The sequence below is a fragment of the Prionailurus bengalensis genome, chromosome D1 (assembly GCF_016509475.1).
Source record: "Prionailurus bengalensis isolate Pbe53 chromosome D1, Fcat_Pben_1.1_paternal_pri, whole genome shotgun sequence".
NCBI lineage: Eukaryota > Metazoa > Chordata > Mammalia > Carnivora > Felidae > Prionailurus > Prionailurus bengalensis.
The window spans coordinates 42,093,462-42,237,640 of record NC_057346.1 but is presented as its reverse complement, the minus strand read 5'-3'; positions in this window follow the sequence as shown (position 1 = coordinate 42,237,640).

Below are 144,179 nucleotides of genomic sequence, written 5' to 3'. Positions count from 1 at the left end.
AACTCCTAGAATCAACTCTCTGAACAACTTCCCTATATATCATACACTAGTGTTCCCTGTATATCATAACTAGTGTTAACACTAGTGTATGATCATGTGTAAAATCATCATGTTGTATGTTATATCCCTAACTACTTATTTACCTTATAACTAGATGTTTGTACCTTTTGACCACTTTCCTCCAAATTTTGGTATTTTTATCAGGCCACATAAGTAGAGGAGACTGGAATTAAAATAATGTTTGTATAATTTACTGTTCTTTGAACTTTCTCTATAAACAAAAGGCTATTTTTTTTAATTTAACTTTATCACTCAGTGTCCTTTGTGATAGCCTCAGTATCAACTTCATGTTCACACACAAAAAAAATCCTACAAGTCCTCATGACTGAGAGGAGGAGACTAAAGCCATGCTCTGGGATCTAACCCTAGCTTGATCATGGCAGATGTGGTCTGGATTTTTACACAATGTATAAGAGAAAAAGTGAGAAAAGATAAATAGCTCCCCCTGTTGAAAGCTTCACTCATAAACGTTTTCATCTCTTATGCCTATTGCTATACCCACACAGCTGTCTCATACTTTAGTGCCTGCACATGGTTCTTTTCTTCCACTGTATTTAGTATCTTCCATTTTCTATTACAGGAACTCTAGCTGTCCTCTAATAGTCACTAGAGCATTATCTGGAGTATTCCCTATTCCTTCTGGACTCTTATTAACAAAAAAGTCCTGCTTCTTTACACTAGAATTTTATCACATCTTTATTATAGAACTTTGTACATTGTAATCCAGCTGCTTGCGTATTTATATGTCTGCTTCCCTTCTCTATTCAAATTAACCTGAGAAATAATTTTGCAACACATAATACTACTTCTAAGATATGGGAAAACAGTCATGATATATGAAGCATACATAATTCAAGTTGGACGCCATCTAGAGAAAACACAGCAAAATATTTACAGTTACAACCACTGAATAGTGGGATTTGGGTGACACTTTCCTTTTTGCTTATCTGTTTTTCTAATTTTTCAGCACTAATTATATTATTTGCATACTAAAAGTGAGAGATAGTTGAGATGTTTACATTATTTTAGTCACTGATCAAATTCTGTATGAAAAACCATATTCTACTTTAACTCATTAACTCAAATAATAAGGAATAAAGAGAAACTTTGACACAATGTAATGTGAGGGAAGAATAGAAATTAGTACCTAGGAAAGAAAAGATGAGGCTTTGTAAAATGGTCAAAGAATAACAGATTTTTTAATAACTGAGATTATTCAACCAGAGAGAAATTGCTATTGAGTAATTATATAAAAGATAAAGACATATAATTTATGATCACTAATGGTTGCCCATCTCTATGGAGGAGTAAATATATTAAAAAAAAAAAGAAAGAAGGAAAAGAAGGCAAGGAGAGGAATGGAAAGGGGAAGGGAGGGAAGGGGAAAGGAGGGGAGGGGAAGGGAGGAAAGGCAAGGGAAGGGGAGGGAAGGGAAGGGGAGGAAGGAAGGGAGGGAAGGAAGGAAGGAAGGAAGGAAGGAAGGAAGGAAGGAAGGAGGGAAGGAAGGAAAGAAAAGAAAGAAAGAAAGAAAGAAAGAAAGAAAGAAAGAAAGAAAGAAAGAAAGAAAGAAAGGAAGAAAGAAAGGAAGAAAGAAAGAAAGAAAAAGAGAGACTGAAACTCAAGCAGAAGGGAATTAAACAACATATAAGGCAGACTTTTCTGACAGTGAAACCTGTTAAGTACTATAACAGATTACTAATGGAATAAGGAAATATTTATTAAGGCCTTATAAAACCAGTCTGGAATAATTTCCAAATTGCCATGTGTGTAGACAGGGGGATGCTTAAGTTGACTTTTAAAGGTCCTTTGGAGCGCTTTGCTTTTACAGTATGATGGATTTTATAGGAATAATACCTATTTCTCATATGACACTAAGTGATTCATTCAAGACTTTCCAGAAGCCAAAAAGCCCTATCCCTAGTCCTCTACTGACATGCAGTTTTTATTTTCTAAATCTCCAAGGTGGAAAATAGATTTCTTAAATGTAGGTACTGGGATTTTAACAATCTCTTAAAGCTCTTACATTTTGAATTCCCAACTCAGATCAAATTCATTTTATGCTCTACTAAATGCATATCATCTCTGAAAAGCAATTTTTCCTCTTTACAATCTAACCTTTACTCTTCCTTTCACTTTTACTCCCCTACTGGCAAGATCAGTTTTAGTATAAGATTTATTTTAGATGCTGGTTTCTTATTAATTTAGACTGTGACAGAAAATGTACTGTCGTTTACAGAAAAGGAAATTGAGAAGATGAGTAATAGATATCAAGAAAATCTCAAATTTACTTCACACTATCTAAATTGTTATTCTTCCTTATGATTAAGTAATATCCAAAACTGAATTGTTGATACTATTTCCCCAGTTTAATTAGCATTGCCTTGATTGACTAATGCACAATTTTATTTTTTCTCATAATATGATTTCCTCTTGAAGAAAACATCTCTCAAAAGGCTTAAGAGCTCTTACCCTTCAATTGCTCAATAATAATATCCTTTTGTTAGCTGCCTTTGTTGTTTCAGGATCCTTGGAATGTAAAATACATGGGAAAAAATAGAATTTTAAAAATGGGTAAACACTGTAACATTCTTTTTGGAAAAAAATGTTTTGGGGCGCCTGGGTGGCGCAGTCGGTTAAGCGTCCGACTTCAGCCAGGTCACGATCTCGCGGTCCGTGAGTTCAAGCCCCGCGTCAGGCTCTGGGCTGATGGCTCAGAGCCTGGAGCCTGTTTCCGATTCTGTGTCTCCCTCTCTCTCTGCCCCTCCCCCGTTCATGCTCTGTCTCTCTCTGTCCCAAAAATAAATAAACGTTGGAAAAAAAAAATTTTTTTTTTAAAAAATGTTTTAACTCTCTTATCTCAATCTACTCAAACTTAGAGTAGATACAGTACTATCTTTATCCCCTCGGTAGCTGACATTATTAAAAAAGAAAAAGTGCTTTGTCATTTATTCTTTCAAGGTGAAATAGGAGTAGAGATTAGGAGAACTATTTTCCTAAATTTTAATTCAGAAATCACAATTTTAATGGAAACCATTTTTTCATTCATAATCTTTATTCTTCTAAGAACTAATATAGCAGGTATTAGATATGTCATTGTATCTTTATCATAGCTAATTATTTTCCATATTTACAAACTGTATGCAGGGAATCATTTGAACAGACTAACAATAGAGTCCTGATTATTTCTTGAATAAAAAGGATTAGGCACTGTGCTTAGACATGAGGATACACTAGAGAAAACAAAGCCAAGGAGGTATGAAAAAGACATACAGACAAGAAAATAGGAAACTACAATCGACCCTTAAACAACATGGGTTTCAACTGTGAGTGTCCAATTACATATGGGTTTTTTATAGTGCTATAAAAGTATTTTCTCTTCCTTATGATTTTCTTTTTTTTTTTTTATAGAGGTATAGTTTACACACGATGTTACATTAGTTTCAGGTGTACAACATAGTGATTCAAAAAGTCTATACATTATGCTATCCTCCTCACAAGTGTAATTATTATCTGTCCCCATTTAACACTATTGCAGTATCATTGACTATATTCCCTATGAAGTACCCTTCATCCCCATGACATATTCATTCCATAACTGGAAGTCTGTATCTCCCACTCCCCTTCACCCATTTTGCCCATCTCTCCACCAACCTTCCTTCTGACAACAATCATCAGATTGTTCTCTGAATTAATGGGTCTGTTTCTGCTTTGTGTTTGTTTGTTTCATTTTTTTAGGCTCCATATATAAGTGAAATCATATGGTATTTGTCTTTGACTTATTTAGCATAACACCCTTTAAATTCATCTTTCTTATAATTTTATTAATAACATTTTTTCTCTAGCTTACTTTATAAGAATATAGTATATAATACATATATGAAACGTGTGTTAATGAACTATGTTCTCAGTAAGGCTCTTGGGGAGTGGTTAAGTTTTTAAGGAGTCAAAAGTTACACGCAAATTTTCCACCGCATGGGGGTCAGCATTCCTAACGCCCCTGCTGTTTAAGGAACAACCATATAACATAATGTGGTAAGGTCAGGGTACAGTACACTTCTATGAACCATCCAAGAGCCTATATTTGAGATATGTTCTTACAAGTAATAAAAGTATATTGAGACCCAAAAAATAAGTAAGAGCCAATAATGCAAAAAAGGCAAGGGAAAGTGGAAAGCAGGAGAGTGAAACTCCACCAAAAGAGCAAGAGTGGAGGGAATACTGCAGGTGGCTGTGTGTGAATTCCCAAAACCACCCCTGGACCAGCAGCATTGGTATCAGCTGGGAACAATGCATTAGATATGCAAGTTCTGCAGCCCCATCCCAGATCAAATGAATTAGAAATTCTCTGTTTGGAGCCCATCAATCTGTATTTTAACAACCACCCCATGTCATTCTAATGGCAGGTAAAGGGTGAAAACCACTGAGTAAGAGGAACTGAAATTCAAATGGCAAGATTGTATGGAATCAAAAATGCAATATGATTAGCCTTGCAAACTGAGAGATAAGAACCAGAAAAATCATGACCTTATTTATCACACCGGGACAATGATGACTCGCAGCCATTCATTCCCATCACTTCCTGGGAGGAGCTCTCCCTATCCACCCTATCTAAAGCAGCCCATTGGCCACTTTTTCTCACAAAACAAGTTTTGTATTTGTGTCACAGAATTTATCACTATCTTATACTTTATTTCTTTACTTCTGTATGTCTTCATTCACTGAGATATAAGATCCCTGGGGGCAGAGCCTTTGTCTGTCTTGTTCTATATTGAATTTCGAATGCTTTAGAACATTGCTTGGTATGTAGTAGATACTCAATAAATGTTGAATGAATGGATCAATGTATAAGTCACTAGGGATGGAGAGGTCAGAAAGAGAGAGCCAGGTCCTGATCTCATGGAGCTATTTTCTGGTTCACATGACTACATTTGCATTTAGATAGCATTTGGATTACTGTAGGATAACTGGGGGGAAACCAGAGAAAGGAAAACTAATTCAGATGCTGTTGCTGCCATCAGTGTCAGAGGTAATGGTAACCTCTCATAGAGAAAAGCCAATGGGAGGTGGAAAGAAATACATGAAGTTATAACATATTCAGGAGATGGGATCAGGAGTCATCTGTGATTGATAAAATGTCAGAAGGAGTCAAGGGATGAAGGGGTGAATTCTGGCTTAAGCCACTGAAAGACCTCTGTCGAGAAAAGGAACAGAGAAGAAAAGGCAAGCAGGGTTGCAAATTTGTATGGGGTATACTTATAATAAAAAGTTATTTATTTTTTATTAGAAATTCAAATTCAACTAGATGTCCTGTATTTTTATTTGATAATAAAGTACAGCACAAAATTAAATAAGAGCTAGGTGAAATTACATGTACTAATCAACACAAATGCCTTGTTAAACAAATCTAAATGATAAACTGAACACTGAAAACATTAAACTCAAGTTATTCAATGATTTCATTCACTAACAAAAAGAAATTGGGTTGCCTTAAATTCCTAAGAATTATGCACCTGTATACCTTTTACATAGGAGACAAGGGATACCTAGAGAATTATTTTTGTTACTTAATATTTTAAAACAATCACTTGTATGTACATGGAAGGTAGATGAAGAGGATTGAAAGAGTTTGCAAGACACCCTACTGTCTAAGTGTAGATACTGCTAAACTAGTTTCCACAGTTTGCCTATCCTCCCTCAACAAATGGGTTTTTATTACAGCAAGGTCCTTAGGAGGAAGAGCATTAAGGCAAAGGAAACAGATTGATGCTATTGTGATTATGGTTATATAAACCTTTATATTCATTTAATACTAATACTTTACAATTTTAAAAACATTTTCCCATGCATTTGACCTTATTTAAGGATTCCAGAAACTCAAGAGATCATTGGGATTTTTCTCCATTTGAACACATGAGGGACCGGAGATTCTTTGATGGTTTTTCCAGAGATCACATCTCTAAAAAGTAGAAGAGATGACACTCACTGCTCTGACAATAAGTTCAGAATTCATTTCAAGGCAAGGTTAAACGGGAAAAAGTAACATAAAATTAACGATATGAGTACCTATGGAGATGTGTGTTCCTCGTGCAATCATATGTTTATCTGAATACATGCCTCCAAAAATTTATGCATAAAGGTGGCTATGGTGAAATGGTTTCACAGAATTGTTTCTAAGATACTACAGAGGTGATACTCAGGGTGCGAGCATTATTTCTTTACCAGTTGCTGAGTGATGGTGGTACACCATTAACCTACCAGACTAGTCACTAGTAACTATTAACTTGAATGTCTGAAGCAGAGTTAATGCCAGTAGAAGCTGTCATTGCTGAAAGCTGACATGGACAGGACAGTGGCTGGAAATGATCATTCAAGGAGTCATCACAAGCTGGAAAAGCTGAAGAAAACTGTTGGAACACCTCATCCGGGCAGGCGGTACAAACAAGAGCCGATGGAGTTGCAGGCAAAGGAAGCCTAATTTTTGATCATCACTGCCTACTGACCATTCTGGTGACTGTGTCAGTTTTGAGGAAAAGAATCACCCTCTCTGTTTACCAGAGTGAAAGTAGACATCATCAATCTATTGTTATGTCTCTCAAGGAGTGAGAGTAAAATTACCCACTCTGTGATGAGGTAGTTTTGAAGACCTGTATTTCCAGCAGAAGGATCATGACCCAGGTCTATAGGAAACCAAGACAGAGCCCAACATCTGTAGGCCCTTAAAATCCATCTCTGCCCTGAGACCTTAGATTCTCTTTCCTCCAGTGATAAATGAAGGGATAGGTTGGACCAGGTTGTTTTTAAATATTTTGATTCTATAAGTTCCCCAACAGTCAATTTCCAGGCACGAGTTGAGGCAAGTGCATATGAGTCCAAGTCTGCCCCTTCTCAAATTAGATCAGCTCTTCCATATCCACATAAGGATTTAGCATGTGAATTTGTTTGAAGTTTATTTCCTGTCTATATAAAACTTGAAAATACCTAGACTACATCACCTCCAACTTTTCTTCTGTCTTGAGAATCTGCATTCACCAGCAGGAAGGTTATTCTGGTCTATTTCCAAAATCCTCCAAGTTCAGAATGCCAGTACATTCTGCCACGTTTCATCCTTCTCACTCTTCACTGCCTCCCCTACTCTCCCTCTTTCTTTCCTTCTTTCTTTCTTTCTTTCTTTCTTTCTTTCTTTCTTTCTTTCTTTCTTTCCTTCTCTTTCTTTTTTTTGCCCATCCCCCTCTCCCAGGTTTTCCCAGCGACTGTAAATTCTATCATTAGTTCTTGACTGTCCATTTGCTTGGCATTTGTCTGCCATTCCCAAATCGACCTCAGGTTTGTAGGAAAGGCTCCAGCTGGAAAAATAAGCTTCCTGTTCAGGCCCATCCTGTTTCTAATCCGCTGCTGTTGTAAGAAATTCCCTTCAGGGATTTCTTTACTTCCTATTGCTTTGCCTATGCTGCTATAAACCTCACAAATATTAATCTCTCCTGGTCCCCATTTTCCCTGACTGCCTTTTTTTTTTTTCAGTCTAAAATGCCTGCCAGTACTTTTCACACTTCATCATGTCTCCAGGAATACTGGCCCTAGGTCAGAGCCAGAGGCTGCAACTTGACAAACTGTGTTGCAAGGTGGTTTTCCCTCCACACTGTCTACAGCTGTCATCTTCTCTCGAGTCCCCAAACTGCAAATTAGCCAGCATTGGCAGGGGATCATGGGATTTTGTAATTCCTATTCATTAAACAAAGGAAAAGAAGGTTATAGCTTCTCCCCTCCCCCTGTCCATTTCTAGGAAAATAATTAACCCATAAATCTACATTCTTTATTGTTTTCTCTCAATGAGATTTTGATTCCTCAAAATGGAAACCACAATAGAGGAGCTGAGAAGTCTGTTTCTTGAAGAAAACTTATTTACAAATAACACTTTGTAAGAATTGTGTATTGCTCTTTCACAGAAAACGTATCTGCTGCACCAATATGGTTTAATATTTAAATTTTCCTTTGGGCGATTGTGGTAACTGTGGTGACTCCAGGGCAGAGAGAAGTGTGGGATCTCTTTATTTAAAGGAAAAGCAACCTAAATTTCTCTAGCATATTGTCAAGCTAAAAAAAGTTAAAAGCAAAATTTTCTGTATTCTAGACATTTAAAATCAAGGCTGAGATCATTGATACTTAGGGATGGCATTTTTTTTTTGTTTTGTTTTAAAGTTTATTTATTTTGAGAGGGGAGGGGTAGAGAGAGAATGGGAGAGAGAGAGAGTCCCAAGCAGGCTCCATGTTATGACTGCAGAGCCCAATGGGGCTCAAATTCACAAACTGTGAGATCATGATCTGAGTGGAAATCAAGAGGGGGACACTCAACCAACTGAGCCACCCAGGAGCCCCTGCACTTTGTTTTACAAACTCATGTGGAATAACCTCTAGAAATTTCTGACATTAGAATATGATTGGCATTCTCTTTCATTTTTGAGTAAAACTGGAATTTTTTTTTCAAAGTCTGTAATAGCCAATATTTAAGTAGTTATTCTAAGTGTTCTGTTTCCTAGAACTTTTGCCATAATCAGTCTTAAAATAAGTTTGCCATAAGTTTTCACAATGAGACTTTTACATATTCTCATCCCATAGGAATACTGAAAATTTATAAAATATCTATTGAGTTACTACCATGTGCTAAGAAATGTACTAGGTACTTGGGATACAATATTGACATCATTGTACACTCATGAGTTATTAAGATATTAAATGAGCATTACAAAAAACGTCCTCTAAGTTAATTTGTCTGAATTTTATAATTTCTCAATCTAGTGTTTGAGAAGGAAAAAATAGAATGAACTTGTGTTTATTACATTTTATCCATGAGTATGGAAAGGTAAATACTTCTATATTTTGAATGATGATCTACACCATATCTAAAACTGAAAAAATATCTAGGTCTTCAAATCCTAAAAAATATACATAAAGTCTAGAACTATAAGTCACATTTAAGTGTGAACAGTTAAACACTCTTATATGTTATTTTTGCTTTTATCTGGCTATAATTTAGGTTCAGACAAGTCTTTTAAAAATAAAACATCAGTCAAAAATTACATACTGCTCCCCATTACAACTGATGCTTAAAGAAAATGTGTGTAACCTTCAGTGAAAGCCAAGGGAAAGTTGATGGAAAATGGATAATTTGAATACAGAAATGGAAAGATAGATAGATAGATAGATAGATAGATAGATAGATAGATAAAATGCTAACGGACAAAAGAAAATGCACTCTGTGCTTCTATACCAAAGATACACTGTAGGTGTATAATTAAGACTCTAAAATTAGGATTTGACTGCGTGGCTCTGCTTTATGAACTGAGTGATGGTAAATCTATTAGCATCTGTTGGCTTAATTTTTCTCATCAGCAAAATGGAGATAATATTGATATATACTTCATAATGTTATAAAGATTAAGTATGAATGTGTATGTGAGAGGAATGTTTAAACTATAAACTGCAGTAGTTATTTTTGGTACTTTTACCTTCATCACATAATCAGATTGCCACCAGAATTCTGTGACCTGAAAATTACCCAGCTAGCAGTGAGACTATTACAAGGCCACAGCAAATGTTGCTATACTTCATCTTTCATAACGCTCACCAGGGTAAGTGATTATCATCTCCATCAACCACTATTTTCTAAGGGCAAGTGACATAGCTTTTTGGCACACAGCAGGAATCTCATAATCAAAGTTCATGCTTGCAAAAACTGTAAGCAGTTAAACAAATGTATGGTGAATGAGTGAATGATGCATCTCTTTACCCACTACTTCAAGGGACTTTAATTAGACAAAGCTGATTGGTTCTTAAGGCTAGACCCTTTTTAGGGCAGAGAAGAGAGGGTTGTTTTATAAAACTGTCCACAGTGATCTAAATAAAAAGTAGAGTGGTTTGGAAGTTGAAATAAAGGCTGAAACACTATCAATTTAACCCACTGTGTCTAAGCTTGTCCGGGACACTGCTGAGATCACACCTGGTTGTGAGGCCTCAGTAAAAAAAAAATGTGTATAATAGTATCCGGTTTCAAAAGTCTGAAAACAGGAGAGATTTATGAAGACAGATATATATATTACGATATCATATCTGGGAAGACTGGATTTTGCTGTATGTCTAACCCAATACTTTTTACTTTGCTGGGCTCTGCAGAGCTGTGATTAAGCTTTGGATGCTTACCAAGCTTTGTTACCATTCTACAACTTTTGAAGTTCATTTGATCTGTGTCACATTACAATAGCTAATATTTTATATATCTAGAACACTGGCATGAACATGAGATTTTCAGACTTATAAAATTGAACACCCAACTATTAGAGAACCTGTTTAGGTTTGACATCAGGAACATCTTCCAGAAAGACGAGGAAGCCTCGTATGGGCAATGTAATCTTGTGACACAAATTCAAATTTGTTGATGTATGCTTTATAGTATGCTTTCTTTGTGCCACAAATGATTATTGAGCAACAAATGCTAGGATGTACATGCACTGCAACGTACCTCCGTAGATATACCTGTGGATAGGTCACAAAAATAGTTTAAATGATGCAGGAAGATTGGGTGGCTTAGTCAGTTAAACTTCCAACTCTTGATTTCCACTCAGTCAGAATCTCACAGTTCTATTCATGGGATTGAGCCCCATGTGGGGCTCTGTGCTGTTAACATAGAGAATCCTGCTTGGGATTCTCTCTCCCCTCTCTCTTTGCCCTCCCCAGCTTGTGCACACAAGCACTCTCTCTCATAGACACAAAATAAACTTAAAAAAATAAAAATAATGCAGAAATAAAGAGTAAACTATGAAAACATTAATAAAGAAAATCACAGTAAGAAAGGCACCTAGAAAGGAATATGTGTTGCTGTTGCTACTGAAGATTTCAAATAAGAAAAAATAAAATTTTTCAAAGGATAAAACTCCAGAATGTATGAAAATAAACATGGTTAATCTCATGGTTTGTGAGTTCGAGCCCCACGTTGGGCTCTGTGCTGACAGTTCAGAGCCTGGAGCCTGCTTAGGAGTCTGTGTCTCCCTCTCTCTCTCTGCCCCTCATCTGCTCACACTCTGCCTCTCTCAAAAATACATAAACATTAAAAAAAGAAATTTAAAAAATAAATATGGTAAGATGATTTTAATATCTAAAGTTAATTCAGCAATTATGTGTGAGGGTCTGACATCAGAAGAAAGAAGAAATCAGACATCTTATTAAAAATAAATGTTTACGTTAGGGCATCTGGGTGGGTCAGACGGTTAAGCATCCCACTCAAAATTTCAGCTCAGGTCGTGATCTCACAGTTCATGAGTTCCAGCCCTGCATCAGGCTCCATGCTGGCAGTGTAGAGCCTGCTTGGGATTTTCTCTCTCTCCCTCATCCTGCCCCCTCCAGCTTGTTCTCTCTCTTAAAGTGAATAAATAAACTTAAAACAAAATAAAAGTTTTCTTCTATGGGGTTAGATAAACTTATTCAATTATATATTTAATGAGCATTTATTTTGTCTGAGTATGGTTCCACAAGACAAAACAATAAATAGAGCTAAAGTTCTATAACAAGAAATAATAGAGTGCTAAACAAGCAAGCAATGAAATAATTAAAAAAAAAATTAGATAAAGATACTTTGAAATAAAATAAAGTGGGATTCCATGATAGAGCAACTGGGTTGGGAATTGGAAACATATTAAAGCGGACAGAAAAGGTCCCTCCTGAGGACCTGAGACCTTAATGACCAGAAGGAAGCAGAGTGAAAATGTCTGGGAGAGTTAAAGGTACCATCAAGATTAAAGACCCTAAAGTAAAATAAACACACATATTTGGAGACCAAAATGACCAATGCTGATGAAGCACAGAGAGCAAGTGAGTGGTCCAAGGTGACATTGAAGAGGTAGGGAGAAAGTAGGCCTCTCAAGGTCTGAGAAGACTTCTCAGGGTCTGAGAAGAGGCTTAAGTTTCAATTCTACCCAGCATAACAACATTAGACAGGTTTAGGCCAATGGCATGATCTAATAGATATTTTAAATAAAATCACTTTAGCCACTGGTGTATAGCAGAGGGAGACCCATTAGGAGGCCAACAGATCAAGAGACTAACTAGTAATTGGGGACAGAGGTATCAATGACATGAATAAGGGTGGTATGACACAGACAGAGGAAATGGGTAAATGAAAAACATATTTTGGAGATAGAGTTGCCAGGCCAACTGCTGAGGGGAGGGAGGTTGGAGAAAAGAGAAATCAAGGATCATTTCCTGGTTTGGGTTGAGCACCTGGGTGGATGGTTGTGGAATTCGTTGCTATAGGTGGAAGGAAAGAGGGGCAGTAAAATGTCCTGTCTGAGACCCGTGAACCAAAAGACTCTCTGTCTCAAAATAGGTGTTAAGAAAATGAATGAGAAAAATAAATCTTAAAAGAGATACTTGTGAGGAAAGAACAGGGACTCACTCATCATATCTCTTTTGGAAAAATGAGGTAATTCTCCCTCCATAAAACATTCATTTGAAACAAATTTCTGTTTAGATGCTGATGTTCGTCTAGAATCTGTGTAGATGGGGGAATTCTCTCTCTTAAATGTAGCTTTCATAAAAATAAAATGAGCTATTTCTAAGCCATCTTCTACTACTAGTGCGACAACCATGTAATTTAAAATGATATAATATATTTGCAGAATCCAGTACAATACTTTACTTTTTTTGAGAATGGCAATAGGAATATTTTTAGAGCTTAGTTGCATATTTGGTATGCAAATAATTTCTCATCAATGGCAACCTAAGTATGTATTTTAGATTTAAGAATAGGAAGATTTCCTAAAATACCAACTCTTCTTGGCATAAAGTTTCCTTATTTGATATGTTGAGCAAAGTTTTATGAAGAACAGTTCATAAATATTTTTAAATGACTTCTGTCTATTTGCACTGAGTACTTTTCATAATATTTCTACATTCAATGATTCAACTTTAATAACAGACTTGATGTTAAATAGTTGCATGAAAATGATGCATTTTAACATAACTTCTCATTCTACATGCTTGATTTTGTCAAGTGTATTTTCCCTTTATTAAAGTATATTCCCTTCTGATTATATCCTCATGGGAAAATGCAAAAGAAATGTCTTTCTATCAATTAGATGATTTTGTACTTTCATACCTGAAATCAGGATTGTGTTCAACTCTTCTTTCAATCTGAAAATACATATGGCTAAATCCCACTCAGCACACGATGACACACAGTTTCACCTGCATAACAAAGGCCCCTAAAGGTTACATAATGAGGAGTGAAAATGATAATTTGATTCTTCCACTGATACCAATATACTTCATTAAGTGTAATAGAAAGGCCATGCCCAGTGGTTGCTCAACTAGATTGTTAGGAAACAAAGTAGCTCTTTTGTATCTAAAATGCCACCTGGCTGAATGATTACAAAATGGTGTCCTATAAGAACGCACATGACTCACAATGCATATCTTCACTTTCCAATGCATAAGTTCAAGAAACAAATTATTGACCTCCTGGATAAGCAGTTGTATTGTAAAATTACATATGAAGATATTTAATGAATTTAAACATTAGAGTTATTTTCAATGCTATTTTACTTTGAGTCCATTTTGGGAAGGTGAATAATAATGTGAATGAAATAGCACTCTGTACATTTGAGTATTTCATCCCTTTAGGAGCAGTAAATAGTTTTTCAAGACCCAGAAAATAATACATTTTATTGTAACCTCTGCAAAGTTGGCTAATTTGTTTTTTCTCATAGAGATTTCAAATTTAGCTGTCAACATTCATTTTTTTCCTGATGCATGGACTTACTGTATGCATGCATATGTGTATCACTATATAGATGTTGATATGTATTTAATACCAAATTAATATTTCAGGCACACTGCAAGTTAGAAAGTAAGAAAATGTTCAAAAAGCAATCAGTATTACTCTTTTAACTTCACTCCCTTCTGGTCTTTTCCTCAACACAAGAGGTCTATCTACCCTGCTTTTGTTTCATATAGCTCTTAACCAAATTCACAATTTTACAGACCTTAACAACTACTTAATGAGTCATCAGAACCTATGTTCACTAAATTTCAAGTATAATAGCAAATAATCATTAGCAATCAAATAAAAAATTAATTGCTATGTTGGATTCAGAAATATTTTCTCATTATCAAGTTAAATCACATTAAACACTGAAAAATTTTCAAAATTAGCAAAGAAAGATTATGGAAAATTTAGGTATTTTTAGCATGCAAAGATAATCATTATTAATCTTATGTTGCATTACTCTTTAATAAAAATTAGATCAAACTATAAATTATGTTTGTAACATATTTGAACTTGAAACAATTACTGTAAATAGATGTGTATGTCATTAAACATTCATCTATAATAAATTGATTGGTTATATTCTATTCCATTTTGTGGAAGGATAAACCTTTAAACAAAAATAAATAATTTAAATAATACTCTAGGGGCGCCTGGGTGGCGCAGTTGGTTAAGCGTCCCACTTCAGCCAGGTCACGATCTCGCGGTCCGGGAGTTCGAGCCCCACGTCGGGCTCTGGGCTGATGGCTCAGAGCCTGGAGCCTGTTTCAGATTCTGTGTCTCCCTCTCTCTCTCTGCCCCTCCCCCGTTCATGCTCTGTCTCTCTCTGTCCCAAAAATAAATAAAACGTTGAAAAAAAAATTTAAAAAAAATAATACTCTAAAGTTAGATATGTAGATTGTTTCTATTTTTCAATTTTTACACTTTTCTGCAATGAATAGCCTTGTCTATATCCTTGCCCATACTCATTACTATTTCTCATGATTAATCTTAAAAGGTGGCCAGGGGTTGTCAAATACTTAAGACTTCTGAAACATATTGTCAAAATGCTCTCTGAAAAGTTTGCACCAATTTACAGTCCTGTCAGCAATACATAAAAGTATCTATTTTTATGGCATTGCATTTAATAAATTACAAACATTCAGGGAAACTAGAAAATAGACTAAAATTCCATCAAAATGAATCAGGTTTGGTTTTGTTTTTTTTTTTTTTCAAATTGGCATATATTTGTAGCTTCATGGAAATGCAGCTCATCATTTTCTCTTGTGTTTGTGAAATTAAACTGTGACCCTTGAAAATGAACACATATACAAATAGTATTTTTTACTTATTTCTTCGACTTTAGTAACCTATAGGGTGTAGTTTTGTGTTGGATCCCATGTTCTTAGTTTTGTATTGCAGTAAGAGATATCAGATATAGTTTTTAATTTGGGGAAATCAATGTCTATTCTCTAGGGAATAATACTTTATAATACTGTACATTTGTGGTCATTCTTATTTTTGTTAGATATTCTGTTTCTTAAAGATTCATAGTAGGAAAGCTTGCCAAGTTTGGCAATATACTGGCTTTCAGCCTGTAGTATAATGCAACATCAATATAAAATCAACTACCTCTGATTTAACAATTTCAAGATAATTTCAATCTTCATGTCCATTTCCTGAGAAAGCTTAGAATTTAGCAATTAGAGAACCAAAATTTTCTTTCCTTCATGGATTTGGTGGCTAGGATAATTTACATTTAATAAAACACTGAAGTTGGAAATAATTATCTGGTTCATCTGCTCCAGTCTCTGAACTAATGAAGGCATCTTTCCAACAGATAGTCATTGGTTTTTGCTTTATAGACTTCAGGGTACAGGTCTTTTATCTCCTTGGTTAACTTTATTCCTAGAGTATTTTATTATTCTTGATGCAATTATAAATGGGACATTTGTTTGTTTTTTTGGTTTTTTTTTTAGTTTCTCTTTCTGTTGCTTCATTATTGGCATATAGAAATACAATGGATTTCTGCACATTGATTTTGTATCCTGCAACCTTACTGAATTTATTTATCAGCTCTAGTAGTTTTTTGGTGGAATCTAGGGTTTTCTAAAATCTAAATTTCTAAAATCTAAAGATTTTTTTCTATTTGCATCATGTTATCTGCAAATAGTGGAAGTTTTGCTTCTTCCTCACCTATTTGTATGCCTTTTATTCCTTTTTTCTTTTCTGATTGCTGCGGCTAGCACTTCCAGTACCATGTGGAATAAAAGTGGTAAGAATGGACCTCTTTGTTTTGTTCCTGACCTTAGATGAAAAGCTGTCAGTTTTTTCCATTAAGTATGATGTTGGCTGTGAGTTTTTCATATATGGCCTTTATAATGTTGAGGTACATTCCCTCTAAACATACTTTATTGAGGGTATTTATCATAAATGGATATTGTACTTTGTCAAATTCCTTTTCTGTGAACTTGCTTCCTTTTAGCATCCATCAGATCATATTATTTTCTCTTCCACATGATAGAATTTTAGATATCTGAAAGTACCTACATTGTATCCTCTTCAGTCTTTTTTGTTTAGACATATTTTCTTCATTTCTTTCTACACCTTCTCACATGATACGTTTCTTCAGTTCTTCTACATCACCTTTTGGTGGAAACTTTATATTAGCTCACTAAGTCTTCATTAATAGGGGAATGGGGATGAGATCATAGAAGATCTGGGCCCACTGTGCTTTATGTTGAATCAAGACTGTCCATAGTGTTGTCCTCAAGCCTAAACATGGCAATTCAAACTAGAATGTATCCAGTGGAGAGGTATCTGCACTAAAGCTGAGTAAATAATCTGGATTTTCTGCATTACCAATTAATCAATATGGTCCCTTGTAGCTAAGATGGGTGTCTGTATTTCACATACAGAAATAGTGAACACAATATTGGGAGTATATGCCAATATAATTGAGAAATATTTGTCTCATGTGAAAACAAGTGTTGCTCTACAAAGAAGGCAGATGACTGGATCTGGTCAGTAGTATTTCAGCAATCACTTCTTTTTATTAAGTCTTCACACTTTATCAGCACTAAGGTGGGGAGGTAGATAATACATTAGAAGCTCTAACCTGTGAATTTAAAAATCTTAAGATGTATTGTTCTTGTAAGAGAACGTGTAGTTTCATCACGACAGACCTTTCTTCTCCCAACTACCCTGTAACCTTGATGCCAGACAATACTTCCTAAGACCCTTTCCCAACCATTACATTTCCCCTCTAAAAGGTTATAATGGTCAATGGGTCACCATTTAGTACTGGATATAATTTGAAATGTCTCATTTTGATGCAAATTAAGGCAATTGATTTAATTGAGATTGTTACCTGATCTGAAAATAGAAAGATTATCTTGGATAGTCCTAGCTAGCTCAATGTAATCCTAAGGGTTCTTAAGTAAGCGGCCAGTCAGAGGGAGACTTGGCTACTGAAGGAAATCAGAGATAATATTGCTGGCTTGGAAGGGGGCGGAGGGGGGGGGGAAGAATACAAGCCACAAAATGTGACTGCATTCTAGGAACTGGGTAAGACCTGGAAATGGATCTCCTCTAGAGCCTCAATGAGGAATGAAACAATTCAGATACTTTAATTTTATCCCACTGACACCCATGTCAGTCTTCTAACCCAGAGAACTGAAGGGTGATAAATATTTGTTGTTTTCAGCCATCAACTTTATGGTAATTTGTTAAGGTAGCTGTATAAATCTAAAACACAGAGGAAAACTGATTTAGTCACTAGATAAACTGGAAAGCTTTTTGCTTCTAATAACTTCTTATTATATCATATGGATTTTGTTAAAATGCCTTATACACATTTATGTATACTTGTATGCATACATATGTGTGTATACACACACACACACACACACACACACACACATATGTATGTATATATATACATATATGTGGGACCCAAGGAATATAACAAAAATCCCCTACCCCTGGACAAGCAGAGCAAGACTAACTCCATTTTGTGCTACACCCACCGTCTCATGTATAACCCCCACATGACCTACTTACTGCTTAAGACACTCCCCCACCCTAGTCAAGCCGCTGAGCACACCCTCACTGGAAACCGGCTCATATAGGAATGTGGAACCCCTAACCGCCAAAGAATGTAAACCCTGCCTTTTGCCCACCAAACTTGCATGCCAATTCTGACCAGAGTGATAGGCTAGTTCAAACAGTTACTATAGGGTAAATTGTAATTCAATTGGCCACCTGCATGTGGACTGACATGACTATGCAACTTTTTGTGTGTGTTACAATCTCATTGGCCACTGACCCCTATAAAACTGCTACGCCTCTTAACCTAGGGGTCCAAGTCCCTGCTCCTCTGTGTCGGGTATACTTGGGCCCAAGCTCGAGCTTGTAAATAAACCCTTGTGCATTTGCATCGGTATTGGCTCCTTGGTGGTCTCTCGGATTCGAAATCGGGGGCATTACAGTATATATATATATATATATATATATATATGTATATATATATATATATATATATGTATATATATATATATATATATATATATATATATACACTTACACACACACACACACACACACACACACAATCATGGCCTCCAGATACTCACATGGTGTCTCATACACATAGAAAAGCACAAAAATATGTTATTAAGCTTGCTTGAAGCTCCTGCAGGTGAGATTTAGTGGAAGTGTCATCTAAGTTATATAGAAGCTCAGCAAAGAGAACAGGGAAGAGTACTCTCATAAAGGGGAAAAAGAACAAAGCCATAGAGGGACAAACTAGCAATATTATGGGTAGAAGAACCATCAAAACATACAGTGTATGTCATCAAGCATCCAGAGACCAAGCTTGGATGAAATAGAGGCTGAATTATATAGAATCTGTATCATACTAGACTTTATCCTACAGGCCATTAACTTCATTATTCAGACTTATAAAAATTTGATGTCTTTATTGCTATTCAGAGACATGCAAACTCCATACCATAGACTGCAAGTTTTGGATGATATGACTATTTTCCCAATCTTGACTGCCATCACTCTCACCCTTATTCATTGTGTCCTGGTCTTTGTGGCAATGTTTTGTTCTTTGACCATGCCAAACTCTTTTCCATCAGGGGTCTTTGTGAATACTGTTCCCTGTGCTTGGAATGTTCTACTCCACCACAACCAGCCCCCAACTCATACACACATACATGCATTTCCCATGGCTAGCTCTTTCTCTTGTGTTAATGTAGGTTTATATGTAGTCATACAAACCTATGACTCTCCCTGTTCAAGATATTCCTTGAACGCATCTAGACTAAGTTTCCATGTCCTTCTGTTATTTTCAGTCTAAGCATTTTGTCTCCTTCACATACACCATTTATTAACATTGGTATTTTATTATGTATTTGTCTGTTTAGGATATATACATCCTCTTCATCACCTCCCCATAATAAAAATTCAATGAGGGTAGGGTAATCATATTTTTTCTTTTCTTGTACTGTTGCAATCTCAACACCCTCAACAGTGCCTGGTACATACTAGTTAGCTAATAAGTATGTATTGAATTAATTAATTGATTAATCAGTGTTAGGCAATTTGATCAGATATTTGTTTAAGATAAATGTGATGATCAAGGAAAGAGGATTTTATGTTTTTCTGGGCTAATTTTTCTGGGCTTCACATAAAGTGAAGGAGGACTGAACTAGGCCTTGATGATAGGAAAACAAAGGGCAGATTTTAGAAAGAATGAAGACTGCTATGATTGATAGTTATGAGGATGTGGCACCCAGGAAGAGTGTTATATTGAATGAGAGGATTCTAAGCACAAGGTAAATATGATGTGTGGCAATGCAGTAATATGTTTGAGCAAAGCTAATGTATCTGTGTACATGTTGAGGATTTAAATGCATACAATTATCAAAGGATAGTCAAACATATATTTAGATTTACAATTTTGAAACTCAGAGAGAGGTCATGGGTACATAAGTGATTTGGAATTTTTCACCTACAAATGATTATTAAAATCATAAAAGTGATTAAGGGCTTCAAGAAAGGAAATGTAAGCGGAAAGATCAGAGAGGAAGGGGATGTACTTGGGGCAGATGAAAGGAGACCTTAAAATAGAAAGATGAGAAATTATGATTAGCAGATACTGTTCTAAAGGTCAAGGGAGATGAGTGTTTAAACAGTGAAGCAGTAGTTGTTAAATAAAAGCCAGAATGACTGAAAAGTTATCTGATGTACCCCTCCGCCCCCTTATTGAAATGATAAAATAAAAAACCAAAGCAATCACATATTTTGTCTCAAACTATTCTAGGTTTAGAAACAATCTGATATTTGGTAACCTCTTTCTTTTCTTTTCTTTCTTTCTTTCTTTCTTTCTTTCTTTCTTTCTTTCTTTCTTTCCTTTCTTTTCTTTCTTCCTTCCTCCCTCCCTCCCTCTCTCTCTCTCTCTTTCTTTCTTTCTTTCTTTCTTTCTTTCTTTCTTTCTTTCTTTCTTTCTTTCTTTCTGGAACTGCTTAGAAGCAGAGGCACAAAGACCAGGCCAAGTGGAAGGATGGGGAAGGGTACTAGAATGCTTGTTTTATCTTCTGACCCCTTACAAGGTTAGCAGTCTCAACTTGTAGGTAATCTAATCATGATCATGATAGCTTTATGATAGGGACATGATAGGATTATCTTATTATAAAAATGTTATCATTGCCAGTAATTCTGATGATTGTATTTAGAGATGAGGGTCCTGCACATTTCCAACCCTGTAATTTTATGCAAATCTTATGATCACTAAAGAATAGCTTTACCATGTGCTTTGCTCTCTTGTCACCTCTGACTTGGACCCAGCCACTTAACTTCTGGCATTTTCTGTTTGACGCCTTGTCTATTTACATGCTTAGAGGTCAGCAACTTCTCCCTAGCATACAGCTTTGGTCTTATTGAGGTTGAGCATTCAGATCCATCAATGAAATTGTCATCTCTACCCAAAGATTTCTAAGTCAAGAGAAAACATGTCAAAACAAAACAAACAAAAAGCAAACCCTCTAAACTGTATGATTAAAAACAGAGGGAGAAAAAGTCTTCACTGTTTCCTCTTAATAGCCTAATCCTATTATATAGCTTTTGAGACAGGACCCATGAGAAAAGCTGAAGCACTTAATACCATTTTAGTGTGAATGCTTAAAATAGACAAATGTGTTAAGTCAAATAGGGAACATTTTCTTTAAAATTCAAATGCCAGGCCCCAATTTCAAATTTCATGATAACCCCAGGAATACTCTGATTGGCATTAATTACTCATACAGGGCAGTGGGTGAGTGGTATCCACTGGGTTCAAACCTTTGAGCTGCAGAGTCCAATCTGTTATCCAGTGATAACAGATAGAGTCTTTCAAAGAACACATTGACCCCTGGCCTATGGATATATTGTGGCCTGACTCATTCCTCACAGATTCGTGTTGCTGGAGTCATTATGAGTGACATATCACAGTCCAGGTCAAGAAGCTTTTGTCAAATAACTCTTGGAAAGGACTCAGGATTTCTAATACTCCCAGTTCAGATATAAAGGGTTCATTTAGAATGATTATGTAAAAGCTTTCAGCTCCCTTTCCTCAGCTGGTGATGACCATTATGTTTAACCTTAATAAGTATTTTAAATAACAATGGGATCTCATGTTCTTTTAAAAGGTCTTGCAGAGTTTTTCTCTCCTCTACTTTAGTCCCACTGCAGCACATCATGGATTATAACCTGGATTTCTCTTGTCGATGTTGCCATTGCTCAAGCACAGGGTTGGATTATTACCTGGAATATTCTTCTCTGCACTGACATCATTCCAGAACAGACATGGATCATTACCAAAGCATCCTCACTAACTTTTAGGATTCTAGATCTCTTCTTCGGTCCATCGGGTCATTTCTGTCTACCCACCTTACGGTACAGATTCCATGGCAGCACTACCTTAATGAATTCCCACAGTCCCTAGCATTGTGAATCCTACAAAGTAGATACTCAAGTACTCTTAGGTTCAGTTGCTAATGATTTATTAGTGATTTAAATATGTTGTAATGTCTAAATATAGTGTATCATTGAATTAGTCCAAGTTTTTATAATGCTGAATTCAGGATACTACAGGTACAGTTTGACTAAGTCAAGTCACAGACCATCTCGATAAGGATACTGAATATTATCTAATGTCCCACCAAAGTATACATTTTTTCATCACCTCACTGTCAAATGTTTGACCAGTGTCAAGGAAAACCAGTCACATGGACAACTCAAATGTCCACTGATACTCTCTTCCCCCCAAGCTAAGAAATTTGCATTTCTTGTACATTTTCTGTTATTCAGCACTCTGTTAAATGTTTTCTTCAGAATTTGGAAATGTAGCCAAACACCTATTGCAAATAGTCAAATTGCTAAGATCTACCAAAGGAAAATGCTTTCATTTTTATAAGCTCATTGCGGGGGGAGAGGGGGGGAGGGTGGAAAAAGACTCTTAAAATCATGCATTGCTTCCTGCTTTGTAGAAAACTAAAGAGCCATTCTTCATCTACAGGAAAAATAAATTTTGTGATAGGGACACAGCATAAGATCTTATTTATAGACACATAAACATGAAATAATAAATGTGACTTTGATGAATAATTTTCTTTCTGCTCCAGAAAGTTATCAAATAAATATATTTTATATTAATATTTGAAAAAAAATCAAGATACTTATGACTCCCCTACACTCCTTGAACATCTTTGAGTTAGTTATACTACCCAATACCACCTTAAATTATGCTCTGTGAGCTATAAATGAGGAAGATAGAGAATTGAGTAGTTCCTACATGTCTGCCTAAATGCTTTATATGATTTGATATTTTAATTCTTGTGAAACCCTTCAGATTTGAGTTACTATTACTATCATCTTCTTGTTACCTAAAAGTAAAGAAAACCATTAGCAAGTTTGGTAGATTGCTATGGGTTACACAGCTAATAAGTGAAGGAGTAGGAAGTAGATGAGAGCAGTTATAATAAGGGGTCTAGACTCTGTGTTTTATTAATTAATTAGTCAGCTATTTGTTTGACCCTAAGGAATCAGGCTTGATTAGCTAAATGTATCTAACAGAAAAGGACATTACATTTACTGCTTTGAATAAAGGGAGAGGAATATTAATTTGCTTTGGACATCTTGATTTCAAGGTTTCAATGTGCATCAGGTTAGTTTTGTCAGTTTAACAAATACAAATACATGACATCAGTTTTCTCTGAATTTCCAATAAATAGTGAGTAATTTTTTTTAGTATACATATGCCTTATGCAATATTTGTTACATTCTTATATATTTAAAAATTATTATCTGGGTGTCCTATAGTTTACCCGGCAACTCAACATCAAAATTAATATATCTGATAAATAATTATATATGAGCTCCAATGGCCTGGGAAGAATTAAGATTGCAAATATAAAGTTGGGAGTCACCAATGGTCACTAAGTTTTATACCTGTTATAGAGTTCTTGGGCTATAGAAAGGCAATAGGTACAAGCCATGAATAGATGAAATTGTGAATCAAAACATATAATCAAAGAAAGGAAGCAGTTAGAGAAACATTGATTTTTTGGGGGAAAACATTTTTAAGGGGTGAGACATGGCCACAGAGTCAGAAGAAAGAAAGACACAAGTTTCAACACATAACCAGAGTTGATGCTATATAAAATCTAGAGAGCATGTTGGTAAAAGCCAAATGCTTTGTAATATTAATGAGGATGAAGTCCAAGAAGTCATTACACTTGGAGTTTATGTACTATGGTAAACTGTTGCCTGAAGAGAGTAGCTTATTGTACAGCTATAACCAAAATATTTCTTTTTTTTAATTTTTTTTAATGTTTATTTATTTTGAGAGACAGAGAGAGACAGAGTGTGAGCAGGGGAGGGGCAGAGAGAGAGAGAGAAAGACACAGAATCTGAAGAGGCTCCAGGCTGTCAGCACAGAGCCTGACGCAGGGCTCAAACTCAAAAGCCGTGAGATCATGACCTGAGCCGAAGTCAGACGCTTAACCGACTGAGCCACCCAGGCGCCCCATAACCAAAATATTTCAATAACACTGAGCACTCTTTCTTTTCTGTCCATAAATAAAGCAACCATGGGATCCTCTATCTGAATGTATAGGTGGAGACTTGCAGAAAGTCAAGGACACAGATCAAGTGATTTAAAAATGATTATCCTAGAAGCAAATATTTATTGAGATTGGTTTCCTTTGTTTCATTTTAATGCAGAAAGACAGACATTAATTATAACTACTAAAAGTTAAAGAAGGCCTAGTGACTGTGCAGAAACCTAAATTTTATTGGTAACAGTGTTCTGCTGTGGCATTGCAAATTACCACAAAAGGAGAAGCTTTAAACAATTCACATTTATTACCTCATAATTCCCGTAGGTCATAAGTTCTGTATGGCTTAACTGATCTCTCTGCTCAGGGTCTCACACTGAAGGAGTCTGCCACCAGAGTCTTTTCTGGAAGATCTGGGGACAGTTCCAATTCTGAGCTCATTCAGGTTGTTGGCATACTTTGGTCCCTTGAGGTCATAGGACTGAAGCCCTGCTTACCTGACTATTGACCAGAGGCTGCTCTCATCTCCTACAGGCTGCTAGCTATTCCTTGCCAAGGGTCTTTTCAGAAAGTCATGGCTGACAATGTTGAATTGTCATTCGAATCCACTTCACACACCAACTCCCTTTGTCTTCTTCTGCTTCCAACTACAGAAAACTCTGTAAGATCAACTGACTTGGGACTTATGTCTGCAAAGTCCCTTCACAGCAGTACCTAAACCAATGTTTGATTGAGTAACTAGGCAATGGGATCTTAGGGGATTGAAGAGATCTATAGAATTCGCCTATCACCTTATCCATCCAGTTTTAATTATCTAGAATTAAAAGGCACCGGCAACTGAAAACAAAAGACTGTCAAGCACTGTTAGGTACCCAAAAAACATTACTTTGTATATTTTTACAGTATCTCTAAGAGGTATTTATTATTATTATGAGCTAAAGAAGTCTGGCTCCGAATGATTACATAACTTACTCAGGTCAGTCTGACCTTTGGCAGACCTTTGGCAGTTCCATAATACAACACAATCACAAACATGCCAGTAGTTTTTAATCCACTTTCAAATTCTAATTCTGAAACCATGAGTAAGAATGACATAGGGGGTAAACTGTAGTCACACCCAATATCAAGATCCTTTACTTTTTTACACAGTGGTGACACCAGATAATAATAATAATACTGGGTACCTATTATGATAATTGTAATTTTAACTTCTCCATTCCCAAGTAGAACATTAATTTCATGAAAGCAGGGGCTTTCTCTAATAAAACACAGCAGGTTAGACTCAACTGGAAGCTTCAGGGTAGGTTTAGTATGTTGGGAAAGAGGAAAGGATTTACTTTTTCTTCAGAAAAGTCATGGTGCTATCATGAAAGATTTAAAAAGGGAAACAACAGAAACTGTATATTAATGGACGATATATATATGTTAAGTAAGTTATTTCCAATATTCTTGTGTCCTGAGAATTTCACTTTAAATGCAACAGTGGTTGACACAGCTCACCCAGTAATATCAAGTTACACCATACCTGAGACATTCTCCAATCACAAAGAATAGAACAAGATTGCATAAGTGGCTACTTATACATAATCTCTCATTTAAATTAGAGAAGGCAGGGAATTGTTGAAAAAGTAATCATTACTGTTTTGTGTTATAAATGAAAATAATATAGTGTTGGAACGTTACAGGACAGATTGTCACACAAGTTCAGATTTTCATAAATACGTTTTGTGTTCAGGAGATGGCTTTACCATTTTAGTAAAATCCATGAAACTGTAAACCATACTATAGATCAACTAGTTGTTGAACTATTGCAAAATCATTGTTTGCCTCAAGAATAAAGTCCAAAACAAGATGCATTAAAACATCCAACCTCCACTGTATGCTAATGAAGGTAAGATGATAATCTCTGTTATCACCAACATCATAGTTGATAATTATAGATTATGTATGATGTACCCAGATGTAAGACTAGAAATGTGTACCTGTGCATGTGCATGTGTGTCATACAAACCTCATATCCACTACATGAGGTCAATACTATTAGCATTCTCATTTTACAACTGAGGGAACTGAAGCTAAGAACATTTAAGTAACTGGCTCACGTTACACAGCTAGTAAACAGTGGAATTAATTTTAAAATCACAAGGAATTCTGTTAAAAAAGTGTTTGGGGGCATCTGGGTGGTTCAGTCAGTTGAGGGTCCCACTTCACCTCAGGTCATGATGTCACAGTTGCTGAGTTCTAGCCCCACATTGGGCTCGCTGATGTCAGCAAGGAGCCCGTTTAGGATCCTGTGTCCCCTCTCTCTGTGCCTCTCCCCCACTCATGCTTTCTCTCTCTCTCTCTCTCTCTCTCTCTCTCTCTCTCTCGAAAAAAAAAGTTTCATATACCATCCTTTTCATAGCAGATGGAGCTTTTTCACAATTATTGTTTTTAGCAATATTTATAGCTCAGAAAAGCCAGTTTGAAGAACATACATATATATGTATTCACATTATTCAGGCATGGGCATATTTCTGCATTTCTCCTTTGTTTACCACATTTATAAGGTATTCTATGCTTCTTTTAAGGTACTGAAAGTAGGTCCGCTTTATGACAGTCTACCAGTAGCATAAATAAGAATGTTGTGCAAGCAGTTTTTAATATTTTTCCCAGACTGTTATATGTAACATAATCATAGAATGCTCACTGTTTACAAGGATGAATATGCTGATTCACGGTTTAGTTTACTCAGTAGACATGCACTGAGCACTTTCAGTGACATAAGCCCTACAGAGGTCCTCTAACCTCAGTGTAACTAAGTGTCTAGTAAGAGGTCAGAAAGATTTATAAATTACTTTGCATACTTGGCAAAAGTAAAATAGATCACCGAAGAAGGAGCACTGAGCTCTAATTGTATTTATTGTGGATGTCAGATGATGTTTCAACTAGGTCTTGAAGAATTTCAATAGTTGATGAAGAACATTCCAGGTAGAGGAGAAAATCCATGCTAAAGCACAGAAATTAGTTAAAAACAAGTTATTCATGGAAAATAGATAGTTTAGTTTATTTTTTCTAATATATGAAAGTCAGAGACAATAAAACTAAAAGAATCAGGTGTACCAAAATTGGGGAGAGCTTCAAATATCAGAGTTTGTCTGATATTTACGTATATTCTTCTACTGTATAATGAGAATAAACCTCTTTCCAGTGGGAAAATAGGTAGTCACATAAATGTTTCACAAAGTTAAGTCCAGATAGTATGTAGAAAACAGACTGAAGAGAAATTGAATGTAAGAAGATTAGGCGGCAAGTATTAACAAGTATCTTTTATGGGTGCCTGGGTGACTCAGTCAGTTAAGTGTCCATTTCTGGGTTTCGGCTCAGGTGATGATCTCACGGTTTATGGGATAGAGCCCTGTATTGGGCTTTGCACTGACAGCTCAGAGTCTGCTTGAGATCTCTCTCTCCCTCTCTCTCTGCCCCTCCCCCATTCATGTGCCCGCATGCTCTCTCTCTCTCAGAAAATAAATAATAAATAAATAAATAAATAAATAAATAAATAAACTTAAAAAAAAATAAAGGTATCTTTTATCATTCATGTGATCTATGCATCTATTAGTTTTCCCATTTGCAGATGAATATATAGAGGATTAAAGAATTTGAGTGCATACATACCTTAAAAGCCAAGTCTAGTACAGGTAAGCAATAGGGTGTGCCAAATATTTGACAAAAATGCATTGTTGACGACATTGTTTCAATTAAGAATTAAAAAAAATTATTCTTTGGTGATTAATGAACATGGCCATCATTGATTAGTGTGGCAGAACAATTTAGTTCTCTCATAAAAACTACTCTCCCACCAGAATATACCATGGGAGACTATTGTAATAACTTCTGTGTATGTATTAAATAAAGGGAAAGGAAGAAGTATGTCACCTAAAATTAACTTCTAAATTTTTTCATAGGTCATTTGATCATTTTAATTTCCGAGTTTCTGACACCAACAGCAATTTCCTGAAGATCACTCATGTGTCACTGCATTAGTTGAGAAGCATATAACACTTCAGTGGACAGTGGCAAAGAGAAATTGACCTGTGAAATCCTACACTAGAGCTATTGCACTCCGTCAAAAATAGCTTAGGCTAAGTGATTCTTAAATGCGCCAAAACTTCTTGGCCATTTCCCTTTATGTTGCAAAATCCCTCAGCCTACTTGAGTTGCCTTGGAGCAGAGTCAAAGGAAAATGAAGTTTTCAACCCAAGAGTCATTGAAATCAGATAAGTGCATCTTCTGGTCCATCTTACACTGCTACTACATCATCACTAGCCAGACTTATGCACCTCATGATCATAAGAGTGATTTCGTGACTTTGGCACACGGGGACATATTCCAAAACTTCTGGGTCCACTTCACCATTTCTTATTATGAACATTTGCCAATATCCCCAAACCAGAAAATACTTCTTCACTAAAACCAAGTAAAAGAATTTCTGAATCCAGAAATTGTCTGATAAAGACACTCAGGAATGAGGGATTTAAACACAATCATTTCTCTATTTCCATATAGTAATCCTTATACCCTAACTAACAGTTCTTGTATTTTTCTTAAGAAGTAGTGGCTTATTCATTATATTCACAAGATACCTGCAAACTTCAGAGGGGCAATAAGAATATAGGCTTTAGAGATGCAACTACTTTACTTATAGGTAAGAACACTATAGCTTACAAAGTTAAAGAACATATTTAGGGTGAACATATTTAGTTGCTTAGCATGGAAACTTAAATAAAATTCAGACTCACTTTCTTTTAAGTCAATTTTGACTTTCAAGAAGAACTCAAATAGGTCAGTGGTTCTCAAAGTGTGGTCCCTGGAACAACAACATCAGTATCACTTGGGAACCTGGAAGTGCAATCAATTGCTTAGGCTCACTTCAGAAAGTGATGGTAACTGATGGAAGTGACAGAAGATGGTATCTGGCAATATGCGATTTAAAATCTCTCCTTATAAAATGCACATTAAGGTTTCAGAACTACTGAAATAAGTAGAGTACATTTAGATTCTGTGAAAATATGAATGACATCTACAACACCAGCCAAAATACAAAATATTGATTTTAATAGAAATATTAGTCTGCCTTCTATCATCCTAATTTAAGCTCTCATGGCCTCTCATCTGGACTAGTTTAGAAGTCTCCTAGCAGGTGTTCCTATCTCTAATCTTTATGCCATCTACACTGCCTGTGTAGACTTATGAATTTATTTTTTATGCACAAACCTGATGACATCATCATTCCTGCTTAAAATCCTTCATGCATATCACAACACTTATTCACCCCAAACAGGCAAATTATTCAGGCCTACATTCAAAACATTCCACAGTTTTGGCCTTTTCTATCTCCAGCCATATTTCTTACAACATTATCATGTGGGTTTATCAACTTCAAGAGAATGATTATAACTCAAACTCATTTTTCTCTTAAACAAAGTCTGCAGAAAAGACAATCACTGGAAATAGTTATGGCTATTGAAAAACAAAAGCCCTTGGAGACTGTAATGACTAGAAGACAAAGTGGCAATGAATCTTGGGCTAGGATGGCCATTCACACCAAGCTGTCTACTTTTTAGGTGTCAGTTTGCTGATCTTCAATGATGCTCATAAACCCAGCTGCCTGATGCTCCTCTCATCTTACTACCTCATGGAAGCAATCCACCCAGCCGTGGTACAGCTTTCTGTGGGCTCATCAAGCTTATTTTAGCTGGAAAATTGACAGGAAAAACTCGCCCATACCCTCGACCATTTGCTCAAGAAGGCACAGACCAAGCAGTGTTATATGAGGAATCACACTCAGAAAATGATCTCTAGAAAATAATATGACGATAAGATGCATATAAATGGGTGATATGCAGAGAGTTGGCATATCTCTGGATCGCAGAAGGCTGGGACAGTTGCAGAGAAAGTTAAATGAAAGGAAAATAGTCGATTGTTCATGTTAGCGCTGAATGAAAACAACAGGATTGGAATTAAAGCTTCTCTATTCATATCATGTGCAGATTGAGCAGTAGCAGGCTGATAATCTTAACCAATGAGTCAGTTAGTTAAGGATATTCATTTATTCATTTTCAACTAAAACTTGTTAAGTATCTCTCAAATGTTGGAGCAGTGGTAGGCAATAAGATAGAGAGGTGATTAAGACCTAGTCCTCTCTCTCAAGACAGTCAAATTCCAGAGAGAAGGAAAAATAAGTAGATTACAATTCAATGGGCTGTGTGTGAAAGTAGAGAATTGTACAAAATGCTATGAAAGCACAGAGCAGAAGGGAAAGTAACTGCATGGAAAGTCAGAAAAGTATTCAGAGAGAAGGTAGCATTTAGCCCAGCCCTATATAACTTGGAGTTTAATTTTTATTAAATTTACTTTGAATAGGTGATACATTCAAAAAACTTAAAAATATATAAAATAATACACCTTGAAATATACACATATACACATATATATATACACATATACATGTATACACGTACATATATTCCAGTATTTCTTTATGCCGATATAAACAAATACTATTATTTGCATGTATATTTTATATTTCTCCATTTCCTCCACAAACAGTAAAATAATATATAAAGTGCTTTGAGATGATTTATTTTAATTAGAAATATATCCTAAAATTTTTGTCCAATATCAGTTACCTTATATGGCAAAAGGTAAAAATTTCCCTCTATTCCTAGTTTTCTCAGAGTTCTTATCATGAAAGGGTATTAAATTATGTCAATTTCTTTCCTGCATCAATTAGCAAAATCATATGGCATTTTCCTTCATTCTATTATTATGATGTATTAAAATGATTTTCTTATGGTGAAGCACTCTTGTATTCGTAGGATAAATCTCACTTGAACATAGTGAGTAATCTTTCTAATATGTTGCTATATTCAATTTGCTAATTTTGTTGAGAATTTTTGCATCTGTAGTCACAATTTCTATTGAAATGCATTTCTTCCTTGTGATGTCATTTCTGGTTTTGATATCAGAATGACACTAGTCTTACAGAATGAGGAAATGTTCTCTCAATTATTCTGAAAAGTTTGAAATGGGTGTGGTTAATTCTTCTTTAAATGTTGACTAGAATTCCCCAGTGAAGTAATCTTTTCCAGGTCTTTTCTTTGTTGGGAGATTTTTTTACTACTCCTTTAAATCTTTACTTCTTATAGGTCTGTTTGTGTAGTCTCTTTGGGTTTTACATATTCAGAATTCATTAAGCTTCTTGGATTCACAGATTTATAACTTACATCAAATTTGGGAAGTTTTTAGCTGTTATAGCTCAAATATATATATTTTTTGTCCCCCATTGCTGGGACTCCCACAATGCATATGTTGATCTGATTGATGATTTCCTAGGTATCTTCAGCTCTGTTCACTTTTCTTCCTATTATCGAGACTCAATACTATCAATTGTCCTGTCTTCAGGTTCACTGATACTTTATTCTACTTCTGTAGATCTGTTTTTGATTCTTTGCACTGTACTTTCATTTCAATTATTGTACTTTATGCTCCAGATTTTTTTTTGGTTTCTCTTTAAAATTTTCTGTTGTTTTTAATACTGTCTTATATTATCATTTTGTTCACATACGGTTTTCCTGTCTCTGTTCATGTCTTCCTTTAGGTCTTTGAGTAACTTCAAGACAGTTGTTTTATTTATTTTTTTCAGTTTATTTATTTTGAGAGAGAGAGGGAGAACACAAAGGAAGGGCAGAGAAAGAGAGAGAGAGAGAGAGAGAGAGAGAAAGAGAGAATGAATCCCAAGGAGGCTCCATGCTGTCAGCAGAAAGCCCGATGTGGGGCTCAAACTCACAAACCGTGAGATCGTGACCTGAGCCAAAATCAGATGCTTAACCAACTGAGAAACCCTGGTGCTCCAAGACAGTTGTTTTAAAGTCTTTGGGGGCGCCTGGGTGGCTCAGTCGGTTAAGCGTCGGACTTCAGCTCAGGTCACGATCTCATGGTCCATGAGTTCGAGCCCCGCGTCGGGCTCTGTGCTGACAGCTCAGAGCCTGGAGCCTGTTTCAGATTCTGTGTCTCCCTCTCTCTGACCCTCCCCCATTCATTCTCTGTCTCTCTCTGTCTCAAAAATAAATAAACGTTAAAAAAATTTAAAAAAAATAAAGTCTTTGTATTGTGTTTATGATGTCTACCTCCTCAAATATGTTTTATGTCCATTTATTTTATTCCTTTGAGTGAGCCATACTTTCCTGTTTTTTTTAAATACTTTGTGATTTTTTCTCTTTGTTAAAACCAGACACTTGGATCTTATAATGCAGTAACTCTAGAAATCAGATTCTTGCTTTCCCCAAGGTCTACTGTTCATTGTTGTTGTTGTTGCAGGGTGTCTTTGTGCCAATAATCAGTCCCAGGTTATAGTTTAAGATCTCAGGTTGTTCCTGACCCTGTGTCTTTCCCTGGACATGTGAGGTGGCTTTCTAAATTCCCCCAAATAGATAATTATTTTAATGTTCCCCCCAAACTAAGTGAGGTTCCTTTAAGTCTTGTAGAAGCTGCTTCAGCCAGTGGAGTTTGGAAGCATGGTGGCTAGGCTGCTCATTAGCATCTTAACAGAAGTAAAAATCCACTATCAGAACACAGGATCTGCTATCCAGTGGGCAAAGTTGTCATTGCTCACCCTCGCTAGAGTAACTCATGACAGAACTCCTGCCAGGGGGCTGAGGAGTTGGAAAGGGTAGCTACCCTCACACTAATGGATGAAAGGGACTGAAATTAATAGCAATTTACCATCAAAGCTTTAGTATGGAGGCTACAAATGTTCAAACTCCAGAATTCCAAAATGGTCACATCAGACAATTTCTGACGGTACAATTGCTGTTCAGATGGAAAGATGGATTCTTGGTTCTTCCTACTCCATCATCTTCTCAAACGTCCCTTTCTTTATAAGTAATTTTAATGTGTTTTACTCTGTACTCCATTTTCTTTGTTTTTTTATGAAAATTAATTGAATATTCCTGTGGAAGTATCTGAAGCCAGACTACTTTTCATTCTTATATTAATTGCGTCTGCTTGTGTGTGTGTGTGTGTGTGTGTGTGTGTACACAAAAGAATCATTATTTAAAGTTAATTTTATAAGGGGGTGTCTCAGCGTTATTCTTCATTAGATAATTCTCCTTGTAAAATAGCATTTCCTTTTAGTTTTTGTCTTCTTTAATGTCATGATTTTATAAATAACTATATTTTCAAAATCTGTTGTTCTTTTTTTTTTGTCTTTTTGCGGTACTCCAATCTTGTATATATTGGATCTCCAATACCTATTCTTCATATCATTTCCTCCTAATCTTTTTTAATATTGTTTTTTATGATTCTATTTCCCTTTATCTCATATGCAACCTCTTTCTCCCTTTGCCACAGTTTCTATATTGTCTATTTTTCCTTGACTTCCTTATATTTAATTTTTATTTCCAAAAGGTGTTTTTCTCTTTCTTTTTTTCCTATATAGGTTTCTTACTTTCTCCTGTAAGCAAGGCACTGCATTCATGGTGTCTGCATATCTCTCCACTTAATTTCTTATATTTATTGTGTGTTATTTTACAGTGACCATTAATTATTTACATTTATTAACACTGATTTATATTTTACTCTTTATAGTAACATTTTTTGTTACTACTATAAAAAACAAAGAAAAATACAAATATATATCTGTAAGCGTGGGGGTGGTGTTATTTCACTTATTTTTCTGTTGTTAGGATTTCTTCTTTGATGTTATAGTCACAAACTAATTTTTTAAAATATCGTTCTTCTGGGTAGCTAGGACTCCTCTTCCTCTCAGAAACTTAATGAGTATAGGGGGACTTCTACCTTTAGCCCTGAGTTCTCCTACTGATCACCACTACCAGAGAACATATCTACTATTTCCCAAGATAACCCCACTACTTTCCAAAGGGGTGTTTTTGTTTCTGCTTTGGACACATTTCTAATTTTCACTCATATAGTTTCTTCTTCTTCTCTTCTTCTTCTTCTTCTTCTTCTTCTTCTTCTTTCTTTACCTGCTCTCTCCCCTCCCACAATTGCACCCAATTTGCCCATAGTCCTAGTTATAGAAGTTTCTTCTTTCTTTAGCATCCTGGTCTCTTTTATTTCTCCTTCCCGTTTGCCAACAAGATTCACTGGCTTCTCTACAGAGCAATTATTCTGTGTTGCAAATCGACTTTCTTATTCTTTGAAGTGTTCAGAAAATCTAAATCTCTGTCACTATCAGAATTCTCTCATACTACAAGGTGCTTTGGTGACCATCTGGTATTATTTCAGCATATCTTGTTGAATTCCCAATGCCCCTAGTTCCACATACTTAACAAGATGTTGAATGAGGCATATATTACTTTCTGCAAGAGGAAAGCTTTTTGGAGATATTAAGCATTTTATATTTTCTTTATATCATTGTATTTTTATCACAATGTGTAAAAATAAAGGTATAATTAGGATGTAAACATTGATAGATTTAATGACAAAGATATTTTACCTTTACACTTTGTCAACAGACTTAAGGAAAAAGAGATCTAAAAAGGTATTTAGGCATTTAAACATTGGAATTTTTTTATTTTTAAATTTTTTATTTTTTAATGTTTATTTATTTTTGAGACAGAGAGAGACAGAGCATGAATGGGGGAGGGTCAGAGAGATAGGGAGACACAGAATCCGAAACAGGCTCCAGGCTCTGAGCTGTCAGCACAGAGCCCAACGTGGGGCTTGAACTCACAGACCGTGAGATCATGACCTGAGCTGAAGTCAGATGCTTAACCGACTGAGCCACCCAGGAGCTCCACATTGGAATTTTTAAGCATAAGAATTTTAACATAATATTTCCTGTAGTAGTGAAAAATTGAAAACAACCTGAAAATTACAAAAGACTATTTCATTACATAGCACAGAACTTATGCTATATTGTAATGCATATAAAACAAAACCATGTGTAGAATATGCTCACAATTTTACTAAATGTTCACTTATCTCCAGTAATACATGAAAATGTTAATAGTGAAAATGATCTGAGATTACAGATGATTTTTGTTTTTTCTCTTAAAGTATTTTCTAAAAGTTTTATTACACACATGTATTACTCTTAAAAATGTAAAAAAAAAAAAAAAACAACAAACCAACCCAGAGATGATTAGAGATTAATTTTTAAAGACAGTCATTATATGTGCTACCAAACATGACTTATATCTTGGGTAGAGTGATAAAACAAAGGCTATTTAGAGTCACTTTTTCATGTATTATTTCACTCAAAAGCACAAGGACCTAGGGGGAAAAAACCACTAATTTTCATATTTTGTGTATATCGCATGCATAGTGAACATGTACATTTCTGTAATGCAGAAATATTTATAGGGATGTGGAAATGGTTACATAAAACATGCCTCTTTTATACCTGAGGCAGATATATAGTTTCCCTTCCTGTTCTTGATACATTTATATTTCCTTCCATTTATATAATATCTTAGGATGGAAGTACATTGGGAGTCAGTGCTCAAAGTCAGGAGCACGCTTAGGTGTTGTAAAGAGAGGTGAAGCAGGCACCAGATTGCAGATGCAAAGTAGAGCTATATAAAAGAGCAAAACATGTGATTATGGTGTGCTGTGTAAAAGACTGAAGAGTAAATTCCATCTGGAGAAGGGCAACCTGAAGATGGTATAGAAAGGGCAATCTCATGTGTTCAGTTGACTGTAAAATCTAAGGCTTTAAAAGGGAAGGTTAAACAAGAGTTTAACCAATTTGATTTCAGAATCAAACAAAATGAGGGTGCGTGTTACATTTTCTAAAGGGCTTGATATATACTATTTTTCTTTTTATTTATGTGAGAGAAGGCTTCAAACTTCAAATAGCAGTTTCAGCATCTCTACAGGAGACCATTATACTGAGGAGCAGGGCTAAAGATGCCTGTTGGAAAAACAAATTATAATCAAGACAAAAAGCTCAATAGAATAGGAAATAAATAAACCAAAGGGTATTTTCCTCAAGTATCTTTAAATATTTTTTTGAAGGAATCAGGATTGCAGTAGAATTTTCTCAGCACAGACACTGAGCAAGCTTTTAATGGCAGTTGCGATATTCAATAATTATCTTAAACATGCTCTGCAGATAACTTGTTCATCCCATAAAAAGTGCAAACCTCCTTGTGCTATAACTTATGATGATATCACACTATAGGTCAACTTCTATGTACACAGTTCAGTAGCTTGAATATTAATACTATTGCAGTTATAAAAAAATGCCATTGCTCTTATAAAGGAATACATTTTAAACAATACTTTGGATGTTGCCTATGGTGTATTCAGGTCAATTTCCTGCTGGTTTCTAGTTTCAGGACAATTTCCTGGAGACTTCAAATTTTTAGCACTTTCAAGATACCATTTCTTTGGGCAACGAGAGAAATGGAGGAGAAAAATGGTACTTATTACAAGAGCAATCATGAATGCTCAGGTACAATTGAAAAGCATAGCATGAAACAAGACTATGATTACATCAAAGTATGGTAAGATTTATGTGTTGTTGAGGCTCTTGCTTAAGTACTGGATGCAGTATCATGACATATTTTACTGTCTTGTAAATGACATGATTTACTACATGAGTTTTCTGTCAGCACAATTTTTATTTATTGACTGCAATGTCAGAAATGCCACATGAGGCAAAAAGTCATCCACAACAAATAATGATTATATTTTTCTAAAATGATACAAACATTAGCTCTTGGTTGAACAATGATGTTATGTTGTTTCTCACTGCAGTTTCTGTCTTCACTTTTTAAATAGATAAATAAGGTCAATTTCACCCTTCCTTCCCCTCTGCTGCAGCAAGTAGGATCATTGCTTTTTTCGCTCATTCTGCTTTCCAGGTGTTCACAAGATGTTTCTATCTACTTTCAATGCACAATGGATTAGATTATTTTATATCCTTCATATATGGTGTTACTTACCAGGTAGAGAATCTGGTGTGTTGGCCTCTTACCTTTATAAAACTCAGAAAAGATAGCATTATATACAGAAACGCTCACAAGGTAGTGAACAGCCGAAAACTCTATGTGACCTTGATAAATCCCCTGCTAAGTTCAAGCCACATTTTTCTAATGTGTGAGTTGAGAGCAGTTAATGAAACCGTCTCTAAGGTCCTTGGAAGTTCTAGAACCTTTGATTCTAATTTAAATTTATTTGATTCTCTTGCTTATCAATAAAGTAAATGGAGAAATTTAGGTTTTTTACTTTAATTTGTATTGCAAAAAATATTTTTATTGCCATAAGTAAGCTTTTCTTTTGGAGCAAATGCAAATGAAAGTATCACATCTCTTTTAGTTATTATTTATGTGGGATAACAAGCAGTAAAAAAAACATGAATAATTTTAGATATTGAGATTTTCCTTTAGAATATAATTATCTTTTGATCTGTTGACACTACAAATAAGGAGGAAGAGAAGAAATTAAGAAGCTCTTTTACCAGGCTGAATTATTTTTATCTGGGTCACAACAGTGTAATGGTTCAAAGCACCTCATTCCTCATTTGACATAAAAAATTTTGAAGATACTATAAAACCTCTCTCTTTCCTTTCTTCTTTCTTTATGTATCTGTTTCTATTTAAAAAAAAACAGTCTAGGGGTGCCTGGATGGCTCAGTCGGTTGAGCAACCAACTTCAGCTCAGGCCATGATCTCCCCGTCTGTGGATTCGAGCCCCGCACTGGGGTCTTTGCTGACAGCACAGAGCCTGGAGCCTGCTTCAGATTTTGTCTCCCTCTCTCTCTGCCCTTTCCTACTCATGCTCTTTCTCTCTGTCAAAAATAAATAAAAATTTTTAAAAATAAATTAAAAAAACAGTCTGGAGAAATAGAACAGGAGCAGGAAGGGGCGCCTGGGTGGCGCAGTCGGTTAAGCGTCCGACTTCAGCCAGGTCACGATCTCGCGGTCCGTGAGTTCGAGCCCCGCGTCGGGCTCTGGGCTGATGGCTCAGAGCCTGGAGCCTGTTTCCGATTCTGTGTCTCCCTCTCTCTCTGCCCCTCCCCCATTCATGCTCTGTCTCTCTCTGTCCCAAAAATAAATAAATGTTGAAAAAAAAATTTAAAAAAAAGAACAGGAGCAGGAATGCTAAAGCAGGGTGGGTAACAGGACACAGTAAGAAGGGTTCTGCTATGTCTAATCACCACCATCCTGTAAACTCTGCTCATGGCCACTCCCCCAACCCCCCATGCCCTCTCTTGGCCCCAGGTAATTTGTATTGACCATCAGACTCGTGCTTTTGAGAGTAAAAATTACAAAAATGGAAGGATCACCTGCTTCCTTAACTTATCCCAAATTCAAATCATCTCCATTCTTTCTAAAAGGGCTAATGAGTTGCAGCACATGGCCATCTTTAAAACAAACATATTTAGGGCTTGATGTTCACATAGTTACAAAATGTTGTCACTGACAGCAATCTTTGGGGAAATGGGTCTATCTTCGTGTGGATTAAGCTCTGAGTCTTTTTGCAACTCACCTGATTGGTGCCGCATGCCCTTTAGTAGCCTATAAAAGCAATCTTTATCTCTGGAAAAATAAATAAATAAATCTGTTCATCACCTTGTGCCCGAAAACACACACACACACGTATTCACACACACAGACACACACACACGGAAACTCAAGCAAACATTTAGCTTTCAGAAGTTTGTGATTTGCACAACCCAGTCCAGGGCCCAGCCTGCTTTATTGCATCCCCTTATAGCAAAGTTGAAAAAAAAAATTGCTGTGACTCCCTCTTTCCAATCCCCTTCCCCTCAGTCTCTCAAATAAAGTGTTAGCTCCTAATCTTACATCACAACTGCTCCTGTCAAGCTCCCTTTAACCAAATACTTAAAAGTCGATGAAAATAATTTTTCTTTATATGAAATACACATTATTTTTCTATCCAGTTGCAGTCATTTGTACACTGGCAGAGGAAGGAAGGAGAAAGAACATCTAACCAATAAATATATATATGAAGAGAAACCGTTAACATACATATAATTTAAAACATTGATTACTCACACAAATACAGAAAAAAGAACACCACTAGAAATTTTTTGGAAGAGTCCAAAGGCTGTGTTTTCCTTCAAACTTACGGCTTATGGAAACTGGAGTTGTCAGTATCTCCATGCCAAATATAAATGAAAGGAAAAAAAAATCAAGTAGACATTTTCTGTATTACATATGAATTACTTGGTTGCTGTATGTTTTATCACTAGGGATTGCCATCTTAAGAATTAACATACTTGCCTCTTGATAGACTGGATAAGAAAAAAAAACAAGATAAGGAAGATAGCTTTGTCTTCTTTGATATTTCCAGTATAATTATCCACACTCTAAAACAAAGGGAAGTGAATTAGAGAACCATCTGTCATTGGAAGCAAATTAATGCTCTTACAAAAGCAACAAAACCCTTACTTCTTGAGTCACCTCCTTGTCATATAAAAAAGTTTTAAGTGAAAACAATGCCCAGGCACATATGTAAACATATTATATTACATGTATACATACACACACACACACACACACACACACACACTGTATATTTTTAGATATGTATTGGCATAAGAACAATCAATGAAAAAGAATAGAGATACCAGAAATAAATCCACACATATATGGTCAATTAAGTTTTGACAAAGAAGCCAAGAAAATAAAATGAGGGAAGGACTGTCTATACAATAAATGATATTGGGAAAGCTGGACAGCCAAATGCAAAAGAATGATACTGGACCCCCATCTTATACCACTCAAAAAAAATCAACCTATAATCGATTAAAGACTTGAACATAAGACCTAAAGCCATAAAAATTCTAGAAGAAAACATAGGGAATAAACCCCTTGACATGTATTGAAGGGCAACTTACTGAATGGGAGAAAATATTTGCAAGTCACATATCACATAACGGACTAATATATAAAATATATAAATAACTTGTACTGTTTGATAGAAAACAATCCAATTTAAAAATCATTAGAGAAGGTGAATAGACATTTTTCCAAAGAAGACATACAAATGGTATCAGGTGAATGAAGGATGTTGTATTATCATTTATCATCAGGGAAAGGCAAATCAAAACCACAGTGAGATATCATCTCACACCTGTTAAAATGGTTCCTATAAAAAAAAATTAACAAGTGTTGGCAAAGTTGTAAAGAAAAGGAAACTTGTGCACTGTTAATGGGAACGTAAATTGGTTCAATCCCATGGAAAACATACTAGACAGTCTTCAAAAAATGTTTTTCTTTTTAATTAAAACTAGAACTACCATATGACCTAGCAATTCTAGTTCTCCCTTTATGCCCAAATGAAATTTAAACAGGATATCAAATAGGTATCTTCACTTCCACATTCATTGCAGCATTATTCACAATAGCCAGGACATGGAAACAATTTAAACATCCATCAATGGATGAATGGATAAAAGCATGACCTAGATGGAATATTATTCAGCCATGAGAAAGAAGGAAATCCTGCCTTTGTGACATAAATGGAACTTGAGGGCATTATGCTAAGTGAAATAAGCCAGGTAAAAAAAGACAAGTATTAGGGCACCTGGGTGGCTCAGCCAGTTAAGTGTCTGACTCTTGATTTTGACTCAAGTCATTATCTCTGTGTTTGTGAGATCAAGCCCTGCGTTGGCTGGCCTCTGCACTGACAGCACAGAGCCTGCTTAGGATTCTCTCTCTCAATCTCTCTCTCTCTCTCTCTCAAAATAAAAAAAAAAAAACATTTAAGAAAAGACAAATACTACCTGGTATTACCTGTATGTAGAATTTAAAAAATAAAAATAAATTAAATAGATTAAAAAGTCAAACTTCTAGAAACAGAATAGAAAAATGGTTGCCAGGGGTTGAGTTTGGGGTGTGTGAATGGGGACATATTGGTAAAATGGTACAAAATTTCAGCTATAAGATGAATAAGGTCTGAGAATATAATGTAAAATATAGTAAGTATAATTGATAATGCTGTATTAAATAATTGATATGTGCTTAGAACTTCTTTCATCAAAAAAAGATAAATATGTGAGGTGATGGATATCTTAATTAGCTAGATGGGAAAATCCTTTCATAATGTATGTGTATATCAATTCACCACAATGTACACTTTAAATATCTTAGAATTTTATAATCCATTATACCTTGATGAAGCTGAAATTTTAATAAAAGAATTATTTCATATAATTATTTACATATTTGCAAAATTTGATGAGACCTAATCCTTTAACAATACAAATAGATAGCAGGAACGGTTCTATATCAATTAAATTAAATAAACTTATAAAAACTGTCTACCAATAAATCTATAAGTCCTTATATCATAACCATTTTGCCAAACATTTAAGGAAGAAAGGATACCAATGCTATACAAACTCCTCCAAAAGAGAACAGGAAAGTTCACTTCGCAATTAATTGCTTAAATTCATCATTACCCTGTTACCAGTAATAGACAGATATATGACAAGTTAAGAAAACTACATGCTAATATGCCTAATGAAGATAGATGTGAAAATTCTCAAGTAAATACTATCAAATCTAATTTAGCAATATATAAAATACTTAATATGTCATGACAAAATGGATTCTATCATGGGACTACAAAGTTGGTTTAATATTTAAAATCAATTATCAGGGTGTTTGGGTGGCTCAGTTGGTTAAGGATAAGACTCTTGATTTCAACTCAGGTCATGATTTCAGGGTCATGAAATTGAGCCCCAGGTCAGGCGCTGGACTGAACATGGAGCCTGCTTGGGATTCTCTCTCCCCCTCATTCTCTGCCCTTTTCCCCTCTATAAATAAATAAATAAATAAATAAATAAATAGTTAAAATCAATTATGTTTGGACTATGTAATTCCCATATTGACAGACTAAAGGATAAAGCAATTTGACTATTTGAATAGATGCAGTAAATACATTTGCCAAAACTCAATATCCATTCTTAATAAAATCTCTGTTGAAGGGAACATCTACAATCTAATAAAAGATCTGTACAAAAAATACCCATAAATGGTATCATACTTAATGGTAAAAGACTAAATCTCCCAAAGATTAAAACTAAGGCAAAGATATCTGCCCTTACCTATAGTATAACTGAATGTTATTTATATTAGTACCAAAATTATGTAATCATTATGTATAGACTATTACCAAAGAAAAAATGTGTTATTTTGAAAACTAGAACATTGACAAATAAATCAAAGACCTAAATACATAAAGCTATATACCATGTTCATAAACTGTAAGTTTGAAAAAATTATTGTCAATTCCCTATCTCCAAACTGATTTGCAGATATAGTATAATTCCAATAAAAACCACACCAGGATTTGTTTTGTAGAAGTTAGCAAACTGATACTAATATTTATGAAAGGCAGGAAAAACTGGAGGAGCAAAGCTGGAGAGCACACTCCACTTTAAGAGTTTCTATTAAGTTACAGTAGTCAGGCCACTGCGGTGTGGGTGAAACAACACATACAGACCAATGGAACAGAACAGAGTTCAGAAATACACCCAAACATATATTAATTTTCAACAGGATGCAAAAGCTATTCAACGATAAACAGTCATTTCAAAAGAATGTTCTAAAAACACTAGACATGCACGTGCTAAAAAAAAAAAAAAAGCTTGAATCCTGTGACAGGAAGGATTTTGTTTCATTTATTTCCTTCCCAGTGTCATGCCTATGAGTATGTAACATTACATGAGGAAAAGGAAGCGGTGTTGTAAATGGAATTAAAGTTGCTAATCAGCTGACCTTAAAATATGAGGACTATCATGGATTATCCAGATGGGCCCAATGTAATCACATGGGAAATAGAAGCCAGGAGATTTAGTTGAGAAAGTGCTAAGATGGAGGAAGAGGAAGAAACAATTAGACATATGAACAAATGGTCATTGTATATGGAAAAAAAAGAGAAAAATACAACACAGCATAAGGACAGAAGAACAAAAATGGAAAATATACCCCTCTGCTACCATATCCCAATCCTCATGTAATAACTTTCACTCTTTGGGTCAATATACCTGAACTTGGACTCTACTAGTCAGTTAGGTTCCACTTTGTTCAAATGTGTATATAAAACATTATCTGGCAGCAGTTTTTCATTTTGTATTTTAGCCGAAAATTATTAAATCTTTATTATAGAATAAGCACCATGTATATTTTTAAAAAGCTTATCTAAAATTTTCCTCTATCATTCAGCGCTGACAAGATTATGTTTAAAAGAAAGGCATGACAATTTTATGTTTCTGCATTAAAATTCTTGGGCTCCACACTTGAATGAATTCCAATATAAGGTCTTTCCATGTGGTGCCAAATTCTCTCTCCATGTTCACTTTTAAAAATCCCTATATCCTTATCTCAAGTCACGTGGGAAATGTTTCTGGCTTCCATAACATAACATGGCTTTTGAAGTGATATACTTACTGAAAAAAAAAAACCTACTTACAGAAATTATTCTTCTGGGAAATTCATATCCATTCTTCAAGATCCAAATCAAATATCACCTTACTATGTAAACTCAAGGAAAATTAAGTCTTGCTTCTGTGCTTTCACAGTGTTCTCTTCCTCTATGCTACTTATTATATAATATCTCAATTGTATGTTTATATATCTCATTTCTGTAATTTACCATGTTTTTCTAAGGCAAAGACCATGATGTATTTCCAGTGCTGTTCATATAGTAAGTACTCAGGAAATGTTGAATGAATGATCAACTAATAGTCAAACTAATACAAAACATAACCATCACTCTCTCTAATATGTGATGAAGTCTTGGACGGTATTTACCTTTTCAATTATAACTGTAGCTTTCCTCTTATTTTGAATAAATAAGTCTGCCTCTCAATTATTTATAGATCTTTGTGAATATATTCTCTTTTCCAGTAATTAAATAAAAACATTAAAAAAATCTGTCAGAAAAATACCTCACTTCCATCAATGGTTGGCTTAGTAGAAAAGGCATTAGCATTAGAAGATTTTTAGGAGGCAGTTTCTTCAGGCCAACATATTATTTTTCCTAATAAACCAACTATTTCTGGAGAAAGTTATATCATAGTATTCAAGAGGAACACTTACAGCAGATAAAGTCCAAAAAACTGTGTCTATCAGGCAGCTTCTAAAATTAAAATATACTTTTAAAATCTACTTATGTCTTGGGAAAAAGAAATACACTCTGCAGCTCAATGGTGAAGAATTTGATGAAATAGAAAATAAATTTTTAATGAAGAAATTTAGATAAGTGTGTCAATTCATAAAGCATAACAGCTCATTGAGTCTATGAATGATAAAAAATGGAGATTTATTATTGGCTATTAAGCAAATATCTTAGCAATGCCATGAATGCATGGCCTTAGTTCTCATCCTGCCTGAAATGACCACGTGAATTCAGGGATTTATTACTCTTCATGTATAACTTTCTTACTTCTGAGCACTTTTTCTTTCTGCTGACACAGTACTATTTATTAGTCACAAAGTTACAATTTTTCAAAACTGCAATTTGATTAGTTCTATTTGACAGATACTGTAATTCATTGGGAGGAAACTATAGCATATAAGACTAACCATTTGCAAAAGCACAAAGTTATGAAAATTGGATACATCTTTCTGATCAGTAGAAAGCTAAGTGAACTCCTGAAAAGAGCCATAAACATTTATGACTCTGTTTAAGGCAGTAGTTTCTAGACTTTTGTGATCCATGAACTGCTTAAAGACCTTTCTTCAGGACCAACTGAAAAATAGATACTGGCATCTGACAAATTGAGATAAAAATAATCACCTTTATAATTGATTAAACTGATAATACTAGAGAATATGACTACACTTGTTGGCTAAGTTGACTTGACAACACTTATTCATAAATGAGAGATTCATTTGTTCAACTGAGGGCAGGCTTCCTCCTTTGAGAAACTGTACCTTCAAAATCACACCAGAAAGGAATTATGTACAATGTGTTTCTTGAGCATAGGTGGTCCCCCAAACAGAGGTGAAAAGGCACGCACAGTTTCTTCTCCCAAACTCAAAAAGAAATCATTCTTCCTTTCCTGGGTAGAGGATCCAAGAGACCAGCTGTGTTGCTTTAGGGAAGATTTTCCCACATAGTAGCCAGAGAAATGGAAGACACTAACCCTTACTTTTTGTATTTCTATATAAAGATACTGAAAACAGCAATCTACTATTAATATGGTAAGAGGGCAAAAGTTCCTGGAATCTGATTCCTGAGTTCCTGTCAGTCTTTCCCAGAATCTTCAGATTTGTACCTTATTATACCTGACTATTATGTACCCCACGCTGGTATCTCCCGTTCACATCTAAACTGTTTCCACTCACCCCAAGTCACCTGGATATCCACAAGGATGCAAATCCTAAATCTGATCTGGTACTTCTCATATTATGTGTGAGGAAGGATGAGTTTTTAATCTCAATTTGTAGCTGATGATTAATTTTGTGAAATGCAATGGATATTAATTATCATAAAAATGACCAAATGCTTGAATGTCTTGTCAATTTCAAATTGCTATAATAGTTTCTAAATGTATACTTTAATTTCTATCCTTCATTGGTTGTGTTCCAGCTCTGATTCTCAAACTTTGAGCCAGCCTTGCATACCTGGAATAAATCCCACTTGATTGTGGTGTATAATTCTTTTTACACATTGTTGGATTCAATTTGCTAATATTTTTTGAAGATTTTTGCATCTATGTTCATTAGAAATATTAACCTGTTGTTTACTTCTAAAGTTTTGTCTGGTTTTGCTGTTAGGGTAATAATGTTGTTCTCATACACTGAGTTAGGAAGTACTCCTTCTGCCTCTATGTTCTGAAAAAACTGTAGAAAATTGGCATAATTTCTTAAACATTTGGTAGAATTCATCAAGGAACGCATCCAACCTGGTTCTTTTTTGTATTGAAAGTTATTAATTGTAGATTCAACTTCTTTACTAAATAGAGGACTACTAAGATTGTCTACTTGTATGAGTTTTGCCAGATTATGTCATTCAAATAATTGGTCCATTTCATGTAGCTTATCAAATTTGTCGTCAAAGACCTGTTCATAGCATTCCTTCTTTTATCCTTTTAGCGTTAATGGGATCTGTAGTGATGTTCCTTCTTTCACTTCTAATATTAATAATTTGTGTCTTTTCTGGTTAAAGGCTCATCAATATTACTGATCTTTTCAAAGAGACATCTTTTGATGTCATTGATTTTCTTTGTTGATTTCTTGTTTTTGACTTCATTGATTTTTCTCTAGTTCATATAATTTTTCTTTTTCTTACTTTGGATTTAATTTACTCTTATTTTCGTTTCCTAAGTGTAACCTTATAGTGTGGATTTTAGATCTTTCTATTTTCTAATATATGTAGTCAATAAATTTCTCTCTAAGCACTGCTTTTGCTACACCCTACAAATTTGGATAAATTGTGTTTTCAGTTTCATTAAATTTACTTTTACATTTCTCCTGATATTTCTTCTTTGACCCATGTGATAGAGTTTTGTTGTTTAATCATCACAAATTTTGGTACTTTCCAGCTATTTTTCTGTTATTGGTTTTTAGTTTCATTCCATTGTGGTGTGAAAGTAGATGATATATTATTTCTATTCTTTTAAATTTATTTAAGTGTGTTTTATGGCTCACAGTGTGACCTATCTTGGGTAATGCCCCATATAAGATTGAGAAGCATGTGTATTCTCCTGTTGTTTAATGAAGTAATCTGCATATATTAATTATGTCCAGTTGATTGATGGTGTTGTTGAGGTCAACTATGTCTTTACTAATTTTCTGCCTGTTAGGTTCATCCATTTATGATAGAGGGGTATTGAAATCTCCAATTATAATAGTGAATTCATCTATTTCACCTACAGTTCTATTCGTTTTTGCCTATCAGTTTTTGCCTCACATCTTTTGACATTCTGTTGTTAAGCAAATGCACATTAGGAATTGTTAGGTCTTCTTGTACCCCTTTATCATTATAAATGCCCAGGTAAGTTGTGATTCTCTATATCTGTCAGTCTCTATAATTTTGAGGGCAGTAGTTGGCCTTGGAAGACCTTCTTCTTCTTCTTTTTTTTAAATGTTTATTTACTTTTGAGAGAGAGAAAGAGAGAAAAAGCGGGGAGAGGGGCAGAGAGAGAGAGAGAGAGAGGGAGACACAGAATCCGAAGCAGGCTCCAGGCTCCACACTGTCAGCACAGGGTCCTGGTGCAGGGTTCGAACTCAGGAGCTGCAAGATCATGACCTGAGCTGAAGTCAGACACTTAACTGACTGAGCCACCCAGGTGCTCCTGGAAGATCTTTTCTTACGCATCTAAGAGTAGTTGTTAATTTTTCAGTTTGTTCAGCTTTTTACTTGCTGTTAAGACTTCCAAGCCTCTTCTATGCCATAACAGGAAAAAACAAGACATTTTTTAATGAAGAAATAATAGAAGAAGTTAGTTACACAAAGGCTGAAGAGTAAAACAATAAAAGAAACATTGGAGAAACAAACAATGATTACAGGAAGTAGCTAATAGTCCTAGGCCTGAAGATACAAAGAGAAGAGTTTAGTTGGGGCTCTCAGAACCTAGGAATTCAAAGAAGAGATACTGCACATCTGGATTTGGGCTTCTAAAACAAAGCCACTGCCCGCAGTGGCTTATACCCCTGAGAAAACTCAATGAATCTGACTTTAAAATTATCAAAAGAAATAGAAGCTCGTCCCAAATGCCAAGGAAACAGCCATTGCTGAGGTGATACTAACAGGAACAGAAAAAAAGGAAAAAGGAATCCCTTGTCTCCACATCCTGTCTGTTTCTGTCTAGTGTCCCCCACCCATTGATATGAACTAATGTGAAGCATCTGGTAAAGAATGATTCTTATTCTTTGGAGGCCAAGAGTTGCCTAGGAGAGGGTATAAGAATAGACCTGAAGCTGAGAGAAAATTGAAGCATAGGATCTAGCTTTATTTTGTCCAGACATCTACCCAATGATCCAATATAATCTACTTAAGAGTCCATCCCCCATTATATATTTTTTTAAATATGAATTTATCATATACTAAATTTCTATCAAGTATTTGACTCTTTTTCTGAACTTTTTGTATGGTTCCACTTGTTTGATTTTTTTAATGTATCAGCACCACCACATTGAGACAATAATTAAGGTAGTAATTATATTAAGGATTTATAAAGGTCTTTTTTTGGGGCGCCTGGGTGGCTCAGTTGGTTAAGCGGCCGACTTCGACTCAGGTCATGATCTCGCGGTCCATGAGTTTGAGTCCCGCGTCGGGCTCTGTGCTGACAGCTCAGAGCCTGGAACCTGTTTCAGATTCTGTGTCTCCCTCTCTCTGACCCTCCCCTGTTCATGCTCTGTCTCTCCCTGTCTCAAAAATAAATAAAACGTTAAAAAAAATTAAAAAAAAATAAAGGTCTTTTTTTTATTTAAAATTTTTTTTCGTTTATTTTTGAGAGACAGAGAGAGACAGTGTGAGCAGAAGAGCAGAATGAGAGGGAGACGCAGAATATGAAGTGGGCTCCAGGCTCTGAGCTGTCAGCACAGAGCCTAAAATGGGGCTTGAACTCACAAACTGTTAAGATCATGACCTGAGCCGAGGTCGGACACTTAACCGAGTGAGCCACCCAGGCGCCCCTATAAAAATCTTTTTTAATGCAGGTGTTCTCAAGGTTTCTGTTCTTATTAGAATGCTCTTATCTTCTACTCTCCCTTGGTGATTAAAAACATACCCATGGTTTCAACTACTACTTGTGAACTGGTAACTGGCAAAAATATATCACTAACACAGGCATTCCCTAAAAATTTCATATGTTAAACTTCCTACTAAACATTTCATCATGGATATCTCACAAAGTCCCTCAGTCTTTAGAAGTTAAACCTAAATAAATGACCTGAACAAATCATTATCTTTTTTATCTCAACCACTTTATATTTTACACATATTCTTCCTCTTGAATCATTATTCTTAGTGAGGGATAAAACTGCTCGACTGGATCAAAATAGAAACTAGGAATCATACTATTCTCCTCCTCCTTCATTATACCCAGATCAGCTCTAATCATGTTCCACATCCCATAGATTTACATCTTAAGTATATAATACCCTCATATACCTCCATTGTTGCTTATCATGCACTGAAATAACATTCCATAAGGTGTCCATGCCTCCAGGGTTGTCTACTGAAAATCATTATTCTACATAGCTTGCAGACTGATCATTTTTACTGGGAAATCTGATCATGCTTGGTTTGCTTCAAATCCGTCAATAACCTACCACTACCTTCAGGTTAAGATCCTATCTCCTAGGTGTAATGCATAATCTCATTTTCTGACCTATGCACATATTTCTAATTTAATTACTCATTTTTTACCCCACATGTCTGCAATTCACTTGAGCTGGTTTTCTTTTTCCATGTACTTTCTCCCCTTGCGTATTGCATTACTTTTGTGACATAAATCAGACACAAGTTAATACAAACTTGTCTTCAAGACCAGGTAGAGTTCACAAAGTCACTGTATTTCCTATGATTTTTATGATGATAAAATATACATAACATTTACCATTTAAACAATTTTTAAGTATATAGGTCAATGGCATTAAGTACATTTACATTGTTGTGCAGCTCTCAACACTATCTATCTACACTGCTTTCTTCATCTTCTTAAACAGAAACTCAAACTCCCATTCTCCCCCCATCCCAGCCCTGGCAAACACCATTCTACTTTGTGTCTCTATGAATTTGACCATTCTATATGCCTCATATCAGTGAATCATATACTATTTTTCCTTTTGTGACAGACTTATTACACTTAACGTAATGTTCTTAAAGTTCAGCCATGTTGTAGCAGGTGTCAGAATTCCCTCTATAAGGATGAATAACATTCCACTGTTAGTATATTCTACATTTTGTCTATCCATTCTTCTATTGGTGGACACATGGGTTATTTCCAATTGTGGGCTATTGCAAATAATGCTACCAGAAACATGGATGTACAAGTAGCTGTTTGAGTCTTTGCTCTAATTTTATGAGTACATACCCAAAGATGGAATTTTATTACTAAATCTATTTTTAACTTTTTAAAGAACCTCCATACTGATTTCCATAGTAGCTGCATCATTATGCATTCCCACCAACAATGTATGAGAATTTCCATTTCTCCACATCCTTGCTAACATCTGTCATTCCTGTTTTTGTTTTCATTGTTGTTTAGTTTTTGATAATAGCCATCCTAATGGGTGGTGAAGTGGAATTTCATTGTGCATCTCCCTATAGATAGTGTGCATCTCTTTATGCACTGATTAGCCAGCCATTTGTATATCTTCCTTAGAGAAATTTCTATTCAAGTATTTTGCCCATTTTAAAATATGGTTGTTTTGCTTTGTTTTGTTGTTTCTAGTAGAGTTGTGGGAGTTATTTATATATTCTATATATTAACTCTTTAATTCGATATATGGTTTGTAAATATATTCTTTCATTCTATGAGGTGCTTTTTCACAATGTTGTTAGTATCCTGTGATGTGCAAAAGGTTTTAATTTTTATGTAGTCTAATTTTTCTATTATTTTTTCTTTTGTGCCCGTGTTTTTGGTGTCATAGCCAAGAAGAAAGACCTTCACTAATTTTCAGGGCACGTTCTGAGCTTTGACATGAGTCCATGGTGAAGGCAAAAGGTTTTTCCCAGGCCTTTTCTAAGCATGTATCCATTCTGGGCCTATGTATACGCTTTTTATCAGCACTGTGGTATACACTGCTGCTTTTAATGTCTTAATTTCCTTAGTGTTCTCATATCTGCTTCTTTCTGGGGCTTTAGCTATTCTATTGTTTTTCCTTATCAATAATCTCTTGCCCCAGGTATCTCTAGGTCTCTAGCCTTCTATGCAGTTTTCACTAAGTGTGCCCTTAGCAGCCAGAGTCTTCTCCCAGACTGAGATCTCATTTGTGCCACATTTGGCGCTGAGCTATGAAACATAGAGATCAATCAGGCAGCCCACACACAGGTGAGAATACTGCAGATCAGGCCCACTACACTGTCAGCTTGTGCAAGGGAACTAGGAAACTGCTGCTTCCCTCAATGTATCCCATGCCCTGCAGGGGACAGCATGGAGCAAGGGTGAACACAAATGCCACAAAATTTCCCACCACCCTGTACGTAACACTTTCTTGATTGAGTGTTCACTTGTCTGCTGCAGATCCCTGACTGATTTCTTGAGTTTCTACAAAGTTACATTAGACAGTCTCTAGCTGTTTATTTGATATTCCATGGGGGCAGAGAGCCTGGGGCTTCCCAGTTTGTCATTTTGCTTCAGGTTCTCCTATCAGTTTTTTTACTATCTGCATCCACAACCTCCTGGACCATAGAGAAGAGATTATAAATGCTTATCAGATAAAGGGTAAAGGAGTTAGGAATGTGTAGTAGTAACAGGATTAGAGTAACTGATCCAACGGATATTGGCTTCCCAGTAGGTAGCTATAAAGTCCAAGTTTCATAATGAACTCTTGTTTGATATAGTTTATCATGATTTTATTGGGAATACAATTCAAATGGTGACAAATGATTGCTATTGATGACATCTTCCATAAAGTTTCCAAAGGCTAGAGTCATCAGGGAACATATTTTTTTCGAATGTTTCAATAGACACAGTGTTGTCATCTAACAGGAAATGCAAGTTTTGTGGCCAAATGGAGAGGTTTTTCAGCCCACCCCCCACCCACCCAATAATACCAATATAGGCAGTTGCCTATTTCACTTATGGATGAATATGTTCATGGAAACTAGAGAGAACCAGATGCAGAGATCCATTTGGATAATAAATGCAAATGAAAGAACAGGTAAGGACACTTTCTTCTATCCCTGCCCTCCCAGAATCAGAGAACATGATGTCATGTGTCTAATCAATGATGACCTTTACTGCCCATAAGAGAAGGCTGTGGTCACTAATGGCAGATGTCCATTAACTTGTTGTGACTCACTTGAGAAAATCAATCTGAAAATAGAGGATATAACTCTATATTAAAAGGATGCTATTCAGGAACCACTACTATTTGTAAGAGTTATAATCTTCATATTTCCCCACAAGGTTCATAGCTCAAAGGTGATTTTTATCTTGGTTGAGTGGAGCCAAGAAGAACAATTAGAAAACTAATTGGATCTAAACAGCCAAAATTGCACAAGTCATCCAAAGGAAAAAGGAAAAACAGAATCCCTATGCCAATTGCTCTTCAAATGCATTGTTAATTACTTTTCCAGTATCTACATTATGAACTGGAAATAATGAGTTACATTTGATTTATATATACATATATATACTGAATGTATATCATGTAGTATATTTTTATAAATGTATATATCATGATATATATATTATATGTGCATAGATATAGATATATATAGATATACATATAGATAAACAGAATGAAGAATGAATAAGGGTAATATTCAAAATATTTAGCAGTCATATAGGCATACAGCAATTAGAATGGACACTGATAATTGCATTGGAGAAGGGTTATGGAAGATCCCTATTGACTATTACTCTTTTAAATGATAAATCCTTCTTGGGAAGGTTGTGAAGGAAGCAGGAGGACCCGTAAGTGACTTGGAGGCAGTAGTGTGGAAACATTTCAATATTTCAAAAACAAGAACTGTCAAACGGAGTACTGGCTGAATGTATACACCTATATTACAAGCCATTCCTTTTGGTACCATCACAAATAAGGTTGAATACATTCCATATGTTTAAATATATAGTGCTATATTTCATATTTTGTAACAACTTACTAGACTGGCAGATAGGCTTATGACCCCCACTTTAGAGAGAGAAATTTAAAGGGGGGGAACTATTTGCTTGAGGTGACATTTTTTTTTAGTGCTTTGTATTATCATGCATGACTGCAGTTGTAGGGAGTAGCCTTCCTGTATATGCACTGTGAGAAAGTCTGTTAACCTTTCCTTGGTTAACTCTGCCAAGCCTTAAAGATGATTTAATTTAGCAAAATTATCACTGGACAAAGAATTATAGTATCTGACCACTAGCTTTCACCTGTGTCACACATTGCCTGCTTTGCTATGATTAAGTCATTTGACCTTTTTGAAACTCAACTAGCATGTACTATCATGATTATATTAGATTTTGTCACATTGAGTTCCTTACTCTTTGTGGAGGAATCCCAAGATAGGAAGAAGGCAAAGCTTTATCTCCTTCTACAGAAGTCAACTAAGGAGGATAACACCTTTCTCAAAACCCCAGAAATTAAAATACAGGGCCAACTGGATGTTCCCTCCCAGATTTTAAAGCTTGAAAACTTCATACAAAGGCATAGCATTCTACAAGAGATTATTTTGAAAGATATAAATGACACAATTGAAAATTCAGTGCTGTGGTCCTCTGTGCTCGGATTCAACAGTGTCCAGAATCATTGCACCAAATTCCTAGGGTGAAAAGCAATTGACAGTGCTGTGGTGGCATCCTAAAGTGAATATTCAAATAGCAAAGCTGGGCTCCCCTTTAGTTTCTGCCTGAACCAATTCTCCAGCTTTCTAATTAATTCCTTGTGCAGCTTGATACAATTTCACACAACTACTTTTCCTTAAGTTAAAGAGAAGTACTTTGCATTATAAGCTACCAAGAATGAGACTAATAAAACCAGTGTCAGTACCAAATTTCATGCAAATGGTTAAATTGGATTGGTTAGCTGGTCCACTTAAGATGAAGGCAGTGAAAATTCAACTGAATCTACATGAGTCAGCCCTTAGTATGCAATGGAAAAACATCTAATACAATTATCAGTGTGGACATCAGAATGAAGTATCCAAAAAAGTCAAAGCTTTAGAGAATAGTCCTTCAAGGGCATGAGGAAAATAAGAACTGTGTGGTGATGGGTGGGTCTATTTCCAGTGGTATTTAGACAGATTAGAAAGAATATCAAACTCATACTCTTAAATGCACTGCACATGAAAATTGAATCATATGGACTTTCAATCATTGTACTAATACATCACTTATTTCCTGGAGAGGCATGATTAAGAGAGCTGAAAGGCAAATGCAAAAGTTTGACCCTGCATGTGGAGAACTTAAGTTTCCGTTAAATTCACAAGGGATTTATTAGGGGGAAAATGAAATATCTTTTTCAAGAATTGTAATGAAAAGATTAGAAGGAATTTGGAAGACTCTAAATATTTCCAAAGCCTTAATCACCTGAAAGTTCCATACAAGCTGAAGCATTCCGCCTTTGTCTGATAAGGTTATTCTGGCCACTTTGAAGACTCTATGGTCCTCTTTCTGAGAGATTTACTATGTAAAGACTAAATGCCAAATGGAAGAATTCTTCCCAAAATAAAAAATAAAAAAGGTCATGGCCAGGGCTCTAATCAAAACTGATATAAGGGATCCAGAAATGAAAGCAACAATCATAAGGATACTAGCCACGCTTGAGAAAAGCATGGAAGACATCAGGGAGACCCTTACTGCAAAGATAAAAAATCTGAAAAACAATCAGGCCAAAATGAAAAATGCAATAACCAGTATTTGAAACCAACTGTATATAATGACCACAAGGATGGGTACAGAAGATAGAATTATGGAAAATAAGGAAGCTGCACACAAGAGAGAGAAAAATTTTGGATCATGGAAGTAGACTTAGGGGACAGTGGCTCCATCAAACATAATATTGGTATGATAGAAATCCCATAATAAAAGAGAGAAAAGGGGCAGAAGGTTTATTTGAGGAAATTATAGCTGAAAACTTCCCTAAGCTGGAGAAGGAAATAGACATCCAAATCCAGGAGGCACAGAGAACTCCCATTAAAATCGACAACAGCAGACCGACGCCAAGACCTATTATAGCTAAATTTGCAAAATATAGTGATAAAGAACAAAATTCTAAAAGCAGCTAGACAAAAGAAGTCCTTAACTTATAAGGGAAGGTTAATAATAAGGTTAGCAGTAGATCTCTCCACAGAAACTTGGCAGGCCAGAAGGGAGTGGCATGATATATTCAATGTACTGAATGGGAAAAATATGCAGAATACTCTATCCAGCAAGGCTGTCATTCAGAATAGAAAGAGACATAAGAGTTTCCCAGACAAACCAAAACTAAAGGAGTTTGTGTCCACTAAACCATCCCTGCAAGAAATATTAGAGGGGACTCTCTGAGTGGGAAGAAAACACCCAAAGTGACAAAGACTAGGCAGGGACAGAGAAAACCTCCAGAAACAACAGGTAATAAAACGGCACTAAATGCATATCTATCAATAATTTCTCTGAATGCAAATGGTCTAAATGCTTCAATCAAAAGACATAGGGTGTCAGATTATATATATATATATATATATATATATGACAAGACCCACCTATATGCTGCCTACAAGAGACTCATTTTAGACCTAAAGACACCTGCAGATTGAAAGTGAGAGGATGGAGACAAACTAGATTTTAAACCAAAGACTGTAATGAGACCAATATTCTTTAGGCCCATTTATATCTCTTCACTGACCACAGATACATGCCCACCATGTAAATCCTAGAGACTAATTATGAAATAAAGCCTGGGATATGAAGATTATATCCCAGATTATAACACCACAAAAATTAAGACTTCATTTATTTGTGTATATCAAAAGCTGGAGATTATTTATGAGAAATGACTTTCATAGTTTTAAACCAACAAGGAAAGAATGTAAATTTAGGTTGTGCTGAAATTATTGACATGTATGCACTTAAAAAGTTGGTGTGAGAGCTTGAGTGGCTGGGCAGTTTTCAATTATTTATTCCTTGGTTGGTTGCCTGAAGCTGGCTTCAAAATTAGTCCATGCAAACTGAATTTGAATGCTAGAAGTCTCTTTATAAAATTTATAGCAAGGGGCCCATTCAATGTATATTTATTAAATGCTTACTCTGTAGCCAGCACTCTTCTAGGTGCTGGCCAAACTGCAGTGAACAAAAAAAAAAATCATCTATGCTCACATGGAGCTTATAATTTTGCCAGCCGACACAAACAATAAACAGACTCAAAATAAAAATATATTAGGTAATGATAAGCCCCACAGGGAAACTGGAATGAGGTTTAGGGAGTTCTGGTAGAAGGATTAACTTATCCCATCCCACCTTAGAAAGAGTAATGTGGTAGTCCCTGCTGAGACAGTAAAGAGAAACCAGTGCCTGATTTTTGAAGGGATCACAGAAATTATTGTTACCAAAGATTCAGGCATATGGATTCATATAAATACTAGGCTGTGATCTGGGCAGGAGATAGAGGAAGCATCCAGGGTGTCAGGCAATAAGTAAGACTTAATTAAGTGGTAATTTAGTTATGGCTACTATTCCAGATACTGCCTCTTTTCTGAGTAAATGAAAGTAATCTCTGACACAAGCTGCACCACTCTTTTGGGGGGCATTTTCTTACTCCACAATAATGAAGAACATTTAAGTTGGTTCCCTTGACAGAGTACACAGTTCTTCTTTGAATCTTTGCCACAGTTTTACCTACAGAGATCTTGACCACTTCACTATTCAGTGAACATCATTGTCTGGAATTACACTGATTTATCATGCATTCCAAAAGGAAAAAGTATAATCTAAATGTTTGAGTAAAATTGATATACCTAGAGGGTAAGAATGATCTGTTACATATATAAGAAGTGGTCAAGCGTTTTGTTGAGAGTATAAAGTTCTGGGTCAATGGAGTGAAGGCTGTTGTTGACCCACCCAAATCCCTGTTATCAGTCAGGTGTCCTCATCAACAAGTGCTCTGAGGGTTGACCACTAATAGCTTGCAGATGGACCCTCATCCTGAGAATTTCTCTCACTTGTTCGAAGTTTCCTTAGCATAATCATTGAGGCAGTTGAGAAATGCTGCTGAGGTTATGCCCTACCCAAGGTGTAGTCTATAGACAATGACTGACTGATATGGAGGTACCAAAGGTGACTCCTTTTGTCTCAAAGTGACATAATTCTGTGGTACCACTTATGCTCCAGTTGGAGGCTAAATCTCAACTGAAGCCGGGACTTTGCTGATCCTGCTTTCCACACTGTCTCAATAAATCACTGGCACATAAATACTTAGCTCAGGCTCTGCTTCCAAGGAACCCAGACCTAAGACGGTTATGTTGTAATATCACCTATAAAGTAAACAGCAATTGCTCATCTTCAACTGAAATTTATGTTAGCAATGCTCTATTTACTAATCCATGACTTTGGGTGAGTATACTTTAGAAAAACTTTCTTTGAAATGGCTTAAAAGATAAAAAAAATTTTACTTAACTCTAAAACTTATATAATAATATTAATGCATGATTAAAAGTACCTTTACATATATTACCTCATTTGACCTTCACAACATCCCTGAAGGATTGGGAAGGAAAATATCATTACCTACATTTTATGGGTAAGGAAATTAAAAAAATGAAGATCCTGGAAATCTACGAGATGTCTTATCTAAGACCACAATAGAAGATCAATGCCAGGTGGGTATATTATAGGTTTTCAATTTCCTAAGCAATGTATTCTTCATTCTATGTCTGTCTTCCAGATAATAATTTACTGTATTAAATCTAATCAGAATATTTTAGTGCACACACAAGCACTCCTGGAGTAGGTCCACTTATTCACATGTGGAACAGGTAGGTGGATGTCTTGACTATATAGCTCATAATGCAACAACTAAGTTTGCTTTTATGACACCGCCAGCACAATTCATTTTCTGAATGAATAGCTAAAAACATTTTCACGTTGCTGAAGTTGTAAGTCATTCTGTAAATGCATGTCAACCTTAAAATTCTACCTTGCCAAAGCTCCTCTATTAGGAGTGAAAGTATGTGCATTCCAAACTTCATGATAATATTTCGGTAACTGCTGATAAATTCAAATTCTCACAGTGGTTATGTAATTACTTAAGATAGGAAGGAGTTATCTGATAAATCCTCCATAGATTTATCTTATACTTCTGGGACTTTTAAGTTTAACTCTTCAATTTTATTTTATTTTTTAATGCTTATTTTGAGAAAGAGTAAGAGAGAGACAGAGCTTGTGTGTGTGTGTGTGTGCGCACGCGCGCGCGCATGCGAGCGTGCGCAAGTGGAGATGGGGCAGAAAGAGGAGAGAGCTGTCAGCACAGAGCCCAATATGGGGTTCAATCCCATAAACCAAACAAAGAGATCATGACCTGAGCTGAAATCAAGTGTCAGATGCTTACTGAACCGAGCCACTCAGGCATCCCTTAACTCCTCAACTTTAAATCAATGGAAATGAGAATACTTCTTCTAGAGGATGTGATTCTAAAGTGGAAAGATGCCTGTGTTAATTTGTTCTCAACTAGTAATTATTGGGGGCTTTCAATGTTTCAAATAGGAATTAAGATATGTTATTTGTTATAAAAATTCATTCCTTCCCTTAATTAGCAAGCCAATAATATTTAGCTTTCCTTTTTATGTTCCTAAACAAAATTATTGTGGCAAATATTTTCTGAAGAAAATGAAACATCTATTCAACTTCCTATGGCCCTATCATCCTTACAGGCTATCAATGATATAGAATGTTCTGCATTTCCCAGGCCCATATGAACTTGGCAAACACATGAGGATCCAATGCCAGGGTGCTGAAACATTCTTATTAGACAGCATGGCTTCTCTAAAGCAGATGCCATGTGTCCCCTTCTGATTGGTCACCACTATAGATTTAATGATGCTTTCCATAGGGCAGCATGAAAACAGTTATCAAAATGGTTGTCAATTTTCACTAGTTGCTCTTGACTTACAGGGGTGACAAGCCACACCAAGTAAGTAGAAGTTCAGCATTTATTTATAAAGGTCTAAGCTGACACCAACACTTTTAATCACTTACGGGAGTTGAACTCTTGCTTTAGGTGGTTGAATATTGAGTCTATTCTAACATAAATAAGATATAAATCCATTGTTCTCTTCAACAATGCTAAAATCCAGAGTACAGAACCAATAAGAGCCACAACCATACCTAGTGAAGGAAAGCCATTCTATTAACTTACTTCTAGATTTCAAGTTCTCAAGGAATCCTTCTATTAGTTACAAACAAAAGACAATATACATGTAAGGGGAAAATTTTAGATTTATACACACAATCAGAAATGCATCCAATGTCACCATATGCATCTATCTGTTACTAATTAATTGTTTATTGGGGCACCTGGGTGGCTCAGTTGGCTAGGTGTCTGACTTCAGCTCAGGTCATGATCTCATGGCTTATGAGTCTGAGCCCCATGTTGGGTTCTGTGCTGACAGCTCAGAGCCTGGAGCCTGCCTTGGATTCTGTGTCTCCCTGTCTATCTGCCCCTCCCTACTCTCTGTATCTCCCTCTCTCTCTGCCCCTCCCCTGCTCGTGGTTTGTCTCTCTCTCTCTTTCAAAAATAAATAAACATTAAAAAAATTTAATTAATTGTTTATTCACTTGGGGAGGTTGAATTGAAGGCATCAATTATAAATCAAAGTAATTAATAATTGCAATATTGTGTCCACTATATAGTACATATTTTTAAATGCTGAATATAAGCAATACTTTTGGTGAAATACTGACATTTCAGTATCCAATCAGGAATGGAGATCAGATCCTTCCAAAGAGGTCAGGCATGTCCAAAATATAGTCTTGTGCCACAGCTGCTACTGCTATTCGGGAAGGACAGGCAGGGACCTTCAACTCTGACCCAGGCATCATAATGGCTCTCCTGGACTAACCACTGCCTCCATCCTCCTCCTCACCTAAAATGCCACTAGCTCTGGGAAGGGACCATGATAACGAGAACTGATAAAAAGTTCAGCATTTGCTATAGAGAGGCCCTTGGCATGGGAGAAAAGAGAATGACCAGGAAAGATTATGGAAGACCTTGAGGCAACACCCTTCTTTCTCTATTAAAGGTAAGGGGTGGTCTTGGAAGTGGAAGTGGGGAGGCAGTTCCCACAGGGCTGGAAGCACCCCCTCTCAACTCATAGAGACCAGCCTAGCAAAACAGGGCACAACTGCCCACCAGCAGCCTCTCCATACCTAACACTGTACTGCTCACCTACCACCAAGACCATGTAAGCTGATTGCTCTGCCAATTCTTGGAGACCCAGAAGTCTCTTTTCATCTGTGCACCCTGTATTCCCTTTCTATAAAACCAGCCTGAAACTGAGAGGCAAGAGAGAATGAGACTCACCTATCCCAGGAATGTCTGGTGACTCTCAATGCTTTGCTATATTTGCATTCTAAAATTCTAAAACAGGAGGGCTTACTAATCTAAGATGGTGACACAGAAAAATATTTGAAGTTAGCTTATAGCTCAATTTACCAAATTAGCTTAAAATTAGAAATTGTTTTTTCAGCAGCTGAAAAATTTGCCCCAAATATATTCATGTCTCACCTGTGAAACAATCATTCTTTGTTAAGAAGGATTTAATGACGATTTTCTATTTTCAATTCTTTATGATTGCTTTCTTTATTTTTGTGTAGTATGTTATTCTTAAGAAAAAACAACAACCCGGATTTTTGTTAGTTTTGCCTAACAATTTATTTTAGGATATAACATACCTGTATTGTTATAAATTGTTTTTAATGTAAATTTTGTACTTATAAGTTTTGTATTTATAATTCATTAAGTGTTTAAATTTCACCGATTTTAGTAAATTATGAATACTAAGTGAAGTAATGAGTTATTGGGAATTTTGGAAATATGGCAAATAAGTACTAAAATATTGATATCACCTTCTGCTATAATATTACAATCTCTTTCTTTTTTTTAATGTAAGATGGTGTTGTCAGGGGTTTAAGAAGAATGATTTTAGGAACAGATCTAGGTTTGAATTTTAGCACTGCCACTTACAAGCCACATGACACTGGAGAAATCAGTGGACTTTTTTAAGCTTTAGTTTTTCCATCTGTAAATGAGTGTGATAGAACATGTTTTCATAACGCATTTGTAAGTTTAAAAGAAGAAACAGTATTTAAAATGCTTAGAGTGCATAAACAATGTCCAATAAAAGGTAGCTATGTTTATTAAATTCTACTGGCATACAAGGACTCAGAAAATGAACAATTACTGAGAGCATACTAACAAAGACACTTCACATATTATTTAATTTAATACCCACAGCAACTCCCTGCAATAGATTTAACCACTAACACTATTTTATAAATGAGTTACCATTATTTTTTTAAGTTCATTTATTATGAGAGAGAGAACGTGCATGAGCAGGGGAGTGGCAGAAAGAGAGGGAGAGAGAGAATCCCAAGTAGGAGCCATGCTGAGCCTGACACAGGGCTCGATCTCATGAACTGTGAGATCGTGACCTGAGCCAAAATTGAGAGTTGGATGTTTTACCCACTGGGCCACCCAGACGCCCCAAGCAGTTATTATTGGTAAGGTTCTTAGAAGCGTGTATGGCACATAGTACACTCAATATATATGCTTGCTATTACAATTCATATGTGTTGCTACTGTGAAAAAACTTTTTTAACTGTTGAAGTCTGAATCCTTTCATTATCTTTTTATCTCCCATTTGCCTCCTCCTAAAAATCCAGACACCTGCTACTTGGAGAAAAGACAAGTGAAGGCTAAGCACCTATCTTGCCATATGATTTATAGTTGGGAAGTACACCAGTGTCACACATGTGTGTTACTTCTTGGCAGTGACCCAGTTCCACTCGCCAATTACATAGGTGGAATAACATGAATTTGGTATCTCCCCCAACCCCTTGAGAGCAACATGTATTTTGTTGGATCTGTTTGGTCACAGCCGTAGAAGCCCTTGCTTTTACGAACTAACCAACCTGAAGTCTGTAATTCCTGCTTTGAGAGCTTCCGGCCAGTCATCTCCATCACAGGCAATTGTCCTGCGTAGAAACATTCAGTGGATTCCACAGTTGTGAACAAATTAAGTTCGTACCTGCTCTCTGCACTGGCTGTCAGGAAAAAGAACAGTCTGACTTTATCATGAACTTCTTGGGTTTTAAAATTTCAGACAGAGTTAGTAGCACTGTATGTGTGCCTTCAGCCTTGGGCCTGATATGCCATGCCCCATGGGGTGGGCATTGTTGTTTTAGGTCAGCAGGCAGCTGTCACATCAACTCCAAGAACAGCAGAGCATGAATCCTATTTTCTTCCTTTTGTCGCTCTTTTATATCTCAGCTTCCACCCACCACCTGCTCATTGTAAACAGTGATTTCCTTTTGTGTTCATTCTTCTACTTAGCCATGTGTACAGCTTTGATTGGTTTGCCTTTGGATCAGACTTTCCCTTCTTTACAATGTTGCTGTTTCATTGTTTATTGCCAGAAGTGTTCAGTCCAAAGGAGCATTCAGTCCAAAGGTTAAAATATATAATATCCATAATATTAGGAAAGTAGTGTGTTCTATTCTTCGTTTTCCTAAAATCAGGATTTTTAAAAATAAGGCTCTCCTTTAAAATATCCAAAATATATTTCCGAAGTTCTTAGGCTACATATTAAAAGCCTACAAACAGAGAAGCAAGGGAGATAGAACTGAAAGAGATACACTTCTTGATTCAACAGAGCTGAGCTGAGTCATCAGTAAAAGTACCCAACAAAGTGCATGGCACACAAAAGCATTTCAGTAAGTATTTATTGAAATATTAATTTCAAGAAGCTTGTTTGCCTATTGAACTACACTTGTGTCTTCTCAGAAATGCACCGGAGGGTGGACTACACAAAGAAGTCACTAAACCATTCTAGTGTTTGTTTTCCTAAATTGTATCTTTAAAATTTTATGTTATCATTTCCAGTAATTACAGACACAAGATGAGATGCTAATTGCAAGAGAATAACCATTGAGATTGAACAAAGCAAATGGTAGATGTTTATAATATTTATGAACAACAGTCTCTGCCTTCATGATGGAATTAACATTTAAAAGGAGAGGGAAATTGCAAGGTGAAGTATCATTTGGCTGCAAGGAAGTCATTTATCTTTAGTTAAGAATTTAGACTGTCAAACTCCATAAAAGGACTGGCCCATTGATAGACCTCCAATCACTGATGCATAGCATTAATATATAACACCTAATTAGATGCCCTTGATTGAATTATTTCTATGTAAAGTGTGTTCTATAGAATGCACAGTGGAATTTTTGAAGTCTCTCTAGATCACTTCAAATTATTCATAGGCTTCTCTCTGCAGCCAAAATTTCCAAAAGAAAGATATTAAACATTAAATGCTTGAGCAAAATGAACTTTGCCCTGAGGAAGACGGTGTTATGTATTCTATAAATCTTATAGAGATACTGAATCCAAGGGCTTTTCAGAAGATAACAAAGAAGGGATACCTTGGGATACAACATTTATTCCTTTTCAAGCAGTGACCTTTATAGTGCATTTTAAGCATGACCATTGCCTTTTAAAACTGTTCAGTGTTGCATACAGATACTTTCTCCTGCATCATATTCTGAACAGAGAAATAGGAGGAATATTCAGTGTTGACTCATAAAAATGGACCATATGATTTACGTCTTAATGGAATAAAGCAGCAGTGATTATGGGTATTCTTATTTTAGAAAAGGCATCTGTATGAATTTTTATATGAATTTGTTAGGTCTCTCAGTGCAAATCCAAGTGTTACATACAAGACTGGTTTATCTTTAGATAACCTGGTTTATGTTTTAAATAGTACCCTTTTAATCTATGGGTATCTACTCACAAGCCTCAGACATATTCTGATACCTAACTCGTAGACTGAAGAAAAAGGACTGTTGGAAAAGAGAATAACAGAAAAATCCATGCAGTTCATTATCATTCACTATATAATATGAATTCAACCTCATATCTTTAAAGCCATTTGTTTAAGGCTTGGATATACTCAGGATAAAAGTGCTCTTCATGAACCTAATGAGGCTTAGTGTTGTCTGTCCTTATAAACAAAATCCCATTAAAAGCTAACATAAATTTTATTATTTCCTGGATACTGATCATTAATATCTAACGACAGTGGGTCAAAGCTCAAATCCCAAGCACTATTGCAAGTCAAGTTTCAAATTCCAACATGAGATTATTTATTTGGTGACATATGGCCAACATGAAATTCAACTACTGCTGAGGATTTCAGGGGCAAATGATCACTCAGAAAATGAAAATTATACATATAGCATTTGACTTCACATCTATATCAGCTTTCATAAAATATCTTATTGATCAAATATTTTATAAAGTTTTTATTAGGATCATCAAATATAGTGTAGACTTATAAAATGCAATTATAATAGTAAATCATTGCAATGAATTAGATTGTGTATATTATGAAGGGCAAGAAAAATTAGCATGCAAAAATAAATATGACACTTCACTATATAGAGCACTACATGTGGAAGCAAGATGGTGAACTAGAAAAAGCCAAAATATCTGAATTAAAATCCTATTGCTACTTATTAGCTTCATTACTGTGGACTAGTCAGTCATTTAACCTGAGCCCTAGATCGATATTCTTAAAATCAGGGACATAATTCTTCCTACCACAGAGTGTTGTTATAATTGAATGAGACAATATATGTGAAACATAGCATGTTTGACATATACATGGTTCTCAGCTATTTAACTTACTTGAATTTCTTTAGAACTATCCCTCTTATATGAAGTCCAAATGATTGTTTCCATAAGGCAGGATATCCACAGCTTTTATTATCAGAAACGTAAAGACTTCTTGTCCGTTATGCCAACCAAATGAGGTTGTCCAAATAAACGCCTTAATCTTCTTGGATTAAAAAAAATCTTGTTTTGCTGTGAAGAATATATTATCATACCTGTGAGCCAGTGAATTCCAGCTCCAGCTAATAAAATTTTAAGGCAGTCTTTTCTCTCACTTGCAAAATGTTTTTCTATGTACAGATCTCAAACTGAGGCAAATAATCATCTCTGCAAAGTGGAACTCAACATATTAGCAAGCGATCATAAGAAAGCACACAGAGAAGGCAATTTGGACAAGATTTCAAGAAAAATCGATGAAGTCTCCCTAAACCTAGCTCCTGGAGATAATGCTATATCTATCATACTTAATCATTTTAATATTTCTTTATTGACTCAGGCTGTGTTTGTTCTTTGCTACATATCTGGCTGAAAGTCCAGATTTCTTCTGACCACCAATAATTAATCTAAAACATTTAAACACAGAGTTCTTGCCTTGTGTTCTATTAACTGAGGCCCTAAACTAAAGAATAAAGAAAAACCCCATGCATTCATGCCTCAAAAGCAAAATCTAATATGAACAGATCTCTTTCACTGTCACAGAAATACAACCTGAGTCTCCTATTTCAAGAGGGCCTCAGCAAAACCCTCCCAAGAATACCATTTTGAGCCAAGGCCAAACCTGAGGGCTACAAGAGTTTTTTTTACATGTGTCTTTGAAACAGTAAAGAAAAACAAAACCAATTTAAATGAAGTTTCCAAACAACACCAATTCCATTGATGTCATCGGGCCTGGTGTAATTATTGATGAGTTTTGCAGAACTTCAGATATACTGTTGCTTACATATAGTCTATTTCCATTATGAATAGACTTTGAAGCTAATATGAGGAGATACAGGAGATATAAAACATAGCCCTTTTGTAAAGAGTTATAATCTAGTCATATAATAAACATATTTAGGAAAAATGAAGCCAAAATTATAAAAAAAAGAAAACGGAAAATTGATTTTGCAATTTAATGATTAATTATATCATGGAGTCATTTATACATTCAACAAAAATCTGAATGCCTACACTTTATACAGGCAGTAAGCACAATTTTTAAAAAAGCCAGCAGAATGTTTGACTGTAGAAATAGATTTTTGATACAGAGACTAGAAGTTATTTCTTGGCTACATTTAGATGCAAGAACTACATCTAAATAGGATCTGTACCCTTAAAAAATGTAAAAAGAAACTGGAAAGTGTTCTGTGAACAAATTCAATTAATGAAATGGAAAATAGATTTATGAATGAAAGGCAATGATAATTTATACCAGCTTCAGCATATTACATGACTATATTATCGCCAGTGTCTACTGAAAACTTACTATGTCTCAGGCATGGTTCTAGGCACCTTCATATGAATTAATTTATTCATCCATATAATAATCTTTTGAGGTAGATGCTATTTACCCCATTTTAAACATTGAGGAAACAGGTATGAACACAGGAAATAAGTCCCCTAGGTTTAACAGCTTATAAATTGCAAAGCTGGGATTTGAATTTAGGGAACCAGTCGCCAGAGTTTATAATCACAGCCACTAGGCAGACTGATTTCCTCTCAGTAAATACAATGTTTAAGAAAAGGTTCCTGTTTCATTGAATCCAATATACTTTTTAAGCTGTAAGAAGAGAATACTGCTTCATTTGGTTTATTGTCTAGTATGCTTTGGTGATTAATTCAGCCCATACTCTCTTCCATGTTCCCACACCAGTAACCACGGCACACATCTCAAATTAGATGTGGCATGTAGAGCTAACGCCTGTATTAGTTCAGACCATTTGTCTTCATAACACATTATTACAGTAAAAGTAGAGGAAATTGAGAAGGATGCAGCTGCTGGAGAACATAGAGAGGGGGAGGGGAAGGAAAAGCACAGAGAAAAGGAAACAAAAACATTTGAGCTGTGAAATGATCAGAGCATAACTAGTGCTAGAATCTTTAACAAGATAATAGCAAGAACTTATCTACCTACTTTTACCTTTTTTTTATCAATAATTATGATCCATGAAAATCTATGCAAAATATTAAACTATACACACACATACATATGCACATATCCATCTAACTGTTAATTTAAAAAGGTTTTTCTACCCATTCCACTTTTTTCTATAGTAGCCTCACATGATCATGTGAAAGACAGTAGGCATGATAGGGTGTAGACATTACTGTAGAAATAACACCTCAAAAAACCCCATCCCGGGGAAAGAAGTACAAGCCAACATAAATATACATATTATTAGAGCATATAATCATATATACAATATACATATAATCAGTATATAATCAGAGCACTGAGAGGCTTAGGGTTCACTTATTCTGTCAAGATTTTAGATTGTCCTGAGTAAGAGTCTGGTCTCTCTTTTAAGCATATTGTTCCAGATTATTCCAGGGAATTACTACTGGGTACTTTTAGACCTTGTCTTTACCAAAATTGTCATGATGCATACCAATAAGTATGTATCACAGACAGTCCTGTCTTGTCAGTAAATAGTACCTTCAAGTGCTTATCCATGACTTGTAAAGGCATTTCCCCCCCACCTTTTTTTTCTCTTCTAGCACTGATTAGGAGGTAAGGGAAAGATAGAGAGGACAAGTTTTTCTTTTTTTATATATAACAAATGTTTTTCTTTATTTTTTAAATTTATTTTGAGAGAGAGAGAGTGTGTGCATGTGAGTGGGGGATAGAGAGAATGAGAGAAGAGAGAGAGAGAGAGGGAGAGAGAGAGAATGAATGAATCCCAAGCAGGCTCTGCACTATCAGTGTGGGGCCTGATGCGGGGCTCGAACTCATGAACCATGAGATCACAACCTGAGCTGAAACCAAGCATTGGCCGCTCAACCAACTGAAACACGCAGGTGCCTCAATACATTTTTCTTAAATGCTATACCATTTATTATAACTTAAAATGCATGCTGAAAGAAAATTAATAAATATGACCGACCTACAATTTGCTTAGAAGCCATTTTTAACCCGTGTCTTCAGAGTTGGAAAAGAGTGGTTAATGGCATCTGTGTATGAAGAGTAGACACAGTAGTGCTTTGCAGCATTACAGATGGGTGGGCATATGTGTGTGGAGGATGAAGCAAAGTTCACAGTAACACGTCAACCACATTTTCACAGAGGCTTTGAAAAAGAGAGCAGGCATACTGCAAACTATATTCACCACAAGCATATGGAGAGGCTAGACAACAGAGAGTGAGGGTTTGCTTTTATGCCTGACAAACAAGTGACAAGAACTAGGGGAGTTCCAATTCTGACCTGGCAGCATGAGGAATTCCACAGACCCACTCCCAGCTATACTGGTGGAAACTGTTTACATAATAGTTTTTAAAGGCTTTGGAAATGGCACTATGGTTTTTATAGTGGGTGAAGAAATATTCGTTCAAGAAAATCTGCTAAAACTTAGTAAGAGCTGCCAGAATCTGTGACATTTGAACCAACACCCAACCCTTCCTTCTCCTTCCCAGCTACCAAGACATAGGATCCATTTGGACTGGCAAGGCCAAGAACACAGGGTTGGATTCCTCTTCCCTAGGATTCTATTTAGAAGGTGATCTTTCCAGGAAGGACAGAAAGACAGCATTCCTCAAGCGGCTTGCAGCTGCCTGTTACTGACTCTGTGTTCCGGCAGAGTGTGGCTGAGAGGGAGGGACTACTTTCTTCCAACCAGTCCCCACTTGCTAGATGACTGCTCTGCCTTAGGCATGATTACACTGAGGATAGTGGTACCCAATCACCCAAGCCCTATCTGATGGGGTGGGCATTTCAAAACCAAGAGAGGCAAGGGGAGGACGTAGGAGATACTGCCCCCAACATCCATCCAGCACTCACTCAGCTCCTGAAGAGAGGATGCCACACAGGGAAGAAAATGCCATTGTCTCTATCCTCATCTCTAGAACCCTGGCTCAGATATTTTACTCAAGGAGAGAAAAAGGCTGTAGAGCAGACAGCTTGAAATCCATCCCCAAGAACTGACTTCATTTCCAATAGAGTGGAGAGAAAGTCAAGCAAAAGGGCACCTTCAAAAACAGTGGAAGTTGGGATGAAAAGCAGCAGACAAGAAACTGATAGATTCACTACAGTAGAGGCTAAATGGTGAGGCCAGCTAAATTTCCAAAGAGAAACAGGGAGAGAGAGGTGGGGGGGGGGGGCTTAGTGAGAGCCCTCCTGGGGGTTGAAACAAACCTCAAACATTGACCACAGGAACTATTCTTTATTTTTTATTTTATTTTGAAAAAATAATTAATTAATTTTTTGTGGGAGGTATCTTCCCATTTATTTAAGTGTTCTTTAATATCTTTCAACAATGTTTATAGTTTTCAGTGTATAAATCTTATTCTTTTTTTCCTTCCAAATTTTTATTTAAATTCTAATTAGTTAATATATAGTATAATATTGGTTTCAGGAATAAAATGTAGTAATTCATCACTTACATATAACACTCACTGCTCATCATAACAAGTACCCCCCTTAATACCCATCACCCATCTAACCCATCCCCCATTCACCTCCCTCCATCAACCCTCAGTTTATTCTCTTATTGTTGTCTCTTATGGTTTGCTTCCCTCTCCCTCTCTCTTTTTCCCCCTTCCCATATGTTCATCTGTTTTGTTTCCTAAATTCCACATGAGTTAAATCATATGATCTTCTTCTGACTGACTTATTTTGTTTAGCATAATACACTCCAGCTCCAATCACATTGTTAAAAATGGCAAGATTTCATTTTTTTTAACATTTATTTATTTTTGAGAGACAGAGAGAGGCAGAGTATGAGCAGGGGAGGGGCAGAGAGAGAGGGAGACACAGAATTCGAAGCAAGCTGCAGGCTCCGAGCTGTCAGCACAGAGCCTGACACGGGGCCCGAACTCACAAACCATGAGATCATGACCTGAGCCAAAGTCAGACGCTCAACCGACTGAGCACCAGGCGCCCCTCATTTTTTTTGATGGCTAAGTATTACTTCATTTTGCATGTGTGTGTGTGGGGGGGGTGGCGGGAGAGGTATGCACACACCTCAATGTAGAAAACCTAAAAGAAAAAAAATGTGCTAGAACTAATACATGAATTCAGCAAACTTGCAGGATATAAAATCAATGTACAGAAATCTATTGCATTTCTATACACCAATAATGAAGCAGCAGAAAGGGAACTCAAGGAATCAATTCCATGTACAATTGTATCCAAAACAAAAAGATACCTAGAAATAAACATAACAAAAGAGGTAAAATAACTGTACTCTGAAAACTATAGAACACTTATGAAAGAAATTAAAAAGGACACAAAGAAACAAACAATTTATTCCTATGAATAAATTCCTTGTTCAGGGAATGGAAGAACAAACATTGTTAAAATGTTTATACTATTCAGTCAAGGAGCCAAGATGGTGGAGGAACAAGGAGGTTTTTTGTGCCTCTTGTGCCTGAAATGCATCTAGATCAACACCAAACCATCTCACATAGTTAGAAAACTGCTCTGACGATTAACTCAACTTCTGCATAACTTGAACCACAGAACTCGGGAGGTATATGGCACAGAGAGGTGAACTGGGGGAGAGAGAAGCTGTGTAGGGTAGGGAGCTGTTTTTGCTGGTGAAGAGAGGATGGAGACAAAGCAGAGAGTACAGAAAAAGCACTTCCCCTGAAAGCAGCTGGACAGAAAGAGTGGAAACACCCATAACGGAATTAATAAGAAAGGTAGAGGGAAGAGAGGAGAGGTTTTAGATGCCATTAAGACTATGAAACTCTGCAGCTTGATACCTGGTGGAGCTCTGGTGGGAAGGGTGAATCCCCAGGAGCAGACAGCAAGGTCTGAGGGGTCCTCGGGCCACACGGGGAGAGGTAGTTCCCCTGCTTAGAGGATATTTGGTAAAGGCAGTGTGACCTCTCCAAAGGCAAAGGTCCCCGTGGACCCTGGAGAACAGTCACACTCGCTGGTGTTGCAACAAGACATTAAGAGGTGGTGAAGTCTGGTGCCAGATGTGTGTTGTGATTTACCATAATCCCCGAAATGCTGCTGCTACACAATCATGTGAACTTTTTCTGGGACAGACTGGAACCCAGCTGCAGTCTCTGGGCATCTACAGCAGCACGGTGGCATAAGTGTTTCCCAGGGACAGCCGGCATCTGGCCAGTGCTCGGCAAGAAATTTCCCCAGAGGGTCTGAGCGGGTCAAAGTCGCAGGGCTCTCAGAAGTGAGGGGTTTGGAACAAAGTCCCATCTGAAATAAAACATGGGAGGTGCCGCCTGGCAAGCTGACGACCTGGCCAAGGACAGGGTAGAAGCAGGGAGTAGATGGAGGCCTGAGACAAAGGAAGGGTGCTTGACTGCCAGGCTATGAGAGCAGAGTTCTGATACTCGAGACTGGGTAGCTGGGGGATGCCATTGTCACCTCTCCCAATACTGCAGTACAATGCCGGGCCCCACACCAATCCACCCCAGTAAGCTAAGCATCGCCACCTAGTGGAGAACAGAGCCGTTACACCAAGCCCCATCCAACTGTGCCAACCTTGCCCCAGGGGGAAAACAACAAGTCTCTCCACCTGCTTAGTTTATGGACAATAAAATGTTTCATAGGTTGACTTCTAGGGGAAACTAGATGTAATTTCAGTAATGTTCCATTCCGTTTGTTGGTCCATCTATTCAATTTGTTTTTCTTTTCCTTTTCTTATTCTTGAATACAGAAAGAGAAAAAAAATGTTCATTTTTTGTTTTATTAAAATGATTTTCCTATTTTTTCTACTATATTTTTTCCTTTTTGTAAATGCTTTTATTCTGTTTTACTTTCATCATTTCATTTTATTCTATTTTATTGTATTACTTTTTTAAATTTGCAAATGTTTTCCTTTTATTCTTCTCTTTTCTTTCTCTTTTTCCTCTATGCTATCAAACTTCTTTCAACAACCAGACCAAAACACACCTAGGATCTAGCATTCTTCATTTGATTTTTTTGTGTGTGTTCTTTTAAATTTTGATTTATTTTATTTTATTCTTTTTCTTCCTCCAAAATGACAAAATGGAATAATTCACCCAAAAGAAAGAACAGAAAAAAATGATAGCCAGGGACTTAACACAGATATAAGCAAGATGTCTGAATCAGAACTTAGAATCAAGACAATAAGAATACTAGCTGGGGTTAAAAAAGCAAGAATCCTTTTCTCTGGAGACAAAAGAAGGAAAATCTACTCAGGACAAAAATTAAAATGATATAACTGAGATGCAATCTTGAAGGAAAATCATGGCAGCAAGGGTGGATGAAGCAGAGCAGTGAATCAGCCATATACAGGACAACATTATGGAGAATAATGAAGCAGAAAAAGAGAGGGAGACTAAGGCAAAAGAGCATGAGATAAGAATTAGAGAACTCAGTGACTCACTAAAAAGGAATAACATCTGAATCATAGGGGTCCCAGAAGATGAAGAGAGGGTAAAAGGGGTAGAAGGGTTATGTGAGAAAATCACAGCAGAAAATTTTCCTAACCTGGGGAAAGAAACAGACATCAAAATCCAGGAAGCACAGAGAACTCCCATTATTTTCAACAAAAACCGACAGTCAACAAGGCATATCATAGTCAAATTCACAAAATACAGAGATATGGAAAGCATCATCAAAGCAGCAAGAGAAAAAAAGTTCTTAACCTACAGATCAGGTTCTCAGCAGACCTATCCATAGAAACTTGGCAGGCCATAAAGGAGTGACAGTATATATTCAGTATGCTGAATCAGAAAAATATGCCACCAAATTCATTATTCAGCAAGGCTGTCATTCAGACATAAAAAGAGACATAAAAAGTTTCCCAGACAAACAAAAATTAAAGGAGTTTGTGACCACTAAACCAGCCCTGCAAGAAATTTTAAGGGGGGCTCTTTGAGGGGAGAAAAGATGAAACAAAACAAAAAAGACCAAAAGCAACAAAGACTAGAAAGGACCAGAGAACACCACCAGAAATTCCAACTCTACAGGCAACAAAATGATAATAAATTTATATCTTTTAGTACTGACTCTAAATGTCAATGGGCTAAATGCTCCAATAAAGAAGACATAGGATAACAGAATAGATAAGAAAACAAGATCCATCTACAGGCTGTTTAAAAGAGAGACATTTAGACCTAAAGTCACCTTCAGAATAAAGGTAAGGGGATAGAGAACCATCTATCAGGCTAATGGTCAACAAAAGAAAGGCAGAGTAGTCATACTGATATCAGACAATCTAGATTTTAAAATAGAGACTGTAACAAGAGATGAAGAAGGGCATTATATCATAAGTAAGAGTTCTATCCACCAAGAAGACCTAACCATTCTAAACATCTATGCCTGCAATGTAGAAATACCCAAATATATAAATCAATTAGTCACAAGCATACAGAAATTCATTAATAATAATACCATAATAGTAGTGTTCTTTAACGCCCCCATTTAAAGCAATGGATAGATCATCTAAACAGAAAATTAACAAGGAAACAATGACTTTGAATGACACACGGGACTGGATGGTCTTAACAGATATATTCAGAACATTTCACCGTAAAGCAGCAGAATACACATTCTTCTCAAGTGCACACAGCACATTTTCCCGAACAGATCACATACTATCAGTCCTCAACAAGTACAAGAAGATCAAGATCATGCTGTGCATATTTTCAGACCATAACACAATGAAACTTGAAATCAACCACAAGAAAAAATTAGGAAACAATAAATACTTGGAGACTAAAGAACATCCTACTAAAGAATGAATGGGCTAACCAAGAAGTTAAAGAGAAAATTTAAAAGTACATGAAGCCACTGAAAATGATAACACCACAGTCCAAACTTCTGGAATACATCAAAGGCGGTCATAAGAGGCAAGTATATAGCAATCCAGGCCTTCCTATGGAAGAAAAGTCTCAGCTACACAACCTAACTTTATACCTTAAAGAGCTGGTAAAATAATATCAAATAAACACCAAAACTAGCAGAAGATGGGAAATAATAAAGATTAGAGCAGAAATTAATGCTATCAGAAAAAAAGAAAAACAGAACAGGTCAATGAAACTAGGATCTGGATCCTTGAAAGAATTAACGAAACTGATAAACTCCTGGTCAGTTTGATGAAAAGAAAAAGGAAAGGACCCAAATAAATAACATCAAGAATGAAAGAGATCACAACCAGCACTGCTGAAATAAAAACAATAATAAGAGAACATTATGAGCAATTATATGCCAATAAATTGGGCAATCTGGAAGAAATGGACAAATTCCTAAAAACATACAAACTACCAAAACTGAATCAAGCAGACATAAAAAATATGAACAGACCCATAACCAGTAAAGAAATCAAATTAGTAATAAAAAAATCTGCCAAAAAACAAGAGTCCAGGGCCAGATGGCTTTCCAGGGGAATTCTACCAAACATTTAAAGAAGAGTTAACACCTATTCTCTTGAAGCTGTTCCAAAAAATAGAAATGGGAGGAAAACTTCCAAACTCATTCTATGAAGGCAGGATTCCCTTGATTCCAAAACCAGACAAAACCCCACTAAACGGGAGAACTATAGACCAATTTCCTTGATGAACATGGATGCAAAAATCCTCAACAAGCCAACTGGATCCAACAATATATTAAAAGAGTTATTCACCATGACCAAATGGGATTTGTACCTGGGATGCATAGCTTGTTCAATATCCGCAAAACAATCAATGAGATACATCAAATCAATAAAAGAAGGACAAGAACCACATGATCCTCTCAATGGATGCAGAGGAAGCATTTGACAAAATACAGCAACCTTTCTTGATAAAAACCTTCAAGAAAGTAGGGGTTAAAGGATCATACCTCAAGATAATAAAAGCCATATATAAAAGACCCACTCAATGGGGAAAAACTGAGAGCTTTCCCCCTAAGAACAGGAACACGACAGGGATGTCCACTCGACACTGTTATTTAACACAGGATTGGAAGTCCTAGCCTCAGCAATCAGACAAAACAAAGGAATAAAAGTCATCCAAATTGGCAGGAGGAAGTCAAACTTTCATTCTTTGCAGAAGACATGATAATCTTTATGGAAAACCCAAATGATTCCACCAAAAACTGCTAGAACTGATCCATGAATTCAGCAAAGTCACAGGATATAAAATGCACAGAAATCAGTTGTATTTCTAAACACCAATAATGAAGCAACAAAAAGAGAAATCAAGGAATTGATCCCATTAAAACTGCACCAAAACCCACAAAATACCTAGGAATAAATCTAACCAAAGAGATGAAATATCTATACACAAAAAACTATAGAAAGCTTATGAAAGAAATTTAAGAAGACACAAAGAATGGAAAAATATTCCATGCTCATGGATTAGAAGAACAAATATTTTTAAAATGTTGATACTACCCAAAGCAATCTACATATTCAATGCAATCCCTGTCAAAATAACACCAGCTTTCTTCACAGAGCTAGAACAAACAATCCTAAAATTTGTATGGAACCAGATAAGACCCTGAATAGCCAAAGCAATCCTTAAAAAGCTGGAAGCATCACAATCCTGGACTTCCAAATGTATTACAAAGCTGTAATCATCAAGACAGTATGGTGCTGGTACAAAAGCAGACATTTAGCTCAAATTGACCCACAAACATATGGCCAACTAATCTTTGACATAGCAGGAAAGAATGTCCAATGGAATAAAGACAGCCTCTTCAACAAATGGTGTTGGGAAAACTGGACAGAGACATGTGCAAAATGAACCTGGATTACTTTCTCACATCATACACAAAAATAAACTCAAAATGGATGAAAGACCTAAATGTATGACAGGAAGCCATCAAAATCCTAGAGGAGAAATAAGGCAAAAACCTTTTTGACCTCTACTGCAGCAACTTCTTACTCAACATGTCTTGAGGGGCAGGGGAAACTAAAGCAAAAATGAACTATTGCGACCTTATCAAGATAAAAACTTCTGCACAGTGAAGGAAACAATCAGCAAAACTAAAAGGCAACCAATGGAATAGGGGAAGATATTTTCAATGACATATCAGAAAAAAGGGTTAGTATACAAAACCTATAAAGAAGTTATCAAATTCAACACCCAAAAAACAAATAATCCAGTGAAGAATTGGGCAAGACATGAATAGAAACTTTTCCAAAGAAGACATCCAGATGGCTAACAGACACATGAAAAATTGCTCAACATCACTCATCATTAAGGAAATGCAAATTAAAGCCACAATGAGATACTACCTCACTCCTGTCAGAATGGCTAACATTAACAACTCAGGCAACAACAGATGTTGGTGAGGATGTGGAGAAAGAGGTTCTCTTTTGCACTGCTAGTGGGAATGCAAACTGATGCAGCCACTCTGGAAAACAGTATGGAGGTTCCTCAAAAAGTTAAAAATAGAACTACCCTATGATCCAGCAATTGCACTACTAGGTATTTATCCAAGGGTACAGGTGTGTTGTTTCAAAGGGGCACATGCACCCCAATGTTTATAGCAGCACTATTGCCAATTGCCAAATTATGGAAAGAGCCCAAACGTACATTAACAGATGAACGGATAAATAAGATGTGGTGTATATTTACAATGGAGTATTACTCAGTAATCAAAAAAAAAAAAAAAGAACTATTGCCATTTGCAACAATGTGAATGGAACTAGAGCATATTATGCTAAGTGAAATTAGTCAGAGAAAGACAAATATTATGTGACTTCACTCATGTGGAATATAAAATACAAAACAGATAAACATAGGGGAAGGGAAGCAAAAATAATATAAAAACAGGGAGGGGGACAAAACATAAAAGACTTTTATTTTTTTTAATTTTTTTATTTTTTTAAAATTTTTTTTAAATGTTTATTTATTTTTGAGACAGAGACAGAGCATGAATGGGGGAGGGTCAGAGAGAGGGAGACACAGAATCTGAAACGGGCTCCAGGCTCTGAACTGTCAGCACAGAGCCTGACGCGGGGCTTGAACTCACAGACCGTGAGATCATGACCTGAGCCGAAGTCAGCCGCTCAACCGACTGAGCCACCCAGGCGCCCCAAAAGACTTTTAAATACAGAGAACAAACTGAGGGTTGCTGGAAGGGAGGTGGGTGGGGGTAAGCTAAATGGGTAAGGGGCTTTAAGGGAATGAGCACTGGGTGTTATACATAGGGATGAATCACTGGAATCTGCTCCTGAAATTGTTACTGCACTATATACTAACTAACTTGGATGTAAGGCAGAAAGACAGAAAAACAGAAAGACAGAAAGACAGAAAGAAAGAGCGAACGAATGAACATGTCTATACTACTCAAAGCAATCTATACATTTAATGTAATCCCTATCAAAATACCACCAGTATTTCTCACACATCTAGAACAAAAAATCATAAAGTTTGTATGGAACCATGAAGGACCTGAAATAGCTAAAGCAGGCCTAAAAAAGAAAACAAAGCAGGATGCACCATGATTCTAGACCTCAAGCCATATTACAAAGCTGTAATCATCAAGATAGTATGGTAGTGGCACAAAAACAGACACACAGAATAATGGGACATAATAGAAAACCCACAAATGGACCTATAACTATATGGTCAACACATCTTTGGCAAAGGAAGAAAGAATATCCAGTGGAGAAAAGACAGTCTCTTCAACAAATGGTGTTGGGAAAACAGGACAGTGACATGACATGCAGAAGAATGCACCTGGACCACTTTCTCACACCATGCACAAAGATAAACTCAAAATGGATGAAAGACCTAAATGTGAGACATGAAACCATCAAAATTCTAGAGGAGAACACAGGCAACCCCTTGGACCTTGGCCATAGCAACTTCTAGTAACTCTAATTACTAGTAGTAACTTCTAGACATGTCACCAGAGGCAAGGGAAACAAAAGATAAAATAAACTATTGGGACTTCATCAAGATAAAGAAACTTCTGCACAGTGAAGGAAACCATCAACAAATATAAAAGGCAGCCTATGCAATGGGAGAAGATATTTGCAAATGACATAACCAATGAAGGGTTAGTATCCAAAATCTATAAAGAATTTATCAAACTCAACACCCGCCACCAAAACCCCCAAACAATCCAAGAACTATTCTTTAAAGGAGATAAACTTTGTTCTGATTACTTTGGGAGACAATTTGTGCCCCCAGAGCATTAATGAAAACAATAGAGCAATTGCCTTGCAATTAGTGGAGTTTTAACAGCTGTGTGTTGTTAGGAACATAAAAACAAAAAAAAGCTCTACTAAAACCATTTTAATCCAAGGGTGACTGAGGAAGCACTCAAGGGTATGCCCTCTGAGAAGCAAAATGAGAGGCATAACAGATATTGAATCTTTTCAATGTCACATTATAATTTTCCATTTATTTAAGTCTTCATTAGTATCTCTCAGCATTGTTTAACATGATTTTTATTTATAAAACTTCAGTATGGCTGCTATGAGGAAGATTGTATCAGATAATAATACTAATATGCATCTCTTCTGCACTGAAACTTTAGAACATATCAGCCAACCAACATGTTGGTAGACTGATCTGATTACTAACAGATACTGATTGCTTACTGTGTGCCACGAACTAGGTAGGCATTGTGTATATTACCATGTTTAATCCTCAAAAATACTGTGTAGGAACTCATTCTGTTAGATGCACAAATAATCTAATACATTATCTAGCATAAAATAGATTCAGTTCCAGTTCTTCCTTTCTATAAAAGTGAACAAAACATCCACCTTCATTTTAAGGAGTTTTCAGACATACCCATTTGACATAGGTATACATTGAGTGTGGAGGAAGGGGACCATGAGGTGCAAGAATAGGTAACAATTCCTGTTTGTGCTCAGCAGCTTTTCTGAAGAAAACTCTTTTCCATATCTGTTTGATATTAAAAATTGAATATAAAACTATAAAAAGTAGATGCCATATTTTATTGGTACGTAAAGTTTATGGTTATCATTATTTTACAGTCTTCAATATTTATGTTGAAATAGCAAAATCTAGAAGAATCCTCAAATTTCAACAGTTGTAGCTATATCAGGCAGGAATAAAATATTTAAGGTAAAATCAATTAATGCACTTAACTTTATAGCTTAAAGCAATTCTATTTTTAAATGTAATATATTAAACATGCTAATAGCATCAACAAAATAAGTTTACATGATTAATGTTTATATTATAAAGTCAATATACTGACTAAAATTATATAATAAACCCTTTAAAAATAGTTATAAAAATCTACCCTGTAAGTTCCATTTTTTGAAAAATATCCCCAAATCACATTTTCTCCCATGGCTGAAAAATGTACTTTTCTCTTTCTTCTCTTTTTTCTCTTTTTTCCTTTTTTCTCTTTTTTCTCTTCTTCTCTTTTTTCCCACTCTTTCTATTCTTCTATTAATTGAGACAAAAAACCTCACACTGTTTAATGACAGTACAGAGTTATGGAAAATACACGAGTTTCCAAGCCAGAAGATTTGGTTTTAAATCCCAGCTATTGAAACTTCTAGCTACTGGACTTTGTAGGGTATTTGAATATTAGTTGTAGTTTGTTGTGAAAACAAAAGATTCAAAGTGAATTCATTTAGTGAGTGTTCAGTAAAATGTAGGTGCTATTATTCTTAGAATAATTTCAAAATACACTCTCTGGTTTGGTTTCCAGAAACATTTTTTTTTCTCACACAACAGGCAGTGTGTGCAGGGCACTTAAAAATAAACTAGTGTGAATTAGTATCATTATCATCATTATACTTATTTTTAAAACAGAGTCCTCAGACATATCACTTTCCTAATTTTTCCAATATGCCAGCTTACTCTATGCTTTTCCAAATCACACTTCTCTGTTCCCTTCAGTCACTCATCCTACCACAGCTATTTTACACTCCCCTCTTGTCATCCAAACTATTCCAAAAAATCTACAACCTTCACAAATTACGTTCAGAAGAAAAGAAAGCTATCTGGTCACACACTTCCTACCTCCTTTGTAAAACAAAAATCACGCAGGCCTGCTGACTTGGTAGTTTTGTTCTTCTGTGCGGTTTGATTTAATCTTTTAGGATATCTTAAAGTGTCATTTGATAACATAATTTTGCCAAAAGCTAAAAGCTCATTCTGCTCTCAGTTTTTGAGATTATAAATTCGAATGAGGCCATAGAGCTGTGTGGTGTCAACTACATTAGTAATCAATTTCTTAATGGAAAGCATGACTTTGTACTTGCTCTGGAGAAAAGAAACCTCAATTGTTTCTTCAGAGAATTCACTTTGCCTTAGTAAAAAATTAAAATGCTCGATGGCTATACATCACTATTTGACAACAGACTGGGTGGTAGGGCAGAATAAATTGATGTTCCAAAAAAATCTCTTTTACCAATGTTCACCATGATACTTTTAGTACACACCTTTTAGTCTGATTCTTTGAAACCATAACATGTTTATTTTATTTTATTTTTTTTAAGTTTAGTTATGTATTTTGAGATAAAAATCTGTGTGTACAAGAGTGGGAGAGGGGCAGAGAGAGAGAGAGAGAGGAGAGGAGAGAGAGAGAGGAGAGGAGAGAGAAAGAGAGGAGAGACAGAGAGACAGAGAGAGAGAGAGAGGGAGGGAGAGAGAGAGAGGGAGGGAGAGAGAGAGAGAGAGAAGGAGGGAGAGAGAGAGAGGGAGGGAGAGAGAGAGAGGGAGGGAGGGGGAGAGAGAGAGAGAGAGAGAGAGAGAGAGAGAGAGAGAGAATCCTAAGCAGGCTCTGAGCTGTCAGTGCAGAGCCCGACACAGGGGCTGATCCCATGAAATGTGAGATCATGACCTGAGCCAAAACCAAGAGTTGGGTGCTTTATCAGCTGAGCCACCCAGGTGCTGGGAAACCATGACATTTTTAGATTCCATTGCTCCCACAAACAGACATTTATCAATATGTTCTGTTAACTATTTGCTTGTTTTACATCATTCTGAGATGTAATAATTAAGTTCTATTTCCTGAAGATGATAATGATAATAATGACTTGATAATGATATTTTAATTAAGTTCTTGTAAGCTGTTAATTAGTCCATTTTTCTTATTTAAGAATATAACAACACATTTCTATTAAAAAAATTCATATCTAACAATTGTTAAACTACAGCATGCTAAAGGCTATAGCATATCCACCAGATGCAGTGAGCATTAGTAGATATAAAATGGATAATTTAGTTCTTAAAATAAATGTATTAATTATTAAGAACATTATGAAATGTCCATAAAAATCATAATTAAGTTAGCATCTCAAATTTGAAATGTAATTTAAAATATTTTCATTGTTTTTCTGTTCCTTTGAAGTTTTATATCAAAAACATTTGCAGATTACACAGTGAGAAAAGCATCATTACATACAGAAAAGGAAAAAAATAGTAAATATACAAAAATCAGACAGTAGAAGGAAATGGACATGGAACAAAAACCCAATCTACATATGAGGTCACTGGGTGGGGACAGCTGGACCAGCACAAAAGGAGGTGATAGACCTCAGCAGAAGTCTTGGCAGTTTGAAGAGGAATGATGCCCACAAGTAATAAGGAAATAAGATAGGATAAATAACAGAGGTTCTTATTTGAGTCAAACACAGTCTTCTGTGAGCAGTTCATTTGAGGGCCTGGGCTACTTTGTAAAACTTTATCAGTGTTAAAGATTTGGCCTTCTTTGACAGGCTTCTGATAGGATTTATTCTGGAAGCTGTTAGGTCCGGATAAGATTTTGTTTTAGTTGCTGTTTCTTTATCAAGGTTATTTGTGGTGGGTTATAATCTCCTAAATGGCTGGGACCTGCTGTTTCACTGGTTCTACAAATCCCCGGTTACACATTTCAACCAAATAACATTTGAGGGCCTGCCGAGGCCTTGACCCTGACTTGTGCATGAACTTTTTTCCTTCACAACAAGTTTTAGAAGGTAACATTAACAAGTGGAATTATTCTAAATTTATTTAATTGTAATCATTGTGTTAGTGCACATTTATATAAAAGTATGTTCAGCTCTCCCAGGACATATAGGAACAAAGAAAAGAACAATCAAATTCTCTTTATAACAGGTGTTGAGTCCTTTTAAGAAATTATTGAGCTCATATTTTACAAACTTTGTTCTAACTTTCAAATGTCTTAGGATGAAAAATAATAGCTGAGTGAATTTAATGCAGTGTCTAAGTTATGACGTTATGAACTATGTGAGAGGGTATGTTTGTGCATGTCTGTGTGAAGTTTCATGACTGAATATTCTATTTAATTTACTATAATATGGATTTCATTGTAGGACAACTAGTTAGGCAAGTTATCTAATGTCCTTAATAATCCATTGAGTGTACACAATTCTATTTATAATTTTGTGTAGGTTAATCATTGTTTAAAGTTATATTAGCATTTTATGCAAGTCTGGATACTTAGTAAACTTAGCGATACATAAAATACTAATGATGCACATGGCGGTGAATACATATTTTTACTACTTATGAGCAAAAATTATTTTCATTAAGGAAAATCCTACTCCAAATAAATAATAAAACTTTGCAATAGGAATATAACCAAGTAGCCTGATTTAAGGTTGTTATCATTGGATCCCCTGCCTAAATTTAGGCTGCAACTGAAAATACAGTTTACAATCTTTGTTTTTCTCTCTGAAAAGATCTGCCAGAAGGTCAGAAAAGGTGTCAGAAATAAGAGGCACACAATCAAATTACCCAAGGTAGTGATAGTTGGTTATAAGAATAGACATGAAATAAAAGAACAAAAGAAACCATATCAGTGGCCACACAGCTAGGTCTTAAATAGAACAGTAGGAAGCATCCTTGCCTTTCAATATACAATAGGAAGGACCAGGAATCCCATAGTAGTGCCATCCTGCCACCCATCAGAAAAGACACCTGCGGGGCGCCTGGGTGGCGCAGTCGGTTAGGCGTCCAACTTCAGCCAGGTCACGATCTCGCGGTCCGTGAGTTCGAGCCCTGTGTCGGGCTCTGGGCTGATGGCTCAGAGCCTGGAGCCTGTTTCCGATTCTGTGTCTCCGTCTCTCTCTGCCCCTCCCCCGTTCATGCTCTGTCTCTCTCTGTCCCAAAAATAAATAAACGTTGAAAAAAAAATTTAAAAAAAAGACACCTGCTTCCTTCATTTTAGAGACTATCCTTTTCAGGACTGATGTTTTCAATGCTCTGCTAGTCTATTTACTTTAATTTTCTTTTTCTTTTTTTTCTTTCCTGTATCATCTTCTACAATGACTACTATTCTTTAAAAAGGATTTCTGTATCTGTATACATCTGTCTGAAATTTGAACTCCTACCCAAGTAAGAAACTTATTAGCTCAATCAATCACCATTCAGTATAGAACCCAGTATAGAAGTAATATACAGCATTCACATTCAAGGTCATCTCAAAAATTAAAAACTTCCAATTTTTTTTCTAACCTCTAGGTCCATGCCTTTTGTTAGAGTGATCCATTGGTCAATAAGTAGAGGCTAGCGAAGCATAATCACATGATGCAAAATGAGAGCAATTTTTCTTAGGTGTCAACACTTGGAACCACTTTCAGCAGAAGGAAATTAGGAGTACAACAGACATTTAAGAGACTCTTCAACTTCTCTCTGTACACTAACAACACTCACCTATACTTCTTCCTTTTACATTGTTTCTTGAATGGTCATTTAAAAAATTTTCTTGAGCACTGTCTCTGTGCCTCCTTACCCTCATGAAGCTCACAGTATAGTGGAAGGGATTGATAGACATCTAATAACACAACAGATAATTTGCTTACAATCATCCTACATTTTATAAAGAAGATATACGTAATGTTAAGATGGTGTATGAAAGGAAGAGGAAGGATTTTTCTGTGGAAGGGGTTTTTAAGGTGAGTTCTTAAGAGTTAGCTGTGGTTAGGTAGTAAAAGGTTCAAGTGGGGCCAGATAGGCACAAAGGTCCTAAGCAAGAAAGAACAACTGAGATATCAAAGTCATTGAGAAAAAAAAATAAAGATAATGATGGGGGAGACAGAGTACACATGAGGCATGACTGTGTGCTTGGACCTGTATACAAGATGCTGATGTGAAAGAGACAAGGGAATCAGAAGACAGAACATGCAGAGCCATTTAGATCGTGTAAATGACTTTGGATTCTTTTTAACCAACTGCAGCCTTAAGAGAATTTCAAATAAAGGGAAGACATGAACAGATTTATACTTCAAAAAAATAAAAATTTAGTATTCATGAAATACTATTAACTTTTCTCAACAATTTATATTCAATCAGTTCCAGTAATATTCTTTAGAGATTTCTTTTTTTTTTCTTTTTTTTTTTTTAATTTTTTTTTTCAACGTTTATTTATTTTTGGGACAGAGAGAGACAGAGCATGAATGGGGGAGGGGCAGAGAGAGAGGGAGACCCAGAATCGGAAACAGGCTCCAGGCTCTGAGCCATCAGCCCAGAGCCCGACGCGGGGCTCGAACTCACGGACCGCGAGATCGTGACCTGGCTGAAGTCGGACGCTTAACCGACTGCGCCACCCAGGCGCCCCTTTAGAGATTTCTTTTTAAATCCATGATCCAATCAAGGCTCCCATATTGCATTTAGCCGCAATATCATTTTGCTCCCCCTCAGTGTGGAAGAGTTCCTCATAATTTCTGTGGTTATTTTTAATTTTTTTACTTTTCTATTTTTGAAAAGCACAGGATAATTATACTGTAGAATGTTCCTCAATTTGAGTTCATCTGATGTTTGCTCACGCTTAGATTCAGGTAATACATTTCTGACAGAAATGCCACAGTAGTGATGTTTCCCTCTCTGTGTAGCACATCAGGAGACACATGGTATTGGTTTCTCTTAATATTGGTAATTTTGATTTGATTATTTGATTAAAGAAATTATGAGAAGAGAAGACTAACTATACAAGTAAAATTAGAGAAAATTATATATGGGTTTTTATATTTACAATATATTTTTTGTTTACAATCCTTTCTGAAGACCCAACTTTCCATTCTGAGGAATTTCCTTATGCTTTTCTTGTAGCACAGATCTGCTGGGGGACTAATTCCCTTAGATTTCCTGTGAAAGTATCTTTACCCTTGCCTATGTAGGTTTATTTGTGTGTGTGTGTGTGTGTGTGTGTGTGTGTGTGTGTGTGTGTGTAAATGAAATTTGGGAAGTTACTTTCCATTATTTCTTCAAATATTATGACCTAAATTCTTCTCTTCTCCTCCAATTCCTTATCTTGTTGGTTATTTTCTCCCAATCCCTGAGACTATTTTGTTTTCTTAAATAATCTAGTTTTTGCTTTAAGTTTATTTGTTTATTTTTTAGAGAGAGTGTGCACATGAGCAAGGGAGGGGTAGAGGGAGAGAGAGAATCCCCCACTGACAGTGTGGAGCCTGATGTGGGGTTCAATCTCACGAACCATGAGATTACGACCTGAGCTGAAATCAAAAGTTGGGTACTTGACTGACTAAGCCACCCAGGTGTTCCTGTTTATTCATTTTTTCAATAAATATATGTGCTTTTCAGACTGGATAATTTCAGTTGAACTGTCTTCAAGTTTACCTTTCTTCCATTTTATCAAATTTTCTATTAAGCCCAGCTATTAATCCTTTTATTTTACATGTTGTACTTTTCTGTTCTAGAATTTTATTTTTGTCTTCAACAACTGTGAAATCTCAACTTTGGTTTTTACTATTTGTTTTCTTAACTCTGAGCTACAATTTTTTTTATTACTGTACATGACTATCATTATATTACTTTATTCTGGACTGTGTGGATAATACATTGTGGAGACTCTAGAATCTTTTATTTCCTCTGAAGAATGTTGTTCTTGTTGTCACTACTGCTGCTGTTGTTTCTACCAGCAGGCAGTTAACTTGGCTAGACACACTGTCTGCCCTACAGGTTTCTTTCCACCAGGCTCCCTGGAATTCTTCCATGAAGGCAACAGTCTAGGGTTATACAAATATTTAGTTGGAGCATATGCATAGATTTTAAGGCTTTTCGCCTATGGATTCTTCTTTTTTGGCTTTTCCCTTAACTTTCCAACTGCTTCAGCAGCCCTGAACCCTGTCATCTGCCTCTAGAAGCCACAAGGATTGTAGCTTTCTGCTTGAGTTCTAGCACCCTCATCTGTCCTGGCACCTTCATTTGTCTTACCACCTGAGCTCTAGCAAGCAACTTGTTGTAGAGAGTGTACCCACATCAACACAAATGTTACCCAGTGCAGTCACTTCCTTCAAGATTGATACCTTCTCACCTTCTTCCTGCTTTTGATAGCTACCTAGCTTCAAAAGTTGTTGTCAATATTGTGCTGATAGTTTTTGTCACTTTTATCTGTATGTTGGTCTGATACAAGTTATTCTATCACAACCAGAAGCAGAACTGCAGATTTAAACTTTGGCAGGACTCATCCGACTGCCATGTAGTAAATGGTTTAAAGGAGACTAGTAATGAATTAGAAAGATGTTAGGAGGCTATTGAAATGATCTGTGAGAGATATTTCAGACTAAAGTGGTGGTAAATAAGTGGACAGAGTTCAAATATGTCCATTTTTGTAAGTTTATTTTTTATTTTGAGAGAGAGAGAGAGAGAGAGAGAGAGAGAGAGAGAGAGAGACTATAAGCAGGGGAGGGTCAGAGAGCCAAGCAGGCTTCGCACCATCAGCACAGAGCCACACATGGGGCTCAAACTCACAAACCGTGAGATCATGACTCAAGTGAAGATCAAGAGTTGGACGTTTAACTGATTGTGCTACCCAGGCACTCCTCAACTATGTTTGTTAATTGTGATTAACAAGATCATTTCTTCACATGCATTACTGAACTAATTTATTTAGTAATTCCAGGAACACAAGGACTAGTTATATCTTAGAAATGAAGACTCAGTCCTTTTTTAATATAAAGAAAATACCATATTACCTGAGCTGTATAATGGTATGTTGTTTGTAACATGGAACATTATATTCTATATCACTCTGAAAGAGATAAAATACATCACTGCCAATTCAACCTTAATATGAAATCTGAGAGAAAAAAAAGGTCGCTCCTGAAATTAAGGAAACATTATTTTATAAGAATTCTTCTAAAAGCACTCTAGTGGATACCTTACTTTCCCCTTCTTCCTAGCAGAACTCTCATTTTGTTCCAGAAACTTCAATCATGCAGGCCTGTGATTTGGGGGAAGCTGATTTTGATTATTATAAGTTAACCATGATGATCTTATTTCCCTTTACAGAGATTGACTGAAGGACCCATCTTTCATCCAGTCAATGAAACACATTTCTCTGAGGGCTGCTACTGATTTGGGCCCCTTTTACAAAACAGAATCAATAAAACTCAAGGAAAGACTAGTTTTTGATTGCAGGAGGAATTTTCACTTCAGCTGGATATGTTCAAGGAATTAAACCTTGTTCTAGTTGCAGCTAGATTTTGCAAATCAGAAGGGCAATCAGTCTGATGATCAGATCAACATAGAGATATGGGCAGTCCATACGGACTTCCAGAGAAGTGGAGTCTATATCCTGACCAAACCCATGCTTGGAGACCACCATACCTGTGAATTACTTTCCTGTGTGGTTCCTTATTTTTTTAAGTCAGTTTGATTTAGAGTTTTGATTATTTGCCTCTGAAAGCACCCTAGTCCATATATAGTCCAAGTCAAAACCCAGCACCTCCAGGTTGGTGGTTCATTTATTTCTGACATTTTTAACTGATAACTATCCTCACTCTCACTTTGTTCTCTCACAATTGGATCTGTCCTTTGCTCTCTTGATAACCATACCCTGACTTCATCTCAAATTTGCTGCTGCTCTTTCTTATTCCTCAAGCTAACTTTCCATGACTCTGTCTGACCTACTTTTCTTTTTCTGTTTCTCTGTCCAGTGTTGACAATTTACCACTGCTCTTCCTGGAACATGGCCTAGATAGGATTGTTCAACTGAAGTTATTTATTTTCTGTACACTTGCAATAAATCATACTAATTATAAAGGGCACAAATCCAGGTGAAGTGTACCAGTGTGTTCTCATAGTCCCTTTTTCCTTGTCCAGAGCTAGATCCAGCAATTAAACATATCCTCTGTCAGAACTGTCCCTTTGGTTTTATCCTCTTAAGAGTTTCAGAAAACACTTAACAGTATTACAACTTCTTGGTCTAAACTTAATCCTGAATTTTCAGTGCATAGTTGTTTTCAAAACAGAGTGACATTTCTGCTTCACTTTTCTATTCGATTCTCCATTGAATCACACTAATTTAATTCTGTAAGGTCAGACTTTCTTGTTTTTGGAATGAACATGTATTATTACAACCTATATTTTAAGGGTGAGAAAAATATTTTTAAAAGATATCTTTTTTATTGTTTTCTAGTAACAGTAGTCAACATATATCATACTTATTTTTTTCCCTCCTTACCAGGTATAAAGGAATATCAATTTTGCTTCAGTGGAGAAGAGAAGGTAACTTGCAACTTAAATTTGCATCTACTACTTTGGCTTTACCTACTTTTCAGAGAGGATCAAAACAGAGAGAAGATAAGGAATATGCCTAAAATGGTATGAAGAACCAGACTAAGATTATGATACAAATGGAAAAGGTAAAAACCTCAGTCCATGACCTCAGGTGTGAAGGGAATCTATTTCACAATAATTTATTTTAAATTTTAATCAACTTAATTTTTTTTTCAGTAAGGTCTGCACTCTCTTTTTTATTTGCCAGATAGAGTTTTAGGGGTAATAGAAGGAGTTGTTGGCGGGGTTCTGGCCCTCGTTTACATCCCATCTACCCAGAATACTTAAAAATTTTTCAGATCCATTTTATCTTGTGCTGCTAATACTAGGAAACCACTGCAGTGGCCTCCATGCCAACAGACCTACTTCTACATCAACTATGTATGTGAGTGTGTGCATGTGTATGTGACAGTATGCGAGTTCTTCACTGTGTGTGTGTGTGTGTGGAGGCAGTTTTGGTGGTAGACGGGGGAGGTGGGGAAGTCAATGTGCTGCTCTCCTGAACCACTCACTCCATAGGCAAGGAAATTCTGGCATTGTATCAGGTCTCCCCTAAGTAGAAACACAAAAATGTCATTTATAACGACAGAGCTGAACTTAATAAACTTTGTCACATTTCTGGGTTTTTTTGCCTTGAACAAGAAACATGGTTTCTGGTTTTTTCAGATCCATAGGCTATACTCTCAAAATGTTCTTTTTTTTAGGGGCGCCTGGGTGGCTCAGTGAGTTTAAGCATCTGACTTTGGCTTAGTCCGTGAGTTTGAGCCCCACGTTGGACTCTGTGCTGCCAGCTCAGAGCCTGGAGCCTGCTTTGGATTCTGTGTCCCCAGAATCTCTCTGCCCCCCCCCACCACTCAAAAATAAATAAATGTTAAAAAATAAATAAAAATGTTGTTTTTTCATAACATGCATATCCCAAATTTCTTCAAGACATAGGCTATTTAAAAGCACAGGCTTTGAAACTCATAATTTTTATTGATTTCAAATGGCTACCTTAAAAAAAAAAACAAACCAGGGGCGCCTGGGTGGCGCAGTCGGTTAAGCGTCCGACTTCAGCCAGGTCATGATCTCGCGGTCCGGGAGTTCGAGCCCCGCGTCAGGCTCTGGGCTGATGGCTCAGAGCCTGGAGCCAGTTTCCGATTCTGTGTCTCCCTCTCTCTCTGCCCCTCCCCCGTTCATGCTCTGTCTCTCTCTGTCCCAAAAATAAATAAACGTTGGAAAAAAAAAAAACCCAAGGATTCTAAGTATTCTTTTTCTTCCGTGTTGTTCCTTTCCTAGAGCAATAAACATAAAAATGTCTTAGCTCTTACGTGAATAAGGGGAGGGTGCCACTAATTAACAGAAAGCAGAGGAGAAACACAAACGGATTATTATAGCCAATTATTACTTCATTACATCAATATTGATTTCCAGTTTGTCTCCCTACTCTTAGTATTTCTTCTTGTAGTAACTTTCTTATACAAATATATTTTTAAAAAAATCACTAAGATAGGGGCACCTGGGTGGCTCAGTTGGTTAAGCATCTGACTCTTGGTTTCTGCTTAGGTCATGATCTCATGGTTTGTGAGTTTGAGCCCCACATTGGGCTCTGCACTGACAGTGCAGAGTCTGCTTGGGATTCTCTCTCTCCTCTCTCTGCACTCTCCTCTCTCAAAATAAATAAATAGACTTTAAAAAATTCACTATGGCATATTTATGCCATATTTATCTTCCAAAAACACCATTTTGGTCATTCAACTGCTCCTTTGCCCCCATTTCCTAGAGAATGAAGTTCAAAACAATTTAGTTTGGCATTAAGATCCTATACTATATCACTTCAGCTTACATTTCCATTTTAATTTCTCATAAGTTGTCCATGAATAAATAATTACCCCCTACAACATCCTATGTGTTCTTTATCTCCATCTATTTAAAAGTCCTTAACCCTGAAAACATCTCTTGCTTCCCTGGTGTCTTCTTCACACAAGCTAAAAATGATCTCTTCTCACTGGAAACAATAGTAATGCTTGCCTGGATCATGACCATAGGTCTTAGCTACGGTATGTCTTGACTATTTCTCTTGTCCAATGTTTTTAAAACTTACTTATGAAGATAATGCTCTAAAGCAGATATTGCAGGTCATCTTTCATTTTACTATCTATAACACGCTTTGCAATGAGTAGCTATTTGAATAACTTTTTGACAGATTTCTCTGAATCCTCCGCATGTTTATTACCTAAAACCAGAGAAAAATTTTCCACTTTTGCTAACTAATTATTTTGGCCATTCAGTCAATCTTAAAACACATAATCCCACTGCACATATGTGATAAATATTTGAATACAGAAGAAAAGATTTATAATTATTCACCCCATTGTTTCATTAGCTTCTTCGACAAAAAAATCACAAAATAAACAAGAGATGAAAACCAAGAATATATATCCTAACTCTCAAAAAGTTGTAAAGAAAACCGATAAGTTATCAGTCACCAAGAACTGAGTTTCTTGGTCGCTTGTAGTCTCACAAAGGAAACTTTTAAAAATACAGTGCTTTTCAAAGTCTCCAAAAATGAATATGAAAAAGTTCCCTTGAGTCTATTTTTTATGCCTCATACAGCACAACTGAAGGATGCAATGATGAATATTGAAGCAAATCAGAGATGTGCCTGTCACTCTCTTAGATGAAGTAGTCTCAGAAAAAATCTGCAGAGGGAAACGTTTACCTTCTCTTTAGTGACTCTATTTAACCCCCAACTCACGTACACCGATGATGATAACAATAATAAAAGCAACAATAACCAATTTAGAATAGCTATTCGACATTTAAAATATGCTGTGCTAGCAGATCTCCATGGTTATTAATAAAATATTAATTAAATGTTATTTAATAATTAATCATTCATATATTTTGTTACATAATTATGTAGCAATTTTATTCTTTTCAGACATAATATTAATGAGTCCAAAGATCAAAGTCTGGAAAAACTCACATATATTAGTAGCTGTGGAAAGTGTAAGACTCTGCCTAAAGCATTTTCCCATGACAAACTCAAAAACTAAACAACTGCCATAAACACTTCTATGCCCCATATCAAATTTAGGATTAGTCACAAGTATACAATAGCATAAGGTTTAGAAAAACTAACATTAATTTCAAATAGGTTAATTAATGTGCATTAATAAATGCAAGCTATGCTAATCGTTATAAGTTTGCAAATATGGACCTCATATTATTGATGAATATTATTACTGGCTAGAATATTTAAGTAGAACTCACACCCAGCTAATCATTACAGTGACATACCTATATATCATATAACCAATAGACAGGGATTATAGGATTTAATTTAAATATGTTAAATGAGAGTTTCCTTAAGCATATACAAAAGGAGATAGCCAGCCAACTGTAGAGAAGAAGAATCTGATTTTATATGCAACAAAGCTATTAAAGATGATGTATATATGGATGGGAAGATGAACAAACTGGAAGCCATCTCTTCCAGACACACTTCATTCTCAGTTCAAAATTACACACACACACACATGTGTATGCATGTGTACATGTGTTTACTGTGTAAAATTGTTACTAGACTCCTCTCTGAGAACCATAAAATAGAATGGTTTCCTAAGGCAACTAGCTGGGACAATAAAAGAAACAAAAGCTATGAGAACAGATATTCAAATCAATTATAATCTTTCTACAAGTTATATATCAGATCTATTTGTTGGTCACAAGAACAATTTCCACGTTTCTTAGTTTCTTTGCTTGCTTTATGACATTTCTGTTTCAATATCAGGTATCATTTTGATTAAAATTATTGTTCAACAGTATCATATCTCTGCAAACATTACTTAAAAACTCTCTTCAACAATGTTTACAACTGATGTGGCCTTAGGAAATTTTATAAATATATTAAGTCTAGACTTCCTTTGTTAAGTCACTGAAATCCATGGGGCGCCTGTGTGGCGCAGTCGGTTAAGCGTCCGACTTCAGCCAGGTCACGATCTCGCGGTCTGTGAGTTCGAGCCCCGCGTCAGGCTCTGGGCTGATGGCTCAGAGCCTGGAGCCAGTTTCCAATTCTGTGTCTCCCTCTCTCTCTGCCCCTCCCCCGTTCATGCTCTCTCTCTGTCCCAAAAATAAATAAACGTTGAAAAAAAAAATTAAAAAAAAAAAAAAAACAATGTTTACAACTGATGTGGCCTTAGGAAATTTTATAAATATATTAAGTCTAGACTTCCTTTGTTAAGTCACTGAAATCCATCCTCTATAGGCATCCATCCATTCACCCATCCTCAGGAAAATTAAAAAAAATATTAAATGGTAACTTGTTTAAATGAACTTGAGTGATAGAAGTTACAAGATGGATGGAGACAGTTGTATATTTCTCTATATAAAAGACTACATCAAGTCCTAAATAGAGGGGTATGAGGAATTTTTAAAAGTTAATTTGACGGAGGCATTCAAACTGCATATAGATGGTGTGTTTTGGATAGCTTCTGAACTTTATGCAAATTTTTAAAAATTCATCCCATTCCTAATTGCTTTGTACAATAAAATTACAGACTTTAGATTGGAGGCAAGGTTTCTAAAAGGGCTCTTTACTAATCATTCTTATTCCAGACCCAATTAACATCACATTTTAATTTGAAGATAGTCAGGAACAAAATCTCTTATTCAAATATTTGTTTGTCTTATCCATGGGATGGTTTTCCTCCATTTCTTATTAGCTTTCAGACAGTAGCTTGGTTGTTTGTTAAGTCATTACTTGCCTGCACATTTTAATATTTAGAATGAGTGGTATATTATTTGCCATCCATTCATGTAGCCATTCATGTAGAAAGGCCTTCTCATCCATTCGTGGCCTCATTTGATTATCAAAGTAATCCTGTGACATAGTCAAGGCTGGTATTGTAATGTTCATTTTACTGATTTAAAAAAAAAAAGTGGGGCAGAGAGCTGACTTGATTTCCTAAGATCACACAGTAATTCAGTGATGAGAGAGAAAGAACTTGGGATGCCTGAGGGTACTCTTTCAAAGCAATATCTAATTCTAGGTTATGAATATGAAGATAAATTTAAATTGTTCCCTCTGGGCCTAATTCCCCCCTATGGACTACTTGAGTTTCAGCTAATCTGTTAAACTCTTGTAGAAATTATTCACAGTATATCAAGAAGCTATAAAATATATTGTTATATTTCTCAAACTAAGATCACTTTAATGCCACCCTCAACATTGCTACCATATCCATATACCACTATTATTGTCATTTACTTAATTTTTTTCATCTTAAAAAAAAAACAAAAACAAAAGAAACAAAAAAAACCCCTTAGTCTTCCTTACAAAAAATCTAAGGTATTAATGGTTCAATGTGATGTATATGATATATACATGTGCATTTGTTAGTGTAGCAGTCCCACAATAACTAAGACATAAATTCTGACTCCTTTATTTACCTATTTCTGTGTTTCTGGAAAATAATTTAACCTCTCTAACTCTTGGTTTTCTTACATATTATTTTAAAATAATAAAATCTGCCTAGTATGAATTGTTTTGATATGAATAATATATGCAAGGTGCCTGGCACATTTAAGTTGCTCAATAAATTGTCTTCATTTATTTCAGATTACAAATCTTAATTCATTAGTACTTCTCAAAATTATATGTCAGTTTTATTAAACTTCTTTCCTCTATCCATGGCTATTACTCTACGTATAATGATTACTTATTCACTTACTGCCATTTAAAAGCCTCCCAATCTGGCCTTTCAAATCTTCTTCCTCTTCAATGTATCCTATAAAATGTCTTCAAAAATTTAATCACATGAAACATGTTTCAAAATTTTTTCCTCTACCTTAGTGTAAATATAAATTTGTTAATCTTATGACATCCATGAAATTTCATAATATGACCTATGTATAAATTCCAGACTTATCACTACTTTCAACCCTTCACCTCTTCCTCTCCAGCCAAGCTGGAGATTCAACTAAGTTTGAATCTGTAATAGAGTAATAGCCCCCTCACCCTGATTTTCCCCACAGAAATGCCTCAAGTATTCTTGACCCTTTATTCTTTTATAAAATTTAAGATTTAGATTACCAAGTCTCAAAATAACAATTGGATTCTAATTAGAATTTTATTGAGCTTGTAGACAAGTTTTGGAATCAATGATTTCTTTATAATATGACTGCCTGTTATTGATGATGATATATGTCCCTATGTATTTAAGTCTTAATATCTTTTAATACAGTTTACAATTTTAATGTTTTATTAATGTACTTAGATGTTCTGTTATTATTGTATATACTGTTTTTTTTAAATAGCCATTTGATGTTGGTGTATAGAAATTCAATTTTTAAAATTTTAATCTTATATCCAACCAGCTTGCTAAATGCTCTTATTATATTCAATAATACATGGGACTATTTTTAGTTCTCTAATTAAATGCTCATAACATCTGCAAGTATCATTAGCGTGCATTCCAATCCATACACTTTCAATCATAGTTTAAGATCCTCAACACAATGTTGAATAGAATGGTGATAGAATTTGTCTTATCCAGGGTTAACCCAGGAAAATAAGTCATTTATTTGCAGAGAAAATCCCAGGGAAAAGAAGCAGGACACCGATGAGAATAAACAATACAGGTAGGAAAAGCCAAGAGAAATGTGAGTAACTGATTGACCACCTCTGTGACAAATGGGGCTTGGTACCATGGGGATTAGGTGAGATAATGTGAAGACTCCACCTCACAATGGTTCTCTCAAGAGAAGAAAGAGAGAAGCATTTATTCTCTGGCTTCTGTCCTCCATTTCTCAAGAAGCGTTCGTGAGGTATTATCTCACCCACCCTTCCTGGCTGCACATGTATGCCTGCCAGTTACATCTCCACAAGTCTCTCTAGTCACGGTGTCAGGCAAATCGCAAGGCAGAAAGTGAAAATGAGTGCGCTAGCTGAGGCAATGTTTATATCCATGTGAAGCTGCCGGCTATGATGACTGGTGTGTAAGGTGAGCCAAGGGAGTGGAAGGCATGCCCTAAGCACCTGACACTGTGGCCACCTTTATCTTAAGGAAAATCTCATGTTTCTCATTTAGGATTTTTTTTTTTTGGAAATTAGTTAAATTAAATTAAATAAATTAAATTAAATTAAATAAAACTATATTTTATTTAACCCGGTACATTCAAACTATTATTATTTTTTATTCTTTTTTTAATATGAAATTTATTGTCAAGTTGGTTTCCATACAATACCCAGTGCTCATCCCAGCAGGTGCCCTCCTCAATGCCCATCACCCACAAGTTTTCTTATACCCTTTATCATAAGAAGGAAGTCTCTTTATTCCTAATTTATTAGTAATCATCACCATAAATCACTAATTTGAAAGGGTATTTAATTTGAAAAAATATGTTTTCTCTCTATATATGATGATCTTATGATTTTTGCCTTTTAATCGCTTAATTTATTGAATTAAATTAAAAATTTTTTTAATATTTATTTATTTTTGAGAGAGAAAAACAGTGTGTGAGCAGGGGAGGGGCAGAGAGAGAGATACACGCAGAATCTGAAGCAGGCTCCAGGCTCTGAGCTGTTAGCACAGAGCCCAACATGGGGCTCAAACCCATGAACTGTGAGATCATGACCTGAGCTGAAGTTGGATGCTTAACCAACTGAGCCACCCAGGCACTCCGAATTAAATTTTGAATTGCCTACTTTTATTTTTTAATAAACTTTCTTTTTTTAAAATTATTTTTTATTTTGAGAGAGAGACAGAGAGCAAGCAGGGAGGGGCAGAGAGAGAGGGAGATAGAATCTGAGGCAGAGGTGCTGTCAGTGCAGAGCCTGATGTGGGTCTCAATCCCACAAACCATGAGATCATGACCTGGGCCGAAATGAAGAGTGGCCCCTTAACCAATTGAGACACCCAGGGCCCCTTGAATTGCCTATTTTTAAATCATCCTTGCATACCTTGGATAAAATCAATATGGTTGTAGTGTATCATTTTTTTAATATATATTTTGGGGTTAGATTTTTATCTTCTTCTTTACGATTTATTTTATTATTTTTTTTGCATCTATAGTCATGAATAAAGTAGACTTGCAATTGTTCTTTTTGTATAGTTTTGTGCAGTTTTCATGAGAAGTTGATAATGGACTCACTGAAGCCATTAGAGGGCATTCTTCTTTCCAATTTCTGTAAGAGACTGAATAAACTTGGAAAGATGTTTTGGTAAATTTGCAAAACCTTTCTAAAATTTTCTGAGCCTAGATTTTTGCTCGTGGAAATATTTTAAACTAGTGTTTCAGTCACTTTAATGCCTATAGTATTATTTATGCTGCTTTTTCCTCCTTGATTCACTCGTAATAAGACACAATTTCCTAAGAATTTTAATTTAATCAAAAGTTTTCAAAATTGTTGGCAAAACTCTTGTTATATTACCTCCAGTGCAACACCTTTTATTATTAGCATTATTTATTTCCTTTTGTTTTTTCCATATCAGTTTTGACAAAAGTTTGTCTCCCTTTTAAAAATTTTATCCAAAGGATAATTTGACTTTGTTGATTTTCATGGTAAGTTTAGTCTATTTTTCCTTTTCTAATTTATTTAGGATGAGCCCTTAGCTCATAAATCGAGAAGTCTTATTTTCTAATAAAAATGACTGACTGGGTTTTATATTTCCTTTAAAGCATTTCCTTTGCTGCATCCTACAAATTTTGATATATAGTGTTTTCATTATAATTTAGCTGCATGTATTTTTATTATAATTTATTTATTAAAAGAATTAAAATGTTTATTTTGAGACAGAGTGAGTGTGAGGGGGTGGTCAGATAGAGAGAAGAGACAGAGAATCTCAATCAAGGTCTGCACAGTCAGCACAGAGCCCGACCAGGGGCTCAAACCCACAAACCATGAGATCATGACCTAAGCTGAAATCCAGAGTTTGACGCTTACCCAAATGAGCCACCCAGGTGCCCCTATAATTGATTAAAAAAAAATTTTTTTTTAACGTTTTTATTTTTGAGACAGAGAGAGACAGAGCATGAACGGGGGAGGGTCAGAGAGAGATGGAGACACAGAATCTGAAACAGGCTCCAGGCTCTGAGTTGTCAGCACAAAGCCCGACGCGGCGCTCCAACTCACGGACTGTGAGATCGTGACCTGAGTCAAAGTCGGCTGCTCAACCGACTGAGCCACCCAGGCGCCCCTATAATTGATTTTTTTAAAAATTTTTTTTTCAACGTTTATTTATTTTTGGGACAGAGAGAGACAGAGCATGAACGGGGGAGGGGCAGAGAGAGAGGGAGACACAGAATCGGAAACAGTCTCCAGGCTCTGAGCCATCAGCCCAGAGCCTGACGCGGGGCTCGAACTCATGGACCCTGAGATCGTGACCTGGCTGAAGTTGGACGCTTATCCGACTGCGCCACCCAGGCGCCCCTATAATTGATTTTTTATACCATGGATTGGTTAGCAATATGTTTTTATAATTTCCAAATATGTGGGACCTTTTCATTTATATTTTTGCCATTAACTCGCAAGTTAATTACACTGTGATCAAAGATTATGATCTTTGTATTACCTGTCTTGGGAGCTTTCTGAGGTTTTCTCTGTGACCTAGTGCATGATCAATTTTTTAATGATTTTGCATGGTGCTTGAAAAAGTGTCTCCTTATTATTATATGTAGAACTCTGTGTCCATTGGGGCAAGTTTATTAATTATGTTGTGGTGATCTATATTTCCTCTGCTTATTTAGATTCCTTAACCACCAATAAATAGGGGCTACGTGTTGAAACTACTACTAAAATTATAGATTTATCAATTTCTCCCTATAATTCCCTCAATTTATGCTGCATTATTTTGAGTTTATTATGTTTATATATTTATAATAGCTACATATTCTTGGCAAATTGAAATTGGATCATTAGATACATGCAATAATTTTGTGTCTTAAAGTGTATTTTATCTTATATTAATATAGCTTTTTTTGGTGTTAGTATTCCTGTATATCTTTATATCTTTCTCTTCTAATTTTTGCTTATCCCTATGTTTTAGGTGTCTCTTGCAGTTAGCATAGAGAAAGATTTTGATTATTATCCACAATCTGTCAGAATTTGTCTTTGAACCAATTAAAGTTTTCCATCTACAATTATTGATATATTTAAACCAGTTACTATTTTTGTATCATGTTCATTTTTACATTTCTATCGAGTACTTTCTTTTTAAAATTGGTAACTATCTTTCTTTTAATAAGATTAGAAATGAACGTATTTTCACATTTCTTTGTCTTCCTTCCCTACTTCCTCTTCTGATTTAAGTACTACATGTAAAAATTTAATGAGTTTCTAACAATCCTTCTGATACTCTGAGGGTTTAAGATTTTTTTTTAACATGCCCTCACATTGGAATGACAATTTAAAATTGTTTTTTCTTCCAAGTGTTGTGTTATTTTGACCTGTGAGTTCATTCTCCTCAGAGGCTTTGGCTAATTTTTTTTTTTTTTTTTTTTTAGGTAATGAGGATTCAGGAGGGCTAGAACCCAATGTCTGTCAATCTGATAAATCCAGAGGAGTGGTGTAGAAAAAAAACAAGGGTAACTGTATCCAAGAAAACCTGATTCAATCACTCCCCATCCCATAAAACAAACCCTCTTATCAGGCATTTACTCTTCATAGTCCAGGGAGACATTCATTTGTAAACCCTGAAGTTTGAAAAGAGAAGATGAGGAAGCATTTGATGAATGTCAGTTAATCTCAGTTCCTCATAAACACGGGGCTTCTTCATCAGCTACAATACCTATTCCTAACATACCTGGACCCACATGTGAGGGCAAGTATTATATTCTCACAGACAGTGGTCAAGAAACAAGATCATCAGGTGCCTGGGTGGTTCAGTCAGTTAAGCGCCCAGCTCTTGATTTCAGCTCAGGTCATGATCTCAGGGTTTTGAGATCAAGTCCCACAACAGGATCTGCACTGCTTATGGAGCCTGCTTATGATTCTCTTTCTCTTTCCCTCCGCCCCTACCCCCACTCACACACACACTCTCTCTCTCTCTAAAGAAAAAGAAAGAAACAGAAAAAAAAAGAAAAAAGAAAGAAAGATTAAAATTTCCAACCATTCCCACCCTATTTTAGCCTCAGTAGCACTTGACTGCTACCTGTTCCAAGTCACTACCCTCCACACAGAGTTTATAACTTCTAGTCTCCCAGGGTGGTCACAGTTTTCTCCATTTTCCCTGCTCAGATTTCTCTGAAACCAAACTTGCGGAAGGAAGCTAGCAGTCCTGCCAGTTGAATCTCTTAGTCAGAACTTGAACCTATACCTACGCTTCATTGAGTGGATACGTGGCAACATCTTGTTGTCTGTCTAGAGGGAGGATGTGTACATTTTCTGCTGCCCTATCACCCAAAACTATAGGTTTTCTCATGCCCCAAGGAAGCCCATTATCTTTGGAAAAACAACAAAAGCCTGACTTGGCTGCTTTTGCAACAAATAACTAATACCTAGGCCATCCTCTAAAGCAAAAAATTCGGAAGTTTTCTGAAAGTGGCCAGGGCACCTATATTTTTAAAAACTCCCCTGAGTGATCCTAATGCCTGATTAGATCTAAGGAGAGTGAGAGAAGATTATATGAAATCCAATTAATCTGAATCATGACTACCAGCAGATAATACCTTGCTGGATTTATCAACTCCTGTTCTACTAATTTGTGGTGCAGCATGTAGAATCTCCTATTTGTTCTTAGTCTTCGTATGTAGGATTAATTTGTATGTCCAATTAAGTTGATACAATTATGTACACATATATACACAATTATATATACTTATACATAATTACATATTTACACACAATTATACACGTATACATACACATATTCTCTCCTGTACTAGAATATAACCTTCAAAAGGCCAGTGACTTTTATTTGTTTTGTTCTGTCACCACCACACCAAAGGGGGAGATGGTAAGTGGCAGGAGCGGACAGCCTCCATGGAGAGGATGTTTTTACCACTAGTATTGTTTAGAATTCCCAGCCCATGATGATAATAAAAAGCAGACTTTTAGTTGACTTTATTATTGCTTTAAAAAATCTCTACTGGCTGGGGCTCCTGGGTGGCTCAGTCAGGTAAGCATCCAACTCTTGGTTTTGACTCAGGTCATGATCTCATGGTTTGTGAGTTCAAGCCCCACATAGTGCTCTATGCTGACAGTGAGGAGTCTGCTTGGGATTCACTCTTTCCCTTTCTCTTTGCCCCTCCCACACTTGTTCTCTCAAAATAAATACATAAACTTAGAAAATATAAAATGAAATGAAATAAAATAAAATAAAATATAAAATAAAATAATAAATAAAAAAATCTCGACTGATGCTCTATTTCTTGCACTTACCTTTCCTCCCCCTTTGTCGCTAGTTCCTGGAATATCATAGGTGCTCTGTAAATGTTCATTGGCTGATCAAATAAATGAATATAAGATGCTCAATAAATACTTGATGAAAGGATGGACGGATGGATAGACAGACAGAAGAGAGATTAAATGAACAAATGTATCCTTGTCTGCATAAGTGAATGAGTGAACTTCAATATACTTTGGCCCTTGGGGATTCTGATATTTGATCTCAAGAGCAAGGTTAAGACTTGCTTTGATAAGAGAAAAAAAAATTCACTCAACATGATAGTCCATAGGAAACTGCTCCTTCCAACCTAGAAGTAAGATCAAAGTCATGATACAAAGTCAATACAGGCAAAAGACAGAGAAGGGAAAAAAAATCCAGTAAAAAAAGTAGTAAAAGGCAACAGAAAAAGCAAACCCTAAGTCTGAATACACATAGGAATAAAATCACAGTTTTCTTTTTTCTTCAACAAGAAAGAAAACACATAAAAGAGAATAAAAGGGAAAGGGCAGATGTTATAAATAGCAGCAAAAATAGGAAAATGAAAGCAAGGGAAATGGAATACCATGGTGAAGGAGAGGAAGAAATAGAATCCTCAAGGAAGGAATAAAGCAAGCCAGCAAAGAAGCAGATTGTAGGCCTCTGATTGTATTTCATTTATAACTGTTCTTACATTTTATTATATTTCTCTGGCAGGAGTCCACATCTCTTTATGTCTGAAGGAAGGGGGTGGCAGAAAAACGTTGCTCTGGGGACCTGAGATTTATTGCCTTGTACACTTAGTGTTAGGCTGATTTTTTTTCTTTAAATTACATGCCACTGTCATGTTCAAAATAAAAGCTTAAGATGGACTGCATGCTTTGTATCACTGCAAGGATTGCTTTTAATAAGAGTGAAAAACTAATGGAAATTTGGTTTTATTCTAAGCAAATCAGTGAGGTGATACCAACTTCTATACCCTTTTTATTTTATCATAACTGTGCCTTCATGGAATTACATGGAATGAGTGATTCCCTCAGTAAGTGAAATACCCCACGGGAAATGTACCATGATAGCAGTGAAAAACTCGGGTTTTGAATCCAGACAGGCCTGTGTTTATATCCCAGTGACCTTGGGCAAGTTAGTTAAATGATCTAGGCTTCAGCTTCCTTAGGTGTCAATAGGGGTATTCACCCCATTATGGTTTTTATGAGGATTCAATATTATAATATATATAAAGATCTCACGCTCAAAATAATGATTAACTAATGATTACTAAAATGACAAATTTCTTTGCAATTCTAAGACTGGCTTCAAGAAAGCTAATTGAATCTTAAATTTTCATAAATTTGCATTCAGAGTTAAACCAGCCAAGGAAAGGATAATATAATTAACCACTTGTATTCTCTTTAGCTAACTGAATGAAAGATGTATTGATTATATTTTCTTATTGCCTATATTCTTTTTTTTTTTTGAGACCTACTTGACATACAGTGTTATATTAGTTTCAGATGTACAACATAATGATTTGATTTTTGTATGCATTGCAAAATCATTACCACAATAAGTCTAGTTAACAACCATCCCCATACACAGTTACAGAATTTGTTTTGTCTATATTCTTGATGGTCTGGCATTTGAGGCCTTGATCCTGGAGACACTGCCCCTCCCAGGATTAGCTAATTCCTAAAGACAGCAAATGACTACCCTGGGAGTGTGTCTTTGATATGCAAAGGAGCCAGCCCAGAGGCCCACATCCCCAACCATCTCTTTTATTAAACTCTCATGACACACAAGGCCAATATTTCTTCTGCCCTAAATCACCCTGGGGCGAGGTACTAGACAACTAGGCACCACGTCTATAGTCAAGAGCCAGCCAAAATGACTCAAACTGTCCAATCTTAAACTTTACTCAGCCCACCTACCCATTTCTTTCCGTGAAAACTCTAAGGAAGGCTCTGGGCCACCATCTTCCTTCTCACCCCTCTACCTCCTGACCAATCCTGGTCCTGCCCCATGTGGCCCTGGGCATCATGTTGTTCCCCCCCCCCATTTCAAGAAATCTGTAAGTAAACTTCCTTCACGAGGATCATTTCCATGTCTGCATGTCTTACTATATCTGACGGAAACAAATCCCAGGTACATTTTAACACAGAAAAATAAACTTACTCAGCATGGTCTCATTAGATAAGCATCCCACAGCTTCCCTTATTTTGAAATCCATTCCATCTTTTCATAGCACCTTCTCCCCATCCTGAGACAGACCCATTAGCTGCTAACCTTGAAAGCCCTGCTCTAGCTTCAGTAACCTTTGTACTTGGCTTATGGACATCTTGTACAAAGAGCCTCTGCCAATTTCCTTAGTGAGTTCCTCTCCTACTTGATATTCCTTTAGTCTGATGTCAGTTTTTTTAAGTTCTGATTTTTATAAATGTCATCTCTTTCAGCCACCCAGTGAAAGAGCTTCAACCCAACACATCACAGAGCCTTATTCAGCTTTCGAGTTCTGGGAACTTAAAATCCTCCATTCGGATAACACCTTCTATGTTCCCTTGATTCTTTTCACTTCTAGTGAAAGGACTTGTCCCTTGATTTCTCACTTTTCTTATAGTAAATACCATGACTCTATTTTCACTACATATTCCTCCTTATCCACCTGAACATAATGATCAGCCACGTTATTGATCCAAGCACCTCAAAATCCCAGAATTTTCTATCTTAGAATTTTTCTATTAGTCTTGATAAATTGCAAGCCTCACTGCCTGCCTTTTAATCCTTACTTTGAGTTGCCCTGCATTTTTAGAGTATACTGACCTAATTTGGGCCAAATCAAATAAAGGCAGCCAGCACAACTGGACTCCCTTATAACTTAGCAATTATTCAGTTACTTCTTGTTGGCTCTACTGTGTACCCTGCACACTAAATGGCTAATTCTCCACACTTCAAATCTCCAGTCTAATTTGCACCTCCTTCATCTTCAGCAACTATTCTTATCTCCTCTATTAAGGAGATCTTTGACTGTTATTGTCTTCAATTATATAAATATAAATATAAATATAAATATAAATATATCCATTCTTTATTTCCATGGTCCCAAACTCATATTTCACTTTAATTCATTTCCTTCACCCTCTCTGAGACCTGTGTATTATCCAACGCTCTTTCAGTGCCAAGTGATTAAATCCCAAAATTTAAAATTAAGGAAGTAATAAGAATACATAGATTCATTTCAATGAAAATCCAACAGATATAACTGACTTTAGGAATGGACTGATACAGTGATTAAATGTTTCCATGATGACTGTGTTTCTTCACCTTTTCCCCATGGGCATTCTCCTAGCATTGACTTCATGTTCAGTCCCCAGAAAGACCCAAGAAATTCCAGGGTCACTTCAATCAATCAGCAGGTATAGAAGAAATATGAGTCTACTTCCCATGTTAGCACACACAAAAAACCAAGAATTCAGTCTCTATGTCTCTTACATGATAGTTTTGGACCATATGCTATTCCTAAATCAGTCTCTCTCACCAGTTGGGAGAAGTGCTTGGCTGATCTGATCTGGACCCATGACACCTGGAATTAGGAAAGGCAAGGGATGGAGAGGGTCTGAAGTCAACTCTACCTCAATCACAAAGACCAAGAATGGGAGAGTAGGTTTTTAAACTGGGAAAGAAATGGGTAAAACAACACTGGATTGCCCAAAGACAATAATTAACCAAGATACTTCATTCTGCCAATTTCTTCCTCTCTTCAGAACTTCCTGTTTCCTTTATACAGAACTGCAATGTTTTTACTTTCATTTTTAATGTAGACAATCTTAATTGGTAGGTGTTAAGAATGCAAAATGATGACAAATCCAGAGGGATGAGCAAGGAGTTGGTGCATGGTTGCCTTCCTCCAAATGAGGACCCTATAACCAGGCCAGTGGGGCGGGAGCACTTGATAGTGGCCACTTAGACTCTGTCTCTCTTTGACCTACCTTTGTAGTATAATCTTTTCTTTCACCTAAAAGCTTTTTCCAAATGTCATCAATGTCATTGTTTCTGTTTTTGTATCACTGGTGTGTCACGAAAATTGCATTCTGATTTATTTATCCTTCAACCTAAACTGATAATATCAAATGTCATTAATAAGTTCATTCTTGTCATTTCCAGTAGGCCAATGTATATAATAATATTTTCCATTTTGGATCTATATGATCACACCTATCTCTTGAAATTCTGCCTTTCCTTAGCCTCAGACATTGAAATATTTCACGTCTCCTAACAGCTATCTGGTAACTCTCCTATCTCTTTTATTAGTACCTTTTTTACCTTTTAAAACTTTAAGTGTAGGAAACAATGTTCAGAAGAATTTATTTTTCCTCTTTTCCTATATATAGTCTCTACATGTTTTCTCCACAGCTTCAAATATCACTTCTCTAGTATGAATCAACACCCACATTATCTATCTTGTCTCTTGAGTCCTCCATTTACCCATCTAAATTTACAAATACCTTTTGACATCTACTTCCTTAATGTCTCTGCCACGTCAAACTCAACTGGTACTTATACCAAATTTATCAGACTATCTCCAAGGGCAATTTTATTTTCTCTATTGCTGTTGATGATGTTGTTGCCCTCTTAGTTATACAGGTTATAAATTGTTTAATCAAAGAAGCTGGAAAGCAACATATTCTCTCAAATAATAAGCACTAAAAATGCAAAATTGAATTCTTGATTCTACACTTTTAATACTCCCACATCCATTATTTTGTTAAGTTTTATAGATTCTGTGGCTGAAATATCATTTGCAATTATCACTATTACTCTAGTCTATAGATATTTTCTTATTTCCAGACTTCCTCGCACCTCAGTTCAAAAACTTCTTCCATGGTCTCCAGCCTCATTTTTTCCTTCCATTTCTAACCTGTACTCTATAGCTGAGTTACTTTTATTTTATTTATTTAAAATTTTTTAAAATTTATTTTTGAGAGAGAGAGAGACAGACAGACAGAGCATGAGCATGGGAGTGGCAGAGACAGAGGGAGACACAGAATCCAAAGCAAGCTCCAGGCTCTGAGCTATCAGCACAGAGCCTGACACGGGGCTCGAATCCACGAGCTGTGAGATCATGACCAGAGCCAAAGTCAGACACTTAACCGACTGAGCCATCCAGGTGCCCCAGCTGGATTACTTTTAAAGAAATGAGGTTGTAATTATGGTGTACCCATCAAATAAATCACGCACTATCAAAAACCTTCAATACTATCACTTGTCACATAAAATTTAATCTTAATATTCTAATAGTTAAGTCCTTACATATTAATTACTATTATCCTAAAAAACCTAGACTATTTATTATTTCTAGAACCCTATATTCTCCAATATTTTTGTTATCCTTTATTTTCATTCCTTGCTTAGATAGCCATGAGTGAAAATTTTATTCTCAGCTCAGAGAATTTTGTTCATACCTCTATTAGAGTATTAGCCTAATTCTACACTCTGTTTTAGATATTTTTATACATGTGTTATCTACTCTCTTTGAAACCCATGCTTTTGAGGGCAAAGGACACTTCTGATTTATCATTTTATCCCCCATAGCATCTATCTTAAGGACTCAAAGACACAGGGAGCTTATAAATATGTATGGAAATGAACTTTATAGTTGTAGTTTCAAATAGTCCCATTTTGAAATATCACTGTTCTACTTTAAAAAGTTGTTTATGTTTTGTTAAAAAAATAGTACTATTAAATAATGTTGTGAGGACTGACTCAATTTTTGTTTCATTGTTATTATTAAATCTAGTCACTATCTAATTCTAATTTTGGGAATATGTATATAACATCCTTTCACTATAATTCATACTGGATCTGTCCATTGCTCTCTAGAGATTTTTTTTTCTTGAATACAGCAGTTAAGGGGAGGAACACACATATTTATAATGCTTAGATAAAGTACCATTCTTCAAATCTCAACAATGCTAGGGTAGCAGTTTGATTAGACACCTTAGAAGTTTCCAGCCATAAAATATGGTAAGTAGTCATTTGTGAGATCCTGAAGAACAAAGCTTAGATGGTAAAAGTCAGTTACCTTAGCCTCAGTTGGACAAGGTGGTACGCTTTCTATTTTGCCTGCTCGGCCAAGAAACATTTGCTTCTAAAGTGAAACATTAAGTAACCACATTCTGAAGAAGGTTTCCCATAGGTAGTCTCTGTAAAAGACTTCATGTAGGACTAGAAAGCATCCCAAAGCTCAGCCAACACAGTGACTGCCCAGAGGCTATTTTTCTCATAGGCCTTTGGTTTGCTGCCTTATTAAAAGGAAGACAGTGTTAGAAATCCTGAGGGTTGAATCTTGAAGTACGCTGGGACTTCAGGGTTGAGACTGAATGGCAGCACACGAAAAACAGAAAAAAACTGTACAAATGAAAATGTCCCGGCTTTAGGGAGAGTTGCCATCAGGCCAATACACATTTCCTCTTGGGACTGTCCCATGGATCCTTGAAAGGAAGATAGGGGGAAGATGGCAAGAAATCCTAGGCACAGATATACTTATGTGATTCTGGGAATATGTTTAGAATAGGATGCTTGTCAAATCCTTCCCTTGATCTTCCTCTTTTCCTGTTAGGACAGTGACAAAAAGCTCCTACAAATCAGGTTTTTAGAATGTCAATACAGATACTTAGAATTAAGGACATAGGCTGGATTTCAAACATGTACTAGAAAGAAAAGTAAATCAAGGCTAAGGAAGCAAGCATGATTTTAGACCCTACTTGTTTATGAACTAAAGGTCCTCCTGGTCTGGTCAGCTGTGAGCTACATCCAGTAAATCTATGCTTTACCTATCTTTGTATTCACCATGTCTGCCATAGAGTAGACATCAGTAAGTGTTTTTTAAATGATCAAGTGAGTAAAAATAAATGAACAAGTGATGATTTTCTCAGGACCTGATAGTGCTTAAGTGACATAGCTAAATCCATTTAGAGGAGTTATAAAATGAAAGGGTGGGAGGTCAGACCATTCTTGTTCCTTAGCTTTTTTAAGTAAAATATTAACATAATCATTAACATTGACTCTTGGGTAGAAGTAGATGAAGGAGATTGAGAAAGCCAACCAAAAATAGCCCTAAAATTTCTTTAAGTGATATTATCATCATTTTAGACAAATAAGTGACAGACAATGAATTTATAATGCATATGGAAAATACCACACCTTCAGGACTTTCATGTTATCAACCATAGTTATATTTCTAATATTAGACTTGCAAGGCTACAGTCCTATTTTACATATAAAAATAGTATAAGATATAGAAAAGCCTTAAGAAATAACAAAGCACATGACTATATAGCTACAACACCCCCACATTTGTAATAAAATATAAGTACTTGAAGTCCCTGTGTTCCTCTTCATAATTGTCCCCATGATGTATTCCCCGCCTTTTTTAACGAAGGTAGTCATTATCCTAAATGTCATGTGTACCATTTCCTTGTTTTTTTTTGTAGTTCTGTATGTCTATGTGTCTGTGTGTCTTTGTGCATATAGGGGATGAGTGTGTATGTATCTATGCATCTGTATTTATATATGATTTTGAACTTTATATAAGTAGAATTATATAGTATAAGTTCTTTTATAAAATGATTTTCCACTCAAAAATTTTATTAAACTTCATCCATGATCAAGTGCAAATCCAGTTTTTTAATTTTCTTTGCTGTATAGTATTTCACATGTGAATATACCACTATTTATAATTTTTGTCCACTGAGCATTTGCACTGGGGAGGGGCAGAGAGAGAAGGAGAGTGAGAGAATCCTGAACAGGCTCCGCATTGCCAGCACAGAGCCCTATGCAGGGCTTGAACTCACGAAACTGTGAGATCATGACCTGAGCCTAAACAGAGTCAGATGCTTAACCGACTGAGTCACCCAGGCACCCCTGAATCCTGTCTTTTTAAAGCCAAAGTCTGAGAACACTGAAGATTATCAGATCCCTTTAGGTAGCCATCTGCTTTGGGGCCTGCTTGTTTCTCAGATTTATGTTTTCCTTACTATTTTTGACTCCTGATGCTTTCCTTGATTGTCTTATCCACTTCCATGCACTAGGTTATTCATTTCAAATTCTATTTTATATGTGCTTTGTGGTGACAGAATTTTATTAATATATTATCTAGTGTATTACTATAAATAAGAGATTTGCTTCAAATTTGTAAAAACAAGGTTTTCTTATGACTATGTTTATACAGTATTAACACACCTGTATTCATTATACTATGAAAACTATATAATAAATTAATCCCAAACTATTTATTTTGTAGAAATATTTTTATAATATTTGCTCATGTCCCCTTGTTCATGCACTTTATAATTAAAATAAGGAAAAGCCCCCATAAATAGCAAACTTTTTAAGAGATTATCATTTTGTGATTATTTCTTTAGATTTTCTTTCTTAATGGAAAAATGATTTGTGAACTATTTCATTCATTGACAATCGGATAAAGACTGGTAGAGCTAATGTAGTGAATATAATTAAGGGAAAGTGATTATCAGGAGAGGCTATCTGAGCAGAGATCTGAATGTCAAGTAACTTAGTGAGATGGAAATCCAAAGGAAGCATATAGCAGGTTGTCTTAGTCCACTCAGGCTGCTATAATAGAATATCATACAGTGGGTGGCTTATAAACAACAGAAATTTATTTCTCACAGTTCTGGAGACTGGGAAGTCCAAGGTCAAGATGCCAGCAGAGTTGTTGCCTGTTAAGAGTCTGCTTCCTGGCTCAGCTGTCTTCTCTCTGTGTCCTCCTATGGTGCAACAGGGAAAGAAAACTTTTTGAAGCTTCTCTTATAAGGGCACTTAGTCCCATTCATGTAGGCTCCACTCTCATGAACTAATCCCCTCCCGAAGTCCCAACTCCAAACCATCACTTTAGGTATTAGGATTCAACATATGAATTTGCAGGGGACACATTCAATCCGTAGCACTGGTAGAGAGACAGTAGCAAAGCCTTAAGGTGGGAAGAGCTCAGGATGTTAGAAAAATAGATCTGTTGTCTGGAATGCTGTTATGAGAGTGCAAAGGCTAAATAAAGAGTTCTCCTAAGTCAGCAAGGGCCAGATCATATAGGGCATTGAAGTACATAGAAAAGCATTTTTATTTTATTCTAATAGCTGGAAGAAGTCACTGTTGGTTTCAAACTTTCATAAAGCTGCACTTCTTCATGTTCTCCTACTTTTCTGGTTGGTTTCATTTTTATTTTGTCCTTGCGAACTTTATGCCACATCACTTTAAAGTCAAGGCTGGGTAGATCTTATGCAGGAATCACTTTGGTGTCACACAGGCCTTGTATCCTTGCAAAGACCATGTACTGCCTGTGTTCCTACCTTCCAGTGTAGGTGTCCTGTCTAGGGAAATACCCAAGGCCACATAAAAGCAAAGTCAGGCTGGCAGGCAATGACTTGTGTAGGCAGCAGTTATAGGGAGTTTTCATTGAAGTGTAGTTGAGCATAATAATAGTAATAATACCAACTCACAGAAATTGAAAAAAACTCACAAAAAGAATAAGTACTCTAATATCTAATATGGACTGTGAATGTGACCAGTGATGAGACCCTTCAAGAGAAGTAGGCTAGGTCTAAAAGCATGCAGACTGACATATGATATTGTTGTTCTAGCATTATGCTAAGATCACAGATCTATTTATTGTATGGATATTTAGGTATTCATGATTATCATAGCACCAATATATCTTATCCTTGGCCTCCAATTTCTATTTCTTGTGTAAGCAATCTGTTTCCCAAGTTTCAAAGATAGAATTTTTTCCACACAAGAACTCCAGTTTTTATATTCCAGTTTCTGTACAAACCTCTAGAAATAGCAATTCTGTTACTTTTCTTCTGAGTCCCTCTTTTGCATTTCTTATATGCCAGATGAAAATATTGATGAAATCGAGAATGACGTTACTTAGAAATTTGACAACTTGGACCTTTCTCCAATTTGGAACACAGGGGCAGAAAATTACATAGCAATATATGCCATACTCCCATTGTCACAGCTGATGTATAGAATTGTTCTTTGTTCAAGTCTAATTTATGAAAAGTCCCATCTTTCACATGGAGACAGTGAAGTGCTTTTTAGTTGTCAAAAAAAAAAAGTGTTATCAAGTGAAAGATACTTTAAACAATTACTCCAAATCTACAGACTGGGTTCTTCTAGCACTTTTAAGATTTTTAAATTTGTTACCTATTTTCTACTCTCATGTCCTTTGTCATCATATTTGGTTTGTAATAGACATATGTGGGAAGGCAGACACTAGATGTATGTGTGGGAGGACTGAATCTCAGTGTATTCGTTAAGCCAGAGATTTCTCCAAGTCCCAATAGAATAATTTTGAAGTCAAAATTATGAATACTTTGAACAAAGTCACCATTTTAGCTAACACCCTGAGGAGTTGCATCAGCTGAAGGTACTAGATGAATAGTCTCACAGTGGGAGTGAAATATGATACCCAAGGGGTGGTATCAGAAGTTCTAGGGGAGCATGCATAGTTTAAAAAATATACCCAAAGTTGGGGCACCTGGGTGGCTCAGTTGGTTAAAGCATCCAACTTCAGCTCAGGTCATGATCTTGTGGTTTGTGGGTTCAAACCCCGCGTCCGGCTCTGTGCTGACAGCTCAGGGCCTGGAGCCTGCTTTGGATTCTCTGTCTCCCTCTCTCTCTGCCCCTCCCCCACTCTCACTCTTTCCCTCTCTCTGAAAAATAAATAAACATTAAAAATTTTTTGAAAAAAAGTAAAAAATATACCCAAAGTTCTTGTTTCCACTTGATTTGAGACAAAATCAACTTAACATTAAAGGAGGGTCAAAATTTTATGTGCACCAAACTGAGATTGTCTATGTTAATCAAAAGCAGCATAGGTAAAAATAAAGATAATAATTAGGAACTTCCCTTGACTAATCCTAATTATTATACTTCCCTATAACACATTTGAGTCCTACACAGTTCCTTGCAAAATTTTTACTTGTTCTTGAGAGGTAGGTCATGAGAAAATATGTGCAATATAGTGTGAGAATATTCTGTACAGAGGTACAGACTTCCACATATATCTGAAACAATTCCATCACAATGACCCACTCTTTTTTTCCCTCCATCTACAGTTTCTCCAAGGTACTACTTTACTTGAGCCTTTATCCACCTATTAGCAAAAATGGCAATTTTCCATTGATCTGTGTAATGTGATTCATGTGGATACAAATCAGGCAATCCAAATACTAAAGGAAATCCCCTGCTTTATAAGTTATGTGCATGCATATAATGCTTTTCATCTTCAAAGCAAGTAATAAACACTAACTAAACTCTGGGAGGGCATTATGGAATGGCAGCTCATATTTTCAGATATCCTGGGGATTACTGACCCCGTAGATTGGAGGAATCTAGATTGCACAATTACAAAGTCAGAGTTTTAGCTGGAAGTCTTAGTTGTTCTTATGACGGACCTCTCATTTCACATACAGTAAAGTTTTTGTAACTATTTCCTTTACTGAACTAGGGCCACATTCCAGTGTTCTACCTTAAATTGTACTTAGGTTGCTGGTTGAAATGGAGAGCCATCTCTGCTTTCTGCTCTTCCTTTGTTTTTCATCTGTTCTCAAAAGAGATTTAAGGACAGATGGGGGGTGAAATATGTATATTGAGAATGAAGGAAATTATTTTAGAAAAAACATAGGCATGCTATTTGTCGAATGTACGGTTGGAGTACCCATGAGGTGCTAAGTAAAAACTTGGAAGTCAGGCACTAACACTGCAATCCAAGATTTCTTCTGTAAAAATACATCCATACAGATTTCTGTATTTCTGGTAATATGGCTGCCTACATATTTAACTGAACCTCTTGCCAAAAATAAAGATACCAGAGAAATAAGAAAAATCTTAAAAGCTTCAAGGTTAGTAAAGAATTACCAAAACAAATCTAAATGAAGGTAGAATTCCAGAAAGAAAGAAGAATGAAACTATTACATCATATGGAATTTGCTGAACCTTGATAATTGAAATTATACTTGATGAATTTTAGAGAGCCATAGGGAGCTGAAAACAAAGTCTAGGGCCTAATGAAGGTGGAGATACTGTTCCCTAATGCTGTGATCCCAGAGGATCTCTAAATCTGATAAAAGGATAAACCAGAAATAACCTACCCAAACAGAACTGCAAGAAACATTTCTTTGTTACTTTTCAGAGAAAGGAAAAACAAAAAACAAAACAAAACAAAAAAAAAGGTTGTCACATCAAATTGATCAAATGTGATTCTGCATCCCAGTGAATACAAACAAACAAATCAAAAATACCTCAAGCTTTAATTTAAATTAGATTGTTCTAATAATGTTGTTCCCCAAGCAGTTGAGAGAAGCACAGCTGATTAACTCTAGAGGAATGAACTTTCGCTCTAGGCCTCAGATGATTTAACATTTTTTTTCCTAAGGAAAATGAGGAGTCATCCTCAAAGTGTTACTATCAAGGAAAGTAACAAAGAACTATGAGCAAGAACCAATAGAAAGACCAAGAAGAAGAAACCAACATACAAATACTTCATACACTGGAATGATCAGGCACAGGATACAGCTTAATGATGCCTCCTATATTTAAAGAAATAAATAGCAAATTTGAAAATACCTATAAATATGTTAAATGAAAAAGCATTATTTTTAAGTCCCAAGTAAAATTTGTAGAAAGAAAAATGTAATAATTGAGATTTAACTCAATACATGGATTTAAAAAGGGGCTTAAAATAGTTGAAAAAAACAGTAAATTATTTAAGAAAAAAATACATCTAGAGTGCAGCACAGACTAGAAAGTATTAAACGTAAAATAAATTAAGAGGCATTTAGGCAGCAGCAGGAAGTTCTAACAGATATCTAATATGAGTATCAGAAATACAGAAAATAGAGAATGGAAGAGTATCAAATATTTGAGAATATAACAATAGAAAATTTCTTCTTTTTTTAATGTTTATTTATTTGAGAGAGAGAGAAAGCATGCACACACGCACACATGTGTGAGAGAGAGCAGGGGTAGGGCAGAGAGAGAGGGAGATAGAGAAAGAATCCCAAGCAGGCTCTGCATTGCCAGTTGCCAGTTGCCAGCACAGGGACTGATGCAGAGCTTGAACCCATGAACTGTGGGATCATGACCTGAGCCAAAGCCAAGAGTCGGACATTCAACCGACTGAGTCACCCAGGTACCCTGGAAATTTCTTATAATTGATACAACACACTTACTGATTTAAGATGCTAAAACCAGAGATAAATAAAAGCAAATTTTACCATAGTAACAAAAACTACAGAATATCAAAGACCAACACATTAAAAATTCTTAAAAGAAATCAGAAAAGTAGATTATTCTCAAAGAGCAAGATTTAGGTTTTACATTTGATTTATCAACAGAAACAATGACAGCCAGAAAATGGTAGGAGTGACATCACCAAATAGGTCATTCTTGACTTCTTTCCCCATCACAAGAACAACAAACAACTCTTCAAGAACAAGACAACACTGAGAGAATCTTTAGTGTACCTTAGGGGCTAAGACAACATTGTGGGGTAAAAGAAGTAGATCCTTCTCTCAGGCCAGCACAGCACCATGAAAGGTCTCCCCTGAGCCTTTGATTCTTCCGGTGGAAAAGAGAGTCCCAGGTAAGGCCAGCACCACCGTTCTAGGACATTTTGTGGGAGCCCCTACTCAGATCTCACACCACAGGGATTGCAGGAGAATCTCTGGGAAACAACCACTGAAAATCTGACTGCAACAAAGAAGGTAGAAAGGGTTTGCAAAAACCAGTGCATGGATGTTGGCAAACAGAGTTCATACCTGCTGCGCCCAAGTAGTGATCCTTAGTTTTGCTCATCTGCAGAACCAAGTCAGGGCTTACTCTGACCAGGGCACTTGGTGGAGTACAGATCACCCTGATTGGGATCATTAGAGGAGTTTTGCTAGGCCTAGAGTCTGGTTTGCCCAGGCACAGGCAAGGTGCTCAGTCACAGCCCCACCTGGCGTGAATAATGCTTCCATCCTCATCAGACCAGGAGGGCTGGCAATAACTCCTGCAAGCTGAGTGGCCCAGCAGTGCTCCAGCCCAGAAGCAGTCAGGCAGAGCTGATTACCTCCAGAGCAAAACCAGTTTCAGGTGTTGAGCATTCCAAGCCATGCACAGGCAGGGGAATTAATTCACAGTCATGGCTGAAGGTATCTTCTGGCCCCTCGCAACCAGAAAGCCTCTTTGAAAAAGTGAGAGTAGCCTAGAGAGGCCCCTCCCCCTCCTATCTGGACACTGGGACATACCCCTCAAGGAATAATGGATCTACAAAACAACCAGAAAACAATTAATAAAACTAAAAATAGAGCTACCAGCAGTTCCACTTCTGATAATATATCTCAAGATAACAAAAACACTAATTCAAAAAGATTTCTACACCTCCACGTTAATAGCAGGATTATTTATAATAGCCAAGTCATGAAAATAACCTGTGTCCATCAATGGATAAATGGATAAAGAAGTTCTGGGAGGAAATTCTGCCATTTGCAACAATACAGATAGACCTCGAAGGCATTATGCTAAGTGGTATAAGTCAGACAGAGAAAAACAAATACTGTATAATCTCACTCATAGACAGAATACAAAAAAAATCAGAAAAAGAGATCAGACTGTGGTTGCCAGAGTCCAGGGGTTGAGGGAGGGGGAACTGGAGGAAGGTGGTCAAAGACGTGAACTTCCAGTGATAAGGTAAATAAATACTAGGGATGTAATGTACAATATGAAGACTATAGCTAACATTGCTGTTGGTTATATGGGAAAGTTGTTAAGAGAGCAGATTCGTAGAGCTCTCAACACAAGGAGAATTTGTTTTTCCTTTTTTTTTGTTTTATCGTATCTATATGAGAAGATGGATGATGTTAGCTGAACCTATTGTGATAATCATTTCACAATATAAGTCTATAAGTTTATAAGTTAAGGCTGTGTGCCTTAAACTTATACAGGATGTGCGTCAATTATTTCTCAATAAAACTGGAAAATTATTTTAAATGAAAATGTCAGAATTAACTAAGAGAAAATGACTATCCAGCTATTTATCTCTATTCAACAAGTTGTCTTTGAAAGGAGGATGAAAAAGAAAAAAAATAGCAAATATAAAGTGAGTGTCCTACCAGCAGACCCTCATTAACAGAAATAATAAGCAATTCCTTTGATATGCTATCAAGGAAGGGGATGTGAATGGGAGGAATCCACCATGAAAGGGAGAAGTATTTTTATCCCTTGATGCTGTTTAGGATTGCTGGCACATGGTAAGAATGAAGAGTAGACATTAGGTCAGATATTTATTTTTCTTTAATTCTTTATAGTGTTCCCCAGTAGTGCCTACATACATCATAGACTGATTCTGATGCCCTGAGGAGAAATAGAGTTAGGTATGATAAGTAACTCCCAGATGAATAGAATTTGGCCAAATCATTAGCACCTGCTAGAGCAGAAACCATTATATATATAATATATTACATAATATATTATATAATAATAAACCATTATATATATATTATAATATATATAATATAATATATATATAATCTCCCAAACCAAATTTTCTCTTCTATTTCTTCCCAGACACTAGAGACCCCTCTGGGTATGAGGTTTCTTTTGGGGGTGATAAACATGTTCTAAAGTTGGATTATGAAGGCAATTGTACAACTTTGTGAATATACTAAAAACCTCTGAATTATACACTTCAGATGGATAGATTCTACATCATGTGAATTATATTTCAAAAAACTATTATAAAAAGTAAAATATTGACAATATTTAAATTAGCAACTTCTGTTCTTTATAAAAGAAAACTTTATAGGCAGCAGAAGTGAAAGTCATACTGTAGAATAAGATATTTACGACGCATATAAGCCACAAACGACTACTATACAGAATATATAAAAATAGTAAAAATAAAACTGTAAAAGAAAGGCAGGCACATGATAAAACAGGAAATCCAAGTGGAATAAACATGAAGAGTTACTCAACCTTAATAACCATAGAAATGAAAAATTAAAACCAATTGAAATGAATTTTATTGTTAGATTGGCAAAAATTTGTGTCTTACCATAACACCTTTTGGCAAGAAGTTAAAGTGATGGACGTTCTTTTATGTTTCTAGTGGGAATGTAAGTCAATCTGTTTCAGTTTTTGTTGAGAGGCAACAATACTGAGATATTTAAGAGGATAGTTGTCTCCTACATTTAATGGCTGTTTCATAGATCTATATTTCTACTTTTATATGAGGGTTAAATGAGTAGATATTTGTAAAGCACCTAAAACAGTGTCTGGTGTTCATTGAGCATGCAATAAATATTAGCTATCATTTTTTGATCCTCAAATGTAGTTTTTCTTGTGATTTATTAGGAGTCTCAGAATATATAGCACCATCTTCCTTTCATATATATATATATATATATATATTTCCATATATACATAATATATAAATATATATTTCACTTAAGTAAATACTGAGACATAAAGAGTATTTTAGTTATTGGTATAGCTCAGGTGAGGGGGATGCAGTTTGTGTCTTTATGTAAATAGACCAACTACTAAAGAGCTGCAGAGAGAAGTTTATCTCCCTCCCAGTTTTGGCACTGCCAAATTAGGGAAAGCCTTCCTATAGAACACATTCAACAAGAAGAAGCGAAGGGAAATGCAAGCTCCCAGCAGAACTCGGTTGAAAGAAGAAAGTGGAGGGGACAAAGCAGAACTTGCTCTGTTATTCTTCCCAAATGCAACACATAAGATAGCAAAATGAAGTGATCAGGAGAGACCAGGAGCAGGCACAGGGTCTTGTGAAACCAGAGCTTTTTCTTCTAAAGTTCATTGCTGTCTTTTTTGTTGTTGATTTTTTTGGTGTTATTAGAAGTAGGCATTCATCAGGTTTTCTACTTGATGATGGAGTGTCAGAGACCTCTAGTAACCATGCTCTTTTTTAGAGAAATCCGCTCTCGCTGCAGAACTTCTGGGGTTGTTAAATGTTGATCAAACACATTGTAACTGCAGTATACTCTTACCTGCATCTAGTAGGGTTCTCAGGGCACAGTAGGCACTCCAGCCATCAACAATAATTGGGTATCATTTTGGATTTCTATAACACAGCAGTTAGCTGTGCTAGATAGTAAAGCTCAGTCACTTCTCAGCAAATTCCTTTGATTAAATAAGTCATTGTTGGATAAATGACACAATCTAAACCTGAAGAGTTAAAAAAGAGAAATATGAGATGTAAAACAGGATGAGAAAAGATGCTCTCTACAGTCACTTCTAGCTCTGATGTTTTTGAATGTGTATGTTTGATAGCTATTGTGCGTCAAATTTCCTATTTCATTTTCTCTCATGCATGTGAATGGTTTATTGATAGGGAAAAAAAAGAGTAATTTTACCTAGCAACAATAAGGGCCTAAGTAAAACTGTGACATCATTAGTATTAACAATAATTCCCCTGCTTTCACATTTCACAGAGTATTCTGAGATGATTCTGGAAAAAGTTAATGCTCTATTTCAACTTCATGTATAACTTCAACTATCATCCCAGAGCCCTCTCTCAGGTAGGAAACTTAACTGTATAATTCAAGACCGAGTTTGTAATAATAGTTTTAGAAAACTGGAATTTAAAGATCCAAGTCAGAGAGAATAAAAGGTCAAGGGGCTTTCTTTGGATTTCTTTGGATTTCTCAAATCACATCTGTATCCTGTAGGTAGTTTCTTACGTTACGTATAATGAAAGTTGGACCTTGAAGTAGAAGTCCTTCTTGAAAACAATTGTAGGCAGATAGGAAGGAAAAATGGAGTCGCTGATTCATCAATCACTTGTTAGCAATTCATCTGTTAATAATTCTAATAGAGGGGCGCCTGGGTAGCTCAGTCAGTTAAGCCACTGACCCTTGGTTTCAAGCCCAGGTCACGTTCTCATGGTTTGTGCGTTTGAGCCTCACATTGGGCTCCACGCTGACGGTGTGCAGCCTGCTTTGGATTCTCTGTCTCCCTCTCTCTCTCTGCCACTCCCTGCTCACTCTTTATTTCTCTCAAAATAAATATATAAATAAACAAACATTAAACATAGTTCTAAGAATTTAATAAAGAGTGAAAATAATAATTGAATAAATACATACAGAATTCAGTATAGTCATTTTTTGTCCAAAGGAATCTCATATTAATTTGCATCAAGCTAAAAGCCCGTGTGTACATTCTTTTTTTTTTTTAGGTTTATTTATTAATTTATTTTGAGAGAGAGAGAAAGAGAGAGGGGGAGAATTCTACGCAGGCTCCATGTTCAGATTGGAGCACAACATGGGGCTTCATCCCACAACAGTGAGACCATGACTTGAGCCAATATCAAGAGCTGGATGCCCAACAGACTGAGCCACCTTCTTAAAGCAATGTACTGTAAATGGCAGATAGATGTCAATAGGGCAGAAAATCCTAAGCAGACTAAATCTATGATATAAGTATATATTTTGAGGTGTATTTCAGTTTAGACTCATCTGTAATGCAAAGAAACAGCCTTGCCTATTTGGTCAGTCTCCACAGCAGCTACCAAGACAGCTTTTCAGAACTACTCCAAAATAGTGAAAAGAAGTGTAAGAAGGCTGTGAGCAGATGTGGTCTCAGGGATGAGGGAGCCACACACAGTTTTAGAAGAAAACTCCCTGTTAGAAGGTGAATTTCCTAAGGATAGAGGTTAGGTCACATTCTTCTCCAACCTAAGTACATAGCAATATGAGGTACTTGGAAAAGTATCTGTTGCAAGAATTTTGGCAGGATTTGCCCATCAGAATTTTGGTTACTAGAGGTTATCCACACCTTACCCTCTTTCATAAGTTCATCCGTCCATTATAAATTAATTAATTCATGCAACATGTCATGCACTAAACCTTTTCTTCTTAAGGATCTTACTAATAACAACATGGTGGAGTGTTTTTACCTAATGGAAAATATCAGTCTCAAGAAAGAGGCATTTCACAGTGCAAGTTGCGATAAGTTGACTCCAGCACGGTCTCAGAGATTCCTTACAGAGAAGGAAGGCCCTAGAGAATTACTGGATAGAAGGGTAATGTGTGGTTTACTGAGTGAGTGTTGGGGGATGGGAAATTGGTATGCATTTCTTCTAAACCTAAGAATACGACAAGAACATCAAACACCCACATGCCTGAGCTATTTTTAACCAACTACAAATAATATGCCAACAGTATAATGTCTTTTTAAAAAGAATGTTCTACTCCTTCCCAGATGGCTTCATAGAAATATAGATGTTATGCAATTATCACTATGGTAACCCCATATCTAGCAGCAAGGAATCAGCTTGTCACTTATTCCTAACATTCCCTTGCCTTTTTTGAGCAACAGAATCCTAATCAATGTATCTCTTTTTTGTAGCACTACCAGAACTTTTGAATCTTGCTCATATTATTTAATCTTTGTCCCCACACTACATATACAGGCACACACGCACACACACACACAGGCACAATATTAAAATTAAAGCCATAGTGAGGATTTCATAATTTCATTTAATTTTCAAACATGAGTTATGAGTTATCTATTCGGGAATCTCCCTCGACTTTGCAAAGAGCAGTCAAGAATTGATTTGCAGAATTGCTAAACTAATGTGTAATTCCAGTACTCAACAGATATGAGCTTTAGGAACATGATTGCTGGTGTATCAAGAAAATACTATTACATGTATTTTCATTGTAGCAGGCTGGTCTGGCACCAATGTAGGATTAACTGAAAGAAGCTGCAAATGGAAATATCTACCTAGATTTATTAGGATACTTTGTCAGCTGAGTCTAGCACCCATATAATGTGCTTAGGAAAAACTTTGATCCTTTAATTTTGTCTTCCATACAGGCAATAGTTATAGCATGTCTTTTCTATTATTATACAGAAGATGTAAATATTCAGGTGATTACTCAACTTGGATCAGATAACTGTTTTGAATTTACGCATGTCCATGGGCTTCTCGATTCTTCATCCATTAGCCCATGCACCCACTTCCTTCTTGTCATAACTCAGCTGGTTTATTCATTATCTAATGCTGTGTAATAATTATCCTGAAATGTGATAGCCTAAACCAACTAACATTTATGATCTGACATCTTCCCTGGGTCAGGTAACTGGCTTGGCCGGATGCGTCTGACTCAGGCTCTTTCGCAGGTTATGAGTGTCAGCCAGGGTTAAAGTCATCCCATGGCTCAGCCAGAGAAACCGTCTTCAGATTCACTAACATGGCTGTTGATAGCCTTCAGGTCTTCACTGGTTGCCGAACAAAGCATTCAGTTCCTTGCCACATGGACTTTTCCATATAACTACGTACAACATCACAGTTTGTTTCCCCAGAATGCAGGAGGAGAGACAGAGATCAATCAACTGATGTTGAGAGATGAGAGAGAGAGAGAGAGAGAGAGAGAAACTATAAACAGATAAAAGGAGCAGAATCTTTTTTCAACTCAGTGTCAGAAGTGACATGCCATAATTTTTGCCCTGTTCTATTAGTTGAAAGAGAGGCACTAGCTCACACTCCAGGGGAGGGTTATACAAGGCTATGGATACCAGGAGGCAGGAATCATTGAAAGCCATTTTGGAGGCTTCCTACCACAGATGAATTCTGAGATTACAAATCTGAATGGGCATTCCATTTTAAATGTATGTCTCTCAAAAGAAGAGTGAGAGTTTACTAAGGAAATTACATGATGTATTCTATGCTTAAATATAAACGATTTAAAAGTTATCTGATGTTCATTTTAATCTTGCTGTCACCATCCTCAGTACAATCAGTGAAGTTAACTAAAATTTGATGCTTGCATATGGTGATTCTCATGTGTAGAGAAAATTAATTATGTCTCAGAATCTGATGTGAGTAATAAAAGAATTTTGAGTCAAAATTATCTTAGATTCTAAAAATCTTCCAATATAAAATATAATTTCATTCTCTATCTGGAAGAGTGAGCCGTTATAGAGAAGATGAACATGAAATAGTAAGGGATGAAATAAATGTGTCCACTTAGCTAAAGGAATCAAGCAATATGGTTAATCAATAGGGCTACTAATGCCACAGATTAATCATCTTTTATCCTATCCCTAAAGCTTATGAATTTCTCTTTGAGGTTTGATGTCCATAGCAGATATTAATTGGAGCCACCCAAAAACTAAGAAAGATTGAATTCATTTTAAAAAATCACATTTACTCTGTAGTTCTCCTCCACTCTACTGGGCTGGAGAGAAGTTATATATCATTCAACTGGGGCCAACCTCCCCCTTTCTAGAACTATAAAAATGCCCAGAGGTTTTAAATAGCCTAAAACATATAGGGGATCCCCTCTGGCCTGGATCCACACCGGTGACCATTCATGTATTCATTTCTCCAAGCTGTATCAGGCCTTGGAAAGTAACTGTATCTGTGAAAATCTAAATCTGAGTCAAGGCAGGAGGTCCCAGTAAACGGAGTTCAGTCTCCTAGGTAAAACCGTTCAGTGAGTTCCTTCTGAGACACTCACAGTTGAAAGAATGAGCCAGTTTTAGTCTCAAGGGACAATGGCAGCTTGGAACACTTATTCCTTATTTTCCAAGTCCAGAGATAATAACCATCTCCCTAATTCTCCCCCAGGCCCCACTCTCCATTAACACAATTCTACTCTTTTTCACATAAATACTTCTTTACTTTGGAACAAAGTAAATATCACCTTTTTCAAGTATTGCTTTATTCAAAAAAACATGGATTTCAGTTGTTAAGGACAGGAAGTTAAAAGAACCATCAGTGTTTCTATGGCAATATAACCAAAACGCAAATTAACATGTTTATAAATTTTGCTATCACACATATGAGATAAAATACTCCATCCTAGTGTGCCTGAGTGGCTCAGTCGGTTAAGTGACCAACTCTTGATTTGGATCAAGTCATGATCTTCAGATTCGTGAATTTGAGTCCCGCCTCCAGCTCTGCGCTGGCAGAATGGAGCCTGTTTGGGATTCTCTATCTCTCCCTCCCTCTCTCTGACCCTCCCCTGCTTGTTCTCTTTCTCTCTCTCCAAATAAATAAGTAAACATTAAAAAAAAAGATACTCCATCCTGTCATAGTGGCTGGACACTTACCATCAAGTATGACATTTTTCAGTAAGTTATACAAGAGTCAGGCTAATCTGTACCTAAGATAATCACACCACCATTTACTGGGGTAAAAGGAAGCCTGGCTTGTCCCCAAATTTACACCCTTCTCTAAACCTCTCCTAGTGTACGTGATCCAAAAGCCTCCAAGTCTGGCTATCTCTCAAATACACTAAAGCGCTGAACCTTGGGAAAGAAAGAAATAGCAAAGAGAATTAGAGAGAAATGTAAGAGGGACTCTTACATTGTTGTTGGCACTTGTTCAAAATTGGAGGCATCCTTGGCATTTTGCTTTTACCTAGTATAGTTAAAAATGAATCCATAAGTATGCCTTATGGAGTAATTCTGACAGAAATGTATGTTGCCATTGGTTAACCTTCCAAGCACTCTTTTATGGCCCAGCTAGAAAAATCAATTGTATTTGTTACCGTGGCACTGGTACATCACAATAAGGCTTATCAAATAAGAAACTTGTTAATTCCAATCTGGCAGTTATTCATACCTTCCTATGTTGCTAGGTGATACCTGTCAAAATATAATTATTTTTTAGCCCTTTTTTTTTCTTTTATTTGTGCATTCTGCAAGGCTGGAGGGGCAGCAAACATACTCTGAGCATCATAGAAATGCCAGGGCCTAGTTCATAGTAGCTAGTCAGTAAATATTCGTTAAAAAATTATTAGAGGTGAATATGAAATATAAGGGCTGGGGGGAGGGGCACCTGGTTCACTCAGTCAGTTAGGCATCCCACTCTTGATTTCAGCTCAGGTCACAATCTCACAGCTTATGAGTTCCAGCCCTGTGTTGGACTCTGTGCTGACACCTCAGAGCCTGGAGCCTGCTTTAGATTCTGTGTCTCCCTCTCTCTCTGCCCCTCCTCCATTCCCTCTCTGTCTCTCTCTGTCTCTCTCTTTCAAAATTAAAACGTTTTTAAAAATAAAGGCTGAGGGGAAACAATGTAACAAATCTGCTCTTTAAAGGCTTTTCTGTACTAAAACAAAGCCAAGTAAATGAAGTTGAAAATCAGGACATTTATTCCCTGCCCCTCCCATTTTTTATTGCATTTTGCAACAACTACGATTTTATCCTGTGCAAAGTCGTAAGTTTTGTGAGTTTTTGAATTAATATTGGCTGGATTCAGGGCCTTCCTCCTGCCATTTAGTAAATATTTGACTTTGGGCAAGTTACTTTTCCATATTAAGCCTCATTTTTCTTCTAAAATGTGAACTATACCAGTAACCCCATAGAACTGTCCTGAGAATGAGAAAGACAATTTTCTTAACAGCACTCAACATGGTGCCTACCACATGGTAAGTCGTCAATACATAACAGAATAGCAGCTATGATAATATTTTCATTTCGCTTTATGGTCATGGACACAGGCTGTTCGTACTGTTTTTTTTCTCTCCCAAGAAAACAATAAAGCTCCAGTGAGAGATGGAAGTAGCAGCCAGTAGGGGAAAGGGACGCAAAAAAAATTGCATGCAGTATAATAGTTCTGCTCTTGTATGTCTAAATGGTCTGAAAAGCCATTAGCCAATAGGCTACCCGTCTGGGATAAAGAGGCCCCCACCTAGTGGCCTGATGAGGGAATACATTGTAATGGTATCTATGCACCTTGACCAAAACCCGGGGTTTGTTATAGCAACGTGTCTCCTAGCCCAAATCTATAACATTGTCATTAGTATCATGGTAAAAATAAAAACAACTGTCAATCCCAGAGGACCATCTAGTTCCAGGCTCAATTCTGCAAGATGAGTTTACTATTTACAACTTTTATCGAGAAAACTGATGCTGAGCAGGTTATGTAATGTTCCCTAAATCATTCAGATAATCAGTAACAAAGAATGAACAATAGGCTTTTCTGTCTCCAAGGTCTATGCCCTCAATGATTCAGTCACTTAGCCTATAAATATCACAAGGAGGAAATAACATTCCCATGTACCTGACATAAAGTTTGTTTCACTCATTTGTATATGTTTAAGCATCTCTGTGTTTTTGGTATCATATTTATATACGTAAAGTTAAAGTCGTTTGCTGAAAAGACTTTAGCTTAGTTAATTGGAACATCCTCTAAGGTCAGATTTAATTTCTCATATGCCAAAAACTGGTGTCATCTTCCAGGGGCCTGGTTCTCTAACTGTATCAAATTTCTTCCCATTTTGTAAACTTATCATGCTTTGATTTTTTTTCATCTTAGCACAGGTGGCTCCTTCTGCTAGAATCCCATATTTACCTTGCGGACATGTCTGCTTCCTTTCTTTTTTTAAGATTCATGACAAGAAGCCCTTTAAAGCTTTCTAAGAATTCTTACTCCACTCCAAGCGGTGAGGTACTCCTCTATAACTTCACCTCACCTCCTACAAATCTCAGCTCTGCTATTTCCCTGGTTTCATAACACTTTTTTTTATATGTTGCTCTCCTGCTTTGCTACATTAGACTTTAATCTTAAGAGAAAGTTTCATCTTTGCTAGAACTTCTTGTTGCTCTTTATAGGGCTTGATATGTGGCATATGCTCCAGTAACATTATTGAATAAATCATCATCTTTATTAATAAATATAATCTCTTATTTGCATTTTTCTTCTCCTCTTATAGATGGCTTCTCCAGAATTTAAGAAAGCTATCTATGCCACTTTTTGACATTCTGTGCCTGTCCCTAACACAGGACATTTTCTGTGACGTTATCTAACACCTGGCCTGAATCATGTCTGAAGCCATAGGTTGCCTAACATAAATCAACATTTCACTTTTAAGATTCAGGAAAGTACAAACTGCTGTTAGAAGTAGCCACCTTGTACTAAGTACCTCCTCATTTCTTTTAATAACCAGTCACCAAGGGAAGTGAGTGATCATACTGACTTTAGTTTTTCAAAAGTTTCCTGATAGTATTGATCCAAGCACGAGCAGATGGCTTCTTACAAATAGACTCCAGGTGGAATGATATTAGCCTATTTTTAATCATTCCTCCTCTAAATATGTTGTATTTTTTTCTTTCACAGAACAAAGAATTGAATCAATTCCAGACTGTCTGGAGCCAGTAGAACTTAGGGAACTGATGACTGCCAGGACATGGATTTTAATACATCTTTATATATACTAAATATATATATTTAATCACATATAATATGATTTGGTTGAAAATAATTTCATAAAAATCAACCTAATATCATGAAGACAATATATTGCCATCCCTAACAATCAAGCCTGTCTCTAAAGAGGTGTTCTAAGAACAAGATTATTGTGACTAATACTGATAGGTGAAGAGTTATCCTCACCACATAGCCTCAAAGATAATTATTTAAAAAAAAATTAATGTCTATTTATTTTTCAGAGAGGGAAGGACCGAGTACAAGTGGGGGGCAGGGGGCAGAAAGAGAGGGAGACACAGAATCTGAAGCAGGCTCCAAGCTCCGAGCTGTTAGCACAGAGCCCAATATGGGGCTCAAACCCAAAAACCACAAGATCATCACCTGAACCAAAGTCAGATGCTTAACCGACTGAGCCACCCAGGAATCCCTATTTTTTTTTGTTTATTTACTTATTTTGAGAGAGAGGGAGAGAGGGAAAGAGAACAAATCCCAAGCAGGCTCCACACTGCTAGCACAGAGCCCTATGGGGGCTCAAACTCATGAACTGCGAGTTCATGACCTGAGCCAAAATCAAGAGTCGGATGCTAAACCGACTGAGACATCCAGGTGCCCCTAGTCTGAAAGATTATTAAGCATATATTTGGTCAAGCACTTGATAACATTCACTCACTTAGTTATTCCTTTCCTCCTTTCTTCATTCATTAAATAAATCTAGGAGATATTCTAATGACGGGGATAAAATGACACACAATATGCACACTGGCTTTCAGTGTGATGGCATTGTACTGTGTGCATGGGTATAAACAACCACAGTGCAGTGTGAACCAATGCTTGGATAGTCCTCTGTAGGCAGAGCCATGCCAGTCCAGTCGAAGGCTTCATGATAGAGGTGGTATCTGACAAAGAAGATGACTACAATGTGATTTCCTTCTAATTTCTAAAAGCCCAATGCTCCATAATTGCGGAATTTGTAAATGAGGTAAACGCATCATGACATCAGAGAAAAGATGCCTTCCTTGGAAATACAGGGGTTAGAAAAGGAAGGTATCCTAGAGAAGGGGACTCTCCCATATGTTGTACAGGAGGATCAGGGATCAGTCAGGCAAGTGTGGTGTAGAAAAGCATTCTAAGCCAAACCATAACTCACACGGGAGAAAAACAGGGTGTCTGGAAAGCCACCAGCCTTTAGACTTGGCTGGTGAACCCTAGACTGGTACTTCCTGCTATGTGCCACCCAACATTATCCCTGCTGCATTCCACAAGTTGATGCTTCTGATGAATGCTGCAGCCAGGGCCAAATATGGAAACAGCAGAGCTTTGAAAGTTAGCTCTGTTATTTATTATTTGATTGACTTTTGACAAATGACAATTTCCCTAAATTTCTCCATCTGCAAGGTGAGGATAAAGGTGGTCAGCATTCCTTCCATGTGTCCTTTCAAAGTGGTTACATTAATTTAAAAAATATAATTTATGTGAAAGAGCTATGCAAATTACCATTCAAATATTAGTAACGTTTCTTGGATTCAAAAATAAAGTGAAGAATTAGAGCTAGTGGAATTGTCAAAGAAGAAAAGGCGGGAAGGAGTGAGGAGCAAAAAATAATGCGTAAATGGTATCTCAGGACACTATATATACTCTAATAATTACAAGGCTGCTCTGCAGATATTTTCACCATTCTGAATCCTCGATGTCTCAGAGATTGATTGAGGCCCTGTATTACACTGTATCTTCAACTTACTGTAACAGAATGAGACTAAGAAAGGTAGCCTAAAATTCAGTTTTTTCTTTAAATTAATGCTATGTCTCCCTCCTCTAGTTGGTGTCAGGGATTTTTGCTGTCACATTAGCTTTGTCAGACAATAATAAAAACTAAGCTACTCATTGGGGCACCTGAGTGGCTCAGTCAGTTGAGCATATGACTCATGATTTTAGTTCAGGTCATGAGCTCATGGTTCATGGGTTCGAGCCCTGAGTGGGGCTCTTTGCTGATTGCACAGAGCCTGCTTGGGATTCTTTGTCTCCCTCTCTCTCTGTCCCTCTCCCACTCATGAATGTGTGTCTGTGTGTCTGTGTGTGTGTGCACGCACTCTCTATCAAAATAAATAAATAAACTTAATTAAAAAAAACATGTTATTCATACATCATTTGGCCCTTGTTGAAAGTTCAGATGATGCATGAATGATGCATTCTTACTATCATATTCAATGATATTCATTCTTCTTGATTCAAAAATGAAAAAAGCAGGAAAATGGTTTCTATTTTCTATTACTGCTTGTTTGAATAAAGAAAATGCTAAGGTTGGACAGTATCACAAACCATACTGGGGATAGTAGTTTACCAGAAATACCTTTTCCTTTCTATGAGAAAGTGAACTAAATATAACTAAAAACAAATACATACATACATAGATATATACATACATACATAAAGAGGTAGGGGGGGAGGGAGACAGAAAGAGAGAGAGATCCCATATCTTCAAATATATTTAAGAGAAGGAATAAATAAATAAATAAACAAATAAATAAATAAATAAATAGGGAAAGGTACGCAGGGAAAGGGACAGAGAGACAGATATTCCATATCTTCAAATATATTTAAGAGAGGGAAAAAAATCACAGGGAGTTGCAAGGAACTTAGGAATGTCAAAAAATGTATTTATTTCCCATGGAAACTTGGTCTATAAATAACTGTGCTGGCAGTACTATTTTAACATCAGGTACAGAGCTGCAGAAAGTGTGTTTAAGGGACTGGGAAACTAAATTCTCATTTGTAAAATTTGAGGCTGGTGACCTGATATGCTCAATCAAATTAATCAAAGACTCGGGAGAATGCTGTCTTCCAGTGAGGTCCGTTGAGGCTATGCTCCCAAGGCTTGTCTTTGCTATAGCATCTCTTCTCCACTTGTATTCACGTAGGCTGGCAGGGCCCATGGGATGAGTGAGGTGATTTTATTTAATGTTGTCGTTCTACCCCTCCTCACTGCAAGACATTTAAAAGACATTGAAATGGTTTCACTAAGTATTTTATGCAATCTCCCACTGTAAATTATTCTCCCTGAAATTTTGTCTCTACAGAAAAATCTTGGAGCCAGAAGAGAATGTTACAAAGAGAAAATAGGTAAGCACTGCATTAAGCAACTTTTCCTTAAATGTAATTGAAAATCTGAAGATGAGTATTTAATGTTCAGATCTATGTTTTCTTTGGTTCTTTTTTTTTTTTTTGCAAATAAACGTATTCAATGCTATTTATTTGCATAATAATAGCCACTAAAATTTAATGATCAGCTATTATACGCTAAATAATATGCTGGCTTTTTTTTTCAGTGTTTTTAAGTTTATTTATTTATTTTGAGAGAGTGGTTACACAAGCAGAGGAGGGGCAGAGAGAAAAAGAGGAGGAGAGATAATCCCAAGCAGGCTCTGAGTTGTCAGCTCAGAGCCTGACATGGGGCTTGAATTCATGACCTGAGCTGAAATCAAGAGTCAGATGCCAACCACCCAGGTGCCCCTAGGTAATATGCTGGCTTTAAATGAAGTATCTCATGTAATTTTCTGAGGCCCTATAATGTAAGTACTATCACCCCTTTTATCCAAACAAAGAATATGAGACTTTGAAAGATTAAGTAATTTGAGCAAGTGCCACGCTGAGCAAGTGATGGAGGGTTTGTAACTCATTTGGCCTGACTTCAAAAATAACTGGACTTCAAAGCCAGTGTTAACTCATGTGGTTTGCTACCTCCATCAACCTTGTTACTACCCTTTAATTCCTGGCTACTGGTCCAGTTCATCCTACTGGTTGAGTCATGAAAGGATTCTCAGGTGACACAGGAATACCTAGAGTCAAGGGGTGCTGTGAGAGTACCAATCATTGTTCTGTCTCATAAATCCATAATATGTGTAGTTCTAGATTTCTTTGTAGGACTAATTCACAAGTTCACTTCATAAAATATTGTCTCCAAACCTGCTACCAAAGACTTGCATAGATGCCCAGAATTCTCCTTCCTTTCTACCAAAAACTGTTACAGGCTATATAAAACAAACACGCTTACCTTTCCTGTTCCATGACCCAGAATGGTTTTATTGCCTGAAATAAGTTCGTGCAATGTTTTAGCTATGTTCCTGACATTTATAAGCTGTAGAGACCTCTAATGCAGTCACCAAAGAACTTTTTGTTAAAAAAAAAAAAACCCTTGTGAATAAGTAAGAAAGATAAGAACTTGTATCTTTTATATATTTCTTTCCTAACCTGCCTTTGAAGTTGCTCACTTGGCCTAAGAAATCGTAACTTTTAGTTTGAATAATATCAGAATAGGAGATTCCATTTCTCAGAACGCCATAATCTCTGCCTATCTCCGTTAATAGCCACCACATAGGGAGTTCTTTCCAACTCCAGAAAATGTGATACTCTGCCTGCATTATGAAACTTAAGCCTCAAGACAACTCCATGAGTGAGATGATCTCCATTTCAGGGAAGAAGGACCTACAACAAAAGGGATTCTGTGTCTCAGTTATGGTTAAATAGCTGAGATTGGTTTTTTAATCATTGCACTTTTACTGTTTTGTTGTTGCTGTTGTTCATTCATTTTTGAGAGAGAGAAAGAACTTGAGTGGGGCAGTTACAGAGAGAGAGGGGGACAGAGGATCTGAAGTGGACTCTGTACTGACAGCAGAGAGCCCAATGTGGGGCTCGAACTCATGAATTCATGAGATCATGACATGAACTGAAGTCAGGTGTTCAACCCACTGAGCCACTCAGACACCCCTGTCCTTTCACTGGTAACACATGTTCCCAACCACACTATTATACTCTCTCTCTACTTCTGCCACTTGACTGTTCAGATATTTTTACTAGGAAAACATAAATGAAATGTATATTCATAATTCCTTTATAATACACTTTAGTGCTTCTTGAAAAAGTTCTTTATATATATATATATGGATATATATATATGGATATATATATATGGATATGGATATATATATATATGTGGATATATATATATATATAACTTTCTAATATAATGATCAGAGATCTGGGCTCTTTAATATTCATTTGGATAAAATTGGTTGGAAATTACCTAGAGTTAAAATTATTGAATCTGGAGTTAAAATAGTGTATCCTTTTCTCATTTCACTTTACATTCTGCATAGTTGATAACAGCTTCACATAAATTAAAGGGAACCCTGGAGTCCCACCCTCACTGCTGACAGAGGCAGAGGAATGCCCCCTGTTCCTTTGTGTTATCACGATTACCTTTGAAAATGTTGCCTGAAGTCATGTTGACAAAGCCCAGACATTGATAGTGGCTTTCTCCTTCCAGATGTGCAGACTGCAGAGGTCTACTGAGAATAGACTTTTTTGTTGCTGTTACACAACAGGAAGGACATCTCACACTCCTTAAAGCTATTAACAAACACCTAAGCCCTAACATAAATGCCTTGTCAACAAAGACTCACTAATCTCACTTTTTAAAGGTTTATTTATTTTGAGAGAGAGAGAGAGAGATTAGGGGAGTGGCAGAGAGAGAGAGGAGACAGAGAGAATCCCAAGCAGGCTCTGCACTGCCACTGTGGAGCTCGATGTGGGGCTCGAACCCACAAACTGTGAGATCAAGACCTGAGCCAAAATCAAGAGTGGGATGCTTCCCCGACTGAGCCACCCAGACACCCAACTAATCTCACTTTTGAAAAATGTTTAAGGAAACTGAATGCAAGCAATTCTATGTATCTATGATGCCCAAAGCAAGCATGAGTTAATAGGTTGATCATTGAGAATTCTGCTTGTCTTTCTATTAGGATGATTTCAAAATTGAAGACCACGTTTCTCACAAAGAACGCTCTATTGTTTTTAAATATCCAGTGAAGAACTTTTCTCTCCTGGAGCTACTTTTATATATCTGATACTTCCTTAGGATTCCAGACACATCTTTCCCACTCTGTGAAACACAGAGCTTCAATGCCCCCTACACATTAACATGTCTAAAGCTAAACATCAGACTTTGTCCCAAGCTAGAAACTTTTCCTATGTTATGTATTGATCATTGGGAATCACTATTCCTCAGTAATATAAGTTGTAAGTACTTCTAAATATTCCTTTCTGTCTTCAATCATTTCTTCCATTCAGAATATACTTGATATCTTAATATATGCTCCACACTCTTATTTGGTTATTTGGGGCTAACAGAGTGAAAAAATAAATAAAAATTAACAAAAAAAAATGCTTACCTCATTGAACACATCGTAGTTGAGTGAGTGAGACAATGAAGTTTAAAATATATAAAATATCAGCTGGTGATAAAAAGCTGTGGAGAAAAATGAAGCAGGGAAATGAGATACACGTGCTAGGGTAGAGTTTACAGACCTGGATGAGGCAGGATCTGGATGTCAAGGGCTCCCAGCGGTAACTGCTATCAACTAAGCTAAAAGACAGTGAGTTTGATCTGTTGGTTCCAAGGCAAATGGCGGTAGTGAGGCATGTAGATTGGGGAACATAGCGGGGCAGTGATTTGAGCAGCACACAGATATTCAGCTTCCTTTTCAGACTTGCCAAAGAGGACTTGTGAAACCAGTTATTTGGATCCCTACCTGATTTATCCAGAGCAAGTGGAGGCCAAGAGCTCACCCAGAACTTCAACAGCCAGAGTCATGGGGTCCAGTGAGGGCGGCAGGGCACAGCTGGTCATTTCGGGCTCACCAAACTCCTTTGATTCTATGTCTCTTACCACAACTATTTTATAATCCCAAATTCCAGGTTCAATGAAGTGCCTTCTAGTTGTTTTTTCAGAATTCAAAGTAGAATGGGGGTAAAAACCACAAACCATCCTGTTGCACTGAAACTATTAACTCTTAGCATAACCCATTAGAAGGTGAGATCACAATGCAGGAACAGTGTGTTGTTCAACATTTTATCCTCTATACCTGTCTTAGAATAAAAGTGAGTAACTATTTGTTTGACTTACCCCATGGGGTAGGCTAAACCATTGCCCTCAACACGTTCAGCACTTAGTCCTTGCCTGTGGAGACTAAACTCTTTAACCAGTCCTCCAAACATAAATCAACAGTGTTCCTGGCCTGACTTGACTCCTATTGTATTATTCCACATAAACCACATTCCAATCATATTGAACTGACTTCTGTTCCCTAAACACAATCAGATATGTTTTCAGCTCTGTATTTTGCTGAAGTTCTTCTGTGAGCTTGGCATATGTCATCCCTCTCACTTCCAATATGTCATTTTTATTTACTACTGTAAACCAACTCCAGTTTTTTTTTTGTTGTTGTTGTTTTCTTTTTTTTTAATTTTTTTTGTGGTTTTTTTTTGGTGTTGTTTTCTATAGAGTTTTCCTGAATATCTATTGCACTCACCTGTCATTAACCATTTCCTTCCGTGGGCATCTACGGACTGATGTGAGTGAACTTATTCTATCACACTGCGATTGAAAGTAGTTGTTTGCATAATTGTCACATTTAGAGAACACTGTCTCTTATTTGTCAGCAAATCTTTTTTCTTCCGTGCTTCTCCTAGGTCTCAGGGGAATCAAGTCCACTGCAATATGAGAATGACTGGCAGAACTCCAGAAAAGAAAAAAGAGAGAAAGAAATAACAGATTGAGGATTTGTTGGTGGAGGCTGCCTTATAACTAAACAGAATCTCTATTGAATTTTCTTCTTTCAACAGCCTGAAAGGCTTAGAGGAAGGAAGGTACTCTTGGAGAAGATTTTTAATAAGGTTTGATCCCAGATCAGGCTTATAAAGAGAGTCCTTTTTTTCCTTCCTTTGTTACTTACATTACATAACAAAACAAAACAAAACAAAATGTCAGTGTCTAACAATAGAGAAGAGTCAAGGGCATGCATGGATTATGAAGAGAATTTGAACAAAAGTGTACATTCTGATAGGTAACAATATTAATTTTATTTTATGTGGAAAAATATATGTACTGAGTATAAAAATAGTTACTTTTTGAATCTTCATTAGTAGACATTACATTTTGTCATTAATATACATATAGTCTCAAATAAATGAATGAAGACTCTAATAAAATAGAGATAACAAAGGTAAGTAGCTCCAGAAAGTCTATTATTTTCATGAAAAGAGCATTATGCTAGTGTATGTATACAGGGAAATACATTTAAAGATAGAACAGTTATGTAATCTGACATCAGTACCCATGGTAATGTGTAAGGAAATTGGCCAATTTCTTGGATGAGGCCAGGACATTCAGTGATACCCCTAAAATACTCTAGTTAGGTCTGGCCCCGAAGTTAAACCAGTTAAATGTTTTATGAAATTCTGTTGTTATTGGCATTGTTTGTGATGTTTTCTAGGTATTCAAGAAGTTTTAACTACAACAATGCATTGCAAATATTTCACAAATCTCTGCCAGCAGACTCTGCACTTTTCAATTCCCTCTGCCCTTTCTTCCACAGGGTCTGTTCTTCCTTTCTCCAATACTGCATTTCCTAATCCCACCCCTAGAGACTTCCTAACCATCACAAAGAAAACCAGTCAGCACTTCTTGAATACTTACTACATGCCAGGATCTGCTAAGTCATTCGCAGATATAAGCTTTGATGGCTTTGATGGACCAACTTAAAACAATTCTCCTTGTCTGCTCTTCAAGTTTCAAATTAAAATATTCTTTGTGATAATATTTCAACAATCAATACAAAATTACCTCTAGGCTATTATATATCTCATATCAGCAATATAAACTCACAAGCTTAATGACCCTAGATATTTAACATAAATAAGTGAAAGAATACCATATTAAGGTAATGAGTGTTAATGACAATGGTGAACTGGAGGGTGTGTGCTTCAGATACAGGCACTGAAATTCAAATTTATATTTTTGAACCACTGTATAGATTATAATGTAGACTAATAGGTTCCTAATTTTTTAATAAGAGTTGATAGTTATTATCATAAGGCAAAGTGAGATTTTTAATTAAATATTTTGTTTTAGAATAGTTTTAGATTTACTGAAAAGTTTTGAGGATAATACAGAGTTCCTATGTAGCATCAGCCCAATATCTAACTCTTGTTAACATCTTATATGCATATGGCACATTTGTAAAAACTAATAATTAGATATTTTACTTATTATTACTAAAGTACATACTTTATTCATATTTTCTTGTCTTTCACTAGTGTCATGTTTCTGTTTTAAGATCCTGTAAGGTTATACATTTAGTTATTGTATCTGTTTAGAACCCTCTAGACTAAGATCTTTTCTCGTATTTTCCTTGTTTTTTGATGACTCTACATTTTTGAAGAGTACAGATTAGGTATTTTGTAAAATGTCATTCATTTTGAGTTTTTTTTCTTTTTTCTTTTTTTTTTTTGTGGTTAGACTGGGGTTATGGGTTTTTGTGTGGAAGAACACAGATAAAGAGTACCATTCTCATCACATCACATCAAGGGAGCATACTATCAATATGATTGATCATTGTTGACATTAACCTACATCTCCTACCTGAGAAAGTATTTGTTAGACTTCTACACTGTAAAGAAAATTTTCTCCCCTTTCCATATTGTACACTTTGGAAGAAAGTCACTCTTAGGGAGTTCACTCCTTAGGGAGACGATCTTAAGGGGCGATGAGTTAGACTCCACCTCCTTGAGGGAGAAGTACCCACATAAATCATTTGGAATTCTTCTGTATAGGATATGTGTCTATCCTCCCTCACTTACTCATTTATTCAATTGTTATTAACATTAATATAGACTCATGGATACTTATTTTATACTTTGGGTTATAACTCAATATGGTTTTATTTATTATCTTGCTCACATTGTTCCAGCTTTTGTCCCTGGAGTCTCTTCTAGCTGTGTTCTATGTCTCTTTGACATATATCCATCATTTTTGGTTTGATTTGATTTTGGTTTGATTTCCTTACTTTTTGTACTAAAAATCCCCCAGGCTCATCTTGTATATTCCATGCCCCAGACCTAGAATCAGCCATTTCTCCAAAGAGCTCAGGTTGCTTTTGTTGGAGAATGGTACTAGAAACCAAGATCTGGCCACTGGATGTGTTCACTTCATATACATGTACTATAATTTTGATATTCCACTATATGAATCTGTAGTATGCTAATTATGTGTAAATATTGATGTCTCTAACTCCAATCCAGTACCGCATGATTCATTCTAGTGTTCCTCCTTGCTTATTTGTAACTCCCCACTCTTACAAGGAGAAGCTTGGCTCCTACCACAGACCATACATTAACTTTTTTGTTCAATCCAAGTATCCATATATAGTGGTTTCAAGATTTTTAACATGTATCGCCATGGGAAATAATGTTACCAGTTTGAGTAAAGTGCAGCTGTATAGTTTCTTCTGCCTTTAGTTTTACAATTTTCACTAATTTTCAAAGTTACTTAGGTCAGTACATTTTACCCTTCTTGCTTCAGTGAGCTTATGTCATGAATTTTTAATAAGGATGGATTCTTTCCTCAAAGTCTGTGTTCCATCTTGAATCCCTAGATCTCCTCATTTATTTTTAAAATTTATGAATGTTAAGGTTCACTCTTGGTGGTGTCAGAATTGTGGGCTTTGACAAAAGGAGGGTCATGCCTCCACCACTGCAGTATCACAGACTAATTTCATTGCCCTAAAAGTTATCTGTGTTTTATCTATTCAACACTTCTCATTCTCAAGCCTTGGCAGGCACCAGTCTGTACGTTTATCCTATCTGATGTATTTCAACAGTATTTAGACCATTAACATTTTGAGTAACTATTAATACATTTGGAATAAAATCCATTATCTTTGTAAATTTTTTCTATTGATTACATTTTTTTCTTTGCCCACCCCCTTCTTTTTCTAGCTTCTGTAGTTTTAACTGAGCATCTTCGTTTCCATTTAATTTCTGGCCTTGGCGCCTCATTTTTTACTTATTTGCATAACTTGTTTGTAATTGCCCTGTGGCTTACAGTGTATCTTTTCAAATAATCTAAAACCTCCTTCAGGTAACGCTATACTGCTTCACATGTAGTACAGGTACCTTGTAACAGACAATTCACAATTCTTCCTTCCTGTCCCTTGTGACATTATTGTCATTCATTTTACTAATCCACATGATAGAATCACCCATTATGTTTTTTTATTATGCTTTAATCAAACAGTTGCCTTTTACACAACCCAGAAAAACAAAAATAATTGCCTTATTTTCATTTATTCTCTGATGTCTTTCTTTTTAGGTATATCTAAGTTTCTGACCTGTATTATTTTAATTACTGAAGATCTTTTTAACATTTCTTTTGGGGCAAGTCTGCTGGCAATGAATTCCCTCAGTTTTTGTTTGTGTGAGAAAGTACTTCTTTATTTTTGAAGGATAATTTCATTGGATGTAGAATTTTAGGTTAGTAGTTTTTCTTTTCAACACACTAAATATTTTATTTCATTCTCTTTTTACTTACATAGTTTCTATCAAGAGTAATTCTTACTGTCGTTCCTCTACAGGTGAGGTGTGTACCCCACCCCCAGCCCAACTGCTTTCAAGATGGTTATTTGTCTTTATTTTCTTCAGTTTGGATATTATTTCCCTAGATGTTTGTTTGTTTATTTGTTCTTTTGAGGCTAGAGAGTGGAGAGGGATTTATCCTGTTTGGTCTTCTCTGAGTTTCCTGGATCTTCTGCTGTGTTCTTTCTTTCTTCTCTTTTCATATTCCGATTATGTGTATTATTCCTTATGATATTATCTCATGATTTTTGGATGCTCAGATTTGTTTCTTGTTGTTGCTTTTGTTATTTCTTTCTGAGTTTCAATTTGGTAGATTTCTATTGACCTGTCTTCAAGGTCACTGTTTTTTTTTTTCCTCAGATTCTTTGAATATATTGATAAGGCTGCTGAATATATTCAATCCTATTACTGTTTTATTATTATTATTATTATTATTATTTCTAGCATGTTCTTTTGATTCTTATTTATTCCATATCTTTGCTGAGAGTAACCATCTGGTCTTCCATATTTTTTTTCCTATTAGATCATTTAATATATTGATCATAATTATTTTAAATTCACTTTTTCATAATTCCAATATTTGTTTCATATCTAAGTCTGATTGTGATCATTGGTTTGCTCATTAGACTGTGTCTTTTCTTACCACCTGGCATGCTTTGTGACTTTTTTGTTTAAAGTTAGGAATGTTGTATTGTCACACAATAGATTCTGAGGCCTTGGTGTGCCTGAGTAGCTCAGTTAGTTAAGTTTGACTCGTGATTACAGCTCAGGTCATGATCTCCCAGTTTGTGAGACAGAACCCCATGTGGCACTCTGCACTGACAGCATGGAACCTGCTTGGGATTCTCTCTCTCTGCCTCTCTCCCCATCACTAAAATAAATAAGTAAACATTAAAAAATAGGTTTTGGGGCCTTTAGTGTTAATCTGACCAGCAATTTGGCTATGTTGAATGTTTTTGTATCTATAACTACTGTAGGCTCCATATCCCTCTTGGTTTTTTTTTCCTCTTTTGGTTTTGGGCACACTTTTGCACTACTACTCACAGGTGATCTGTACCTTGTAGCTCTTTCATTGTCATCTATTATTATTATTATTATTATTATTGAGTCTTCTTGGTGTCATGGTACAGTGTAGATGACAGGGAAATTCTATAATCTTCTGATTAAGTCCCAGTGTTTCAGTGGGCCAGTGTCTCAGTGGTATGACCTTCACAAGTGTTTTGGTCCCTCTTTCAACGTCATGGTTATTACTGTTGCTTTGTTGTTGTTTTCTGTTTTCCCATGCCCTTTTCTGGTTGCAGCATTGATTATCCATTTTATTGAAGCCATTTCCCCTGCATAGAGGCATCCCCTTTCTTTGGCCAGCCGCAAGGTAGTTATACTTTATAAATTCCTGCCCCCAAAGACTAAGTCTTCATTAGAAAGAAGAGTCTGGGAGGGTTTCATGGTGGCACTTTTTTCTTCTTTTGCCAGGGTGGGGAGGAATTCCTCAGATTTTCTCAGGGGAAGAGTGGTGGGCTGACTGGAGTGCAGCATGTGAAAAAGTGGGAATTCTTGAAGCAACAGACAGACAAATAAAGAAACTGATCCCATTCACAATTACACCAAGAAGCATAAAATACCTGGGAATAAATCTAACCAAAGATATACAAGATCTGTATGCTGAAAACTATAGAAAGCTTATGAAGGAAATTGAAGAAGATATAAAGAAATGGAAAAACATTCCATGCTCATGGGTTGGAAGAATAAATATTGTCAAAATGTCAATACTACCCAAAGCTATCTACACATTCAATGCAATCCCAGTCAAAATTGCACCAGCATTCTTCTCAAAGCTAGAACAAGAAATTCTAAAATTCATATGGAACCACAAAAGGCCCCGAATAGCCAAAGGAATTTTGCAGAAGAAGACCAAAGCAGGAGGCATCACAATCCCAGACTTTAGCCTCTACTACGAAGCTGTCATCATCAAGACAGCATGGTATTGGCACAAAAAAAGACACATAGACCAATGGAATAGAATAGAAACCCCAGAACTAGACCCACAAACGTATGGCCAACTCATCTTTGACAAAGCAGGAAAGAATATCCAATGGAAAAAAGACAGTCTCTTTAACAAATGGTGCTGGGAGAACTGGACAGCAACATGTAGAAGAATGAAACTAGACCACTTTCTTACACCATTCACAAAAATAAACTCAAAATGGATAAAGGGCCCGAATGTGAGACAGGAAACCATCAAAACCCTAGAGGAGAAAGCAGGAAAAGACCTCTCTGACCTCAGCTGCAGCAATTTCTTACTTGACACATCCCCAAAGGCAAGGGAATTAAAAGCAAAAATGAACTACTGGGACCTCATGAAGATAAAAAGCTTCTGCACAGCAAAGGAAACAACCAACAAAACTAAAAGGCAACCAACAGAATGGGAAAAGATATTTGCAAATGACATATCGGACAAAGGGCTAGTATCTAAAATCTATAAAGAGCTCACCAAACTCCACACCCAAAAGACAAATAACCCAGTGAAGAAATGGGCAGAAAACATGAATAGACTCTTCTCTAAAGAAGACATCTAGATGGCCAACAGGCATATGAAAAGACGCTCAACGTCACTCCTCATCAGGGAAATACAAGTCAAAACCACACTCAGATATCACCTCACACCAGTCAGAGTGGCCACAATGAACAAATCAGGAGACTATAGATGCTGGAGAGGATGTGCAGAAACGGGAACCCTCTTGCACTGTTGGTGGGAATGCAAACTGGTACAGCCACTCTGGAAAACAGTGTGGAGTTTCCTCAAAAAATTAAAAATAGACCTACCCTATGACCCAGCAGTAGCACTGCTAGGAATTTATCCAAGGGATACAGGAGTACTGATGCATAGGGGCACTTGTACCCCAATGTTGATAGCAGCACTCTCAACAATAGCCAAATTATGGAAAGAGCCTAAATGTCCATCAACTGATGAATGGATAAAGAAATTGTGGTTTAGGGGAGCCTGGATGGCGCAGTTGGTTAAGCGTCCGACTTCAGCCAGGTCATGATCATGTGGTCCGGGAGTTCGAGCCCCGCGTCAGGCTCTGGGCTGATGGCTCAGAGCCTGGAGCCTGTTTCCGATTCTGTGTCTCCCTCTCTCTCTGCCCCTCCCCCGTTCATGCTCTGTCTCTCTCTGTCCCAAAAATAAATAAAAAACGTTGAAAAAAAATTAAAAAAAAAAAGAAATTGTGGTTTATATACACAATGGAGTACTACATGGCAATGAGAAAGAATGAAATATGGCCCTTTGTAGCAACGTGAATGGAACTGGAGAGTGTGATGCTAAGTGAAATAAGCCATACAGAGAAAGACAGATACCATATGGTTTCACTCTTATGTGGATCCTGAGAAACTTAACAGAAACCCATGGGGGAGGGGAAGGAAAAAAGAAAAACGAGGTTAGAGTGGGAGAGAGCCAAATAATAAGAGACTCTTAAAAACTGATAACAAACTGAGGGTTGATTGGGGGTGGGACGGAGGGGAGGGTAGGTGGTGGGCATTGAAGAGGGCATCTTTTGGGATAAGCACTGGGTGTTGTATGGAAACCAATTTGACAATAAATTTCATATATTAAAAAAAAAGACAGACATCTGGAGCACCTAAAAAATCACGTGCACCACGATGTATTTTGGGGGTAATTTTCTTTGATTATAAACAACATTTTGATATACTTGTCTCTAGAACATCGATGAGATAGAGTTCGAGTGAATAAATAGTTTCTGCATTCAAAAGAAAAAGAAAAAGTGGCAATTCTCTTATGACTGAGGGTCCCAAGCATTACATTGCCATGCTGGTCAGCACCACATTCAGCACTTGACCACTTAATTGTTTCTACCAGTTTATGGTGTCTAGCTGCTTTTGCTCCAAATAAGTAGATGTCAGCTATGTCTCTTCGCATGTACTTCTCTCTCCACATTTTGGGAGATGCAGTCTTCCCTATAACATCAGTTCACTGCTGAGTATGAGAAAAGTGATTGCTTTTCAGTTTGTCCAGGTTTTTTTTTTTTTTTTTATGTTTACTTACTTACTTTGAAAGAGAGTGTGAGAGAGAGAGATTGTAAGAGGTCAGCATAGAGCCCAATGGGGGGCTTGGGTCCCAATCTCAGGAACTGTGAGATCATAACATCAAGAGTCAGATGCTTAAACAACTGAGCCACTCAGGAGCCCCCTGTCAAGGTTTTCCTGTTTCGTGAATAGGAGTGCTGACTACCTCTTTACATGTTGACTCTACAACTAGTAGCCCTAGGTTACACATTTTTGGTTGCAATATTTTTACCATCCGAACCCTAAGCAATTTTATTATATATATCTTTTTTCAAATAGCAAAGGAAAGGGAGCACTAGAAAATCCTAACAATCTTATGACTATAAAGTACCAAATGCAGAGGGGCTAATTTCACTGTCTAACTGCCAAGGTTGAAGACTCAGAACTTAAAAATGTATACATACCTTACTGATACAGTTGAGTCTCAAAAAGCTCAGTTGGACGGCAACTGGGATATACATAGAAACAAACCAACAAACAACTCCTTTATTCTATCCACAATTAATCTTTAAAATACCACTTATTACTAAATGGAAAATTAATCATTTTATTTAGTCCCATTTGTAAACTAAGTTTGCTGAGTAGTTTAAATAGTGCCACTAGGTAAAAATAGCTCCACATCGTTAAGAATTATCAGAATTTCTCTGAGCCCCTGACACTATTCCCAAGATGCCATCCAACTTCTTAAGGGAAGAGATATGACTTATGAAATCCCATGGCTTCTGTTTTGATTGATAGGGACAAGTTCCTCAGTTTTTATTCTGATATTCTTTTATTGTATTCTGTCTCTTCTGGCTAATGGGAAGGAGCCTTGTTGACCTCCATGCTGAAGTCTGGGGTTGATATAACCTTGTCTTCCTCATGTGGTTTCATAAGATACTCGATCTTAAGGCCTCATCCTAGTTCCTGCTGGCTGTAGATCCTTGAACATTTTCGATATTCTCAATCCAAACTGTGGGCCCACTGGTCTCTGGGGAAGGGTGCCTCTTCCCACCATGGCAGGATCCATGGAATCTTTTGGCTCTCATCTCAGTTTTTACACCATTGGGAACTGAGAAAAGCTCAAATGGCCACATTTATTTATTTATTCATTTATTTTATGCTTATTCATTTTTGAGAAATAGAGAGAGAGCATGAGTGTGGGAGGGGAAGAGAGAGAGGGAGACACAGAATCTAAAGCAGGCTCCAGGCTCTGAGCTGTCTGAACAGAGCCCGACCCAGGGCTCAAACCCATGAACTGCGATATCATGACCTGAGCTGAAGTTGGCTGCATAACTGACAGAGCTGCTCAGTCACCCCACAAATGGCCACATTTGGATGGCTGCATCCAAAGTTGGTGTCGGAATTGCCAGAAAAATGATGTTTCTGGACTCCTAATCTCATGGGCAGTGGCCCAAATCCTTCAGCAAATGGTAGTGTCTTTATTTGCCCATAACATCTCCATCTTCCCTGAGCCTAAGCCAGTATAAAGAAAAACAGAAATGTATCTAATCCTCTAGGTCTCTTTCTTTTTCCTCTCCATCCTTCTTTTATTAATCCTTTTGGGCAAAAAGGATGATTCTTTCCTATATAATTCATCTTTCTTGATTTCAAATTTCTGGCTAAGACTAAAATCTGAACCCTTGATATGTGGCTTCTGGTATTGAAAATATGCAGAGATAAAAAAGAATTTAGAAAATCCTTTCTCAATCCTTTGCCATTGCCTGTAAAACTTGGAGGATTATTTTCTTGAGTTATAATTTTAAATACAAGTCCAAATTGAGTATATTTGTTGTTTGTTGTCATTGTATTTCTTATTTAAAAATTTGAAACTCTCCCCAATTAGATGGATATCTAGGTCTGAGGAGAACAAAGATTGTTTATTTAAAAGTTGAAAAACATATTTGTAACTTTCAAATAATCACCCCCATTAAATTAGCAATGCTCTGAGTTAGGTTTGGCCCTCATAGGTGAAAAACCTGAGATTCATTAAGAGTAAGTGAATTGCCTGTGTTCACCTAAGGGACAGGGGTGATGGCAATACTGGTAGCTAGGGCTTAACATAGAGCCTGTGTTATTTTCTCAATGCTGCTTCAGATTTTATCACCTGTGAAGTTTTCCTCATCTCTAAATTGAGAAGAGGAGGTTCCCATATGCTTTCATAGAAGACATTCAACCTTCATGCTATAAGATTTACTGATCTATACTATATGGTAAACACAGCACTAGCCACTAGGAATCAACTGTAAGATAGGCAGATATAATTTGTAAACTTAGAAAGTCTCCAGGAGATATAAGAATGACAACACAAAATTAAATAACTTTATAAGTGGAGAAAGTACACTGTATTTTTTATATTTTGCTTTGCATTTCTTTTTTCAAACTTTTGTTTGTTTCCTTATTTTGTTTTGTTTCAGGTATTTTGGTCTTTGTCTTACTTATGTACACGTCTTCCCCCCCCCCCCCCCCCCCCCCCCCCGCTTTGGTCTGTTCTCCCCTTGAGGCCTCTAGGGCCTAGAATAAAAATTTTTTACTCAATAGACAGCCAATGGAGTTAAAATAATATTGAATTGAGAGCCAAAACAAAAGAAAATAAAAAACACTTAGTTTGGAATCTCAGCTCAGTTGATTTGTTAGCTGAATGGCCTTAGGCAAGTTACTTGACCACTCTTGACCAATCTTTGTTTATCTATAAATTGAAGGTGATAATAATGACTTTGGATAATTGTTATGCTAATCAAATGAGTTACTACATGTGAATAACACTTTAAGTGTGCAGAGGGCTATAGATATATACCACAATAAAGAATTACATTGCAAATATTTAACATTCTAGGAAGTTTAATTATACATGGTAAGTATTGAAAAACAGACTGTATCTAGAAAAAAAAAACCTTTCTTATAAAATACTATTTAAGCATTTTTTTACAAAATATTAGATTTCCCTGTAAAGGCTAGTCAACCTAGTTTGCATACAAATAAAGATTTTGGCAATCTAATTAT